The sequence below is a fragment of the Lepidochelys kempii genome, chromosome 4 (assembly GCF_965140285.1).
Source record: "Lepidochelys kempii isolate rLepKem1 chromosome 4, rLepKem1.hap1, whole genome shotgun sequence".
NCBI classification, from domain to species: domain Eukaryota; kingdom Metazoa; phylum Chordata; order Testudines; family Cheloniidae; genus Lepidochelys; species Lepidochelys kempii.
This window is the reverse complement of record NC_136383.1, coordinates 1,898,243-2,041,499: the sequence shown is the minus strand read 5'-3', so window position 1 is coordinate 2,041,499 and position 143,257 is coordinate 1,898,243. Positions and strand designations below refer to the sequence as shown.

The window sequence follows — 143,257 nt, the reverse complement described above, 5'->3', positions numbered from 1 at the left end:
CCTGCTGTCCTGCAGGCTGTGGGGTTATTTCAAGATTTGTTCCTTGAATATTTTTCAAATATTGGCAACTCTGGGATTCTGCTTATTAGTAACCTCTCGGTTCCCAGTAAAAGTTGCTATTATCTGACAATTGCCAATAAGCAAATGGCAAGTTTGTGGGGCTGCAACCTAGCTGTGAATTGCCTTCCCGGGATGCAGCCTTTCAAACTCACTTGCAGCCAGGGAAGAGTGGAGAGCAGGATCTGCTCCAAGAGGTAACTATAACAGGACCACTTGGAAATAGTGACCATAATATAATAACATTTAACATTCCTGTGGTGGGAAGAACACCTCAACAGCCCAACACTATGACATTTAATTTCAGAAAGGGGAACTATGCAAAAATGAGGAGGATAGTTAAACAGAAATTAAATGGTACAGTGACTATGCATCCGATGAAGTGAGCTGTAGCTCACGAAAGCTTATGCTCAAATAAATTGGTTAGTCTCTAAGGTGCCACAAGTACTCCTTTTCTTAGTGACTAGAGTGAAATCCCTCAAGTTGCATGGACACTTTTCAAAGACACCATAATAGAGGCTCAACTTAAATGTATACCCCAAATTAAAAAACACAGTAAAAGAACTAAAAAAGAGCCATTGTGGCTTAACAACCATGTAAAAGAAGCGGTGAGAGATAAAAAGGCATCTTTTAAAAAGTGGAAGTCAAATCCTAGTGAGGTAAATAGAAAGGAGCATAAACACTGCCAAATTAAATGTAAAAATGTAATAAGAAAAGCCAAAAAGGAGTGTGAAGAACAGCTAGCCAAAAACTCAAAAGGTAATAGCAAAATGCTTTTAAGTACATCCGAAGCAGGAAGCCTGCTAAACAACTAGTGGGGCCACTGGACAATCGAGATACAAAAGGAGCTTTTAAAGATGATAAAGTCATCGCAGAGAAACTAAATTAATTCTTTGCTTCAGTCTTCACGGCTGAGGATGTTAGGGAGATTCCCAAATCTGAGCCGTCTTTTGTAGGTGACAAATCTGAGGAATTGTCACAGATTGAAGTGTCACTAGAGGAGGTTTTGGAATTAAGTGAGAAATTTAACAATAATAAGTCACCAAGACCAAATGGCATTCACCCAAGAGTTCTGAAAGAACTCAAATGTGAAATTGCGGAACTCTTAACTATGATTTGTAACCTGTCCTTTAAATCAGCTACTGTACCCAATGACTGGAAGATAGCTAATGTAAAGCCAATATTTAAGAAGGGCTCTAGAGGTGATCCTGGCAATTACAGACCGGTATGTCTAATGTCAGTACAGGGAAAATTAGTTGAAACAATAGTAAAGAATACAATTGTCAGACACATAGAAGAACATAAATTGTTGTGCAAAAGTCAACATGGTTTCTCTAAAGGGAGATCATGTCTTACTAATCTATTAGAGTTCTTTGGGGGGGGGGTCAACAAACATGTGGACAAGGGGGATCCAGTGGACATAGTGTACTTAGATTTCCAGAAAGCCTCTGACAAGGTCCCTCACCAAAGGCTCTTACGTAAATTAAGTTGTCATGGGATAAGAGGGAAGATCCTTTCATGGACTGAGAACTGGTTAAAAGACAAGGAACAAAGGGTAGGAATAAATGGTAAATTTTCAGAATGGAGAGGGGTAACTAGTGGTGTTCCCCAAGGGTCAGTTCTAGGACCAATCCTATTCAATTTATTCATAAAGGATCTGGAGAAAGGGATAAACAGTGAGGTGGCAAAGTTTGCAGATAATATTAAACTGCTCAAGATAGTTAAGACCAAAGCAGATTGTGAAGAACTTCAAAAAGCTCTCACAAAACTAACTGATTAGGCAACAAAATAGCAAATGAAATTGAATGTGGATAAATGTAAAGTAATGTACATTGGAAAAAATAACCCCAATTATACATACAATATGATGGGGGCTAATTTAGTTACAGCTAATCAGGAGAAAGATCATGGAGACATCTTGGATAGTTCTCTGAAGATGTCCACTCAGTGTGCAGCGGCAGTCAAAAAAGCAAACGGGATGTTAGGAATCATTAAAAAAGGGATAGAGAATAAGACGGAGAATATCTTATTGCCCTTATATAAATCCATGGTACGCCCACATCTTGAATACTGCATACAGATGTGGTCCCCTCATCTCAGAAAAGATATACTGGCGTTTGAAAAGGTTCAAAAAGGGCAACTAAAATGATTAGGGGTTTGGAATGGGTCCCATATGAGGAGAGATTAGAGGCTAGGACTTTTCAGCTTGGAAAAGAGGAGACTAAGGGGGGATATGATGAGTGGTGTGGAGAAAGTGAAGAAGGAAATGTTACTTACTTGTTCCCATAATATAAGAACTAGGGGCCACAAAATGAAATTAATGGGTAGCAGGTTTAAAATAAATAAAAGGAAGTTCTTCTTCACACAGCACACAGTCAACCTGTGGAACTCCTTGCCTGAGGAGGTTGTGAAGGCTAGGACTATAACAGGGTTTAAAAGAGAACTGGATAAATTCATGGAGGCTAAGTCCATTAATGGCTATAAGCCAAGATGGGTAAGGAATGGTGTCCCTAGCCTGTTTGTCAGAGGGTGGAGATGGATGGCAGGAGAGAGATCACTAGATCATTACCAGTTAGGTTCACTATCTCTGGGGCACCTGATATTGGCCAGTGTCTGCAGACTGGATACTGGGCTGGATGGACCTTTGGTCTGACCCAGTCTGGCCGTTCTTATGTTAAGATGTTACTAACCAGCATGCCTGTTGCCAACATCTGAATCCCATTAACACTTATGTCAGTGGGACAGGATCAGTTCTAGGCAAGATGTTGCTATTAAGCTAAAGTTGTTGATATCAGGATTATTATTAAGCGACATCCACTGTACTTCCTTGGGTTCCTGTGGTGGCTTGTACAATCCCAGGTCCCAGCCCTGCAATAGGCAATGTGTAGCTGACTGCTGCATTGAGCCTCACTGACTTCGCTGCAGGAGCATCCGTCCACCTTTGTGTGCCACACAGCCCCCTCTGCCCCCAGCTCTGCTCCAGCCCCGGATTCAGGCCTCTCCTGCGGCTCCCCTGTGATTGGGCGGCCTGTTTCAACCAGCCCTAATCTCATGTGAGTACATGGAGCTGGAGATACCATCAGCTGAGACCGGCGAGGACTTTGATCTGAGCCCCCCAGAGAAGAGTGGGGTTTTTTTTTTTTAGAAAAATAATTTAAGAAAGCGAAGGTTAGAAAAGATTTTTTTAATTATTAAAAAGGGCGAAAACTTTCTTTAAAAATAGTATATTTCTAATATCTTGGTCAAAATTGGCTTGTTTGAGTCCAAGCAGCATGGTTTCTCATTTAGCATTCATATTTGCAATGTTTTCCAACTGTGCATACTTAGTTACATAGAGAATTATTCCCTGATCCCCACCTCCCCATTCCAAATTCTTAGCCCTACTATAGAGGAGAACATGTAAAATTAACCAAGATTGCATTTGCTGGCAAGGGAAGAGAACCACATTGCAAAGTCACCCAGGAATGGCTGCTGTTCTGATGATAACATGGGACTGCCTGCACTAGAAAATGACTCATTGCTGACAAACAATGACACTATTTAACTGTAACTGTAGCCCAGGGCAAATTGGGCTCCATGCTGTTCCAATACACTTTGACCAGATTTGATCCCCAGTTTCTGAACCAGTCCAGAAACACTTGCAGTTAAATAATGTTCAGCACTGATCTAGCTACACCTGTTTCTGATGCCTATTGCCAGCAATGGGTCATTTTTCTAGCATAGACCAGGCTACAGAGAGAGAAATACAAAAGGGGCTTGATTTTACCTCCATTGCATTCATCTGTAGCAATTCTGGGCCTTCCAATATTGCTGAAGTAAGTACTTCAGAAAGCACTGGGGATATTCAGAAAAGCAACAATAAAGCATTCTTTTTGGGTCTGAGCAAATGTTGATAAAACATTTCACCTGGACAAAGGTCAGTCCTGTTTCACAGCCCTTCTTGAGTTTAATATATTCTGTAGCAATGTTTATTGTTCACTCCCCAACCTTGCAAGGAGCTTGTTGGGGCATACCCCTACCCCCATACAGAGGCCTGCTCACTGCAAGATCGGGCCACAGCTGGAAAGAGACCCATTCCAAGAGCCATATAAAGCATTAATTCATGCTGTAGGAAAAGATCAGATACTTTCTAATGCTGACTGAAGTGTTTTGACTTCAAACTATTTCTCCCCCATAAACGATTGCATGGAAATTCTGCTTTTCCTTATCTACTGCCTTATAAAAAACAAAAAGTCTAAACAATATTGTAAGAGGGAAATCTCACTCCATTCCTTGTTGGAGACTTTCCAATCTATTTGCATGTTCCTGTGCATATTGGTATTATTGGCCAACCAAAGTGTTATTTTGTGATGTGGTTTTGTGCTGGAGAGCTTGATCACTTGAGTTAACGCTGAAGTGAAGGTGCACACGAGCAGGCTGAGGCCTTTCCTCCGCTGCTGCTGCCTGGGGCCTCCTCCTGCCTGGAAAGGGGATGGAGGTGAGGCCACTGAGGACCTATACGGTAGTGATGGACCCACATTTTAATGTGCATAGTGTCCTTGATCTCCTTGACTCAGCCTCAGATGTATTTGTCGCCTCCCTTGTGCATCAGATTACAGGCAGTAGGAACATGCACAAGTGCAGTGTGGCCTCCTGATTGCTGCTGCTGAAATTCTACTTCCCCTGCTTAGTGGCCAGGTTTCTTCTCCTGAAGCTGACCCAAAGATCTCTCATATTAGTGTCAGTGGTCTGACAATTGGCTCTTGCCCCTTGTTAGTTGACCTGTTTTCCTACACAACTCCTCAAGCCAACAAGAGAAATGTCAGGTAATCACTGGCAAGCACTTGATTATATGAAACAAAAGGCTCCTGGGGGTACTGGTGGGAAGGAAAGTACTATTCCCATTTTATAGCAGAACTTTTCTCTCAACTTGACAGGGCCCAGCTGTGGGACAAACTCCAAAATGAAAGATAAACAACTTATTCTTGCAGCAACGGGATCTGCTGTAGGATTCCTTCCTTGCATGTAAATATCTCTTCCTATAACTTCAGCTCTGTGCTTATTGCTGCTATAGACAATGGCCAGCAATAAAAGTGAAAGAGACCCAGATTTATGTGGCATACAGTTAATTTGGAGACTAAAATGAGTGATAGCCCTCTGTCATAAATATAAAGGGACGGGTAACCATCTTTCTGTATACAGTGCTATAAAATGCCTCCTGGCCAGAGGCAACATACTGTTACCTGTAAAGGGTTAAGAAGCTCAGCTAACCTGGCTGGCACCTGACCCAAAGGACTAATAAGGGGACAAGATACTTTCAAATCTTCGGGGGGGGGGGTAGGGGGGGAAGGCTTTTGTTTGTGATTTTTGTTTATGTGGTTGTTCTCTCTTGGGATTGTGAGAGGCCAGACAGAAATCCATCTTTTCCAACCCATCCTAATCCAAGTCTCCAATATTGCAACCAGTATAGGTAAGCCAGGCAAGGTGGATTAGTTTCTTTTGGTTTTTGTGAATTTTCCCTGTGTTAAGAGGAAGGTTTATTCCTGTTTTCTCTAACTTTAAGGTTTTGCCCAGAGGGGGATCCTCTGTGTTTTGAATCTGAATACCCTGTAAAGTATTTTCCATCCTACTTTTCCAGAGATGATTTTTACCTTTTTTTTTTTTTTTAATAAAATCCTTCTTTTAAGAACCTGACTGATTTTTACATTGTTCCAAGATCCAGGGGTTTGGGTCTTTGATGATTTTGGAACCAATTGGTTAGGATGATATTCTCAAGCCTCCCCAGGAAAGGGGGTGTGTAGGGCTTGGGGGGATATTTTGGGGGAAGACGTCTCCAAGTGGTCTCTTTCCCTGTCCTTTGTTTAAAACGCTTGGTGGTGGCAGCATACTGTTCAAGGACAAGGCAAAGTTTGTACCTTGGAGAAGTTTTTAACCAAAGCTGGTAAGAATAAGCTTAGGGGGTCTTTCATGCGGGTCCCTACATCTGTACCCTAGAGTTCAGAGTGGGGAAGGAGCCCTGACACCCTCAGAATGCTAAATAGATTTCTTTTTTTTTTTAAGTTTTGTACTTGTAAATGGTTGTTTTGAGACTACAAGACCATCGGGAGACTGCAGAAAACATCCACAAATTCTGTGGAGTCTTTTATTCCAAGTGTATGGAATTCTGCAAAGAATTACCATGGTAAATTCTAAAGAGCCATCTATTCAAACTGTTTTGCTCATTTACTTAATTTTGACTGAGCCTGCAAACATTTAATACATGTAACTTTATTATTGGTCTCAGTTTTGCCACACTGAATTGTATCTAATTTCATAAGTGGCCCGTTGACTTCAAAGGAGTAAATATTTGTGAAGTAAGAGCCAGATTCAGAAAGGTAACTTTATCAGAGGGGTAGCCATGTTAGTCTGGATCTGTAAAAGCAGTAACTTGAGACACTTTGCTGCCTATTGAAGTTCTCATCCCCAAGTTAGAGGCCCAGGCATTGCATGGGGAGAGCTAGATGACTAAAAATGGGATTCTTAAACCCAAGATACTATTTCACATCAGTCAGGGTGGCAGAATCAGATTAATAAATGTTAAGGCCAGAAGGGACCACCGTGATCATCTAGTTTGACCTCCTGCACACTGCAGGCCACAGAACCTCACCCACCCACTCCTGTAACAGACCCCTAACCTCTGGCTGAGTTACTTAAGTCATCAAATCTTAATTTAAAAACTTCAAGTTACAGAGAATCCACCATTTACTCTAGTTCAAAGGGAGATGAAAAATGCCATGGTCTCTGCCAATCTGTCCTGGGGGGGAAAGTCCCTCCCGATCCCAAATATGGTGATCAGTTAGACCCTGAGCACATGGGCAAGACCCACCAGCCAGACACCTGGGGAAGAATTATTTGCATTAACTCAGAACCCTCCCCATCTAGTGTCTCATTTCTTACTATTGGAGATATTTGCTAATAGCAGTCAATGATGGGTCATAGGCCACCTTAAGCAATCTCATCATACCATCCCCTCAAACTTATTAAGCTCAGTATTAAAACAAGTTAGGTTTTTTGCCCCCACTACTCCCTTTAGCAGGCTGTTCCAAAACTTCACTCCTCTGAGGGTTAGAATGCTTTGTCTAATTTCATTCCTAAACTTATTGATGGCCAATCCATTTTGTTCTTGTGCCAATATTGGTCCTTAATTTTAATAACGTCTCTCCCTCCATAGTGTTTATCCCTCTGATGTATTGACAGAAAGCATCCTTAATTGTGTTAGGTAAGCAAGCCATGTTCCTTAAGGCTTTCTTGTAAGGTAGGTTCTCCATTCCTCTGATCATCCTAGTAGCTCTTTTCTGCACCTGTTTCAGTTTGAATTCATCTTTCTTAAACATGCAGTAGTCCAGATAAGGTCTCACCAGGGCCTTGTATAATGGTACTAACACTTCCCAATTGCTTCTGGAAGTACCTCACCTGATGCAGTCTAGGATTGCATTAAACTTTTTCATGGCTGCATCACAGTGGCAACTCAGTCATCCTTTGATCAGCTAATACACCATGTCATTCTCCTCCTCTGTTGAGTCCAACTGATACATCTCCAACTTATAGCAAAAATTCTTGTTACTCCCTAAATGCCTGACCTTGCACTTTGCACTATTTTTATAGTTATTTTTCCTCCCATTTCTATTACTTCAGTTTTCAAGGTTATCCAAATCATTTTGTATGATATTCTGATCCTCCTCCATATTGGCAATACCTCCCAACTTTGTGTCAGCCACAAAATTTTATTTGCACACTCCCAGATTAATGAAAATGTGATTCATCCCAAGACCAATCCTTGAGTAATTCCAGTCTGACAGCTCACCTTTCAGCATGACCTGTTGTAGTGTCCCCTTTAACCAGTTCCTTACCTTTTGATTCTCATCTTAAACCCTGTCTTCTCCAATTTAATTAATTTCCCATGTGAAATTGTATCAATACTTTACAGATATCCTGGTAAATCAGATCTACTACATTTCCTTTGTCTAGAAAAATTGGTTATCTTTTCAAAGAAAGTGATCAGGTTGGTCTGGCACAATCTAACTTTTGTAAAACCATGTTATATTTTATCCTTTATGTCCTTAACTACTCTCTCTTTCAAAATTTATTCTAAGACCTCACACAGAATTGAGGTCAAACTAATGGGTCTGTAGTTTTCCAGATCATGTTTTTTCCCCTTTCTTAAATATAGTTGCTTGTGACTGAATACAAACCTGTGTTCACATCCTACATACACTATTGTAATAATCTTTGTACAAGTATGCCTTGGAAGATATCATTTGAAAACTCATAATATGCTGATCAGTATTGTCCTGGTAAAATATGTGTGGCAATATTGTATGTGAAGTTATAAGAGTCCCCTGTATGGTGTTAGTAACACATTTTACAAACTCTACAGCCCTGCTCAAACAGAGGGGCAAACAGGTCTGACCTAAACAAAGGAATGTATGCTCTGTTTAATTTGCGTTTAAGCAGTAAACAGAGTCATCAAGCAGGAAGAGAGGACAAAGGAATTTCAAACAGGTAAATAAAACAGCAAGGAACATTCTTCAGCTGGGGTCGGCAACCTTTCAGAAGTGGTATGCTGAGTCTTCATTTATTCACTCTAACTTAAGGTTTCGCGTGCCAGTCATACATTTTAACATTTTTAGAAGGTCTCTTTCTATAAGTCTATAATATATAACTAAACTATTGTATGTAAAGTAAATAAGGTTTTCAAAATGTTTAAGAAGCTTCATTTAAAATTAAATTAAAATGCAGAGCCCCCCAGACTGGTGGCCAGGACCCGGGCAGTGTGAGTGCCACTGAAAATCAGCTCGTGTGCCACCTTTGGCCCGAGTGCCATAGGTTGCCTACCCCTGTTCTACAGCGTAGACTCTTTGGCTCCTGGTTCTCCGCTGGAAATGTTTTTCAAGAGGGGGGGCTGAAACTATAAAAAGGAAGGACACACATCCCAAGGAACCCCTCTCTCACTCACTCTCCCTGCCCATTGCATTCACTGTACCTGAAGAGACAAAGGATGCAACCGTTGGACTCTGGTGGAGGGGTCCTGACCTCCAGAGTTTGGCTGAAAGCACGTGAGAAATCTCTGCTTTGAATCTAATATAGTTTGTTAATTTAGGCATCAATAGGCCTTTCCTTTTTATTTTTCTTGTAACAATTTCTGATTTTATGCCTCGTTACTTATACTCACTTAAAATCTCTTTTTGTAGTTGTTAAACTTGTTTTAAGTAATCCAGTGTGTTCAAGTTGAAGTGTCTGGGTAACTCCATTTGGGTGAACCAGTTGTGTACATATTATACCCTGAAAGCAATAATGTACTCAATAGATTTGTACCATCCAGGAGAGGGCTGGGCAGTACAGACGTATGTCTTTGGGGAAAGCTGAAGCTGGGACTGTGTTGTGTTCACCCAGTGGTGGTAATTATTAAGACTGGTAAGAGCCAAGGTATGTTTGGCTGGGTGCAACACACACACGCAGGTGAGAGTGACTTACATGCTGGTTGCTATTTGTGAGCAGCAAGGCATTGTAAAGGGGGCCCCAGGTGACAGGGCAGGAGTGACACAGCTATTCATCAGTCTGCATTGTATCTTGGTATGTCACAATGCTATATTTGCAGTTCTCCAGTCATAGGGTGACCCCCAAGTTGACAGATTTATTAAAATCCTTGCTAGTTGGCTTGCAATTTCATGTGCGAGGTCCTTTAATGTTCTTGGATAGAGATTATCCAGGTCCCCTGATTTATCCCATTAAACTGTTTTGAGTTTGGCTTCCATGTTGAATGTGGTAATTTCTACTTCCATATCCTTGTTCCCATTAGCCACCCTGCCATGACCTCTAAACTCATTACCCTCATAAAAATGGAGGCAAAGTATCTTTAATCTTTACCCCATCTTCACTGCTTAATGGTCCCACTTTTTCTTTCCTTGTTTTCTTTTTATTTATGTGGCTAAAGAGCCTTTTAATATTGGCATTAATTTCCTTTGCAAGGTCCTACTCTGCTTGGCTTTTGGCAGTTCTCACTTTTTATTACACTTTTTGACCTCCAAGAGGTAGCTTTCCTTGGTGATCCCTCCCATCTTCCATTCCTTTTAGGCTTTCTGCTTTCACATAATACCCTGTTTGAGATGTTTGTTCATCTAGCTTGGTCTGCAAAACTCTTCTCTGTGAATTTCCCTCCCCTTGCTTGGGATGCAGGCTTCAGAAAGCTTCTGCAACTTATTCCAAGTCTCTTCCATATTCAGATCTTTAAGTTCTTCAGTCCAGTCCACTTCCCTAGCTAATTCCATTAATTTTTTTTTTAATTTTGCCTTTTGAAATCAAGGACTCTATATGTAGATCTATTGTTGTTTACTCTTCCATTAGTTTAAATAGAATTAACCCTTGATCACTCGGTGATTATTATTTGTATGCAGTAGTGCTGAGAGGCTCTGACCAAGGTCCTAGTGAGACATGGTTCCTGCCTCAATGAGCCTGCAACTTTACTTGGTAGTTTCAATTTACTGTGTGCAGTATCAGTGAAGTCATGGGCCTTCGTGGGAGCAAAGTTATTCACATGCATAGGTTTTCCCAGGATTGTGCTCTAAGCTTGTAGACAAGATACCCAGGGAGAAGCTCAAAAGTAAGAGTAAAGGTGAAATACACAGGTTGACATTTGGTACATTATAGCCGTACAGAGTATATGAAACAATTACACAAGTACTAGAATATAGTTGAGGAAAGAATAAAGTACATAGGAAGTGACTAACATTTGTAGTGAATTTGATTGTAAGTGTTATGCCTTTTGATTTGTCTTTTGCACTTTTAAATATCTATGGGCTCTGCAGAGTTAGAATGCCATTTGGTGTTCATTTCAGTGTCAGCAATCATAGGAGAGAGAGAGACAGACACACACACAGTTCTTTTAATCTATAACAGATTCAAAATTAAAAAGTTTATGGTTGCACCGTGGGGGTGGAATAATATCACTCTCTTTAAAACGAGTCTAATAAAATGCATTGTGTTAAGCAGTCAAGTGATTGCTGTTGTTGTTACTATGTATTCTTTGCATTGTGGTGGTACCTAGAGGCTCTAATAGGGGGTGACCATTGTGCTGGGTATTGTACACACACATAACAAAAAGACAGTTCCTGCCCTTCACAGTTTACAATGATGAAATTTTTGTTTGTTACACTTATGCAGCTACACTGAAATTAATGGAAGATGTACGAATAACTGAGCAGAATTTGCCCAGTGTCTGTTACATGTGTAGCTTTGTTTCTTGCCGGAGAATTTTCACAGGTACAAGGCTGCTTGTGGTGGTGGTAGTCCTCAGTTGCTCCTTGAGTGATTGCAAAACAGAAACAAACACAAACTAAAAGATGAAGATTTAAGAACAATCCCAGTCTTATCAGCCCTGGCAGCATCACAGGAAATTCTTGCTTTAGAAAACCAGTTGACAAAGCTGCTCCTGTAAGTACATGATCTTGCTTCGCTGTAGTCAGTAGTCAAGCTCCCATTGACTTCACTCAGAACAGGATCAAGCCTAAAGTGTGAGGAGAGGGGAGCCAAAATACAGTGTTTGAGAAAAACAATTTTACTCCAGCTGAGTGTCTCATAGATTATAAGGCCAGAAAGGATCATTCTGATGCTCTAGTCTGACCTGCATAACACAAGTCACAGAGCGCTACCCAGTGATTCCTTCAGTGGAAGGGATTATTCTTTCCTGTTGTCTCACAAGTGAGCCCAATAGAAGTTGTATTTGAACTATAGCATCTCTCGGAAAGACAGTCAGTATTGATTTCACGACTCCAGGCTAGATCAAAGGTACTTAGGCACCAAATTCAGCATTTGGGCAGAGCTGCCATTCTCAAAACAACTGTTCAGTTGCCACCTAACCCTGTAAATCCCTCTGTTTTGGCAGTAGGCACATGCAAAGCCACCCAAATCCAGATACTGCCCCCCCGCTAAAGAGCTAGTTGAAGCCCCAGTGGGATTCTTGAACAAGCTGGTCCCCCATTTAGTGCACTAGCAGGTCTGAGTGTGCATGTGCATACATACGCAGTGATTAGGGCATTCAGTTAGGATGTTGAAGACCCAGGTCTGAATCACCACGCTGCCTGAGTTAGAGCAGAGACTTGAATCCAGGTCTCTGACATCCCAGATGAGTGCCTTAACCACTGGGCTATTGGGTATGATGGGGTTGGGGGAATCATCCTCCCTGAGAAAGACCACATGTGACATAGGCACCTAACTCCAGAAGGGTTCATTGTTGAGAATCCTTAGCAAAAGGAGACACCTGTTGCTTGCCTGTCAGTCAAAGTATGTCTACACAGCAATTAAACACCTGCTGTTGGGCCAGGTCAGCTGACTCAAGCTCATAGGGCTCAGGCTGCAGGGCTGTAAAACTGCTGTGTAGATGTGTGGGCTTAGGCTGCAGTCCAAGCTCTGGGACCCCACAAGGGGGGTCAGTTCCAAAGCCCAGCCTCCAGTCCAAGCCTGAACTGCAACTTTTAGCCCTGCAGCTTGAGCTCTGTAAGCCTGAATCAGCTGACCCACGCCAGCCACAACTATGCTGGGGTCTCTTATTCCAGTGTAGTTGTACTCTTTGGCACCTGAGGCCCAGATCAAAGGAAGTTAAGGCCTAGATTCACAAAAGGCACCTAAGACCTATGCCTTTCCTCTGCATTTCACACCAGGCTAGGTTAGGTGGGTCCCTCCTCTGCTTCCTGCTTCTGGGCAACCCTTTCCTAGGTCTGGTCATTACGTGGTTAGGTCAAATTTAGCCATGTTAGGTTGATTTTATAAGCAATGAGGCTACACAACCAACCCCATTCCGCTGACCTAAAGGGCTCCTAAAATCGACTGTTGCTACTCCCCTCGTCAAGGAGGAGTACACTAAAATGGACCTTCCTGGGTCGAATTTGGGGTAGTGCAGATGCAGCCCTGTGCAAATTGATGGTATTGGCCTCCAGGAGCTATCCCAGAGTGCTCCAATGTGACCGCTCTGGACAGAACTTTCAACTCCGATGCACTAGCCAGGTACACAGGAAAAGCCCCAGGAACTTTTGAATTTCGTTTCCTGTTTGGTCAAGTGGGGCGATGTTAGCCGACGGCCAAGGATGTTTGGTGAGGTGCCAGCTATGCCCGTTTATACCATCCGTGACTTTAACCGCTAGGACGCACTGTCCCTTCGCGGCGGGCAGCCCGGGCTAGGCTGACGGATGCCCCAAGGTCCTAACCACCCGTGACTTTAACTGCTAGAGCTCAGAGCTCCTTCGCAGCGGGCAGCCAGGATTGACTGACAGGTGCCCCAAGAGTTTGCCCCGTGGAGGCGGCACAACTCAACGCTAGGCTCTTAGTACTCTCACCTAATGGCCAGGCTTTAGAGCCAAAACGGCTGAGGTTCTTTAATTGTGTTGGCTGCTTTCCAGTAAACCAGAGAAAACAAGTCACGCTTATGCACAAATGGTTACCAAAATTTATTAAACTAGATTCTAATCATGTGGTTACAAAATTGCTAGTGCCTACTTATTTAAATGTAGAGATGTTACACACACAATCAAGTTACAAAACTGAAGCCACAATCCCAAAGAAAGAAAACAAAGTATAGAGCTCTATTTCAAAATATGTGTACACTAAAGGTAGGAGATCAGGTGTGGGTGCTTCTTACCCTCCTTGCGTCTCTCGATTCCAGCGGTGCCAAGCCAGGATCGGTCACTCAGTTCCACGGAAAGATGAATAAGGGACAAGGCGTAGGGAGCCTCTTAGCTGCAGAAGCCTTGGGAGGCTGTCACTTATCTGACCAGCAGATAGATAGTGAAAAGCACTCAAAAATCATGGTGCTGTAGGTCCCCTACTTATACCTCTGTACTCCTTTATTCTCTTTCTCCTTTCTTATGCCAAATTGAGGCTGGTCTGTCGGGGTGACGCCAGCTTTCGCAAGAGTAGTTTACGCTTGCAAGGGAGAGAAACAATAAGTTTCGACTACTGGACATTTAGAATCATAGAATATCAGGGTTGGAAGGGACCCCAGAAGGTCATCTAGTCCAACCCCCTGCTCGAAGCAGGACCAATTCCCAGTTAAATCATCCCAGCCAGGGCTTTGTCAAGCCTGACCTTGAAAACCTCTAAGGAAGGAGATTCTACCACCTCCCTAGGTAACGCATTCCAGTGTTTCACCACCCTCTTAGTGAAAAAGTTTTTCCTAATATCCAATCTAAACCTCCCCCACTACAACTTGAGACCATTACTCCTCGTTCTGTCATCTGCTACCATTGAGAACAGTCTAGAGCCATCCTCTTTGGAACCCCCTTTCAGGTAGTTGAAAGCAGCTATCAAATCCCCCCTCATTCTTCTCTTCTGCAGGCTAAACAATCCCAGCTCCCTCAGCCTCTCCTCATAACTCATGTGTTCCAGTCCCCTAATCATTTTTGTTGCCCTTCGCTGGACTCTCTCCAATTTATCCACATCCTTCTTGAAGTGTGGGGCCCAAAACTGGACACAGTACTCCAGATGAGGCCTCACCAATGTCGAATAGAGGGGAATGATCACGTCCCTCGATCTGCTCGCTATGCCCCTACTTATACATCCCAAAATGCCATTGGCCTTCTTGGCAACAAGGGCACACTGCTGACTCATATCCAGCTTCTCGTCCACTGTCACCCCTAGGTCCTTTTCTGCAGAACTGCTGCCTAGCCATTCGGTCCCTAGTCTGTAGCTGTGCATTGGGTTCTTCCGTCCTAAGTGCAGGACCCTGCACTTATCCTTATTGAACCTCATCAGATTCCTTTTGGCCCAATCTTCCAATTGGTCTAGGTCCTTCTGTGTCCTATCCCTCCCCTCCAGCGTATCTACCACTCCTCCCAGTTTAGTATCATCCGCAAATTTGCTGAGAGTGCAATCCACACCATCCTCCAGATCATTTATGAAGATATTGAATAAAACCGGCCCCAGGACCGACCCTTGGGGCACTCCACTTGATACCGGCTGCCAACTAGACATGGAGCCATTGATCACTACCCGTTGAGCCCGACAATTTAGCCAGCTTTCTACCCACCTTATAGTGCATTCATCCAGCCCATACTTCCTTAACTTGCTGACAAGAATACTATGGGAGACCGTGTCAAAAGCTTTGCTAAAGTCAAGAAACAATACATCCACTGCTTTCCCTTCATCCACAGAACCAGTAATCTCATCATAAAAGGCGATTAGATTAGTCAGGCATGACCTTCCCTTGGTGAATCCATGCTGGCTGTTCCTGATCACTTTCCTCTCATGCAAGTGCTTCAGGATTGATTCTTTGAGGACCTGCTCCATGATTTTTCCAGGGACTGAGGTGAGGCTGACTGGCCTGTAGTTCCCAGGATCTTCCTTCTTCCCTTTTTTAAAGATTGGCACTACATTAGCCTTTTTCCAGTCATCCAGGACTTCCCCGGTTCGCCACGAGTTTTCAAAGATAATGGCCAGTGGCTCTGCAATCACAGCCGCCAATTCCTTCAGCACTCTCGGATGCAACTCGTCCGGCCCCATGGACTTGTGCACGTCCAGCTTTTCTAAATAGTCCCTAACCGCCTCTATCTCCACAGAGGGCTGGCCATCTCTTCCGCATTTTGTGATGCCCAGCGCAGCAGTCTGGGAGCTGACCTTGTTAGTGGAAACAGAGGCAAAAAAAAGCATTGAGTACATTAGCTTTTTCCACATCCTCTGTCACTAGGTTGCCTCCCTCATTCAGTAAGGGGCCCACACATTCCTTGGCTTTCTTCTTGTTGCCAACATACCTGAAGAAACCCTTCTTGTTACTCTTGACATCTCTGGCTAGCTGCAGCTCCAGGTGCGATTTGGCCCTCCTGATAACATTCCTACATGCCCGAGCAATATTTTTATACTCTTCCCTGGTCATATGTCCAACCTTCCACTTCTTGTAAGCTTCTTTTTTATGTTTAAGATCCGCTAGGATTTCACCATTAAGCCAAGCTGGTCGCCTGCCATATTTACTAGTCTTCCGACTCATCGGGATGGTTTGTCCCTGTAACCTCAACAGGGATTCCTTGAAATACAGCCAGCTCTCCTGGACTCCTTTCCCCTTCAAGTTAGTCCCCCAGGGGATCCTGGCCATCCGTTCCCTGAGGGAGTCGAAGTCTGCTTTCCTGAAGTCCAGGGTCCGTATCCTGCTGCTTACCTTTGTTCCCTGCGTCAGGATCCTGAACTCAACCAACTCATGGTCACTGCCTCCCAGATTCCCATCCACTTTTGCTTCCCCCACTAATTCTACCCGGTTTGTGAGCAGCAGGTCAAGAAAAGCACCCCCCCTAGTTGGCTCCTCTAGCACTTGCGCCAGGAAATTGTCCCCTACGCTTTCAAAAAACTTCCTGGATTGTCTATGCACCACTGTATTGCTCTCCCAGCAGATATCAGGAAAATTAAAGTCACCCATGAGAATCAGGGCATGCGATCTAGTAGCTTCCGTGAGCTGCCGGAAGAAAGCCTCATCCACCTCATCCCCCTGGTCCGGTGGTCTATAGCAGACTCCCACCACTACATCACTCTTGTTGCACACACTTCTAAACTTAATCCAGAGACACTCAGGTTTTTCTGCAGTTTCGTACCGGAGCTCTGAGCAGTCATACTGCTCCCTTACATACAGTGCTACTCCCCAACCTTTTCTGCCCTGCCTGTCCTTCCTGAACAGTTTATAACCATCCATGACAGTACTCCAGTCATGTGAGTTATCCCACCAAGTCTCTGTTATTCCGATCACGTCATAGTTCCTTGACATCACCAGGACCTCCAGTTCTCCCTGCTTGTTTCCAAGGCTTTGTGCATTTGTATATAAGCACTTGAGATAACCTGTTGATTGCCCCTCATTGCCAGTATGAGGCAGGAGCCCTCCCCTCACAGACATTCCTGCCTGTGCTTCCTCCCGGTATCCCGCTTTCCCACTTACCTCAGGGCTTTGGTCTCCTTCCCCCGGTGAACCTAGTTTAAAGCCCTCCTCACTAGGTTAGCCAGCCTGCTGGCAAAGATGCTCTTCCCTCTCTTCGTAAGATGGAGCCCGTCTCTGCCCAGCACTCCTCCTTCATGGAACACCATCCCATGGTCAAAGAAACCAAAGCCTTCTCTCCGACACCACCTGCATAGCCATTCATTGACTTCCACGATTCGACGCTCCCTACCTAGGCCTTTTCCTTCCACGGGGAGGATGGACGAGAACACCACTTGCGCCTCCAACTCCTTTATTCTTCTTCCTAGAGCCACATAGTCCGCAGTGATCCGCTCAAGGTCATTCTTGGCAGTATCATTGGTGCCCACGTGGAGAAGCAGGAAGGGGTAGCGATCCGAGGGCTTGATGAGTCTCGGCAGTCTCTCCGTCACATCACGAATCTTAGCCCCTGGCAAGCAGCAGACTTCTCGGTTTTCCCGGTCAGGGCGGCAGATAGATGACTCAGTCCCCCGGAGGAGAGAGTCCCCGACCACCACCACCCGCCTTCTCCTCTTGGGGGTGGTGGTCGTGGAACCCCCAACCTCAGGACAGCGCATCTCATGCCTTCCAACCAGCGGAGTCTCCTTCTGCTTTCTCGCCCCAGACATATCTGGTCCACTCTCCGCAACGATACCTGTGGAGAGAACATGAAAGCGGTTAGTTACCTGTGTCTGTGTTACTGGAACCCGGACATTCCGCTTACCTCTTCTGGAGGTCACATGTTGCCAAGCTTCTTCACTGGCCTCTTGGCTCCTCTGTGCAACCTGCTCTATATCTGTAGAGCTTTGTGCCCCTAGAAGCCTATCCTGAGTTTCGTCCAGGAAATCCTCAGTTTCCCGTATGCAACGCAGGGTTGTTATCTGTTGCTCCAGACCTTCAATCTTCTCTTCCAATATGGAGACCAGCTTGCACTTTGTACACACAAAGTCGCTTCTGTCCTGTGGAAGAAAGACAAACATGGCACATCCAGTGCAGGTCACAACAGCTGAACCCCCCCCTTCCATATCACCTTCCTACTATGAGCTTCCTCAGAGCAGTTTGCAAGACGTAAGCCTCACTGGGCTCCCTCCAGACAAACTCCCAGGCAAACTCCTGCTGTGTGCTGCTCTGCTGTCCCCGCTGCTCAGCTGGTTCTCCCCCGCTCAGCTGGTTCGCGAAGCTCTGGCTATTTTTAAACAGCCAGGCTTCCCTGTCGCAAACAAACAGACACCCTACTGCCCGCCCCCTGCAGGCTAGCAGCCAATCAGACACTCACTCAGGCTCTCACACTGCCCCCCCAGCAAACACACGCTCGGATACTTCCTCAGCAAGCAAACAAACACAGACTCGGATACTTACCAGTCCCAGGCAAACTCCTGCTGTGTGCTGCTCTGCTGTCCCCGCTGCTCAGCTGGTTCTCCGCCGCTCAGCTGGTTCGCGAAGCTCTTTTATCAGGGTAAATATTTTCCCACCTAGGATGTTGGTGTGTGTGCATTACGCTATTTAGTAGGGGCTAAGAGCCATGTCTGTCACAGGGCCTCTGCCTGCTGTGAGCTTAATCCTCGTATCTGCTCCCAGAGGCACATTGTAGCAGCACACCTGTGCTTTCACAGCTTCAAAGGCTGGGCTGGAATATATGTTAACTGCCCTGTTCCTGCTTCCTCCTGTGTTTCCAGCAATGCTGGTCTGAGGGGGGGGGGGGCTGGCTGGCTGGCTGGCTGGCTACAGGCGAGCTCAGCAGCAGTGACCATGCAGTCCCAGATGAGTGAGCAATGTACAGTGAATTTCCCAGCTCGTTGTGTGAATAAGGAAGGTTCTATTCTATATGCTTAGGTTTAAAAATAACTATTGAAATTAAATATTTGAAAGCAGCTGTTCCATTTACCGACTGGCTCTGGAGTCCGAGGTTCTGTGTTCCCCGTACAAGCCTTGGGGACATTGGACCCCCATAGCCCAGTGGCGTAGCCAGGTGGAGAAAACAGGGGGAGTGGAGACCAAAAAAGGCGCCACTCGCTCCGGTCTTCAGGGGCACTGAAGGACCAAGCCCCTCCCCCCGCCCCCGCCACGCTGCCGAAGGCCAGAGCGAGCGAAGGACCCGCCCAAGTGCTGCTGAAGACCCGGAGCGCTGCCTGGCCCGCCGCCCAGGGCCCGGAGCCGAAGAATTAAAAAGCCGCCACTCCTGGTCGGTGGGGGAGCTCGGCGCGGCCCCGCCCCTCCCCAGCTACGCTGCTGCAACAGCACGCCGGGAGCTGACCTGCGCCCGGGTTATCGCGCTGCAGGTGGGAAGGAGAAACCTGAATGCAAAACTTAGAGGAAAGCGCGACTACTTTTTTTCAAAAGACTGATGGTTACTAATTTGGGGTGTTCAAAATAGTTTTGCTTTATATTTTAAATAAGGTAACTTTGATTCAAATGTAACAGAGAATATTCCAAGCTGCCTTATTTCATCCTCCAGGGTAGGACACTTTACCACGCCAAGCCAGTAGTACGTAGTCTGGAATCCGTTGCAGCTCAAAGCATGGCAGCGAATGGTCCTGGGGTTTGGTCGCATTCATGCAGCATTCGGTCTTTATTTTTCTGTGTCAGCCTCAGGAGAGTGACATCATTCATGGTCACCTGGTTGAAATAGGGGAAGTTTCGTAAGGGAACAGTGATCCCCTCTGTTCGGTGATCCCCGGCACATTAGACCCCGGCCATGCTGGGCTGTTTGCACTTTGCTAAAATGGATCATCCTGGAGAATAGCCACGCATGGCAGGAGGGGTATGCTGCACATCCACCCGGAAACCACAGCCCTCCTTTTAAACAGCAACTGCAGCCCCTCCATTTAAGTGGCAAAACCACCCAGCATTGGTTGCTATGGGAAAGGAGGGTGCTGTAGTTTGAAACCATTCCCGCGTTATGAATGTGGAAGAAGCCAGCCCCACATACCCTTTGGCTTATCCTTCCTGCCTGCAAACCGAATTCTGTTGCCCAGCCATGTGTGATGTGTCACCATACTGGCAGGCACTCAATATAAAAGGCAAAATGTGACCTTGTACCTAAAGCACATGCTGTCTGCTGTGAATTCCTTGATTCACTGTGAAAGAGTCTCCCTTTTATTCTCAAAAATGTATCTTCTTAAACTGTACTCTCCCTTTTTTCCCCCCTGTAGTTGCAAATGTTTCTGTGCTTCCCGTATCAACTCCATCCCTGAGGTTATCGCAGATTAGAAGGTGGAAAAAATGCATCTCGATGACGTGTTTTCAGAGCTCACTGGGAATCATCCCATTACCTGCAATGCTATGCGGTCCCACCAGTCTGTGCTTGTTTGCCAGAATCGGCGTTCCACGGCACGAACCTGCACCAGTGCTGCCATGATATCCCAATTGCCACATCCCATACTTTCAGGAACATCTGTGTCCATGTCCTCCACACAATCATCCTCATGCTGGCAGTTCCTAGCCAGGCTCTGCACATACTGCAGGCAGAGATGCCGACTTCTGGTGCCAGTGGGTGCTCGACCCCCTCTGCCCCTGGCCCCACCCCAACTCCACCCATGCCCTGCCCTCTCCTGCCCCCATTCCAACCCCTTCCCCAAAGTCCCAGCCCCAACTCCGCCCCCTCCCTGGCCCTATTTGACTCCTTCCCCAAATTCCCACCCCAGCCCTGCCTCTTCCCCACCTCCTCCCCTGAGCATGCCATGTTCCCGCTCCTCCCCACTCCCTCCCAGAGCCTGCTACAGCTGTTTGGCCACAAGCGGTGAGAGGGAGGACCGGAGACGCTGCGTGCTGGGAGGAGGCAGAGGCAGAGGAGGAGGTGAGGCCGGGAGGGGAGGTGGGCTACTGGTGGGTGCAGAGCACCCACTAATTTTTTCGTGTGGGTGATCCAGCCCTGGAGCACCCACAGAGTCGGCACCTATGACTGCAGGATAATGCGTGAAGTGTTTACAATGCTCACAAAAGCAGTGTGCAGCTGAGTGGGCTCCATGCTTGCTGCACTATGGCATCTGCACAGCTAACCCAGGAAAAAAGGCACAAAATGATTGTCTGCCGTTGCTTTCAGGGAGGGAGGGGAAACTGACAACATGTACCCAAAACCACCCATGACAATGTTTTTGCCCCATCAGGCATTGGGAGCTTAACCCAGAATTCCAATGGGCAGTGGGGACCGTGGAATAGCTACCCACAGTGCACCACTCCATGAGTTGATGCTAGCCACGGTATTGAGGATTCACTCCGCCGACTTAATGCGCTTAGTGGGGACATACATGATTGACTGTATAAAATCGGTTACTAAAGATTGACGTTTATAAAATTGACCTAATTTTGTAGTGTAGACATGCCTGTAGGTGCTTAACCGCCCCCCTACTGAGCCTAACTTGGAGCTGAGAATTCCATGAGGCAAAAAGATCCCTAGGAGTTAAGCATTGCAACACCTAAGTACCTTTGTGAATCTGACCCTCCAACTCCTGGTTTACACACAGTTTTTGTACCCATTTAATTATATTGGTTTAGAAATGTATAAACTATGCAACCACAAGGGTGGATACAGTTACATCAGTATAAAGGAATTTATGATGTAAACCGTAGCAATATAACTGCACTATAATTAAATTGATACAGAAACTGTGTAGATGTGACACAGAGTTTACTCTATCCCTTAGGAAGCTGTGTAATCCCTCGCCCTGTTAAATAGCTGTATTGATTTCTATTCAGATTTTTCCTTTCTTCAACTTCTAACCAGTGGATCTTGCGGGCTAGATAGAAGGCCTCCTAACAGCAGGTATTTTCTCTCTGTGTAGGTCCTTATTAGGCCATGACCAAGTTGTCTATTCACCTTTCTTTCCTTATATTGCCACGCTTGATAAGTTTGGCATTTAAATAGGCCCAACCAGCAGTTAAAATTAACACGTCAGGCCAGACGGTGGAGTTATCATAACTAAGCACCAGCTACATTGTGAAACCTTTCTCAGTGCAAGAGAAGACTAAACTCCTAACCGACAGAGCTAGGCCAGCACACGTCCTGCTGTAGATGATTTATATCCGCAAAAGGAAAAGGAGTACTTGTGGCACCTTAGAGACAATTTATTTGAGCATAAGCTTTCGTGAGCTACAGCTCACTTCATCAGATGCATATGCCTAAGCTGCTGCCTGAGCTAGGAGGATTCAGTGGAATCGTGACCCTGGCAAACTCTGTCTAGTGTACGCCAGGCTTTATATTTTGCAGAAAGTAGCTACACTTATGGAAATATCTTAAAATCACAGAATCTGTTATTCTTTTGCAGCCTTGATGTCACACATACGCAGTGCAGAGTGATGCCCTAATGGAAAGTGAAGCTGTCGGTTTTGATGCTAGGTGGCGCTGCAGTCAATTATAGCTCTGGGTACTCAGGTACTCTTCCAGCTTTTCTGTGCTGCTGGGGCCTTCTCTTGCCCCTTAGGCCCTTGTGCACTACGACCCAGACATGTTTAACCACAGTTGTGAATGGGCTTTTTTCTGTCTGTTCAGAAAAAGCAATGGGGAAAAAAATTAAACAAAAATTTAAACATAGCTGTGGCCAAAGCATGTTACAATGCAATTAATTTTGTAGCTTAAATAGTGCTCAGCCCCAGCTGAGCTACATCAATTGCCAACATCTGTTGTGAGCAATAGGTAGTTTGGTTTCTTTTAGTATGAATGGACTGCAGAATACTGGGCAGACAAACAACTGCTTCTCCTAGAGTGGGATTTGCATTTATCAGTCACCACTTTTTACAGCTGGTTATACATTTCCTAAAGATTCATTAGTCAATATCCTTTTTATCTGAAATTCACTAATACTAGAGCACTTTTAAACATACCCAAAAATAGGTTTAGCATAATGCATGGAGGGAAAAAAATTATTGCAACTCAACAGGAATCCTCTCCATACATAGAACTACTTCTCGAAGCACTCTAGATCAAGTATTCTTTTATCAGATTTGATGTAGTGATCTATTACCGACCACCTGACCAGGATGGTGATAGTGACTGTGAAATGCTCAGGGAGATTAGAGAGGCTATTAAAATAAAAAACTCAGTAATAATGGGGGATTTCAACTATCCCCATATTGACTGGGTACATATCACCTCAGGACGGGATGCAGAGATAAAGTTTCTTGACACCTTAAATCACTGCTTCTTGGAAAAGCTAGTCCTGGAACCCACAAGAGGAGAGGCAATTCTTGATTTAGCCCTAAGCGGAGCACAGGATCAGGCCCAAGAGGTGAATATAGCTGGACTGCGTGGTAATAGTAACTGTAATATAATGAAATTTAACATCCCTGTGGCGGGGAAAACACCACAGTGGCCCAACACAGTAGTATTTAATTTCTGAAAGGGGAACTACACAAAAATGAGGCAGTTAGTTAAACAGAAATTAAAAGTTACAATGCCAAAAGTGAAATCCCTGCAAGCTACGTGGAAACTTTTTAAAGACACCACAATAGAGGCTCAACTTAAATGTATACCCCAAATTAAAAAAAACCTAGTAAGAGAACCAAAAAAGAGCCACTGTGGCTAAACAACAAAGTAAAAGAAGCAGTGAGAGGCAAAAAGTCATAGTTTAAAAAGTGGAAGTTAAATCCTAGTGAGGAAAATAGAAAAGAGCTTAAACTCTGGCAAATGAAGTGTAAAAACATAATTAGGAAGGCCAAAAAAGAATTTGAAGAACAGCTAGCCAAAGACTCAAAAAGTAATAGCAAAATTTTTTTTTTTTTTAAGTACATCAGAAGCAGGAAGCTGATAAACAACCAGTGGGGCCACTGGACGATCGAGACGTTAAAGGAGCACTTGAGGATGATAAGGCCATTGCGGAATTGATGAATAAATGAATGAATAAATGAGGAATAAATGAATTCTTTGCATCAATCTTCAAGGCTGAGGATGTGAGGGATATTCCCAAACCTGAGCCATTCTTTTTAGGTGACAAATCTGAGGAATTGTCCCAGATTGAGGTGTCATTAGAGGAGGTTTTAGAACAAATTGATAAACTGAACAGTAATAAATCACCAGGACCAGATGGGATTCACCCAAGAGTTCTGAAGGAACTCAAATGTGAAATTGCAGAACTACTAACTGACAATTTTTAAAAAGGGCTCCGGAGCTGATTCCGGCAATTACAGGCCAGTAAGCCTGACTGCAGTACCTGGCAAACTGGTTGAAACTATAGTAAAGAACAGGATTTCAGGCACATAGATGAACATAATTTGTTGGGGAAGAGGCAACATGGTTTTTGTAAAGGGAAATCATGCCTCTCCAATCTACTGGAATTGTTTGAGGAGGTCAACAAACATGTGGACAAGGGGGATCCAGTGGATATAGTGTACTTAGATTTTTAGAAAGCCTGTGACAAGGTCCCTCACCAAAGGCTCTTAAAAAAAGTAAGCTGTCGTGGGATAAGAGGGAAGGTCCTCTCATAGATCAGTAACTGGTTAAAAGATCGGAAACAAAGGGTAGGAATAAATGATCAGTTTTCAGAATGGAGAGAGGTAAATAGTGGGATCCCCAGGGATCTGTACTGGGTGTTAGGATATAGATATTCAGGCCTGTCTGTAAAGGCCTATACTCTAAGAATTTAGGTGTATTCTTATCACTTGGCTAGTGATAGAGGTATAAAAGAAAGAATCAAAACCACTGTCTGCCAGTGTAAGGGCCTTCTCTTACTGTGACAGTTTGTGGCCCTGTGCTTAGGCTCAGGCCTTTGGCTAGGCAGCAGAGGCAGCCATAAGCTGGGAAGCGAACGGTCACATCCTCACATTCCAAACTAGTCACATTGAAATAAGGTGCTATTGGGCTGTTAGGCACTATCAGGACAGGATTGTATTCCTATCACCTCCAGAGAAAGGGAAGTGCCTAGAAAATGTAAAAGGAAACTTAGTTTGATAGCATCCTGTCTGGCAAGAACTCACTTATCAATAGCTGGGATGTGAAATCCTCACTTCTGTATTGTTTTGTCATTATAGTTCCCACTTTGCTGTTGTTTGTCTGTATAATCTCTGTCTGGTTCTGTGATTGTTCCTGTCTGCTGTATAATTAATTTTGCTGGGTGTAAACTAATTGAGGTGGTGGGATATAATTGGTTACATAATCATGTTACAATATGTTAGGATTGGTTAGTTAAATTTCAGGAGAATGATTGGTTAAGGTATAGCTAAGCAGAACTCAAGTTTTACTATATAATCTGTAGTCAATGAGGAAGTGACTGGGTGTGGGTGTGGGTGGGGGTGGGCATGTGAGATGGGAACAGGGAATGGGGGTAAGAAAATTGGAATCATGTTTTGCTAAAGGGGGAGATGGGAACAGGGAATGGGGGTAAGAAAATTGGAATCAGGTTTTGCTAAAGGGGGAAATGGGAATAGGGAATGGGAGTAAGGAAGTTGGAATCATGTTTGGCTAAGGGCAGGAATGGGAACAGGGACACAGGTGTAAGGCTCTGTGGTGTCAGAGCTGGGAAGGAGGATACTAAGGAAGGAAACTGGAATCATGCTTGCTGGAAGTTCACCCCAATAAACATCGAATTGTTTGCACCTTTGGACTTCGGGTATTGTTGCTCTCTGTTCATGCGAGAAGGACCAGGGAAGTAAGTGGGTGAAGGAATAAGCCCCCTAACATCTTGGTGCCGGTGACTCGGATGCATCGCATTGGATAGGTGAGTGGCAGCCTGTAAGTCCCCCTCCCCAACAGTCCGCGCAGCTGCTTGGAGGGGGTATCGCGAACTCTCGTGATGGTAGTTGCGGGTTCTGGCAAGCCAGGGTAAAGGATTTTTTGGATAAATGGATAAGGGAGGACCAGGGCCCATACCAGGTACAGGGGTCAACCCGGGATAAGATTAAAAAGGAAATGGAGGAAGTGTTAGGGGACCCAGAGGTATGGGGGGTGGCTGAGGAGCCCACCCTCCTTGGCGTATGGGTAGGGGAAGAAGGTCCCTGCCCATCGGGACTGAATGCCTCCCAGGGAAAAGAGGCACTTCAGTCTGCTTGAGAGGTTTGAAGTAAGGGCAGCATTATGGGAAGCTGCCAGAAATCTTTCAAGTTTGGTGCTGCTTCAGCAAGGGCTGCTGAAGGGTTGTAAATTAGTTAGGGGTAGTGAAAGATGATTTGGCACAAAAGGGTTTAAGGTCAAAAGCAGAGTTAACAGACCACCTTTAGAGACTGGATCTGAGACTTGGTCCTGGGGGAGTGGAGGAAAAAAAAAATAAAAATAAAAGTTTCAAAGTGCAACCTGCCTTTCCACACTCTTTTGTTTTTCTGAAGTTTTAATGGAGGGTACTTTGGATACTTATGTGAGATGTCAAGAAGGAAGTTTTTGTTTAATGATAAAACCCAGTTATATACATGTAACTGTATGTGCAACTCTGTGCAGTTACATTGGATGGAAGCTTGGTAATTAAATTATCCAAGGGGGTCAGGTAGAGTGGCTACTACCACCACTACGCTTCTGTCCCCAGAAGCCTTTATAGCTATTCTGAGGGAAAATGGGCCCTTTTCCCACAGAAATGGTCTATAAGGGACTGCTGCAGGCAGCAGGCAGAGAGAGAATCCGAGCAAAATTATTTGACTATTGGGTAATGTAATCAAAATCACTAAAGGATGGAAGAGGTTTCTTTTGGAACTTAACTTGGCTGCCCCTAGTTGTGTCTAGTTGTACAAGATGGAAGTGTAATCGGGGTACAGTTGTGTAAAAAAGAGTAATCACAGTGCAAGGGATGTTAGGCAAAACAGAATTTTGTGTGTGTGCGCACAGGTAAAAGAAAAGGAAAAGGGGAGGAATGGTGGGAACACTGAGCCTTGGGATGGCTCTGGGGGATCAGATTGTTGCTTTGGTGGGTTCTGCATGAAAACTCTGTAGGCATGGGGGAGGCTGTTATACCTTGTGTAAAATTAATTTGGCTAATATGATGTTATGGAGGTTAAACTATATGGAAGGAATTTGCATTTTCCCAGGACATGTGCAGTGTATATTGGAAAAGGAGTAAAAGAAATGCAAATAAAACATGGTACTTCATTAAAATCCTAATAGGGCTCCAAAAGGAGCCACAATAGGTTGTGCTTTCTTTTTCAGATCGCTGTGTTTTGGAGCAGGAGATGAAAGTGGAAAGTGATCAGAACTCTGGTGGAAGTAAAATGCTTCCCTTTTAAGACAGTGTCTGAGCTGCTAACAGCTTTGGATCCAAAAGCAAGCTAGTAAGCCTCTGTGTGTAAATGCAAATTACCTAGCTGATGGGCACAAAGGAGCTGCAAATAACTGAATACATCTGGTCAGCAAACAAGCTACTAGAAGACTCAGATTATGGCCCTTCAGGAAAGGGAGGTGAAAAAAAAACAAGTCAAGCCTGAAAATAAGGGGGACAGGTTAACCTTAAGGGGTGTGTGTGTGTGTGTGTGTGTACAGTGCTAAAATCTGAAGCTGTGTCTCAGCTATTACCTGAGAATAAACTTAAAGCTTGGTACAGCAGAGAAACTATTGCAAACTTGGTCTGTTGTACAAGAGGGGAAACTGAGGTACACCATCTCATGAATTTCATAAATGACCAGTGAGTGAGGTAATTCACTAGCCTGACTATAGAACAAAATAAGGACAGTCTGGAGGTAATTCTTCTGTTTTTCCTGCAAGTAGCAAGGACATTTGTAAAAGAAAGTGGTATTATTATTAAGCAATAATCTGTCCCCACCATGGGGAAGGAAATTGTTTCTTTTGTTTTTCAGACACTCTACAAGCAAGCTGGCACCAGCGGAAAAATAACCCAGAATACCATGGATCTATGTTTTGTGTTGTTTGTCTGTGGTGTTTGTCTTGTTGCTAGCATTGTTGTGTTTTAATGAACAGAAAACCTCATGATGTGGGTGGGGGATGGCTTCCAACGGCTGGCCTTGGGGGGGAAGATGTGTATGGGAATGCAAAATGCTCAACTAGGAGGCCAGCACCTGTGTAATAGCTACCGTGGTACCTGGAAATGGAATGGCAACTAAGGTGGCCCCCACAAGCCCTATGGAAATAATGGAAAGGGGAGGAGCTCACTGGGAATTAATGGAGGTGTGTGTAAAATAGTGTAAATCAATAGAAGATGGTTGGATGTGCCCCTCTCCTATGACTATAGAGGAGCAGGATCAATGGCCTATGCAAGGGGTGGACAATTGGGTGTACTGTGTATAAGGTGTTTTGCTGGGAATGTACATATTACTGGGGACACAATTACACCAGCCCATAACCAAACTACACCCATCTACATGCTGCTATATGGACTTTGGTGCACAAATGGATCTGTGAATCTTATTGCTGTGAATAAGCCAGGGCTTACTGCCTGATTCCATACCAAGTGGTCAAGCTGGTTTGGACAATATCCCATTTCTCTGTGAACATTCAATGGACTTGTGATATAGACAAAAGCATACAAAACTTGAAGGAGCAGCTTGTTGCAAGTGCCAGCAACTGGGCACAAGATCGTGACCCCGTCGAAGGAGGAGAGGAAGTGTTCTGGGGGTGTCTTGGATCTTGGACCATACTGCAGTGGTCAGGACTCGGTGTTGCTGTGGATTTTGTATTGTTAACTGTACTTGTGTTACGTTGCATAGGGAGATAACCGATTAGGAATGTAATAAGCTCTCCAAACCCTGCAGTGTACTAGACAACCTGGACCCAACCTTCTCAGGCCCACTCTAATGGGAAGTCTGGAACACTAATTGGAATAGGTGTGGTATGCCCGTATGAGAGAAGGTGCAGGGCACAATACTACACAAGGGGCAGTGGGACAAATGGAATATCGACACCTTCCACCTTGATGCCTGGCCCTATCAGGAAATGTGTCGCCATATGTCCTATGCTTTTCCAGGGATACCTGGGCAGGAGGATCCCAAAAGAAAAGGGGAAAAAAAAGGGGTGGAGTGTTAGGATATAGATATTCAGGCCTGTCTGTAAAGGCCTATACTCTAAGAATTTAGGTGTATTCTTATCACTTGGCTAGTGATAGAGGTATAAAAGAAAGAATCAAAACCACTGTCTGCCAGTGTAAGGGCCTTCTCTTACTGTGACAGTTTGTGGCCCTGTGCTTAGGCTCAGGCCTTTGGCTAAGCAGCAGAGGCAGCCATAAGCTGGGAAGCGAACGGTCACATCCTCACATTCCAAACTAGTCACATTGAAATAAGGTGCTATTGGGCTGTTAGGCACTATCAGGACAGGATTGTATTCCTATCACCTCCAGAGAAAGGGAAGTGCCTAGAAAATGTAAAAGGAAACTTAGTTTGATAGCATCCTGTCTGGCAAGAACTCACTTATCAATAGCTGGGATGTGAAATCCTCACTTCTGTATTGTTTTGTCATTATAGTTCCCACTTTGCTGTTGTTTGTCTGTATAATCTCTGTCTGGTTCTGTGATTGTTCCTGTCTGCTGTATAATTAATTTTGCTGGGTGTAAACTAATTGAGGTGGTGGGATATAATTGGTTACATAATCATGTTACAATATGTTAGGATTGGTTAGTTAAATTTCAGGAGAATGATTGGTTAAGGTATAGCTAAGCAGAACTCAAGTTTTACTATATAATCTGTAGTCAATGAGGAAGTGACTGGGTGTGGGTGGGGGTGGGCATGGGCATGGGCATGTGGGTGTGTGAGATGGGAACAGGGAATGGGGGTAAGAAAATTGGAATCATGTTTTGCTAAAGGGGGAAATGGGAATAGGGAATGGGAGTAAGGAAGTTGGAATCATGTTTGGCTAAGGGCAGGAATGGGAACAGGGACACAGGTGTAAGGCTCTGTGGTGTCAGAGCTGGGAAGGAGGATACTAAGGAAGGAAACTGGAATCATGCTTGCTGGAAGTTCACCCCAATAAACATCGAATTGTTTGCACCTTTGGACTTCGGGTATTGTTGCTCTCTGTTCATGCGAGAAGGACCAGGGAAGTAAGTGGGTGAAGGAATAAGCCCCCTAACACTGGGCCCAGTCCTATTGAACATATTCATAAATGATCTGGAAAAAGGGGTAAACAGTGAGGTGGCAAAATTTGCAGATGACACAAAACTACAAGATAATTAGGTCCAAAGCAGACTGCGAAGAGCTACAAAAGGATCTCACAAAACTGGGTGACTGGGCAACAAAATGGCAGATGAAATTCAGTGTTGATAAATACAAAGTAATGTACATTGAAAAGCATAATCCCAACTATACATATAAAATGATGGGGTCTAAATGAGCAGTTACCACTCAAGAAAGAGATCTTGGAGTCATTGTGGATAGTTCTCTAAGAACATCCACTCAGTGTGCAGCGACAGCCAAAAAAGCAACAAAATGTTTGGAATCTTTAAGAAAGAGATAGATATGAAGACAGAAAATATATTGCCTCTATATAAATCAATGGTACGCCCACATCTTCAATACTGTGTGCAGATGTGGTCGCCCCATTTCAAAAAAAGATACTGGAATTGGAAAAGGTTCAGAAAAGTGCAACCAAAATTATTAGGGGTATGGAACAGCTTCCATTTTAGAAGAGATTAATAAGATTGTCATCTTTTCCAAGCTGAAAAGTCCCAAACGTGGGATATGATAGAGGTCTATAAAATCATGACGGGTGTAGAGAAAGTAAATAAGGAAGTGTGATTTACTCCTGATACCACAAGAACTAGGGGTCACCCAATGAAATTAATAGGCAGCAGATTTAAAACAAACAAAAAGGAAGTATTTCTTCACACAAAGCACAATTAACGTGTGGAACTCTTTGCCAGAGGATGTTGTGAAGGTCAAGACTATAACAGGGTTCAACAAGAACTAGATAAATTCATGGAGGATAGGTCCATCAGTGGCTATTAGCAGGATGGGCAGGGATGGTGTCCCTAGCCTCTGGTTGCCAGAAGCTAGTAACTGGCGACAGGGGATGGATCACTTGATTACCTGTTCTGTTCATTTCCTCTGGGGTACCTGGCAGTGGCCACTGTTGGAAGACAAGATACTGGTCTAGATGCACTTATAGGCTGACCCAGTATGGCCATTCTTATGTTGGAATTAGCTTGTTTTGCTAGATTTTGTCTGCAAGACTGACAAAAATAAATTCTCTCATCTGCACTAGTAATTTCCCCCTTTAAAACAAAATATGGCATACACCAGCATTGCAGCTGGATGTGCAGGCTAATAATCCAGAGGCGCAGTGGTATCACAGGTCCTCTGTAAAATAGCATCATGGTATACTGTAAACAACATAAAAAGAAGAGGAGGAATTGTGGCACCTTAGAGACTAACCAATTTATTTGAGCATGAGCTTTCGTGAGCTACAGCTCACTTCATCGGATGCATACCGTGGAAACTGCAGCAGACTTTATATACACACAGAGACTGTCATAAATATAAAGGGAAGGGTAAACCCCTTTGAAATCCCTCCTGGCCAGGGGAAAGCTCCTCTCACCTGTAAAGGGTTAAGAAGCTAAAGGTAACCTCGCTGGCACCTGACCAAAATGACCAATGAGGAGACAAGATACTTTCAAAAGCTGGGAGGAGGGAGAGAAACAAAGGGTCTGTGTCTGTCTGTAGTCGTCTTGGCCAGGGACAGAACAGGAATGGAGTCTTAGAACTTTTAGTAAGTAATCTAGCTAGGTATGTGTTAGATTATGATTTCTTTAAATGGCTGAGAAAAAGATTGTGCTGAATAGAATAACTATTTCTGTCTGTGTATCTTTTTTGTAACTTAAGGTTTTGCCTAGAGGGGTTCTCTATGTTTTTGAATCTAATTACCCTGTAAGATATCTACCATCCTGATTTTACAGGGGGGATTTCTTTATTTCTATTTACTTCTATTTTTTATTAAAAGTCTTCTTGTAAAACACTGAATGCTTTTTCATTGTTCTCAGATCCAAGGGTTTGGGTCTGTGGTCACCTATGCAAATTGGTGAGGCTTTTTATCCAACATTTCCCAGGAAAGGGGGGGTGCAAGTGTTGGGAGGATTGTTCATTGTTCTTAAGATCCAAGGGTCTGGGTCTGTAGTCACCTAGGCAAATTGGTGAGGCTTTTTCCCAAAACCCATCCCACCGCTGCCACCATGTCACGGTTCCTCCCCCACTCTGAACTCTAGGGTACAGATGTGGGGACCTGCATGAAAAACCTCCTAACCTCTTGTGTAGGGTTATCGGCTGCTGCCAGTTCAGGTTCGGTGGGGCCCTCTGGTGTTGAGGTTGCAAGTACTGGATTCAGTGCTGGCACGGGGTCTGGTGTTGGTTGTTTGGCTGGTTCCGGTTCTGGGACTGGTTCCGTCTAGGTCTCTGGGACTGGATCCACTACTGCTGTTGCAGACATTGGCCTGGGGTCCGGGTCCATCACCTCTGACCGGGCCCTGATAGAAGTTTCCGGAACAGAGCTAGGCCCCACGGCTTGTTTAGCCTGGCTGCGGGTGACCGTTCCCACCCTCTTGGCCTGCTTCACGTGATTGGCCAAGTCTTCCCCCAACAGCATGGGGATGGGATAATCATCATAGACTGCAAAAGTCCACATTCCTGACCAGCCCTTGTACTGGACAGGCAACTTGGCTGTAGGCAAATTGAAAGAGTTGGACTTGAAGGGTTGAATCGTCACTTGGATCTCTGGGTTGATTAAATTGGGGTCCACTAAGGAAGCATGGATAGCTGACACTTGTGCTCCGGTGTCCCTCCACGCGGTGACCTTCTTCCCGCCCACACTCACAGTTTCCCTCCGCTCCAAGGGTATCTGGGAGGTATCTGGGCCTGTGGACCTCTGGTGTGATTCTGGTACAATGAACTGTAATCTGTTGGGGTTCTTGGGGCAGTTGGCCTTTACATGCCCCAGCTCGTTACATTTAAAACATCGTCCAGCTGACGGGTCACCGGGGCGAGGTGGGTTGCTGGAGAACGGGGTGGTGGGACGATAAGGGGTCTGGAGGGTTCTTTGGGAGGTAGGTGGGGCTTTGGGCGGCCCCCGGTAATAGGGTGTGGTCTGGGGTGGTCCCTTCTGGTCTCCGCTCCAACTGCGACCAGTTTTCTTCTTCTCTGCCACCTCCACCCATCTGGCTCCAATCTCTCCTGCCTCGATTACAGTTTTGGGTTTCCCATCTAGGATGTATCTTTCTATTTCCTCAGGAACACCCTCTAAGAATTGTTCCATTTGCATTAGGAAGGGCAAATTTACTGGAGATTCAACACTTGCTCCTGATATCCAGGCATCCCAATGTTTCACAATGTGGTAGGCATGTCGGGTAAATGACATGTCTGGTTTCCACCTTAGGGCTCGGAACCTCCGACGAGACTGCTCGGGTGTTATCCCCATTCTGACTCTCGCCTTGGATTTAAACAGTTCATACTTGTTCATATGTTCTTTAGGCATTTCAGCTGCCACCTCAGCTAAGGGTCCACTGAGCTGCGGCCTCAGCTCTACCATGTATTGGTCAGTAGAGATGTTGTACCCAAGGCAGGCCCTTTCGAAGTTTTCTAAGAAGGCCTCAGTATCATCACCTGCCTTGTAGGTGGGGAACTTTCTGGGATGGGAAGTGGTACCTGGAGAAGGATTGCTAGGGTTTGTTGGTATATTCTGCTGGGCCTTTATCCTCTTCATCTCCTCCACATGCTTCCTTGCCTCCATTTCCCTCTTGTGGGCAGCCTCCTGTACCTCCTTCTCCAGCCGCATGAGTTCTATCTGTCTTTCATGTTCCCTTTGTTTTTCCTCAGCCTGAAATTTGGCTAATTCCAGCTGTAGTCGAGCCGAGGATTTGGCCATTCTAACCTCTCTGTTTTTAACTAACTTTACACCCGAGGTTTAGAAATAAACAAACAAAACTTGGCTGTAAAATTTTGCTGTGCTGGAATAGAATACCTATTCTCTGATAGTGATTGTCAGCCTACAGAAAAAGACAATTCCCTTGTCTCTGCTCTGGGCCCAAATTAAAGCAAAAAACCTCCAACTACTTGGAAACCTGCTTACCCAGCCCAAAGAAAAAAAAATCTCTTTTCAAACCTGTGCTCCTTGTAAAACAAAAAAAAAAATCAAAATCCTAAAAAAAACCCTGCCACTTTTGTCTCCAGGCAAATGGGTAGAGCACACACCCCCTATTTACTTTTAGGAAGAAAAGAAAAAAAAAACCTCTGGGTTGGAAGACTGTGAATTTCCCTGCAGGAGTTAAGTACCCTGCCTCCAGGCAAAGAAAACCTGCAATTCACAAGATAATCCCCTTTTGTCTCTGCTTGGCCACAAAGCAGAGAGAAACCAAGCTGCTTTCAGTTTCAAAGCTGCTTTCTGGACTTCCTAAAAATTCCTTTTTAAAATCTGTATTTCTAGTTCACAAAATCTCAACTGGATCTCAAAATGATTTCAGGTTAATCCCACCACTGTGCCACCATGTCACGGTTCCTCCCCCACTCTGAACTCTAGGGTACAGATGTGGGGACCTGCATGAAAAACCTCCTAAGCTTATCTTTACCAGCTTAGGTCAAAACTTCCCCAAGGTACAAAATATTACCCCCGTTATCCTTGGACTGGCCGCTACCACCACCAAACTAATACTGGTTACTGGGGAAGAGCTGTTTGGACGCGTCCTTCCCCCCAAAATACTTCCCAAAACCTTGCACCCCACTTCCTGGACAAGGTTTGGTAAAAAGCCTCACCAATTTGCCTAGGTGACTACAGACCCAGACCCTTGGATCTTAAGAACAATGAACAATCCTCCCAACACTTGCACCCCCCTTTCCTGGGAAATGTTGGATAAAAAGCCTCACCAATTTGCATAGGTGACCACAGACCCAAACCCTTGGATCTGAGAACAATGAAAAAGCATTCAGTGTTTTACAAGAAGACTTTTAATAAAAAATAGAAGTAAATAGAAATAAAGAAATCCCCCCTGTAAAATCAGGATGGTAGATATCTTACAGGGTAATTAGATTCAAAAACATAGAGAACCCCTCTAGGCAAAACCTTAAGTTACAAAAAAGATACACAGACAGAAATAGTTATTCTATTCAGCACAATCTTTTTCTCAGCCATTTAAAGAAATCATAATCTAACACATACCTAGCTAGATTACTTACTAAAAGTTCTAAGACTCCATTCCTGTTCTGTCCCTGGCCAAGACGACTACAGACAGACACAGACCCTTTGTTTCTCTCCCTCCTCCCAGCTTTTGAAAGTATCTTGTCTCCTCATTGGTCATTTTGGTCAGGTGCCAGCGAGGTTACCTTTAGCTTCTTAACCCTTTACAGGTGAGAGGAGCTTTCCCCTGGCCAGGAGGGATTTCAAAGGGGTTTACCCTTCCCTTTATATTTATGACAGAGACCATGAAACAATACCCCCTCCCACCCCACTGTCCTGCTGGTAATAGCTTATCTAAAGTGATCATCAAGTTGGGCCATTTCTGTGGGGCGGGGGGGGTGGAGGGTGAGAAAACCTGGATTTGTGCTGGAAATGGCCCAACTTGATGATCACTTTAGATAAGCTATTACCAGCAGGACAGTGGGGTGGGAGGGGGTATTGTTTCATGGTCTCTGTGTGTATATAAAGTCTACTGCAGTTTCCACGGTATGCATCCGATGAAGTGAGCTGTAGCTCACGAAAGCTCATGCTCAAATAAATTGGTTAGTCTCTAAGGTGCCACAAGTCCTCCTCTTCTTTTTGCGAATACAGACTAACACGGCTGTTACTCTGAAACCTGTAAACAACATGGCAATGAGAAGAGTCATCTAGACCAGAGGTTCTCAAACTGTGGTTTGCAGACCACCAGTGGTCCACGGATAGTTCCCTTTAAGTGCACACTTGGGCAGCTGCACACAAGAGAATGAAGGGCCACGCACCTAATTAGTGGAGCCACGCAGGTGTGGCTCCACTAATTAGGTGCCTGGACCTTGGAGAAGACTCACATGTAAGATAAGGTGGTGGCCTTGGTGGTCACAAGGGGGTAGGTGGGAGGGGCCAGTGGGGTGAGAAGAGGGGGTGGGGAGAATTTGGGACATGCAGGCTCCAGCGGCCAGAGAAAGAGGCAACTTTCCCCAACTCCAGGGCTGCGGCTGCCAGAGAGAGATGGCCCTCCTTCCCAGCCTCAGCTCTGTGGCGGGGGAGAGACCCCCCCAGCTTCTTCCAAGCCCCAGCTCGGGGGCTGCTGCAGTGTGGGAGAGACCTCCCGCCTTCCCAGCCCCAGCTTGGGGGCTGCCGTTGCAGGGGAGAGAGGGCACATCCATCGCATTAGAAAGGTAAGACTACGGATATTAAAATATGAGTTGTGTGCTTTTATTTGCAGAACAAAAAAAGTTAATAATTAAGTTTTTTTTATATAGCGCTTTTATCCAAAGTGCTTTACAATAGTTAGCTAATGGTACAAAACATTTGGAAAGATCATTAAGTAGTCTGCCAAGACCCTCAGCGATTTTCAAGTGGTCCACGAAAAAAATCGTTTGAGAACCACTGATCTAGGGTTTAGATACAGTGTACGTACTTGGTTTTGAAACAGTACATCCCCCCAGTAATTGTTTGCTTTTGCCCTGCCACTTTGTTGATTTAATAAAAATAAGTCAATGGATAGGTTGGTAGGGCTGTAGAAACATCAGGGTCATCAAGGTTACACATCAGAACAAATACACAAGAAATATTCAAAATACAAATCAAAGCATTATCTGAAGCATGTTATATACAACATTATGTATTTCTAAGCCAGGCACAGAATTCAAACTCCTCCCAGACAGTTCTATGATAATGGATATTTATCTTGCATAGCAAGGAAACAAAGTGCTAAAAGAGCTAAACTATACATTACATTTTAATGAGAAAATAATTACAAATTAAATGGCATGATACACAGATAAAAAAATATCAAGAAGGTGAAGTAAAAATAAGCTACTTCACTCTACTTGGCCAACAAAACCAAAAGCCCCACCAAAAAAAGCTATCAACCCTTGCTACCATTTACTACTCCTCACACTACCTTAGAGCTAAGATAATTACACAGGCATTCTAGCAAGACAACAGTAAGACTAATTCTCTCTCCCTATTTTAAAGTTTATTCTGTTCTCTAGACAGAGAGAAAATGAACCTGCTCAATTCCTCTCCCCCAGCAACCATGTGGTCCTCGGGTAGCTCTAAACAGCAAAACTCCCATACCTGTACCTGCCCACCCGGCCAGATCAGTTATGTCTTTCTGGCTGTATACAGGTGAGTGTCTCACACCCAGACAGTTAAGAGTTTTTTTTTTTTTTTTTTTTTAAACAGTGTTCCTTCTTTGGCTGTCAGGATCAGTAATGAACAAGCCAAAGCCTGAATGTGATGTTCCTGCAGTAGTCTTGGTCCCCACTAGTCCAGCCGAAAGCAGATCCAGATCTCTCAGATGGTGAAGAAGTCCCAAATTTGTAGTAATGTTCTATCTTTTAGTGTCAGTTCCACATTCTGAATAGTTTCTTGGTTAATAGGATTCTTATAAATTTAGTCTTCTTGCATGAAACAAGCCCCAAACTCAGGCAAAATAATCTTAAACAATTGCATTTGTGCTTAATAATAGTTGTGGTTATATTTTTCTTTTTGCGCTTAGTAGCCCTGAAGCCATGTCTACACTAGGGCTTTTGCTGGTATAGAAATGTCACTAAAAAAAATTACCATTCGAACTGCCATTACTATACCATCAAGAGTTTCTAGTGTATATCTGGCCTCAGTGTCATATTATTCTCTTCATTCTTCCAGGGGTCCTTAGAGGATCCTACTTCTTTGCTTTTTAAAGCAGCTTCTCTTCCCTTCCCAGATCCAACCCATGATGTGAGGAGGCTAGGGGAAGCTCCCACAGGGCCCATCATTGGTAGTTCCAAAATAGCATCAGAAAGCAATGCCGAAGGGCCACAGAGTCCATGCTACAGAAAAAGGCTACAACATTTTTAAAAACAAAATCTGCAAAACCAGCTCAGACACAGCTCTGTAGGGGTATGTCTAAACTGCAGTTTGAAGGTGTGATTTTAGCGCTCAAGCTGGTGCACTAAAAAATATCTATATGGCTATTAGAGCATTGGCTGGTTGCTCTAGTCCAAGCCCCCCTGACCCCTGGGTCTGAGCCTGAGCTACCACCTGCGCTGTAGCATCCACACTGCTATTTTTAGTGTGCTAGACCTCTCACTAATTTGGCTCAAGCAAGTAGGTACTTGTGCTATGAATCACACCACCAAGCCTCGATGTAGACATATCCTAGGAGACCTGATTCACGTTCTGGGCTCAGTCTCAAGGTCTGCTGTGCTTTGGAGGACGACATTTTAGTTTTTGAATAGGGGCAGCAATGCTCTTTGTCAAATTATAGTGGTCACTCCCAACCAGTTGAGTCCTGGCCAGTTCTCTCTAAAGGAAGGATGGTGGCTGAGGCATAAGCTTTGTCTGCACCAAGGATTTTTCTGCTAAGAACTTTCCACCATAGCTAACAGCCATGGTTGAAACATCTGGAGCCCTACTATAGACAAGACAGCTGTGGCCATAAGCATTTAACACCACATCAATCTGCTCTGACAAGATTTGGAATTAAAGGCAATGGCCAGTAGCTCCTTATCTAGGCTAAGACACCCAGTGTTAGATGAACCTGTGGATATATACTTAAAAAACAAAATACCTAATAATGCACATAAGTCACGTCATTTCAAGGATGAATCATAAAGCAAGTAAGCGTTCAAATATGCAACCTTCAGGCCTCAACGTTGATGCCAAGATCCCCATTACATGTGGGACAAAGGCAGAAAGAGTCCTGAACATAAGAACACTATTTTTTTTTGCACTCCTACAATTATGGACAATGCCTGCATATACGATTAACTGAATTCACTGTTACTGTAACACACATCAATTCTATAAGTGAAAGAGAGCCCAAATGGATCTTCAGAAAACAGCACTGAAGTGAACAATTCCTTACATGCCAGGCTTCATTATGCACTGAGGTCCAGATCCTCAAAGATATTTAGGCTCCTTTCTCTTCCACTGATTTCAATAATATCTTCTGAGAAGATGAGCTGGAACGTTTATTACCAAGTTTGCTAGCGTCCCATGGAATTGTCTAACATTGGCTTGCAGATGCTGAAGCACAAACACTGAGAAACCCTGGTTGAAAAGAATTGGCTCCTAGGGCATGGTTAAGCTAGTTATTTTGGAAGACTGGAACAGGTACCATTGCCAGATCACTAAAATACTAAAGATTGGAAAGATATCCCTTTGTGTTTTTATTATAGGAAAATAGAATATGTTTTGATACCTGCTAAATCTCTAAACGAGGATAGTATCCAACCTCTCTGTTAGGGCTATGAAAAAGTTATTGCATATATTTATTCATTCATTCCTCTCCCACGCAGTCATATAGACTTTAGTCTGAACACATAAAAAAAACAAAAACAAAAAAACACAACCAACCAAAAAAACCACTTTTCTCACCACCAAGAGCAGTATCTGCTCACTGATACTATCTCCATTTTTTTTTCAAAATGGATCTCCAAAGCACAACATCTACAACATCCAAATCCAAGGAGCATCTTATTAAAATAAACTCTAAGCTATGGAGATATTTCTAACTCAACACCCAGCCCATATGTTCTATGAAGAAGGATTTCAATAATTTTTAAAACTGAAGCTCCATATTTAACTGTATTTAACATATTTAACTGTATTTAACTGCAACTGTGCCAGGGAACTAAGATCATCATCTCCTTTTTGTGCCTCCAAAGCCTGCAAAGGAAAAAGACAATCATGAGATCTAAGGGCTTGTCTCTGTGGCCCCACATGGCGTGCTGTGGGGGTGTGAATTGCAGATTGCACTGGCGGGCTGCACTGTAAGTCCCCTGTGTGGATGCTGCAGGCGTGAGCTGGAAGGTACCTAGCTCACATTAACTTATTTGGTCAAAGGGGACTTCATTGGTGGGAAGTGAGTACCTTTTGGTTCATGCCCCACAGCAGCCACGTGGCAGAGTTACAGAGCAGCTTGCCAGTGTGCGCTTATAGCTCTAACTGCAGGGCAGCGTAGGCGTAGCCTGTGGCAGTAATACATATAGACCCCATGCAACACAAACTGTACAACTATTTGAACAAGTTAAAAATTAATAAACTGATGATCAGTTTTCCTTGGCTTAGCAGGTAGACTAAGGAATAGAGACTGGCTCCCATCCAAACACCCGCTGGACACTGGGCAGGCTCAGATCCAAGTCTGAGCTGTGTGACTCAGGCCTGCTTCAGTAGAAACTTACCAAAAAGATGTTCTGCCATGTTCCTGCTCCTTTCCATGGGGGGTGGGGGAGGGTGTGTGTGTGTGTGTGTGAGAGATATGTATAATAAATACACACACACACACACACACACACACACCCCTTCTCTTCACAGCAACCCTTGTGTCAGACTCTGGACATGTTTCTAGTCTCATTTGGAAAGGGAAAAGGTACCGAGTCTAATGTAACCTTTGGCAGGTAAGCAGAGAAACTAGGGATGAGCTGGCTACAAGTTGTCCAAATGCTGTCAGGCATCCACCTAAAATATATGCTAGACCGTATATATATTATATTACCCATACTTCATGGATGCCTTCAGCCTTCACAGTGGCCACTGAAATGAAAGGCCAGTTATAGATCTCCAGAGACAGACAGTTATTCTCGTAGGAGGGCCAGGGTGTGCTATTTTAAGTCCTGGAGCAGTTACAAAATAGCAGTGTGACATCTGGGGCTAGGGACCGTTTTAATCCTGGGTATCTCAGAACTGTCAGGGCTATATCTGACTCTGGCATTGGCAAGCTAAGAACTCCACTTTTTCATATGGTTTTGAGCATCTGGCATTAGCCATGGGGATTTGTGAGATATAGGGTAGTTGGTGGTTCGTTTAATCAACAGACGATGAATCCGTGGAACTCATTGGTGCATGTTACTGAGGCAAATAGCTTAGTACATGAAAAGAAAGGGATTAGATGTTTATATGAATACAGAGAGCCTTCTGAATTGGACTTACAAGGACAAAAATACAAGAGCTATCCATTTTTCTCTTTCAGGGCATAAGCTGAACAGGAAACTTTACTTCATAGTATATCACATCACATAACTATGTATATTACAGGGTTTTTAGCCTCCCTCTGATGGTGCCATTAGTCCTTGGGATGAACAGGATACTGGTCTGGGTGAATTATTGTCTGTTCCGGGTGGCCGTTCCCATGCTAATGCATGTGTGTGTGGGAGAGAATTGCTTGCTGTGCAAGGAGCGATGGCCCCGCTTCTTTCTAAACATCTGCAAACCACTGGCTACTTAGGTATTGCAGGCCCTAGGCTGCCTTCTTTACCCCCATTAACTTTACACCACAAAGGATTTGAAGGAGAATGATTCTGCCAGTGATGGCATTCAGTTCAGCATCCCAGGACTGATGATCTGGAGAATGGTATGGATTGCACCCTCAGCAAGTTTGCAGGTGACACTAAACTGGGAGGAGTGGTAGATACACTGGAGGGTAGGGATAGGATACAGAGGGCCCTAGACAAATTAGATGATTGGGCCAAAAGAAATCTGATGAGGTTCAACAAGGACAAGTGCAGAGTCCTGCACTTAGGATGGAAGAATCCAATGCATCGCTACAGACTAGGGACCGAATGGCTCGGCAGCAGTTCTGCAGAAAAGTTATAGTGGACGAGAAGCTGGACATCAGTCAACAGTGTGCCCTTGTTGCCAAGAAGGCCAATGGCATTTTGGGCTGTATAAGTAGGGGCATTGCCAGCAGATCGAGGGATGTGATCGTTCCCCTCTATTCGACACTGGTGAAGCCTCATCTGGAGTATTGTGTCCAGTTTTGGGCCCCACACTACAAGAAGGATGTGGAAAAATTGGAAAGAGTCCAGCGGAGGACAACAAAAATGATTAGGGGACTGGAACACATGACTTATGAGGAGAGGCTGAGGGAACTGGGGATGTTTAGTCCACCGAAGAGAAGAATGAGGGGGGATCTGATAGCTGCTTTCAACTACCTGAAAGGGGGTTCCAAAGAGGATGGCTCTAGACTGTTCTCAATGGTAGCAGATGACGGAACAAAGAGTAATGGTCTCAAGTTGCAGTGGGGGAGGTTTAGGTTGGATATTAGGAAAAACTTTTTCACTAGGAAGGTGGTGAAACACTGGAATGTGTTACCTAGGGAGGGGTGGAATCTCTTTCCATAGAAGTTTTTAAGGTCAGGCTTGACAAAGGCCTGGCTGGGATGATTTAATTGGGGGTTGGTCCTGCTTTGAGCAGGGGGTTGGACTAGATGACCTCCTGAGGTCCCTTCCAACCCTGATATTCTATGATTCTATGATTTAATCAAGTCAACTACTGTAGTCTAGAGAAGGCTGAGGGGGGACACAATAAAGCCTTCATATATGTAATAGATTGTTATAAGGATGATGGGGATTAATTGTTCTCCATGTCCACCAAGAAGTACTTAGTTTGGTTTGCAGCAAGGTAGATTCAAGTTAGATATTAGGAAAAACTTTCTGACTACAAGGATAGTTAAGCACTGAAATAGGCTTCCAAGGGAGGTTGTAGGATCCCAGTCATTGGAGGTTTATAAGAACAGGTTGGACAAATACCTGTCAGATGTTCTAGGAATACTAATCTTGCCTCAGTGTGGGCAGGATGGACTAGGTGACTTCTTGAGATCCCTTCCAGCCCAGCACTTCTATGATTCTACGTACAAAGTTTGAATTCCTGAACATGGTCATTAAAGAGCTGGAGGTGGCAGTCTTGGAAGGTCATTTGGCACTTCATGCATGTAGATGTGTCAGTCTCAGGAAAAGATATTACCTCTCCCACCTTGTCTCTCTAATTTGGCATTTCGGTTATTTAACGAATAATACTTTGGGAAAGAAGCTATGTACAGTAGGAAGTTCACACACATTCAAGGAACTTTATGGAGAACATCTCAGCAATATGTTTGGATCCACTCCTCCTGGGCAAAATAAAACCTAAGCCCACTAAAATCCATGGTAGTCCGTTTATTCATTTCAATGTGCTTTGGATCAGCCCCAAAATCTCTTGAGGAGCCACAGGATGATAAAACAGTTTTTGCCTTACCAGAAGCAGTTCTTGTCCCTGAGGTATGAGGCCCCGTAGAGCCACCTGAATTTCCGCCTGGAGGAGGAGAAGCAGTGGGACCAGCGTATGGATTGGCATACGGAAAATATGAGGAACGTGGTTGTGCCCTGAGAAAAGAAAAGAATTAAAGAAAGGTCACTATTTAAGAAGGTATTAGCATCCAAAGCAAAGCATCTTTTTTAAAAAGGCAGATATGAGTAGAAAAATACAATTGCACCCATTTTACTTATTTTTAGGCCTAAAACATAGCAAGATGCAAAGAGGAATTGGATATATACATGAACAACAAGGTTTTTCAGAGCTAACAAGTTTTGGAAGAGATATTAAACCGCATGCTTCAGGATTTAACCAGTATCTAATTCCTAGGGATTACGAGGTTTCTTGCACCTTCCTAAGAATCTGATGCTGAGTATTGTCAGAAACTGGACTAGATTTTTGATCCAGTCTGGCAATTCCTTTGTTCTTCTATTACATTCATGTAATGTTAACAAAAAAAAAAAAAGTACTTTCAAGTATCTCTAGGACATTTTACTAGAGAAGATATGAGCAACTGCAATACAGGTGTGAAGAGAGAGACGGAGTAAAATTCATGATCTTTGACTCATCGCACTTCAGTTTATTCTCAACCTCTAGAGACAGGAGATTCCGACTTTTTGAAAATCTAACGTCTGCTCCTTCACTCTAAGTTTGGATCACAATTTCTTCTTATTCTTGTCAGAACATGGGGAAAGAAGAGTTTTTTAATGGAACAAAGCTACTATGGTACTTGGGGACAGTGGTATGTGCTTTCACAAGTTTGAAAATGTTGGCTTAAAATCTGTTGTAAGACAGGAAGCTAAAGTTAGGCTCTTAAATACTTATTTAGGCCACTAAATAAGTGACTCAAATTTCCAGCATTCTGAGCACCCAAGAGCTCCAACTGAAGTCAAAAAGCACTTCTTTTCTATATACAAATTTCCTGGTGTTTAGACCAGTATAAAGTTTAAAAAAAAAGGGCAAGCAGATATTTAAAACATCCTAGGAGCCCTAAAGGGGTGACTTCAGTTACTTCAACAAGCCATTCTCCTCTGAAGAGTGACACTGTAAACATTTCTGTTTCTTCCTGCTGAAGAAATCTTCATCCTGTGTGTATTCAGTCATGTCTGCTAGCTTTGCTGCTTTTACTTCTATTAGCCCTTCAGAGCTAAGAGTGTCAGCTGGATTCTGTTGCTCCTTGTACATCAGAATTGGTCTCTGCTCCCAAACTGTTTTTTCTGCAGAGCTGCCAGTTTGTCTCCTCCAGCTCCCTCCCAATCACTTTTCAAAGTAGACTGAAACTTCAGTGCATTCCAGCATGTTTCGTATTAGAGTCATGAAGTTTTTATCAGTTTGTATCCCAATTTTTGTTCCTTAAAGAGTAGGTAAATACACACAGCCCCATATATTACTATATTCCAATAAATGGTGAGTTGGCATATCTGTAGGTAGCCCAGTCACTTGATAAACAAAACACTCCCGTGCAAGATCAGTTTGAGCTCTGCAGAGTCCCTGAAGACCTATAAAATCCCACTAAAATGGTAACTGTTGCTAATCCTACTAGGCTGTTTGGTAGAGTTTACAAAAATGTTTTGATTTTTAAATAAACATTTCAAATGTGAATGGCAGATGAGGGCTCAGCTCTTTAAATTACTTTATTATTGTAAAACAGATTTTTGCCTGTTACTTTGTACAAAGTAATATTTAAGTAAAAGTCCTTTGTAGAATCATGCCACTTGGATTTCTATTCATGGTATATGAGATGGAGAGACTAGTCCATGTACTGGAACCCCTTGGAATTTGGCTTCCCATAATGTCTCAGAATGGTGCATCCTGGATGTCACAGCAGAGCAGGAACCAGCCCAAAGTGACTTCAGGGGAGATAAAATTAAGAATAAAGGCTAATTTATAGGGCTGTCATGTGATTAAAAAAATTAATTGCGATCATGCAATTAATTGCGCTGTTAAACAATAGAATACTATTTATTTAAAGATTTTGGATGTTTTTTACATTTTCAAATAAATTGATTTCAATTACAACACAGAATACTTTATTTTTGATTACAAATATTTGCACTGTAAAAACCAAAAGAAATAGTATTTTTCAATTCACCTAATACAAGTACTGTAGTGAAATCTCTTTATCGTGAAAGTTGAACTTAAATGTAGAATTAGGTACAAAAACCCCGCATTCAAAAATAAAACAATGTAAAACTTCAGAGCCTATACGTCCATTCAGTCCTACTTCTTGTTTAGCCAATCGCTCAAACAAGTATGTTTACATTTTCAGGAGATAATGCTCCTGCTCCCTGTTTACAATGTCTCCTGAAAGTGAGAACAGGCGTTCGCAAGGCACTGTTGTAGCTGGCATCACAAGATATTTATGTGCCAGATGCACTAAAGATTCGTGTCCCTTCATGCTTTTACCACCATTCCAGGGGACATGCGTCCATGCTGATGATGGATTTTGCTTGATAACTATCCAAAGCAGTGCGGATCGATGCATGTTTTGAGCAGGGGGTTGGATTAGATGACCTCCTGTGGTCCCTTCCAACCCTGATATTATATGATTCTATGATTAAAACGAGCCGGAGAGAGACAATTCTGCCCCAAGGAGTTCAGTCAAATTTAATTAATGCATTATATTTTTAACAAGTGTCATCAGCATGGAAGCATGTCCTCTGGAACGGTGGCTGAAGCATGAAGGAGCATACGCATGTTTAGCATATCTGGCACGTAAATACCTTGCAATGCCAGCTACAAAAGTGCCATGCGAATGCCTGTTCCCACTTTCAGGTGACACTGTAAATAAGCGGGCAGCATTATCTCCCGTAAATGTAAACAAACTTGTTTGTCTGAGTGATTGGGTGAACAAGAAGTAGGACTGAGTGGACTTATAGCCTCTCAAGTTTTAATATTGTTTTGAGTGCAGTTATGTAACAAAAAAAAAAAAATCTACATTTGTAAGTTGCACTCTCACGATTAAGAGATCACATTACAGTACTTCTGAAGTGAATTGAAAAATACTATTATTTTACAGTGCGAATATTTAATAAAAAATAATATAAAGTGAGCACTCTACGGTTTGTATTCTGTGCTGTAATTGAAATAAATACATTTGAAAATGTAGAAAAACATCAAAAAATATTTAATAAATTTCAATTGATATTCTATTGTTTAACAGTGCAATTAAAACTGCGATTAATTTGAGTTAATCGCATGAGTTAACAGCAATTAATCAACTGCCCTACTAATTTACAATTGCTTCTATTCTTAATGCTTTTAGCTATGACAGTGGAGATATTCCATACAACTTGTTTATACAATTTTTTTAATTTGCAGTTCATCGAAACAAGCTACAGTGGTAGGCAATACAAAATACAAAACCAGTATTAAAGAACCCTTTTAAAATGCCCCATCTGCTGAAGCTTCAGCTTCCAACTGGGAACTGCTACCGTGGCAGAATTTTGCAGCTTGGATGATGCAGGATGCTGCAAGCTCAAATCCAGAAGCAATGTGAATATTTTGTAGCTAGGTAAAGCGTACACCACGAGGAGGACAGACTACTGGGAACAGGGAAGGAGAGAGCGAGCGTAGTGCTTACCTTTGACTACCAGCCAAGTATCCTAGTAGGCCTCCTGTTCCAAGTCCAGTCCAAAACCCTGGTCCTGAACTGGCCTCAGAACTGGAACCGCCACCAAAACCACCAGCTCCTTAATTCAAATTGCAAATGAAAAACAAAAAAAAAAAACAATCATCAACTTTGAGTCAATGGCAAATTTACCATCATGCCATCCTTAGAGTCATACAAAAGAATTATTTGAACAAAGAACTAACTGTGAGACTGACTTCAATGGACTTTAATCCTTCAGTGGCTCAATCCCCATTTGAAGAGCTTCAGGGAGCAGTTCTGCTCTGGAAAGTGATTACATTAAAAAATGGCACCTTCTGTTTAATAATTGTATTACAGTAATGCTTAGTGCCCCCATCCAAGATCAGGGTCTCTTTGTTACTAGACATTGCACAAGAACACATTAAGAGATAGTCCCTGCCCCAAAGAACTTATACTCTAAACAGGCAAGACAGATAAAGTATGGAAGGTGAAACAAGGGTGAAGCAACATGTTCAAGATCACATAGCAGGTCAGTGGCAAAGCTGGGAACAAAACCTTGCTCAGTGCCTTATATATTAGGCCACACTGCCTCCCAGTCTTCTCACTCAACAGATTTGCTGCCATTTTGAGTAACTGCGTATGTTGAGTAGTATGTTCTCAATCTAATGACTAAAACAACAATACCACATTTTTCTCCTGGTAGTTCTGTCTCAAGTGCATGTTAACAGAACTGTTAACCAAGATCAGATTGCAAAATCTTCATTATTGGTGATGCATGAGTCAGGGGAAACCCAGCTCGACTTAAATCTCTGGTTGAACATGCAGAATCATCAGTTAGAAAAAGGCATATTTTTAATTGTTAGCAGAAGCCTTTTAACCTGGAATCAGAGGCAACGTGGAATTTCACTATGTCATTTACAGTCACTTTTTAGAATAGAACTGCACTCTAAACTAACTCCAGAGATAAACATATTCATAATCACTAAAAATAAACAATAAAAAGGGAAGTAATCAGAGAAGGCAGTCTAAACTCCCCCTGAACTCCAATCTAAACCAATCTGCCAGAAACTTCACAGGCATGTTATGACATAGTAGTCCAAGGGGTGGGGGGGGGAGGGGTGGGGATCAATAAAGTATTTGAGATAAGAGTTAAAGAAAATTTTTTTACAACAGGGAAAATTTCCTAACATGTCTGAAATCTATTGGCCCTGGCAAGGACAGGGACCTTGGCTAAACCTGGATGATAAGGAATAGGATGGAAGAAGAAAATGACTTTTTGCTCTGTGCTTGACAACACCTAGCACAGTAGGGTCCTGGTCACGGCTGGATTTTGTAGGTGCTTCACAATACAAATACATAATAATGATAACAATAGCCATTGGTGTGCAGTAGGAACTCACCAGGGTACTAATGGGCACACGGCACAGACACATGGTTTAGAAATTCCAGAATAAGCAAATGGGAACAGATTTTGCAAAAAGCTCTTATGGAATTTAAGAGCACAAGTTCCATTAACATACATATAAAAGCGCTCACCACCACACTATTTCACAGCACTAAATTTTCAAGGTTCCACTTGATTTATCCTTACCCTACTTCTCATTCAGTATTGAAAGATTGACTCCCACTTCCGATTAGCCAATGATGCCGGCCTCCGTTGCCCACTACTTAGATTTTCAAACAAGCACTGTCATGCTTTCTCCACACACTTGGGAGGCACTCCCTGTAAACATCCGCACAACTACAGTGCAACCTCTGAATTATGAGCACCTCAGAAATGGAGGTTGTTTCTAACTCTGAACAAAAATGTTATGGCTGTTCTTTCAAAAGTTTACAACTGAACATTGACTTAATACAGCTTTGAAATTTTACTATGCAGAAAAACAATGCTTCTTTCCCTTTTTTTTTTAAAAAAAAAGTAGTTTACATTTAACACTCTACTGTATTTGCCTTTTTTTTTTTTAGGTCTCTGCTGCTGCCCAACTCTGTACTTCCGGTTCCAAATGAGGTGTGTGGTTGACTGGTCAGTTCATAATTCTGGTGTTTGTAACTCTGAGGTTCTACTGTAACTCATTATCCACCTTCAACTCCCTCCTCAAAACCTCCCTTTGCCATGAAGCCTTCAAAAAACTTGACAATGGCTGGGCTGCTGATCTGCTGAGACCACTGCCTATCATGTTGTCCAATGTTATCGCATTGTTTCCTTGTGTTCCCCTGTGGGTCTGTCTGTATCCATCTGGTATCTCTTTCCTTATATTTAAGTTTATAAACTTTGGAGCACTGGACTATCTTTTTTCTGTATTTAAACACCTAGCACAATGGCATCCCACATAAAAAATAATTTTACTCAAAATGTTTGATTCCTTTCAAGTTGTGACCAACCCCCTTCTCCTACTCTGACCAAATAAATATGAAGTTTCATACTAAAAGGACTGCTTTGAAAAAAGTTAAGTTTGTTAAAAATAACGCGAGAGTTTCAAAGACAAAGGGCAGCCAGTCATCCAATTCTCTTTGAGGGTCAGTGGGAGTTGGGCACCTAACATCCATTTGCGCCTTTGAAAGTCTCCTCTAAAGAGTATAGTAGAAAGCTAGTTGCAACTTTAATAATGAAATCATGACTGTGGGCCCCATAACTGGTGTCAAGTATCAGGGGGTAGCCATGTTAGTCTGTATCCACAAAAAACAACAAGGAGTCCAGTGGCACCTTAAAGCCCAAATAAATCTGTTAGTCTTTAAGGTGCTACTGGGCTCCTTGTTGTTTTTGTGGCCCCATAACTGACATTCACACTCAGCAATGCATGAAGACTTTTTTTTTGTTTTTTAAACTATTTCCGCCCACATTTGCTGAAGCCAGAGCAATACCACATTGCTTTTTATTTCTAACACTACAACAAGCTTAGAACCATACCTGTGAAGCTGGATTTAAAACCAGGAGGAGGTGGTGTCTGACTATTCTGCCAAGATGTCCTAGAGTATCCATCACCGTTAGAGAAATCCTGTTGAGGCAGCTGATTACTGAGGAATAGCTTGTAACATCCATAAGCAAGGAACAGAAGTACTATTATGACAATCACTCCAGCAGCAGAATCAGAGGAATCCTGAGAATTCACTTTACTTGACTGGTAATAGTTGGAGCTAAAGCTTCCACCAAAGTTCTGAGCTTTTCTTTGGCCTTCCTCGGTTAACTCTAACCCATACTGCAAACCACAAGATCCCCTTAAGATGTAAGGGTCATCTGGATAATCATAGCCTTCACAGCTCACTTCGATTCTTCCAAAGCGATAGGAGTTGTCCAAGTCTGCCTTACACTCCCACTGAAATTGGTAAACAAAATTCAAAGTAGTAACCATTTCCTGGTTGGTGAGAGTAGACTTTTGTTTACTTTCCTATATATGTAGTGAAATATAGTAATAATTAATCAAATCATTTAAAAACAGTAATTAGGAGAGCTTCTGGACATTTGTATTTTAAGTTAGCTATCAAGATTCATGAACCTTTAACTTAGAGAAACGGAACATTCAAAAAGTAAAGCAATTGTAACTTTAAAAGACAAAGGTTCAGTAGTTCACGTCAGGTTTTTCTAAGCATTCATCTTTATAGAATACTGCAGAGTATCATGTAATAAAAAAAGCAATAGCCTTTAAAATGTTTTAGATAAGTGTCCCCCACAAGAAAACTGGGTGGTAGTTACAATGAAATACTAATCAAGGCTCCAATCCTGCAATCTGATCCATGTCAACAGACTGTTGTATCCAGGTGGCGCTCCATTGACGTAAGTGAGACAGAAGGGTTGCCCACATAGATTAAATTGCTGGATCAGAAACCATGATGTAATGAAAGCATTCTGTAAAGAAAGTCATAAATGCAACTCCTAAAGAAGTGCCTATCTCATCAAACAAAAAAATGGCCTTAGCCATAGGGCACATATAGTTTTAGCAAGATTTAAATAGTTAATTCCTGAAGAAACAATTCAGAATGACACGTGCAATTATAAATCCATGTTCGACCGAATTTACAAAGTAATACCAAGATCTTTCAGTGTTTCTATTGCCAAGACTCCCATTTCAGCTTTTCTTCCGCAGAAACCTATTTTGCTATTACCCAAACTTTCGACAATTGGATAACATATTAAAATTTCAAGCAAAAATGTGGTTTAAAGATCTGACTTTCAGATATTTCTATGAGCCTGTCTACAAGGGAAAGTTGCAGCAGTTTACCTTAAATTGGTTTTAAAAATCAGTTTAGCTAAGATGGTACAAACCTCTGTGTTTGGTTACAGAATGCCTTGTTTCAGGTTTAGCATAAATTGATTGGCAAATTGTTTTAGCAAAGCCAAAATAAGGGTGTCCATAAATGGTCTTGCACTATTTTAATTAACTCAGTTTAAAAATAATTAAGTTAAACTGCTGCAACTTTCTCATGTAGACAAGATCTTATTTTTACACTAAAGAAAGAGATGGGTAATATGGAGACTTTTGTATTGGTCTTTGATTTTAGGAAGTGTATTTTAAGAAACCCAACATTTGGCTCAAATTTGACTGGACAAGTGTTCTTTAAAACAAAATTTAAGTTTGGGGTGTAAACTAACAGACAATGTCCCTTTAAAACTGTGCTTTTAAACCAGGGGCCTCAAAGTCCCGGTCCACAGGCGTCTGCAGCCCGAGAACCTCCCCACTGCGGCTGTGGAAGAGAGACCCATGCAGCTGGCTCTGTCTATTGCAGGCGCTGCCCCCCGCAGCTCCCACTGGCTGGGGGAGAGGGACAGAGATACCATCACTAATCACTGGGCAGAGTCAGGCACTGTCACTTCCCCTCCCCCCACAATGAATATAAACAAGTCAAAATACCCAGCACAACTATCTGATGCACACCTTATTGTAATCCTGAAGGTTTCAGTCACTGAGACCTAATATCAACAACCTGACAGAACTGAAGTGTTGCCAGGTGTCTGGGAAACACTAAAAACTCTCTGGCAGGCGAAGAATTGTATAAAGTTGTATGATAGTTTTATTATTTCTACAAAATTCAAAATAAAAAATACAATATAAAAGTTTTCTTTTCTCTGACATTATTAGCCGCTGGAATGATTTGAGGACTGCCACTGGCCCTAAGGTAAAATGTTTAAAACAGGGGTCTCAAACTCAGTCATTAAAGGAATAATCTGCACTATAATTTAGAAATGTTCTTGTGATTCTTTTTAGTTTATGGTTGCTGAAAATTTCATTCAGTCGGTGCAAAGAGATTCTTATTTAATATTTAGCATTTCATTTACAAGCACTTTGAAGTGAAGCTACCTGTATGTCAAAGCCATCCCATCCTTTGTTATAACACTGAACAATCGCGGGGACGTATGCACATCCAGCTGTGCCTCCAGTACATTGTAACTGGGGGACTGGAGATGTCCGCCGAGAAGTAGTATATCCATCTCTGTAGAGAGTGAGAGTTTGGATCTCCCGCAACAAAACCCTCCCTGAAACAGGAAGTACACAAATTAACAGAACTAGCATGCATGAAGAACTTGTTTCAGAACAAGAGTAAATGTGATAGTTAACACAAGCAGCCTGCCACGGTGCTTTCAGAACAGGGAGCACTTTAAAAACCACTTGAGACTCCCAGCAACAATGTGATTGTGGTTGAAAGTCTATGACACTGACAGGCCCTGCTAATAGGACCCAGCTCTGTTCTACTCCTTTCAAAGAGATGTTACTGTGTATGTCACAGCCCAGCTGGCACCTCACCAAAAACATACAGGCTTATGCAAGAACCTTTGGTTACAATGCAATAGTTTCTCTGTGAAAAGCAAATCCCTGATTGTGTATTTACCATAGAGATGCTCATGAACAAATTTGTTTAAAAAAAGAGAAAAAAATAGTCTGCTTCATAGACTCCATAAAAATTCTCATGACTGAACCTGAAATTAGTACAAAATGGAAGTGGAGGAAAAACCTATGACTTTAGTCAATCCATGTCCCAGTCCCTCAAATTCAAGACAGCAATATACAAACTGAAGACGTCAAGAAAGAAAGACGAGTAAAACAGTTTAATTTCAGACTAGCTCTCTTCAATTTATACATACCAACTCTACAGGAACAATCCCCAAGTCAAGAATCCCCAAATGACACAAAAATTAAATGCTTGCTGTATCATGATGACTAAGCATACTATCACCTACTAATGAGGATCACCAAGTATCTTACACCTTCTAGAAATTTACCACAATACATGAACCATGCAGGTCAAACAAGCAAACAAACGCTCACAATCATAGTTTTTCAAGGGGACAAAAAATGAAATCAAACAAAACAGTAAAATCCTCTTAGAGACTTGAAGACAGACCCTAAATAATGCATACACAAGAACAGCAACACTGGGTCAGTCCAAAAAGAAAAGGAGTACTTGTGGCACCTTAGAGACTAACCAATTTATTTGAGCATAAGCTTTTGTGAGCTACAGCTCACTTCATTGGATGCATTCAGTGGAAAATACAGTGAGGAGATTTATATACACACAGAACATGAACAAATGGGTGTTATCATACACACTGTAAGGAGAGGTTTCAGAGTAGCTGCCGCGTTAGTCTGTATTCACAAAAAGAAAAGGAATACTTGTGGCACCTTAGAGACTAACCAATTTATTTGAGCATAAGCGTCCGATGAAGTGAGCTGTAGCTCACGAAAGCTTATGCTCAATAAATTGGTTAGTCTTTAAGGTGCCACAAGTACTCCTTTTCTTACTGTAAGGAGAGTGATCACTTAAGATGAGCTATTACCAGCAGGAGAGTGGGGGAGTGTGGGGGGGAGGGAGAAGAAAACCTTTTGTAGTGATAATCAAGGTGGGCCATTTCCAGCAGTTAATAAAAACGTCTGAGGAACAGTTGGGGCGGGGGGGGGGAGAGAGAATAAACATCGGGAAATAGTTTTACTTTGTGTAATGATTCATCCACTCCCAGTCTCTATTCAAGCCTGAGTTAATTGTATCCAGTTTGCAAAACAATTCCAATTCAGCAGTCTCTCCTTGGAGTCTGTGTTTGAAGTCTTTTTGTTGTAATATTGCGACTTTTAGGTCAGAGATCGAGTGACCAGAGAGATTGAAGTGTTCTCCAACTGGTTTATGAATGTCATAATTCTTGACATCTGATTTGTGTCCATTTATTCTTTTACGTAGAGACTGTCCAGTTTGACCAATGTACATGGCAGAGGGGCATTGCTGGCACATGATGGCATATATCACATTGGTAGATGTGCAGGTGAATGAGCGCTGATAGTGTGGCTGATGTGATTAGGCCCTATGATGGTGTCCCCTGAATAGATATGTGGACACAGTTGGCAACGGGCTTTGTTGCAAGGATAGGTTCCTGGGTTAGTGGTTCTGTGGTGTGGTGTGCGGTCACTGGTGAGTATTTGCTTCAGGTTGTGGGGCTGTCTGTAGGCAAGGACAGGCCTGTCTCCCTAGGTCTGTGAGAGCGATGGGTCATCCTTCAGGATAGGTTGTAGATCCTTGATGATGTGTTGCAGAGGTTTTAGTTGGGGGCTGAAGGTGATGGCTAGTGGCATTCTGTTATTTTCTTTGTTGGGCCTGTCCTGTAGTAGGTGACTTCTGGGTACTCTTCTGGCTCTGTCAATCTGTTTCTTCACTTCAGCAGGTGGGTACTGTAGTTGTAAGAATGCTTGATAGTGATCTTGTAGGTGTTTGTCTCTGTCTGAGGGGTTGGAGCAAATGCGGTTGTGTCTTAGAGCTTGGCTGTAGACAATGGATCGTGTGGTGTGGCCTGGGTGAAAGCTGGAGGCATGTAGGTGGGAATAGCGGTCAGTAAGTTTCCGGTATAGGGTGGCGTTTATGTGACCATCGCTTATTAGCACTGTAGTGTCCAGGAAGTGGATCTCTTGTGTGGACTGGTCCAGGCTGAGGTTGATGGTGGGATGGAAATTGTTGAAATCATGGTGGAATTCCTCAAGGGCTTCTTTTCCATGGGTCCAGATGATGATGATGAAGATGTCATCAATATAGCACAAGTAGACTAGGGGCATTAGGGGACGAGAGGTGAGGAAGCATTGTTCTAAGTCAGCCATAAAAATGTTGGCATACTGTGGGGCCATGCGGGTACCCATAGCAGTGCCGCTGATTTGAAGGTATACATTCTCTCCAAATGTGAAATAGTTACGGGTGAGGACAAAGTCACGAAGTTCAGCCACCAGGTTTGCCGTGACATTACCGGGGATACTGTTCCTGATGGCTTGTAGTCCATCTTTGTGTGGAATGTTGGTGTAGAGGGCTTCTACATCCATAGTGGCCAGGATAGTGTTTTCAGGAAGATCACCGATGGCTTGTAGTTTCCTCAGGAAGTCAGCGGTGTCTCGAAGATAGCTGGGAGTGCTGGTAGCGTAGGGCCTGAGGAGGGAGTCTACATAGCCAGACAATCCTGCTGTCAGGGTGCCAATGCCTGAGATGATGGGGCGTCCAGGATTTCGAGGTTTATGGATCTCGGGTAGCCGATAGAATACCCCAGGTCGGGGTTCCAGGGGTGTGTCTGTGCCGATTTGTTCTTGTGCTTTTGAATGGGTCAGTCCAGTGGTCCATCTAGCCCAGTATTCTGTCTAATGAGATTAGGGCAGTGATTCTCAACCTATTTACCATTGTGGGCCACAATGTGTTACGGGGGCCACATCCAATACTACCTGTATGGCCTTGAGGCTGTCACATGGGCCGCAGCTCTGTGCTGATCGGGCTGCAAGCGGCCTGTGGGCCATAGCTTGAGAACCACTGGGTGAGGGGAAGTTTATAAAAAGAAGGCCTGTGACTAACAGAGGTGACTGGAGATGGTTTTTAACCACACCAGCCACACCATCAGGGCTCATTCACCTGCACATCTGCCAATGTGATATAGGCCATCATGTGCCAGCAACGTCCCTCTGCCATGTACATTGGCCGGACAGTCTCTAAGCAAAAGAATAAATGGACACAGATCTGACATCAGGAATTATAACATTCAAAAACCAGTAGGAGAACACTTCAATCTCCCTGGATACTCAATAACAGACTTAAAAGTGGCCATTCTTCAACAAAAAATCTGCAAAAACAGACTCCAACAAGAAACTGTTGCGGGGGAGGGATAGTTCAGTGGTTTGACCATTGGCCTGCTAAATCCAGGGTTGTGAGTTCAATCCTTGAGGGGGCCATTTAGGGATCTGGGGCAAAAAAAAATTGGGGATTGGTCCTACTTTGAGCAGGGGGTTGGACTAGATGACCTCCTGAGGTCCCTTCCAACCCTGATATTCTATGATTCTATGAACTGCAGAACTGGAATTAATTTGCAAACTGGACACCATCAAATTAGGCCTGAATAAAGACTGGGAGTGGATGCGTCACTACAAAAACTAACTTCCCCCTGCTGATACTCACCTTCTTGTTAACTGTTTGAACTGGGCCACCTTGTTTACATTTACATTGGCCTCATTAGCACTACAAAAGTGATTTCCACCCCTTCTTGTCCACTGCTGAGAATAGCCCACTTCCACCTTAACTGAATTGGCTCATTAGCACTGAACTTGGTAAGGCAACTCCCATCTTTTCATATGCTATGTATTTATACCTCCCTATTGTATGTTCCACTCCAAGCACCTGATGAAGTGGGTTTTAGCCCACAAAAGCTTATGCCCAAATAAATTTGTTGTTTAATTTCTCTAAGGTGCTACAAGGATTCCTTGTTGTTTTTGCTGATACAGACTAACATGGCAACCACTCTAAAACATGTCTTAAAAGGAGCAAACATAAACCTTCCCACCCCACCAGCGTTATCTTAAAAGTGAAGCCCATGTGAACGCAGGTGGAATGGAAAACCTGTTGATCAACAGGAAGGAGGGGAGGAAAGGCCTTGGGGAGAAAGGAGGTTGTAAAACTCATCTGGATTGAGACTAGAACTAAGGGTGACAGTGTCCCAGTGTTTTTAGCTGGGGCCAGTACCTGGCAACGACATCACTGGTTTGCTGAGGGGTATAAAGAGCTGGGAATTTGAGGGCGCTTGGTAAACCTACCTGACTACGCGGGAGCATGCCAGGAGGAGATGGTTTTCCCCAGGTCTGGCCTGTTTTCCCCTGCACTGAGCACCTGCTTCTGCCGGCTCTGGTACCCTGCGGGGCCTGCGCCTGCTTAGCGGCGGGCTGCGAGGCAGCGTCAGCGCAAGGCTCCCAACCCCGCGTGCCCTCTGCTCTCCCAGGTTAACAAGGGCTCGTGCGGTGGCTCGGCCCGCAGGAGGGCTGGGCGTGGGCACGGAGGGCTCCCGCCCTCTCGGGGCGCTGAGACCGGGGCAGGCGGACCGGCCACCCGCCAAGGCCCAGGAGAGACCCACGCAGCCCGGCTCCCGCGCCCCCCGCGGGGAGGGGTCGCGTCCTTACCCGGCTGGTCCCAGCCCCGCGCAAGCCCCGGCCCGCTCAGGAGCAGCAGCAGGGATATGAGCAGGAGCCGCCCGCCGGCCGCCATGACGGTGCCAGGGCGCATCCAGCGGCTACAGCCCGCCGTCACCCGGCCCCGACAGCTCGCGTTACTGCGCACGCGCCCGCAAGCCGCGCCCTCTAATTGGCTCGTGATTGTTGAGCGGTTGACTTGCTCGCGCACCCTGCTGCGTTCTGCCCACAGCGCAGAATATGGGCGGAGTCCGGCCAATCCTGGCTCCGCCCCCGTCCTGATGCCTCCCCTCTGCCGGCAGAGCCCAGGGGCGGAGAGGAGGCTGTGAGCCTGGCTGGGCAAAGTTTAAGGCTGCCATTTAGTCAGGGGTATTTTTAGTAAAAGTCTCCAACGGGTCATAGCAATAAACAAAAAGTCACTGCTCCGACCTGTCCATGACTTGTCCGATATACGCCAACTAAAACTTAGGCGCTCTTGGGGGTGCGGGGGGGCTCCAGCAGATGCTGCTGCTCCAGGGCAGCAGGGGCTGGTGCAGCTGGCCACAGCGTCTGGGCTCAGCTGCACCGGCTGCTGCAGAAGTCCTGGCAGTCCCGGGAAGCCACGGAATCCGTGACCTCCATGAAAGACTCTCAGCCTTAGCAATGTCTAATAGGTGCACATGTGATTTCTGTACTGCAGCTGTTTCCCATATTCCCCCGCTGTTCAGCACCACCCCAGTGCCTCCCAGGCTGGGCCTCTGCCCTGCTGCAGTGCTGGAGCTGCAGGATGGCACAGGCAGAGTTAAGGGTGCCTGGAGGCGATTTTGTGTCCTCAGGTTGTTTTGTTAGCAAAGAGCAACGTTGGGTGCAGGTGGGGCTGAAGGAGTGGAAGGTTATTACACCCCATGGAGGGCACCTTTCCTGGGGTTGAGCGAATCCCCACAGCTCCTGGGGCCCCCTCAGACCAGGGGGCCCCTCCACAGCACACAGGCCTCTAATTCCAGCCCTGCTGGTCAAAACACATGCTTCCTCCTGGGCATACGTTTTAATGTAAGGGCTGCAGTGCCCAGAGCCCACGCTGTGTCTTTTCAGCCAGGCCTCCTAAGTGGAGTCTTGGCTTAGTCACAGTCTCAGCTGGTTACACGGTGTGGGTTAAAACCTGGGTTACTTACAACAGCAGGAAGACAAGGGCTAGCACTCAAGGCCAAACCTGCCACACAGCCTGGGTTGAACATGAGCTGCTAACCCAAGTTAAATTCCGAATAGTTGAGTCTTCTCTGCTGTTTTAACCCAATTTAGCGATCCTGAGTTAAGAACATGCTTTGTTTGGAGCCTAGACATACCTAAAGAGTGATGCTCTTGTTCAATCAAAAGTTATTGGGCTTGCTAAAGGACACATTAGTTAAAATTTTGTGGCTTGTGTTATTCACTAGATAAGAGGTCAGTTTAATCCCTTCTGGTCTTAACAACTGAATCTATAGACCCAATTTATGCACTATAGCTCTCATTTGTGTTAATAAACTTTTTCAATATTGTAAACTTTCTGTGGGTCATATAGTGCCTAATGCAGTAAGCCAGAGGTTCTCCACCTTTTTCTTTCTGAGCCCCCTTCTTCCCCCAGCATGCTATAAAAACTCCCTGGCCCACCTGTGCCACAAAAACAGTTTTTCTGCATAGAAAAGTCCAGGCTGGCATTAGGGGGCAGCAAGCAGCCAAGCAGGGCAATTGACCACGGCCCCACACCACAGGGTACCCTGTAAAGCTAAGTTGCTCGGGCTTTGGCTTCATCCCCCCATGGCGGGGCTCAGGTTTGGGCTTTCTGCGCTGGGCCCCATAGAGTCCAATGCCAGCCCTGCTTGCCAGACCCACTGAAACCTTCTTGCAGCCCTCCATGGGGCTCTGGACCCCCAGTTGAGAACTGCTGCATTAAACTTAAATGTAGACCATACCCAATCCTCCTCTTGAAGGACTGAGCCTTAAATGTTTTTGGCAAAACGTAGTAAATTGGTTTTGCTTATTGAGGACTTGAGCTAGACACAGATTTGGAATATACACATGTTCAAAAAGCATGTTGGTCATGGAGGGCCTTTTTTGCTTTGTACCAGCTGTTCCTTCTGTTGGGAACACTGGGGCATGGCCACTAGGTAACTCGAGGGGATGGAAGACCACAAGTGTCGATGAAGCCCCCTCGCACTAGGCCCCTGTGTCCTTGCCCCCCCCCCCCCCCTGCCTGGAGGCACTCGCAGCAGCTCTGTGTGCTAGGCCCAAGTGTCCTTGGCCCCCCCCCGCCTGGAGGCACACACAGCAGTTATGCTGAGAATCTGCAACAGTATGTTGCAGAGTCAGACTGCCTGAAACTAAGCAAGGCCAAACAGGGGAGATATGGACGAACAATGCTGAATAAAGCAGCTTTATGTATAGTTTAACAAATGATACAGAGAATCAGGGAACTAGCTGGGAACTGGATTGGCTGGCTATATGGATACTTGGAGCAGCTTGCTATTGGATAAGTATGCTGGAAAAAAGGATGTATAAAAGCCTGTGTAACTTCCTGCTCTGTTGTGCAGGATTTGAGATTTTATTCTCCCTGTACCTTTTTGCAGCTGCAAATAAACTTTTCTGCTTCTCCACCCCGTTGTGATTATTGGGTGTAGCACACCGGGTAACGAACCACTCAAGCTGTTGTTCAGCCTCTCGGCACTGGGTGCCGGCAACACTTCCAAGTTCTTTTGCTCTGCATTCAGTGTGCAATTACATATTTTGTGTGGCTCCTTTGAAAGGGATGGGCAATTACCTTACACATCCAGCAACATCTAAAATTGTTCATGCTGGAGGGAAGAGCAGGCACTCTGTCAGCTGCAGAATTGCCACCTCAAGCATTCAAAAATCATGACTCAGACCCAAATGAAATTTGTCTGAAAAATAACAAAATAACAACAGTGGGGATGTTTTGATTTGTTTTCAGCATCCTGTTCTGACTGGCTCACAGTGTCAGCCAACCACAAGGGCTAGAAACGAACTTGTTTTACAGAGGAGAGTCTCCCATAATCACAGGGCTCCAGGAGCTGGGGCTTTAAGGAAAGCACCAAACGTTGTGCGACTAATGATAATATCAGGGGGGTTGCAACATTTCTGAGGTAAGAACTGAGGCACAGCTGGCATCTGCGCCCAGCAGGGAGTGGTCCTGGGCCAGGCGGGAAGGGGTGTGACTTGGGCGCTTCATTTTGCTGGTCTAGGGAGGCTGAGTAACATGTTGTCCCTGGCCCTGTAAGGATTCCCCGCTGCGATACTGGCCCTTTAAGCAGCCACCTCCCTTCCCCGACAGGCCCCTCGCGCAGGGCTTTACAGCCGCCCCAGTCACAAGACGGGGGGGGCTGAGCTCCTGCGTTGGCGGCTGCGCAGTTCTTACCGGAAGTGTTGTCTCGCCGCATACGCACTTCCGGGGGTGGGGTCGGGCCTGCTCTGCGCCGGCGGGCGGCTGTGCGCAGAGGGGAGCGGCGGCGGCGGCGGCGGCACTATGGCCGGGATCAAAGGTGCCGGGGGCAGGAGCGGTTGTTGGCGCTCGGCGTTGGGAGGGATCCGGGAGCGGAGGCGGATGGTGCCCCGAGACCCAAGGTCCCAGCTACACCCCGTGCCCCGAGGTAGAGGGGGAGCCGCCGGGGCAGCGCCTTCGCTCCCCGGTGCGGGGCCGGTCTCCCGCAGCCTCGGGTCGGGCCCTCCACCCTGGCGGGGAGCAGTGGCTGGGCCGCGGGTGCGCGGAACCGGCTGTCAGAGCTGCCTTGCGCCCCCAGCGCCGTGAGCAGCCGCGAGAGACCGGGCGCCGCGCTGAGCGGCTCTCGGGGTGAGCGCTCTCTGCGGGGGAGACTCGGTCCGGAGGCCCGAGTGGTCTCTTCCTCCGTGTGGCTGATCCAGGCCAACCCAGTGCCCACCGCCGGGGGCTAGCAAACACACCCGTACCTTGTCCCCCCTTGGGTTTGACTGCAAGGTAGCTGTTTCCACGTGAAAACAAAGCCTTAGGCCTGCAGCACTTGATTGGTTTACCCTTGGCTCTCGTTCGTGGGGGCGCCTTTGCAGACAGGAGGGTGGAAGGTCAAATTTTAAACACCCACAGCCAGTAAATTCTGCAAGAAATATTACTTCTGCTTTCCCTCGCTCTTCCAGTGAAAGCCATCTTCTGGCTGCGGGCAAGCTGACTCCTCAAATCCTAGATTTACTCTAATCTTCATTTGTATTGTATCTATACAACTAGAATCTCCAGTAACATTTTTCATAAAACAAATCCTAACTTTAAATGGACTGAAATCTCTTGGGGAATACCTTTATGAATCTGTGAAGTTAAATATTTCTGATCTTAGGATGTTATTTAAAGACAGATTTACAATGAAGCCAGCTGGCTGGTTAAGAATTGGTAAGACTTCAGTTTCTTGAAAATCTGTCATTTGCCTCAAAATGTTTTCAGATAAAAATGAACACATGGAACCAAAAGCACAATAACTTAATGGGAAACAGGTTTAACGTGAAATTTAACATATTTCTATATTAATAATTCCTTTGATTGTTTAAAATTTGAAATAAGCTAGAAGTAGCCTCAGGTACTAGCTCTGCTTCTGAGATCTCACTGATTTTTGCTGTATAATTTTATGTGGGTCATTTTAAGAGAAAATACGTAGAAGAAACCGACTGAGTGTACGGGGTAAACAGTACAATGTACTATGGGCAAAATGCTGTCAAATTAATGAAGGGCCTGATTCAGAGTCCTTTGAGGTCAGAGTTTTTGTTAGCTCCAGTGGGCTTTGGAATCCATAAACAAATCGAATAATCCATTTTAAAAAATATGAAAGGAAAATACTTTACAATTACTTTACAATTCCAAAAACTCTGTTCACTTCAATTTTATTGTCTGAATCTATACTGCGAAATGGGTATGTATATACCACATAGCTTCAGGAGAAACCTCTATTCATTCTCATTGCTAGCTTAATCATACTGCCAAAGTTAAATCACATTTTCCTCAGAATAGGATTAATAAATGAAGTAACCCCATGAAGTTACCTGAAGGGACTCAACCTCTCTTGTGGTTCAGAAAGTCCCAAGGTGGATATGACAGTCCCACTTGCATCATCTTTGTTCTTTAAGTATTAACAGGTGAAAATATGTAGCAAACAAAGAGGTGAAAGCCTCATTTTAAATTACATTCAAAACTTCATCTAAAATAGACTTTCTTTTAAAGCTTAATATAAATGTTCCTGTAACCAAAGTTACATTTTTGTGTAGTGTTAAATACAAATGTACAGAACCTTTTACTGTAATACCAATAAACATCTCCTTAAATTAAATATGAAACAAATGAGAAATAAAATGTTTGCTTATAATGCTCTAATGGCTTGGAATCAGTGAAAAGAATCTGGGAACTTGAGTTTCAGTAGATTTGAATGAATCCTACTTAATACACAAATGGTAGCACTTTAAAAGATTTAATGCTGAAAAGCATAGTAGCTGTAAAATTTAATTTGGCTGTATATCAAGTTAACATTTTAATTGGTAAATAACTGAGCAGTTTTAAGAGGACATTGTTTGATAGGATGTAAAATGAGGATTTAAAACAATTACACTTTCACATCAGTCAATGGGAATAGCTTCTATTTTCTGATTTAAAAAAAAAAAAGATTTCTAGTGGATGCAATTACCATACTTTATTTTTATATAAACGTGGACATCTCAGAGCATGAAATAAAATTATGAGGTATATGTTGCATGTGACTTGACACTAATTTAGTCAAATATAACTTCAGAATAACTTTTAAAAAAAAATCACATAAGAGAAGGTTTCAGAACATAGCCTTGTGAACAATTATCAATCTCTGACCTATGATACTAAACAATGAATAAGTATAAGGCAGTGAGTTTATACAAAGGAGGCTGGGCTTCTTTGCTAAAATCTTATTGTGCTAAGTGAATACAAGTAATTTAGAAATATGTCCAGTTGTGTATTTTGCAAGCTTGATTATGGGATATTCCATTCAATAAGCATGATTTGTGGCTCATTTCAAAGTTCAGCCCATTTGCATTATTAGTGTGACACATTTGTTTTTCACAATTCAAGTAGTTGAATAGATTTTCTTCAAACATGCAAAAAAATTAATCTTCTGTCGAGCCCCAAGGAGTTTTTGAGCAAGTGAAAAACAGGATTATTATTGAATCTGTTTTGCAACCTTAATTACAGCGTATTCTGTCAAACAAATGCTGGGGAGGAATGAGATCAGCTCACCCCAATCTACTGCAATAGCATCCATTGATCTGTTTTAAATGTTTATAAAAGTAAAATTGACTTGGATATTATAGGATACTCTGTAAGCTCAAAAGCTTGTTTTTCTCCCCAACAAAAGTTGGTCCAATAAAAGATATTTCCTCCTCCACCTTGACTTTGAAAGTCTGGTAATGCAGCAGGAGGAGGCTGTTATCGCAATGACACCCTTGACTTGTGTAGATATTGTTCAGCTTTGCCAACAGCCAAAAAAATTGTTAATGCTTTCAGATTGTGTAGTAGTGTTCCATGTGGTCCAGCAAACTGACCATCCTGTTCTTGATTTGTTTTCCTTACAGCTTTGATTAGTTTGTCCTTTGGAGGAGCAATTGGACTAATGTTTCTAATGCTTGGATGTGCTCTTCCACAGTACAATAGGTAATGTATACAGTTTGACTTCTTGCCCTTTCACTACTGAATAGTCTGTCCTCCAGATCCAGTGTACTGAAAATCCTTTTGCTGCACACTCGCCTGTTCCTATAGGCAATTTTTTGATTATGGATTGAAAATGTTGGAAAAAACAAAGATCACCTGTGAACTAGTTTGCAGCTATCTGGTCAGAAGAGGGAAATCAACTAATATTAATAGGATAGTCTTAAATACAAACCATTAAGGAAAGCATCAGAAAAATATTTCTCAAATACTCCTTTTATCCTATAACCTCTGTGTACTTGCGATTGACAAGGGTTTCAGCATGTATTGAAATGGGAAATAGAAATGTATTGCCAGTGTGATGGCCACTTTGTCCAACAAGCTCTGTTGGATAGTTGATACATTCAGTGTTGTAGCTGAGTTGGTCCCAGAATATTCGAGAGATAAGGAGGGAAAGGTAATATCTTTTATTGGACCAACTTCTTGGTCTCTCTCGCCAACAACAGTTGGTCCAATAAAAGATATTACCTCACCTACCTTGTCTCTCTCGATTCACTGATAGACAAGCTTGTAGACCATCTAGCCCAAGGGAAGGCCCTTCTCGTTTCTTCTGTATACCAGGTCTGTTTGATAAATTGTCCTGCTCTTTCAACTTATGGTAGAATGAAAAAAATATACTAAACACCTCTTGCTAGGTAGGATGACATCTTGCACTGTTGTTGTGGGATAAGTTGTCCTCATGGGTCTGTGTTTTGGTCTGTAGCGTCCTTTTCCCTGCTTTCTGTGTGATAAATGTCAGGTGTAGTGCTAAATATACTTTGTATGACCCCTTCTTACTGAGTGAACGCTAAACTTAAAATATCTGCCAAAGTATTAATTTTCCAAGTTCTTAAAAATATTATGGAGGCATTCATTCCATTGCTTTGCTTTTTTTTTATAAATGTCTGTGGAGAACAATTGTCTCCTTCCACAGATAATTTTTTTTATGGGCAGCTTTTAAGTCCTATAAAGCTTGGCTTGGTTGGTAAAATATTCAGAGTGGAGTTGATCATATCTGGTTCTCTTAAATGATGCAATGAGGCTCCCAGAAAAACATGGATGGATATGTCTTTCCCTTCATTGTGTGCTTAAGAAACCATATTGGTTTAAGTGTTAATAAAATAAACCATTATTGCCAAATGGTATGGATGTATGGATGACATAATGGCATTGTTGCACTTGGACATTTAAAATGTTAAAAGATCTTGGCACTTGATTATTTTTAGTAATGATAGCTGGATTTGTCTTTTGTTTGAAATGTTTCAATACAAGTTCATGAAGCGAAGGGAGGAGCAGATTGAGATCTTTCTCTATAACCTTCTGAGAACTCCCTCTCAACCTGTTTTCCTCCACTGTCATTGAGGTCAGCTGAATCAGCCCCAGGCTTGAACATCTGGGGCTATTGCCAGAACATTTTCATCAGTGGGCCTATCTTGGTTATGGAATTCACTTCCCACATAAATGAACTGGAGCCAATATGTCTGTCAGTTCATGTTGGAATGCCCCATTCTTAGTTTTGCCTGAATCGGAAATCGATTAAAAGAGGGTTATAACTTTGCAGTGGGGCAAGTGACTAGTTCTTAATATGCTTTGTACAGCAATCACTGTGGTAGGGGCTTCTTAAACTTTCCTGTTTCCTGGGTGGTAGGATAAAAGTATCATCTTATATCAGGAAAAGCAACAATAAAGTATTTACTGTGGAGAAATGGGAATATTAACTCTTGTCTCTTTTTTTTCTTTTCCCCAGCCAATACTGGCCACTGTTTGTTCTGTTTTTTTACATCCTTTCTCCTATTCCATACTGCATAGCAAGAAGATTAGTAGATGAAACAGATGCTACAAGTAATGCTTGCAAGGAACTAGCAATATTTCTTACAACAGGCATTGTTGTCTCAGCATTTGGACTACCTATAGTATTTGCCAGAGCACAACTGGTTGGTAATATTTCCATATGGGAACATGTTCTTTGCTAAATGATTCTATGTTGTGTAATACTCTCTCTAAGCTTAAAGTTTTGCTGATACATTTTAATATAACTTAAACTAAGATGTTTAGAGTGTACCTGAGTAGATGAAAATATATATAACACAACAGCAATATAAAAACTTACCCCCAGAAACAAAACTAGAAATGTTCCAAATAATTTGGAGACCCTTTCCAACTATTACACAAATGATAGTTCCTTGGTAGTCAGCTATTTCTCTTTCTTCTTTTTGTTAGGTTCAGTAAACAAAAATATAGGATGTCAGAGAATGATGAAAAAATGAGTGGCCCTCATTCTAATCCATGTATAATTCTCTTCAGTCCCTCAAAACACTCTGTACTGCTTTGTATTCTTTCACTTACACCTTTTAAAAGAATATCTAGTCTGCTTTAATTCCATTGAGAAAATCAGAAAATAAAGTTGTTGTTTAAGTTCTTTCCTAGAGGGATACCTCCCAACTGAAGTGTGGCTTTCAGAAGTGCCTGAGGGAGTCAGGTGCCCAACTTCTATTGACTTTTAATGGATTCTGAACACCTAATTCCTTTATATGGCTTTTGAAAATCCCACTTAGTTACCAAGATAACTTTTTTTTTTTTAGAGGGCTGCATCTATAATTCTCTGTTTAGGCAAGTCTGGTACTCGGGCTAGCAACCAGAGAAGCACAAGGGTAGGTTGAGAACAGACGTGTTTTACTGTGTTATCTAACCCTGCTTGGAGCAGGTCTAGATGACATAGTGGTGAAAAGCAGCTGTGCCTGTATTCTAGCACTTCCTCCATTGCTAGCAGTGTGGGGAGCTGCTCTGGTGCCGGACCAACTGTGAGAGAATTGTTAAAACATGTACCTGGGCTTTGTGGTTTAATTTCAAATCATAATATACAAACTTGTCCTTGCATCAGTGACTTGTTACACTTCAGACCACGTTCAGTAACTTTGCATACTCGTTTTTGTCTCATTTGGTTGCTTCTGCTGTCTGTTTCTCTGTATATGTAACTAAATTTCCCTTATCCACAGATTTTGTGGGGAGCATGTGCACTCGTCCTCACAGGGAATACTGTCATCTTTGCTACTATCCTAGGATTTTTCTTGGTCTTTGGCAGCAATGACGACTTCAGCTGGCAGCAGTGGTGAAAGGAGTTTAGTACAGAACTGTCATAGACATCTTGTCATTCAGTGGCCATCCATACAAATGAGAGAAAGGGCAATAAGGAGAAATAGCATAGCAAACCTTGGGTGTATTTTAGATACTCCTTTTCACCTTGTTTATTGTAAGTGTACTATCTTGACTGACTTGCTGATGGATTTCAAGGTTTCTATTGTTTGGAAAAAGACACTGTGTTCACTTCCTTTTATCTAAATATGTTTAGTATCTCACTTTAAAAATTGTAATTGTTGGTTCCATTCTGTTTTTGTATTTATGCTACATATAAATGCTGGAACAAGAATTTTTAAATGGTTTCATTGAAAGTTTTTTTTTTAAAAAGAGCAACAGTAATATTGAGTTAAAAGATGAAATGTATCTTTTTTTTTCTTTCTCTTAACCATGGTGACTAAAATATGATGTACAAAGGAGACAAAGTAAGCAATTTTACTGCCCAAACGACAGCATTGTCAATAAGCAAATGTGTATGGGGGTGGGGGTATGCATAATGGGTGGAAGTACCAGTTGTAGACTTTTCTGTTCATACCTCACTATGACTGAAGTATTGATGTCACTGGCTTGGGGATGGGGCTTCTGCCAATAAGCAGGTAATTATTTTCTGAGATCTGATTCCTATGTTTTTAACACCCTTAAAGGAGTACTTCCCCCTTTTTGTTCTCAACTCTTGTATGGGTGTGACATGCAAATCTCTTATCTGTAAGTTTATTGATGCTATAAAATGCAAAATTTAAATTGCATTGTTGAGAAAAGAAAACTGACATTTAATTCCATTTTTCAAAAAATCTGTGTTGAAATGTTTCTATTTATAAGTATTGTATGTTTTTGGTCTTATGTCAACTTTTCACATTTTACCAAAGGGAGGTAAAATGTTCATTTATGGAACTACTGATGTGTGTTTTTGTGTTGGTTTTTTTTTTTTGCAGCGTATACAAAATATTTTCCCCGCTTCCCTTTTTAAATTTATTTTATACATAGTATATATTGAGTAAAATGGCTTTTCAAATGTAGACTAACACTTAAATCATAGGTATTTAACTTATGTAAGAAAATTGATTGCTATATGAATATACAGTACCGTCAAAGCACAACTTTTTTGCAAGTCTTTGACTGAAATGATTTCCTAGTGACACTCAGTCTTTCAGTTCACGCATTATCTGTTAACAGTAATGTTATCTGTAATAATTGTAGTTCTTGTTCCATAAGGCTATATCACCTGTAATTTACAATACTTAAGACAAGTTTTCTGCATACCTCTCAGTTGTCTGTTTTTAATTGAAGCAAATCCTATTTATTAGACATTCATTGTGGTAGACAGTGGATTAATGCAGATTAGCCAGGCTTGATTGTATTAGATGCATCAATAAAGCTGACCAAAAATACTTCTTAATCTATTTTTATTCAACTTTTTTTAAAATGAAGATTAGAAAGCTAACTGTGCAGGCATGATAAAAATTGATTACTTAGGTCTTAATGACCAGTGCTTCAGTATAAAAAAGCACAGAGTAAGTGGATCTTGTCTTATCTTGTTTGAAAGGGGATTATTTTATTTACACGGATGTAAACTAACTATAAAACTGACTATTTCAAGTCTGATAGTTATATATGTGATATTGTATGTTCAAGATACTTAGTCTAGTGTGTACAGCTACCTGTCAGTCTACTAAAGCCACACAATGTTGTGGCTTTGAGCAATATTCTCCATAGCTATAAAGGAACTGAAGAATAAAGTCATAGGTGTGCAGAAAGTGAGTCTTTAGCAGATAGCATTTCAGCCACCTGTAAAGACATGTAACAGAAGAATCTGCTGAGTAAGGTGGAAATTTTCAAAAGTGCCTAAGTGAGTTAGAAGCATGTCTCATTGACTTTCAGTGGCACTTGTCCATGCTTTTGAAAATCTTCTAAACCAGTGGCTAAGGATAGTACTTGCCTTCACACAAAAGGTAGCACTTGTGACTTTGACAGCTCCTCCCAGATTCTTGAATTTTTTTGACCTGTCCCAGTCAATTGCCCAAGAAATGAGTTCTGTGTTTCCCATACCCACATTGCTTTCCTAGTTGTCATTGTAATACCCTGTTACTCTTCCACTTGACCACAGAATTTTTTATATTTAATAGCTGTGTATTTTTCTGTATATTTGCATTGACAGCATTGTGTTCTTGACCTTGCACACTAATTAGACATAGTGCTGTCTCTGGTTTCTAGACTAGACACTTGAGAGGTATGATTTTTCCATATAATATGCACTGAAATAGCATTGCCATCCTTCTATAGAGAACTTTTAATGATGAAACAATAAACATTTTAAATATCAGCTTGAGTTCTGGGTATTTAATTAAAATATACTGTTATGTTAATCAAAGAGTATAATCTGATGTGTTTAAAACATGGATTGCTTTCCCCAACTTGTTTTCATAGGGTTGTCCTTGCTGTTGGAAAAATGTGCTTGTTTTCAAAAATTACTTGAGGCAGTTCTGTGAACCAGTACTTCATTAATCTGAGGCTGCTATTGAGGCTTACTGTGGAGGTTTAAGATTATATATTCATCAGTACACAATGATGTCCCAACAAACTCCAAAAAAGCCATAAAAGATCATTTAAAATGTTTAGACACTTTTCCAAGTCTCTCCCCCATTTTCTTGAATTTCATTTGTAAGATGTGTAATATCAGATACTACCTCTCTAACTTAATTGTATATGCTTACATTGCCAATAGATGTCACAATATGGGGACTTCTGAAATTCTTAAATTATATATAACAGTATGCTAAACCATACAGTATTTTATTAGTTGTAACCAGTGGATTCGCCCAAGCTAGCACAATTTAAACTTAAATATTCCACAGTAATATGTTGTCAGTCAAAACTCTGGTATGTTGAGCTTCTGCTACATTTATTGCCTCAGTACACACAAGGTATAAGAATACTCTTTTATAAAGTGGTGTGAAATACGTTTATCAGCAAATTTCTGAAAATTGGGAAGTGCCTGTTTCTAACAAAAGAAATCAATGGAAACTGTTGGATGAGCCCTTTCCTTTTTTCTAGGGGGGGAAAAACTGATAACTTGATGGGGTCAAACCAGTTTCTGAAAAGCAAAAAACATGTATTTCTAACGTGTGAAATCTGAGGAAAATTATAATAGATGGTTTCTAATGGTTGAAACTTTAATTTTCTAACCATCACTCATAAGTGAGGAAACAAGTGAGTCAGAGTCCTGCGGTGGGTGAGGGAAGAACTTATGACCGTAACAACGAAGAGCTGCTTTTCTGGGGTAAATGAGATCTCTTGGGACCAGTACTGGGGGAAGTGTTAATATAGTTTGTTGGACGCAACTGAGTTGAGACTATTAAATTAGCAAATAAGGATTAGGGATACTTTAGGTCTAAACATATCAATGGACATTAATTAGCACAATGGCAAATGGAATTTGACTAGAAAAAGTTCCTCTTGACTAAAATCTAAAATACTTGTTGTGACGTTCCCCTCTGGTGTTATCTGGACTGGTGATCTGCTAGGTCACTCCAATCCTTGACTCTGGGAGCCAGCCTTACCTTGCTCTGCTGTGAGAATCTCCACTCTTGGGCTGTTCATGCACAGCCTCTGGCATGGAAGCTGCTCCCAGCTACTTGCAAGCGAATGACACTAGCCAATATCTCCGGTCTCAGACACAACCCTAGGAACCTCCATCTTGCAATGTCCAGTTATGCCTGCTGGACACCGCAAGTTTGAGTTTGTCAATTGAACAAAGAAATTGATATGTACCAGGCTTGTTATCCCAAAGGAAGCCTCTGACATGTTTCAAACCAAATGCACTGCTTCAGGTAGAATAAACAAACTTATTAACTATGATAGATTTTAAGTGATTATAAGTCAAAGCATAACAAGTCAGATTTGATCAAATGAAATAAAAGCAAAACACATTCTAAGTTGCTCTAACACTTTCAATGTCTTTACAGTCTTAGATGCTTCTCACCACAGGCTGGCTGGTTGCTCTTCAGCCAGGCTCACCCCTTTGATCAGCGCTTCAGTTGCTTGGTGTGGTGTCTGTAGATGTAGGTGGAAGAGAGGAAGAGCATGGCAAATGTCTCTTCCTTTTATCATGTCCTTTCTTCCCTATTGGCTTTGTCCCGTCCCCACCCCTGTCCAGAGTTGCGTGAGCATTGTCTCTCCAAGCAAGGTTGAGCAATTCCCCTGGTGTGGCCCCATGCAGGTGAGTCATTGCAGCACCCATTGCAGCTCCCTTGTTGGACAATGGCTGTTGATGGTTGTTTGATACCCCACCTGGGTGTTGGTTACCTTCCTTGCTGTTGCCTCTGTGGAGCTAATATTTGGCTGATTCCCCTAACTTACAGCATGTTTTAGTGACCACCATACAACACAATTCTTTTCTCATATATGAGTTAACGATACACATCTATGGATAGAGAAATGACTTCCAGCAGATCATGACCTTTCCCCGATACCTTACAAAGCATGCTTTATTTGTAAGATCACAATTATATGAAAATGAGGAATATGGGGGCTACAGTATGCTCCCCCAAGGTATAGAATGTCACACGCATGAACTCTGAACTTATGAGTGGAAAAGGCCAAAAAGTCCTTGTGGATGGATAGTTTAAAGAATAAGGCTGCCTATTGTATTTAAAAAAAAAAAAAAATTAGGTTGCATTTGCAAAAGGATGGATACTACAGACTTGAACTTTATGCAATCACCTGGCCTCAAGAAACCACTGAGATTTAAATGTTTCAGAGTAACAGCCGTGTTAGTCTGTATTCGCAAAAAGAAAAGGAGGACTTGTGGCACCTTAGAGACTAACCAATTTATTAGAGCATAAGCTTTCGTGAGCTACAGCTCACTTCTTCAGATGCATATCGTGGAAACTGCAGCAGTTTCCACGATATGCATCTGAAGAAGTGAGCTGTAGCTCACGAAAGCTTATGCTCTAATAAATTGGTTAGTCTCTAAGGTGCCACAAGTCCTCCTTTTCTTTTTGAGATTTAAATGTTTATACAAAAATAGTGGTACAATGGGTTTACATACCAGAGACTGGAAAGAAAGTGAAGTGTTAACAATGTCAACATAAAATGATGCTTCTGAGTCTGTTGCCTATTACAAATTACTCCTTCAATGAGTAGAGTGTTACCATAACTGGAAAAAGTATAGGAAAAATGTTTAGCATGTAGTGTTCCCTCAAATTTGTCTACTGTGTGCAACAAATGATCAAGTCTAAAACCTCTAAATGTAATCTCTCCCACATTGTTCATTTATTTATAAAATTAAGTCAGTGGCAACGTTAATCTACCAATTTACTATGGAAGTGTTACATGTACTTGTTCTATTATTTTAGTTTTCGTGGATCTTGTTCCTGGGCACTGTTGCTAAGCTGTAAGTTAAACAAGGAAAGGCTGTTTGTGCCAAAGATGCTGTTAAAATCAAATCCTGTAACAATAGCAAGCTGTACTTCATGGTCATTGTATAGTTTGGCTATTCTCAGCACAGGAGTGAAGTTCTGGAACAGCCTTCCAAGAGGAGCAGTGGGAGCAAAAACTTAACAAGCTCAATCTTGAAACAAGTTTTTATGCAGGGGATGTGTCATAAAGGGAAGGCTAACCACCTTTAAATCCCTCCTGGCCAGAGGAAAAAACCCTTTCACCTGTAAAGGATTAAGAAGCTAAAGATAACCTCGTTGGCACCTGACCAAAATGACCAATGAGGAGACAAGATACTTTCAAAGCTGGGAGCGGGGGGGCCAAAGGGGTCTGTCTGTCTGTTTCTTTTGCTGGGACAAGAGCAGGAATGCAGATCAGAACTCCTGTAAAGGGTTAATAAGCAATCTAATTAGATATGTGTTAGATTCTGTTTTGTTTAAATGGCTGATAAAATAAGTTGTGCTGAATGGAATGGATATTCCTGTTTTTGTGTCTTTTTGTAACTTAAGGTTTTGCCTAGAGGGATTCTCTATGTTTTGAATCGAATTACCTGTAAGGTATTCACCATCCTGATTTTACAAAGGTGATTCTTTTACTTTTTCTTCAATTAAAATTCTTCTTTTAAGAACCTGATTGCTTTTTCCTTGTTCTTAAGATCTAAGGGTTTGGGTCTGTGTTCACCTATGCAAATTGGTGAGGATTTTTATCAAGCCTTCCCCAGGAAAGGGGGTGTAGGGCTCGGAGGGATTTTGGGGGGAAAGACATTTCCAAGCAGGCTCTTTCCCAGTTATATTTTGTTAGACGCTTGGTGGTGGCAGCAATAAAGTCCAGGGACAAAAGGAAAAATAGTTTGTACCTTGGGGAAGTTTTAACCTAAGCTGGTAAAAATAAGCTCAGGGGCTTTTTCATGCAGGTCCCCACATCTGTACCCTAGAGTTCAGAGTGGGGAAGGAACCTTGACAGGATGGTTTGATGTTGCCTATGATAGCAATGTGCCCCTTTTGTGTGACTGTTAGCAAATCTCTCCAAAGGCCAGAGATGGGACATGAGAGGGGGAGAGCTCTGAGGTACCACAGAATTTTTTCCCAGGTGTCTGGCTGGTGGGTCTAACAGACTGCCATATTTGGGGTTGGGAAGGAATTTTCTTCCAGGTCAGGTCGGCAGAAACCCTGTTTTGTTTTGCCTTCCTCTGTAGTATGCAGCATGGGTCACTTGTTTGAACTATAGTAAATGGTGGATTCTCTGTAACTTGAAGTTTTAAATCAAGATTTGCGGACTTTAATAATTCATCCAGAGATTATTGGCCTATTACAGGAATGGGTGGGTGAGGTTCTGTGGCCTGTGATATACAGATCAGACTAAAAAAATCATAATAGTCCCTTTAGGCCTTAAAGCTTGAGTCTAAGATGTATGAACCCAAACTGAAGCTGGAATAAGAGCTGCCTCAAGATAATCCCAAATGTGTAAAATACTGCAGAAGTTTGCTGAGGAAATGTATGGCACAAACGTTTTGCTAAGTTTTGAGAGAACTATGGCCACAAAAGTAGCTAGTCTTAACTAAAAAGTGATGCAGTGCAAACATTGAAATCAAATGCATTTTAAGATTTTTAAAATATTCTCTCCAAGTTACAGATTTTTCAGTCCGAAGGGGCCACTGCAAGCAGAGAACAGATGGGAAAGGCTTTCGTTCGGCCCTAAGTTGCATCCTATGAAGTGAGCTGTAGCTCTCGAAAGCTTATGCTCAAAGAAATTGGTTAGTCTCTACGGTGCCACAAGTACTCCTTTTCTTTTTTCGTTCTGCCCTAAGTACCTTGTCTGAAACAGCGTGGTTAAGGGCCCGCTATCCCAGGTAACAAACTGGGAAAGTACTGTGTTGCTAAGCCCCGATCCGCTTGGAATAAGTTAGTGACAAACGGGATGGTTCAGATTGTGTTTTCTATTTTCACTTCTACAAGTCAAATGCCTGTAGCGCTCCCTTGAAGTAAGTCTTATTCCAGGGGCTCAGAGCGGGCCTGAAGGAGTCCTGCACCGCCTGCGCTAAACGCCGGCCTGGCCTGGCCGGAGAAGGCGGAGAGCCCCCTCCCGTTACACGAGCTCTCTGCGGCAGGGGCCCGAGGGCGAGCGGCCGCAGCCACTTCCCACCAAGCCACGCGTCACGGTGCCCGAGGGCCAGCGGGCGCTGCGGGCTGGGCGGGGACCGGGACTGCTGAGCGCTGCGCCGCCGCGCCCCGGTTTCTGCAGGCGGCTGGGCGCGCTTTCCCCAGCAGCGCTCCCGGGCCTGGCTATCGGCGCTGGCCCCGCCCGCGGACCGACCCCGTACAGCGCCCGGCCGACGGCGACGCGCGCCCCGGCCCCCGGCGGGCACGCGTCCGCTTCCGGGGGAAAGGTGACGAGCCGCGCCCCCTCTCTCCCCGTTCCCAAGATGGCGGCCGCGGGCGGCGCGGGGACGGCGGCCGCGCTGTGGAGCGAGGTGAATCGCAGCGGCCAGAACGGAGACTTCGGCCGCGCGCTCAAGTCCGTCAACAAGTGTGAGTCCCGCGCGCGCGCGCGCAGCACCCCCTCCTCCTCCTCCTCCCCCCCCGCAGCGCGCGGTGCGGAGGGGCCGGTCCGCGCGTCCCCGCCAGCCTGGGTGGGCCGGTCCGAGCCGCGCCCGGGCCGGAGCGTGGGGGTTCCGGGCCGCGGCGAGACGCCCAGCGCCGGGCTGGTACCGGTTTCGGGGTGCCGGCCCAGCTGCCACGCCTGGCCGTTCCGGGCCCGGGACCTGCCCCTTCTCCCCGGGCCCTGGGAGATCCCTGGCGCTTGGGGGCGGGCAGCGCTGCCGGGCCCCGGCACTGTCCCCTCGCCGGGCCCGGTGCAGCGCTCTCTGCAGCCCGCTGTGCAGGCCGGTGCCATATGCCGACGTGTCACAAGCACGCTGGGCTCGGGCTGTCCCGGGGCAGCGCCTTGATGGGCTGGAGCAGCGGATCGCAACTTTTCCAGGCTGTGCCCCTTTCAGCAGGCCCACGGGTCTTATGAACCCCCAAGTTTCACCTCACTTATAAACTCTTTGCAGATGATACAAAACTATTCTTCCCAGGCAGACTGCGAAGAGCTACAAAAGGATCTCTTATACAAAACTGGGTGACTGGGCAACAAAATGGCAGATGAAATTTAATGTTGATAAATGCAAAGTAATGCATGTTGGAAAACATAATCCTAACTATACATATACAATGATGGGGTCCAGATTAGCTGTTACCACTCAAGAAAGAGATCTTGGAGTCACTGTGGATAGTTCTCTGAAATCACCCGCTCAATGTACAGTGGCAGTCAAAAAAGTGAACAGAATGTTGGGAATTGTCAAGAAAGGGATAGATAGTAAGACACAGGCAATATGATATTGTCTGTATAAATCCATGGTACGCCCTCACTGTGAATACTGCGTGCAGATGTGGTCGCCCCATCTCAAAAAAGATATATTGGAGTTGGAAAAGATTCAGAAAAGGGCAACCAAAATGATTAGGGGTATGGAACGACTTCCGTATGAGGAGAGATTGATAAAACTGGGACTTTTCAGCTTGGAAAAGAGGCGACTAAGGGGGGATATCATAGAGGTCTATAAAATCATGAGTGGTATAGAGAAAGTAAATAAGGAAGTGTCATTTACTCCTTCTCATAATACAAGAACAAGGAACCACCAAATGAAATTAATAGGTAGCAGGTTTAAAACAAACACAAGGAAGTATCTTTTCACACAATGCACTGTCAACCTCTGGAACGTCTTGCCAGAGCGTGTTGTGAAAGCCAGTACTGTAATAGGGTTCAAAAGGGAGTTAGATAGTTTCATAGTTTGCGGATGATACTAAACTGGGAGGAGTGGTAGATACGCTGGAGGGGAGGGATAGGACACAGAAGGACCTAGACCAATTGGAAGATTGGGCCAAAAGGAATCTGATGAGGTTCAATAAGGATAAGTGCAGGGTCCTGCACTTAGGACGGAAGAACCCAATGCACAGCTACAGACTAGGGACCGAATGGCTAGGCAGCAGTTCTGCAGAAAAGGACCTAGGGGTGACAGTGGACGAGAAGCTGGATATGAGTCAGCAATGTGCCCTTGTTGCCAAGAAGGCCAATGGCATTTTGGGATGTATAAGTAGGGGCATAGCGAGCAGATCGAGGGACGTGATCGTTCCCCTCTATTCGACATTGGTGAGGCCTCATCTGGAGTACTGTGTCCAGTTTTGGGCCCCACACTTCAAGAAGGATGTGGATAAATTGGAGAGAGTCCAGCGAAGGGCAACAAAAATGATTAGGGGACTGGAACACATGAGTTATGAGGAGAGGCTGAGGGAGCTGGGATTGTTTAGCCTGCAGAAGAGAAGAATGAGGGGGGATTTGATAGCTGCTTTCAACTACCTGAAAGGGGGTTCCAAAGAGGATGGCTCTAGACTGTTCTCAATGGTAGCGGATGACAGAACGAGGAGTAATGGTCTCAAGTTGCAGTGGGGGAGGTTTAGATTGGATATTAGGAAAAACTTTTTCACTAAGAGGGTGGTGAAACACTGGAATGCGTTACCTAGGGAGGTGGTAGAATCTCCTTCCTTAGAGGTTTTTAAGGTCAGGCTTGACAAAGCCCTGGCTGGGATGATTTAACTGGGAATTGGTCCTGCTTTGAGCAGGGGGTTGGACTAGATGACCTTCTGGGGTCCCTTCCAACCCTGATATTCTATGATTCTATGATTCTATGGAAGATAGGTCCATCAATGGCTATTAGCCAGGATGGACAGGAATGGTGTCCCTAGCCTCTGTTCGCCAGAAGCTGGGATTGGGTGACAGGGCATGGATCACTTGATGATAACCTGTTCTGTTCATTCCCTTTTGGGCACCTGCCATTGGCCACTGTCAGAGGACATGATACTGGGCTTGATGGACCTTTGGTCTGACCCAGTATGGCCGTTCTTATGTTCAGTGGTTTTCAAACTTTTTGAGCTGGACCCCCCACCCCCCTTTGAGTTACAATTTTCAATTGTGTACCCCTAGCCCCCCCCTCCCCAGCCCAGACAAAAAGAGGTGAGTCGGGGGTGGAGGTGGTGCTCCCTCTCTGAGCTCCACCGGGCTGAAGCCCAAGCTGCCTGGCGTCACCGCACGTTCACCCAAATGTTCCTCCAGGCCCCCCACAGTTTGAAAACCATCTCAAGGGACTTTCATTACATCACATCTTAAAGTATTGAGAACGTCTCCATCTATGGATATTTGTGTTCTCAGCTCCCAGGATCCTGATTCTGCAGTTGGGTCTGTGTGGGCAGCGGCTTATCAACCTCAGTTAGGCATTTCATGTTCTCAGAAGCCTGCCTGCATGGATCTGATTTCAGGATCAGGGCGCCAGTATGTCCTGTGAGGGTAATGCTGGTGGTCAGGCAGCTGGTTTTCTGTGATCACTGCTTTTCATGCTGGCTGGTTTTGTTTTATTCTTTCCTAGTGCTCCCCTCATCTTTTCATTTAGCCACTTCTTTTTGTAACATTACACTTAGCCCTGGTCTACACTGGGGGGTGGGGTGATCGATCTAAGTTACGCAACTTCAGCTATGTGAATAACGTAGCTGAAGTCGACATACTTAGATCGACTTACTGTGGTTTTTCCACCGTGGTGAGTCAACTGCGGCCGCTCCCCCGTCGACTTTGCCGGCGCCTCTTGCAGCGCTGGAGTACAGGAGTCAAGGGGAGAGCGCTCAGGGCTCTATTTATCGCGTCTAGACTAGACGCGATAAATTGATCCCCGCTGGATCGATTGCTGCCCCCTGATCCGGTGGGTAGTGAAGACATACCCTTAGATTGTAAGGTCTTCCAGGGAGGGATTGTCTCTATTGCGTTTCTACAGTACACAGTGGGGCCCTGGTTTATAGGCTCTACAGTAATACAAATAATAAAGAAAAGCATCTACAGTACAGTAGCAAGATGCAGACTATATTTTATTGAGTAGTAATATTATGTGAACAGTTCCATTGCTAAAGTATGATGTGGCTTCATAAATCCATTGGTTTGCAATCGGGCTACCCTTGGTAAGAGAGAGGAAAAGGGAGAATACTGATGGAAGGGTGCATATTTAGGCCCTAGTCCTGCATCAGGGGCTGTCGTTAGATAGTGTTTGGGATTCAGTTTGGTTATGTTTAACTCGGCGGCCTAGATACAGTTTCTGAAGAGATATTTTCTAGGGGTTAAGTTCACCTTGCTCTGTCTCCATAGATGTATTAGAATTCTGAGTTTTGTCAGTTTTGTAGAGGCACCCGTAAGCTTTGTGAAATCAGAGTTTGGGAGCGTTGGGTGGCACCCAGGGAGCTTCAGCCCTGCGAGATTTCGGTGTGGAGGAAGGAGCCTTGGTTTGTGTATGCAGCTTTGGAAGCAGCTGACCTATGGCTAACTGGAGTTTGGACAATCAGGGTTGAAAGGTGTTGTCATATGACTGCTAGTCTGGTATCTAAAGCGGTGTAGTCTGAGGGTGGTATAGGGAAAGAGCAGGTACTTTTCTCTTTGACATGTTTTTGGGGGAAGGAGTGGATCTGTTTTTTTTTCCATAGTCGAACTGTCAACAATTAATGTCGTGTGGCAAAAATACAAACCGTGTTCCAAATTTTTCCCTATCATCTTTCCCTGGTAGCAAGCCTCTGGGTCCTGAAATTAATCCTCTTGTTGACCTGGACTTGCTTTGCTTTTTCTCAGTGTGCTTGCCCTTTTGTTCCTGAGTAGGGATTGCAGAATTGATGATGCCCAGTTCTTGAGAACCTGCTAGTCAGGCTTTGACCTCTGATCTGCAAAGTGACGTGCGAGTGCAGTAACCCTGGTGCTATCTAGCCCTCCCGTCACTTTCACACTTAGCTGACATCAAGGCTTGGTCTACCCTAAAAAAAAATTCTACCAGTATAATTGGCGATTAATTGTGTAATTTATTTATTTATTTATACCTGTAATACTGGTATAAACCCTACTGTGGAGGCAGTTTTACCAGTATAAGGTATTTTATACTGGTATAGCTTTTGCTGCCTAAACCAGAATGAGCTATACCAGTATAATCACTTTTATACCACTATACCTGATCCACTCCAGGGGTTATTGGCCACTTCTACGTCACTGGGATTGTTAAAAGCAGTTCAACTTTCTAGTCTAGACAAGGTCTGAGACATTGTCTGGATTTTAATTTGATGAACTCTGATTTTAATGGGAAGTAGGAAAGGAATTAGAGATTGTGATAAGTCTCTTTGCTTCCCCAAGTGTTGCAGATCAACAAGGATGATGTGACTGCCCTTCACTGCAAAGTGGTGTGTCTCATTCAGAATGGAAGCTTCAAGGAAGCCCTCAGTGTAATCCACACCCACACCAAAGTGTTAACCAGGTGAGTGGTACCCCAGAGGCTCCTGCAAATGAGAAAAACACAAGCCCCAGGAAGCTATTAATCTAGGTGGAAGGGTGGTGCTGGTTGGCAATGGCTGTTGCTGATGTTTTCAGTGTTTCACATGCTTAACTTTAGGCTTGGTCTAGACTACACAGTTAGGTCAATGTAAGGCAGCTTATGTCAACCTAACTATGTCAGTATACGCACCACAGCCTTGCTCCCTCCAATGTAAGTGCCCTACTACACTGACAGAACTCCTTCTCCACAAGAGGTGTAGACCTTATGTTGGTGTAGTTACGGTGACGTAGTATCTGTGTAGACACTTATATCTGCTGTTGGCTGTCATCCAGTGCAGCTGTGAAATTGACAAGAAAGCTGGCTCCTGGCTCACCCATTGGGCTGCTACCAGGTCTCTGCTCCAAGCCGGGCTGTCACCTGAGCTCCCCGTTCCTCTCTGGGAATCCTGCTGCCCCCCGGGGTCCCAGTTCCCCAGCGGGAACACGGCAGCTGACCAGACTCCGGGTGCGGATTTACCTGCCGGAGGTGAGAAGCCCCAGGCGACTTGCCCCCCACTCCTGACTGGGAGCATGCAGGCGAGAAGCCTTGCGGGGGCAGCTGGGCTTCCAGTGCGGAGTGGTGTGGAACTGAGAGCCCAGGCCAGTGGAAGTGCTCATGGTGAGGATGCACAGCAGTGACAGAAGGGGGGTAGTGTGGACATCAGCCAGCGTGGTAATTACTGTGGTGGCTGTAAGTCGATCTAACATAGGTCGACTTAAGATTGTAGTGTAGACGTGCCCTTACTCTCATAAGCACTCCTGTGGAAGACAATGGAACTGCTCAGGTGAATAAAGTTCAGAATATGCAAAAGCGTTCCCAAGACTGGGGCCCATTCCCCTCCTTATCTCCGTTTTCCCATCTGTGAAACTGCAGTGATAAATGTTACGTATCTACCTTCCTGCCTCACAGGGCTGTTTGTGGCCTAGTGTCTGTGCAGTGGCTTAAGATGAAAACTGCTATGTAAGAACTCACTATTAGCAAAGCTAATGTATGTACTGTCAGAATCACTTCCCTATGGGAAAGCAAGAAGTATGCATGGAGGGAAAGGATGTAGGACTGATTATTGTTGTAGTACAAGAGTAGACTCTAAAAGTATTTTCTCATATTCCTTATTTATAACCACTAATGTGAATGTAAAAAAAATCAATCTAGACTTTAGCCTTAATTCCTTGCCTCTTTGAACACTCGTAACTTAAATAGCAAAGCAACTTTCATTCAGCCTGTGTAAAAATATGTGTGTGTGTGTGTGTGTGTGTGTGTGTACTTGTGAGGACTGGTAGAACCTCATGGGAAATTACCTGTCAGGTGTAATGGTAGTGGATCGCATGAGACATAGATAGCCTTACAGGTAGTGCTCGGAAGGAATTGGTGGTTGTGGTACATGTAGGTACCAAAGACATAGGAAAAGGTAGAAGAGAGGTCCCGGAGGCCAAATTTAGGCTGCAAGGTAAGAGATTAAAGTCCAGGATCTCCATGGTAGCGTCCTCTGAAATGCCTCCTCAGTAGAGAAATAATTCAATACCCTTGTGCTGACACATGCTGTTCTGTCTCTAGTAACACGGTAGGCTTATAAGAGTAGTTATGGATGCTCAAATAAGGGTTCATGGCTCTCCTAGGAGGCAGATGTTGTAGAATGAGCGCTATGGTGATGCGCCCGCCATCCGTCTCTGCCTTGTTTTCGCAGTGACTCTATCACCTTTGAGAAGGCGTACTGTGAGTACAGGTTGAACAGAATTGAAAATGCCCTGAAGACCATTCAGAGTGCCAGCCAGCAGACAGACAAACTGAAGGAGCTGCATGGACAAGTGGTAATTACTGCTTTGGAAACTCTGTCTTTCATTCATGAGCCCTCTGCTTTGTGAAGGTGGAAAAAGTCAGAGAGAAACTTTTCTCCCCCTCAGGTGTGATTTAATAAATGGTTATGTTCTGGGCGAAAACCCCAGTGAAATCAGTGACAAAACTCCCACTGACTTCAGTGGGGCCTAGGATTTTACCCTCTCTTCTAGTTAGCCGGGGTCTCCCAAACTGTCAGATAGCACCACCCTTTCACTTGTTGGCTCACTAATCTTCCCCCACTTCCATCCATTTCAGCTCCTAATAAATCGCATTCCTCTGTTCCGGAAAGCAGGGTAGTTTGCTGGACGCCACTGAACCAAAATGTGCCTGTGCAGCCATACAGCTGGCCACCTTCCTTCTCCCCAGGGCTAGAATGAAGTGATTTGCTTGATTTCCATCAGCCAGGGAAGTGGGCGGTCCTGAGGCGAGTGCTTTACTTCTCACTCTGTGAGCGCTTGGTTTAGGATCTAGTCCTGCACATGCTTCATGCATATAGCTCTGACATCAGGAGCCGCTGTGTGTGAAGCAACACAAGGATGGACTACCTTGGAGCATCAGGATTGAAAAGAGGAAGAGAAAAGGCTTTTCCTCCTCCTTTTGTTTCCATAGTTGATTAGAATAATCCCAACATGTGGAAGAAACAGTTGTTTGCTGTAAACAGTGCTTGAAAGATGGTCATTTAATTTGCTCCCTAGAAAGCTAAAGCCCGCTGTGAGGAGGCTGGCAGAGACCATAATGGACTCTATTTTCTCAAGTAAATTCTGAATTAGACTTTACAGCACTTGTTCGGGTGTCTCTAGTTGTGGATGCCGATGTGCAGGGCAATGTCTCTCTTTTCAGTTGTACAGGTTGGAGCGCTATGATGACTGCTTAGCTGTGTATCGGGATCTCATCCGGAACTCCCAAGACGACTACGAAGAAGAAAGGAAAACCAACCTTTCTGCAGTGGTTGCAGCACAGAGCACATGGGAGAAAGTGGAGCCAGTGAGTTCGTATGCATGCACGCACATGTGGGAGAGATTGTTCCTCCTTCCACCCTCTCTCTGCTGAACCTTGCCCGTGTTAGAACACTTCTGAAGATGAATTGCATGGCTCATAGATGGTAGAGGCAGGAAGAGGACATTCGAGAACCCAAATCATTAACAGAAAATAGGAGAACTCAGCTAATACACACAGAAAATGACAGGTTTCAGAGTAGCAGCCGTGTTAGTCTGTATTCGCAAAAAGAAAAGGAGGACTTGTGACACCTTAGAGACTAACAAATTTATTAGAGCATAAGCTTTTGTGAGCTACAGCTCACTTCGTCGGATGCATACCGTGGAAAATACAGTGAGGAGATTTATATACACACAGAACATGAAAAAATGGGTGTTTATCATGCACACTGTAAGGAGAGTGATCACTTAAGATGAGCTATTGCCAGCGGGAGAGTGGTGGGGGCGGGGGAGAAAACCTTTTGTAGTGATAATCAAGGTGGGCCATTTCTAGCAGTTAACAAGAATGCCTGAGGAACAGTGGGGGGGGGGGGGGGATAATCAAAGGGAAATAGTTTTACTTTGTGTAATGACCCATCCACTCCCAGTCTCTATTCAAGTCTAAGTTAATTGTATCCAGTTTGCAAATTAATTCCAATTCAGCAGTCTCTCGCTGGAGTCTGTTTTTGAAGTTTTTTTGTTGAAGAATAGCCAGTTTTAGATCAGAAATTGAGTAACCAGAGAGATTGAAGTGTTCTCAGACTGGTTTATGGATGTTATAATTCTTGACGTCTGATTTGTGTCCATTCTTTTACATAGAGACTGTCCAGTTTGACCAGTGTATGTGGCAGAGGGGCATTGCTGGCACATGATGGCATATATCACATTGGTAGATGTGCAGGTGAACAAGCCTCTGATAGTGTGGCTGATGTGATTAGGCCCTATGATGGTGTCCCCTGAATAGATATGTGGACACAGTTGGCAACGGGCTTTGTTGCAAGGATAGGTTCCTGGGTTAGTGGTTCTGTTGTGTGGTTGCTGGTGAGTATTTGCTTTTGTTTCGGGGGCTGTCTGTAGGCAAGGATTGGCCTGTCTCCCAAGATTTGTGAGAGCGATGGGTCGTCCTTCAGGATAGGTTGTAGATCCTTGATGATGTGTTGGAGAGGTTTTAGTTGGGCCACCTGCTGAAGTGAAGAAACAGATTGACAGAACCAGAAGAGTACCCAGAAGTCACCTACTACAGGACAGGCCCAACATAGAAAATAACAGAACGCCACTAGCCATCACCTTCAGCCCCCAACTAAAACCTCTCCAACACATCATCAAGTGAGGGTGATGGTGGTTTCTCCAAACTGGAGGCCTCCTATACAACAGGAGCACATCTAGAGTGACCTCTGGAAGTGTCAGAGGTCACTCTTGTGGTTTATCCATGCAGTCAGTGTCCCTTAATGCGTGAGTGCATGACGTACTTCAGGTTTCTAGTTTGGGAATGTGGACATTTATTGCTAATGAGTCATCTGTCACCTTGCTTACCAGTGTCTCTTTTCTATTGGATACCCCAGCACGTCGTGAAGTATAATGTAATGTAAACTACAGTTAACAAAAGTGCCTTTTGCTATTGGCACATATTACCACATTTGTGCAATCTGGTAATTTACAGTGGGTCTCCAAGACCGTGCAAACCAGCAAGATTCCACTGAATGTGAATGGATGTAAGCCCCTGGTCCTGCAAAGCCTACTTAAATCCAGTAGAACATTGCTAATCTGCACTAGTGACTGGGAAGAGCCATTGCAAGTGTAAAGCTCAATAGTTAGGCACATTAAATAAGTTTTTAAATATTTAAGACTGCAGCTTGTCTTTGAAATTCTCCAGGGCTACAGTTTCTGCCAATTCTCTCTGTGCTTAAACAGCCTGGACAGCTCCCCTGAGGTCTAATCTGATTTTCTCTAATTCCTAAGAACAGAACTGCTCTACAGCTAGGAGTTGGATAGCTCCATTGCAGATTCCCCCTTGGCTTTGTCCTGCAGCGTAAAGGGAAGACCATTCATGTCGTGGCTTTTTAGACAGCACATATCCTCTCAAGATCACCTTCGCATGTGGATTTCATAATGAATCTTCTGTTGTATATTAATCTAAGAAGTTGGCATGTTTGCTAAAAGCTATGATTTGTGTCTGTAGTAATCCTATAAAAGTGGCTTTAAACAAATCTGTTTAGTTTCTAATCCAAAATTAGGCTGTATTTAATTTCTTTCAAGCATTTAACCCAATCCTTTCACTCCATGTCAGGAAGATCTGGGCCTCCAAGAAGCTACCTATGAGCTGTGTTATAATGCTGCATGTGCATTGATTGGTCAAGGCAGGCTGAATGAGGCAATGAAAAACCTACAGAAAGCAGAAGGTAAAAACACAGGGGGGTTATAGATCTCTCTCTCACTCATTCTTTGTAAACACATTTAAAGAGAGAACAAGGATTTGATTCCAGATTGAAAATGGGATTGGACAACCATAGGGTTCTTCTATTACAGTTTCCATAGCTTGTTTGCCAAGACTGGTTGGGACATAGTAGCACTTAACATTCCTTAAATAAATTTTATTATATCAGTAATTTTTAACTCTTGTAGATCAAACTGTTTTCTTATCTACAATTCCCATATAGTCCATAGTATTTCAATCTGTAGATCTCAGCTTGCTTTCCAGCTATGCATAGTTTATTGTTTTGCTGTCATTTTACAGTAGTAAACTGTATATAACATCTCAGTCTTCTCTCCCAATTGGTGTTTAATTCTCAAATGCAATTTGGTATCTGCTTATAATTTTGACAGTGCAATCTCTTCACGTTAGCAGAAGTTTTAAAAGCCCTGTTTAGTTGTTGTTTTATGAGTGTACTGAAGACTGTAGAGTGCCGTAATGTTCTGAGTTGGGGGTTGCCTTATCAAGTGTACTAACTTTGATTTTTCACATTCAGAAAGACCATTTTTATTATTGTTATATTTCAGTCTGTTCAATAAGATGTGTAGGAAGGAGAATAAATGATTAAAGTAGAAGCTGATAGTAGCGAAGAGGAACCAAGTTACAGGCCTTTCAGATTAGGTTTAACATCGACAGCTGCAAAACTGAAAAGCTTGGTCTCCCTTATATCCTCTTATTAAGCTGACTAAATATGTTATAGGTGGAGCTGGCAATGCCATCAATACTTAAAGCTACCCAACACTTGCCATTGTAAGGCCCTGTTTTCAGTTGCTTATAACTTTGCCATACTGTAGTCATTCAGAAGTTTTCCAGGCCAGGTGCTTGCCTTAGGCCTGACATTTTTGGAAAACCTCATCATAAATAGTTCAGCCATTTCCAAGAAGGGGTGTAAGAAACAATACTTTAGTTTGCCCATGTTAAAAACCAAACAGACAATGCTTACAGCAGTTTCGTTGAGAAGTTCTAGCACGCCCAAGTGACACAGCAAGTACTCAGTATTTGGAAAAGGGGTTGCCCTGGTGTCATGGATGTGCCTTTTGTCATCACAAGCTATACGTCTCTGAAAATCTCAATTCTCAAATACTAGAGGTTTGTTAGTTTTACAGCTAAATTTGTTGAAGATTCTGTCTGTGTGCAACCAGATGAGGAAGGGGGCTGAGTTAAGCTTGCACAGGCAACCTTAATTCTGGCCTTTCCTGACTTCGGAGTGCTTGACTTTGCAAACTTAATGTACTTCTAACATAATTTTTTGGTTCAGTATCTAATCTATAATGTTACTGTGGAATCAGGAGTGCTAGTTTTGTACATTCCTATTTAGTAATTTTGCTTTTTTGTGATCTAATTGTGGAACATAATGTGAACCCTTCAGGTTTGTGCTGTCGGATACCAGGGTAATAAATAACATAGTTCAGTCTTGACCTTAGTTACACTTGTGTGGAGCTAGACGAGCTGCAGGTCATTCTTAGTGCATGTTCTTTCTACTGTTAGTTAATCCAGGCGCTGAGACAATAATCTTTAGGAAAACACAGAGCTTCACTGCTTTTATCACACTGCAAAACTGCTTACTGAGCAGTAGGTGAGAGAGAAGAGTAGACTCCAGGAATAAAAGTGGGGATGAAAACCAGAAGGACCTAGTGAGGCAGTATTGCACAAAGGAGAATGACAAAATCTACATCAGTCTTTTAAGTCTGGGTAAGGACATATGAGTAACAAGTAGTTATGGTGGAGAGAGCTCCTTCATGAAAGATCATAAAGTATTTTTAAAGAAAATGAACAGGGGAAGGAGAGAAACAAGTAAAAAAACAGGTTTCAGAATAGCAGCCGTGTTAGTCTGTATTAGCAAAAAGAAAAGGAGTACTTGTGACACCTTAGAGACTAACAAATTTATTTGAGCATAAGCTTTTGTGAGCTCCAGCTCACTTCATCCACTGATGCATCCAATGAAGTGAGCTGTAGCTCACGAAAGCTTATGCTCAGATAAATTTGTTAGTCTCTAAGTAAAAAAACGTGAGTACTCAAAAAGAATTCTGGAGGAGCAATGTCTCCGGCATTCTTGACTTTTTAAAAAATTTCACTGTAGACTGTATTTCTCTCCCACACACACCCAATCATTTCCTTACTTTCTTGCATTAAAAAGTACTTGTGAAACTTTGTAGAAGCCTCACTTATTATCCACATGGGCACATGATATAAACAAACATTCCTGCCATCGTCTTGTTCTGTGCTTTCCTCTAGGTAAGAATTAACCCTTTCTAAATTTGTCTTTCAAATTATTTTCTCTAGATCTGTGTCGCCAGTCGCTTTCAGAAGACTCTGTAAGTTGTTGTTGTTACTCTGAATAATGTGCCTTTTACACCAAAGCATTTCAAAGCAGTGCCCCAGGGATTAGCCATGTGATCACTTATTAAATTGCTATGCAATATCATACCCAGCAAGAGTCACCAGTCTGCCTAATTTCATGTTCCCAATACCACTCCTGAGGTGTGAGCTATCCTTCTGCCTGTTGCTAAAATTTAAATTCTTGGGGCCTGACTGTCTCCTGCCTTGCCCCTTCTGCAGTCCCTTAATCAGTGCAATGTGTGTGTACTCCTACCACATTAGAGGGGTGGGTACGCCCACTGCAGAGGTATTGAGGCTGTGTGAATCAGGCCCACAATTTGTGATTCATATCCAGCACACTTTGACATATCTGTAGGGTGGAAGCAGACCGCTCACACGTGGGTTGGGAGGGTACTTTCTGTTGTTAAAAGTAGCTCTGCCTTTTGCGCCTATTTTCTGCTTTATGGCGTGAATGTGTGTAATGGTGTCTTTTGAAGATGTGCTCTTCTAGTGGTGGGGATTGTGACTGATGGTTTTGCCCAAGATCGACTGAAAAAGGAACAGGTCCTCTGCGAAACGCTGAAACCAGGGAGCACACGAAAGGAGAGGCTTCATTTTGTTTTGTCTGGATTTTCCTTCAGGATGTGACTGAGGAAGACATTGAGGCTGAGTTGGCCATTATTCATGGTCAGATGGCCTATATCATGCAACTACAGGGACGTACAGAGGATGCTCTCCACCTTTACAATCAGATCATCAAATTAAAGTAAGTGCTTCATTCAAACAAGCTCTCATCCTTCCACATGTGACAAGGCTGCTGTCTAATAGCTGTGCCTTTCATTCTCATTTGTTGTCTGCAGGCCGACAGACGTGGGATTGATTGCTGTCATTGCAAATAACATCATCACTATTAATAAGGTATAGAATTTGCCCATCCTCTTTCTAAAGCATTATTGCAAAGAAATGAGAATGAACTCAGAACTCACCACATGCAGAGCTCCCATTGGCTTTGAGGGGGGTTCTGCGTGCAGAGAGATTGGAGAGTTGCATCTCTCTTCGAACTAAGTCCTTACTTTCAAGGGGAAGCACTCTAGCATGAAAGTTCTATTTACAGTGTTGCTGTTTGTGCTCTTACACTGGTATTTCCAGTGTATATTTTTATCCTTATAGGCCCCAGTCCTGCAAAAATGATCTTGCACATAGATAAATTCACCAGAATGAGTCCCACTGGAGCCAGTCACACTGCTTGCATGACTAGAGTTACATATGTGGCTAGGAATTTGCAGGATCTGGGTCTTAGAAGACTGGAGCTTCCAGACTAAGGGTGTGTGTGTGTGTGAGAGAGAATTTTTTTCAGGTACAGGATTGAGGGAGATGGGAAGATTCTGGATTTAGGTGTGCTGTGCTTGTGCTTCTGTAACTTCTAAAGTGCATCACGCAAGCTGTTAGTGCGTATTGTGGACATGAGGCTTTTGTGCTGTCTTCAAAACCTGATGGATGACTTCAGTGAAATTTACATCAAGTGCACAGCCACAACAGTATTTTTATGTGTGAAAACTACAAACAGCATAACGGAGGAGTCATTTCTTATCTAGTCTCACTCTACTTCTGCACTATTGTCATGAGCATTGCAAGCATTGGGCTCAAGATCCTGAAATATTTGCAGAGCCTCGAGAAGAACCGAATGAGTAGGGAGCATGACGTTGCTATGGGACAGACAGAGAACCAATTCGAGGTTGGTGGTGGTGGTCTCCGAGTGGCTTCAGCTAGTGGGGCACTGATTCTCGGACCAAGAAACAAGCACAAGCTGCTAGTATCACATTGTAATACAGGGTTGGGATGAAGAGCTGTGGATGCAGAACTTTCCGATGCACAATGCCAGATTTCTGGATCTGTGCACTGAGCTCGTTCCAGCCCTCCGTTGCAGGGACACCAAAATGAAAACTGCACTGACAGTGGAGAAGCAAGTAGTGACTGCACTGTGGAAACTTGTAACACCAGATCGCTATTGGTCACTCGGGAATAATTTGGAGTCAGGAAATGCACGCTGAGGGTCGTTGTGATGCAAGCATGCAGGACCATTATTCACCTCCTGCTATGCAGGACTGTGACTCTGGGCAATGCACAGGACATGGTTGATGGATTTGCAGCAGTGAGGTTCCTGAATTGCAGTGGAGCGATAGACATCACCCATGTACCCATTTTGGCACAAGCCCATGTTCATATAATCATAGAATATCAGGGTTGGAAGGGACCTCAGGAGGTCATCTAGTCCAACCCCCTGCTCAAAAGCAGGACCGATCCCCGACTAAATCATCCCAGCCAGGGCTTTCTCAAGCCTGACCTTAAAAACTTCTAGGGAAGGAGATTCCACCACCTCCCTAGGTAACACATTCCAGTATTTCACCACCCTCCTAGTGAAAAAGTTTTTCCTAATATCCAACCTAAATCTCCCCCACTGCAACTTGAGACCATTACGCCTCGTTCTGTCATCCGCTACCACTGAGAACAGTCTAGAGCCATCCTCTTTGGAATCCCCTTTCAGGTAGTTGAAAGCAGCTATCAAATCCCCCCTCATTCTTCTCTTCTGCAGACTAAACAATCCCAGCTCCCTCAGCCTCTCCTCATAAGTCGTGTGTTCCAGTCCCCTAATCAATTTTGTTGCCCTCTGCTGGACTCTTTCCAGTTTTTCCACATCTTTCTTGTAGTGTGGGGCCCAAAACTGGACATAGTACTCCAGATGAGGCCTCACCAATGTCGAATAGAGGGGAACGATCACGTCCCTTGATCTGTGGGCAGTGCCCCTACTTATACATCCCAAAATGCCATTGGCCTTCTTGGCAACAAGGGCACACTGTTGACTCATATCCAACTTCTCGTCCACTGTAACCCCTAGGTCCTTTTCTGCAGAACTGCTGCCGAGCCATTCGGTCCCTAGTCTGTAGCGGTGCATTGGATTCTTCCATCCTAAGTGCAGGACTCTGCACTTGTCCTTGTTGAACCTCATCAGATTTCTTTTGGCCCAATCCTCCAATTTGTCTAGGTCCCTCTCTATCCTATCCCTACCCTCCAGCGTACCTATCACTCCTCCCAGTTTGGTGTCATCTGCAAACTTGCTGAGGGTGCAATCCACACCATCCTCCAGATCATTTATGAAGATATTGAACAAAACCGGCCCCAGGACCGACCCCTGGGGCACTCCACTTGATACCGGCTGCCAACTAGACATGGAGCCATTGATCACTACCCGTTGAGCCCGACAATCTAGCCAACTTTCTATCCACCTTATAGTCCATTCATCCAGCCCTTGCTTCTTTAACTTGCTGGCAAGAATACTGTGGGAGACAGTGTCAAAAGCTTTGCTAAAGTCAAGGAACAACACGTCCACTGCTTTCCCTTCATCCACAGAACCAGTTATCTCGTCATAGAAGGTAATTAGATTAGTCAGGCATGACTTGCCCTTGGTGAATCCATGCTGACTGTTCCTGATCACTTTCCTCTCATCTAAGTGCTTCAGAATTGATTCCTTGAGGACCTGCTCCATGATTTTTCCAGGGACTGAGGTGAGGCTGACTGGCCTGTAGTTCCCCGGATCCTCCTCCTTCCCTTTTTTAAAGATGGGCACTACATTAGCCTTTTTCCAGTCATCTGAGACCTCCCCCGATAGCCATGAGTTTTCAATGATAATGGCCAATGGCTCTGCAATCACATCCGCCAACTCCTTTAGCACTCTCGGATGCAACGCATCTGGCCCCATGGACTTGTGCTTGTCCAGCTTTTCTAAATAGTCCTTAACCACTTCTTTCTCCACAGAAGGCTGGTCACCTCCCCATGCTGTGCTGCCCAGCGCAGTAGTCTGGGAGCTGACCTTGTTCGTGAAGACAGAGGCAAAAAAAGCATTGAGTACGTTAGCTTTTTCCACATTCTCTGCCACAAGGTTGTCTCCCTCATTCAGTAAGGGGCCCACACTTTCCTTGACTTTCTTCTTGTTGCTAACATACCTGAAGAAACCCTTCTTGTTACTCTTAACATCTCTTGCTAGCTGCAACTCCAGGTGTGATTTGGCCTTCCTGATTTCACTCCTGCAAGCCCGAGCAATATTTTTATACTCATCCCTGGTCATTTGCCCAATCTTCCACTTCTTGTAAGCTTCTTTTTCGTATTTAAGAGCAGCAAGGATTTCACTGTTAAGCCAAGCTGGTCGCCTGCCATATTTACTATTCTTTCTACACATTGGGATGGTTTGTCCCTGTAACCTCAATAAGGATTCTTTAAAATACAGCCAGCTCTCCTGGACTCCTTTCCCCCTCATGTTATTCTCCCAGGGGATCTTGCCCATCAGTTCCCTGAGGGAGTCAAAGTCTGCTTTTCTGAAGTCCAGGGTCTGTATTCTGCTGCTCTCCTTTCTTCCTTGTGTTAGGATCCTGAACTCGACCATTTCATGGTCACTACCTCCCAGGTTCCCAACCACTTTTGCTTCCCCTACTAATTCTTCCCGGTTTGTGAGCAGCAGGTCAAGAAGAGCTCTGCCCCTAGTTGGTTCCTCCAGCACTTGCACCAGGAAATTGTCCCCTACATTTTCCAAAAACTTCCTGGATTGCCTGTGCACCGCTGTATTGCTCTCCCAGCAGATATCAGGGTGATTGAAGTCTCCCATGAGAACCAGGGCCTGCGATCTAGTAACTTCTGCGAGTTGCCGGAAGAAAGCCTCTTCCACCTCATCCCCCTGGTCCGGTGGTCTATAGTAGGCTCCCACCACGACATCACCCTTGTTGCTCACACTTCTAAACTTAATCTAGAGACTCCCAGGTTTTTTTTGCAGTTTCATACTTGAGCTCTGAGCAGTCATACTGCTCTCTGACATACAGTGCAACTCCCCCACCGTTTCTGCCCTTCCTGTCCTTCCTGAACAGCTTATATCCATCCATGACAGTACTCCAGTCATGTGAGTTATCCCACCAAGTCTTTGTTATTCCAATCGCATCATAATTCCTTGACTGTGCCAGGACTTCCAGTTCTCCCTGCTTGCTTCCCAGGCTTCATGCATTTGTATATAGGCACTTGAGGTAACCTGCTGATCGCCCCTCTTTCTCAGTATGAGGCAGGAACCCTCCCCTCTCACGCACTCCTGCTCATGCCTCCTCCTGGTATCCTACTTCCCCACTTACCTGAGGGCTTTGGTCTCCTTCCCCGGGTGAACCTAGTTTAAAGCCCCCCTCACTAGGTTAGCCAGTCTGCTTGCAAAGATGCTCTTCCCTCTCTTAGTTAGGTGGAGCCAGTCTCTGCCTAGCACTCCTCCTTCCTGGAACACCATCCCATGGCCAAAGAATCCAAAGCCTTCTCTCCGACACCACCTGCGTAGCCATTCGTTGACTTCCACGATTCGACGGTCTCTACGCAGGTGGATTTTTTCCTTCCACGGGGAGGATGGACGAGAACACCACTGGCACCTCAAACTTCTTCCCAGAGCCACGTAGTCCGCAGTGATCCGCTCAAGGTCATTCTTGGCAGTATCATTGGAGCCCACGTGGGGAAGCAGGAATGGGTAGCGATCTGAGGGCTTGATGAGTCTCGGCAGTCTCTCCGTCACATCGCGAATCTTAGCTCCTGGCAAGCAGCAGAGTTCTCGGTTTTCCCGGTCGGGGCGGCAGATAGATGACTCAGTCCCCCTGAGGAGAGAGTCCCCGACCACCACCACCCGCCTCCTTCTCTTGGGAGCAGTGGTCATGGAACCCCCAACCCTAGGACAGTGCATCCCATGCCTTCCAATTGGCGGAGTCTCCTTCTGCTCCCTTCCCTCAGACGTATCATCTGGTCCACTCTCCGCATTACTACCTGTGGAGAGAACATGAAAACGGTTACTTACCTGTATCTGCCCTGCTGGTACATGGACGTTCCCCTTTTTTCTTCTGGAGGTCACATGATGCCAAATTTCTTCACCATCTTTCTGTCCCCGATGTGCAGCCTGCTCTGAATCTTCAGAACCTTGTACCCGTAGAAGCCTATCCTGACATCCGTCCAGGAAATCTTCAGTTTCTCTTTTGCAACGCAGGGTTGATACCTGTTGCTCCAGACCTTGAACCTTCTCTTCCAGTATGGAGACCAGCATGCACTTTGTACAGACAAAGTCACATCTGCCCTGTGGAAGAAAGACAAACATAGCACATCCAGTGCAGGTCACAACAGCTGAACACTCCCCATCCCCTTCCTTCTACGAGCTTCCTCAGGAGTTGTAGTACTTAGAGAATCCGGCAAGATGTAAGCCTCAGTGGGCTCTCCCCGGGCAAACTCCTTTTGTTAACTGCTCTGCTGTTTGCTGCTCAGCTGGTTCGCAGCCACTGAGTACATCATAAGAAAGGGCTACTTTTCTATGGTTATGGAAGCATTGGTGGATCACTGGGAATGCTTCACTGACATCACTGTTGGCTGGTCAGGGAAGATGCATGACACTTGTATCTTTAAGAACACAGGACTGTTCAGAAAACTACAAGCAGGGACATTTTCCTGGTAGATGGATTACCACAGGGAATGTTGAAATACCACTCGTGATCCTGGGCGACCCAGCCTCCCCCTTACTCCCCTGGCCAATGAAGCTGTACACTGGCCACCTTGACAGCACCAAGGAATGGTTCAACTCCCTGCACGGCAGGTGCAGAATGACGGAATGATTGATTGAAGGCAGCTGGTTGTATTTACTCACAAGATTGGATCTCAGTGAGAAAAATACCCCAATGGTTATAGCTGCCTGCTGTGTCCTGCATGATATATATGAAGCAAAGAGGGAAACGTTTTTGCTGGGGTGGATGGTGGAGGTGGAGTGGCTGTCTGCTGAGTTTGAACAGCCGGCTACAAGGGCTATTAAAAGAGCTCAACATGGAGCTATGCAGTTCAACAAGATTTTGAAAGACCATTTTAATAGTGAGCCAGAGTAGTGAGTGGTGGTGTGCTCCTGTGGCCTAGTAGGAATCCTGTGGTGATTGCTGTAACGTTGTCAGTGTACCTATGAATTTTAATTGTGACTGAATCCGAGTTGTGTGACATTATGCAGTAACAGGAAATTGATGGGTTTCAGAATTGCTGAGCATTCTGCTGCATGTATTGTAAAATAATTATGTTCAAAATAATTTTATTCTGTAACAGAATTCAGTGCAACTCCATCCCCATGCAATTTTAAAACAAATACTTTAAAAAAACTAATAAAAACGTGATAAATTAAGAGCACAGAACTTATGAAGAGAAAAGAACATGCACATCCATTTCAGCTACACGTACACCAACGGTGGCTTTCAAAGGCCTGGGTCTGTGACGTTGCAATTGTCTTCAGTGTCCCCCAGGGTGGAGTGGTGGGGGTAGTGCAGTGACCCCGAGGCCATGTGGAATGTTGGGGGGAGGTTAATGGGAAGGTCCCGCTATTGAGTTCGCAGTGGGCTGCAGAGGGAGGCAAGCCCGGGCTTGTTGAACCTGCAGGTCCAGCAGAGTCTGCAGCATCTGTGTTTGCTGTCTGAGAATCTCTCCATTATGTCCTGGTGCCTCTCCCTCTCCTTTTCCTGCTGGGACTCCTGGGCCTGTCTCCTCTCCACTCTTTCCTTCTCCAGGCTGTCCGCAATGTTCATCCTCCAGGCCCTGTGTTCGTGGTCCGATGCAGCGCTGGTTTGCAGGGTCTCATTGAACGTGTCATCCCGAGTCCTCTTCTTTCTCCTCCTTATCTGGCTTAGGTGTTCTGTGGGTGTGGGGGGGAGACCCTGAAGGCCACAGAGGCAGCAACCGAAGATACAACACACAGCGGTACATTGTCAGCACATTCACTACAGAGAGCGAAACTACCGCTGCTGAACTCACTCCCCCTGCTCCCCTAACGTTGTAAACTCTACATTCTCACTTGGGATTGGGATTGCTTGTGCATGGCCCCACTCGCAGCACCAGCCCTGGTGAGTATGGCCCACTGGGGTTGGGGAGATGCGGAGGGAATTGCTCACTGGCATGATTCTCTTGGCACAGGGCAATGGCACTGAGCACTGGCACCATTTCCTACAGACGGGGGTGATTTTAGCTGATCTCTCACTCGTGAGTGTAACAAAGGCAGAGAGAGCAAAGCTGCTGCTAGGATCCCGAAGCCACCAGGGTCCATATACTGCTAGCCTGTGCACTCCAATGTCGCCTGCTGAAGTTATCACTGACTGGCATGGGAAAGTGTCCCACCGCGGCGGAAGAAATAAGGCTGCCTTCTCTAGAAACCTTCAGCAGAGGATTGCAGACACCTCCATGAAAGTTTCATCGAGATCTCGATGGAGGATTCACGAGACATGCCGGTGCACATAAACAGACTGCTCCACTTGGCCCCCTTGGCCTAACGAGGGGAATGAAAAGCAGGTAGCAACTCGACCTCTCTTGGTTGTGCCACACCCTCTTCTAGCACGAGTAAAGTAATGAAAAGTCAACAGTTGTGTCCTGCCATTTTGGGGATGCCATCCCTGTAATGGAAAAGTTATCTACGCACCTACCTGAGGTGCCTTCCCCTGCATCAGGCTCACCTGTGCTCCACTGGTGGAACTGGCTGGACGGCAGCGAAGTCAAAAACAGGTCCTGGCTCTCTGCACAGGTGGATCCCATCGGTCGCCTGACCCCATACTCCTCTTCCTCACTTTTCACAGCAGGGACCTGTGGGTCGGGGTCCTCCGAGGTAGCCATAGTGCTGTAGGGGGTGGTGGTGGGGTCTGAGGATGGCATGTAGCTCTTTGTAAAAGTGATAGGTCTGCGGCTCAGCCCCACAATGACTGTTGGCCTCACTGGCCTGCTTTCACATGGCACTGCTGTTGTCCCTGTCGTGCCCCTCCTCCTGCTTCCCCCGAGCAATCTGCTCGTAGATGTCCAAGTTTCTGTGGCTGGATAGGAGCTGTGTCTGCGCAGCCTGTTCTCCCCATCAGCCCACGAGATCCAATATCTCCTGGATATATCCAGGCTGGAGTGTGCACTTGGCATGGTTAGTGGGGGAGCTCCACTCAACAGTGGAGAGCTGCTAAGTGTGCTCACCAAGCTGGGCAATGAGAAAAAGGAATTTCAAAAATTCGCCAGGCTTTGTAGGGAGGGAGCTTCCGGTCTCCATGACCCCTGTGCAGTGGATTTCACAATGGTAACCAGCGTGGTCAGTGTGGAGCATTGCGAGACAGCAGCTGGAGGACAGTTAGGGTCAATGTAACTAATGCAGAGTCTACCTTTTGCGTTGCGTCGACTTAAGCACATCGATTGTGGCTCTCCCCTGCTTGGGCAGAGGTGTTACTATGTCAGCGTAATGGGGTGCTTTCATTGGTGGGAGACCAATTTGAGTGTAGACACGTGCACAACTAGGTCAATGTAAACTGCCTTTTGTTGAGCTAAGCACGTAGTGTAGACCAGGCCTTAGTTACGTATCACAGCTCCAGTTTGCACTTGGTTCACGTTTGGGAAATGTTCTTCACAGCCATAAGCACTAGAGGCCTGATTTCTTTTTAAGTGAAAACTCTGGAACGTGAGACACAGCCTCCAGGGGAAACTATTGACTCGCTGAGCTCTCACACACTGGCCCAGTTCAGCCCCTTCTAACGCTCTTCTCTGTATGTATCTCACAGGAAGTCACATAAATACCTAAATAATGCAACATTCCCAAAGAGTTGCCACTCTGGTTAATTTGTGTTTTTTATTGTCAAGTGAGTGAACTCTTCTTGTAAGAAAGAATAAGAAACCAGTGAGAACTTTAAAGCCAGTCTTGCAAGAGAACAAACAAGCATAAACATTGATTGATGTTTGTCAGCAGTTATCAAGGTCTTGTTTCTTTCACAGGAGGTGAGCCAGGCTTTGCTCTAGGAGGCAAATACTATTTCTATAAGTCAGGATTTGGCTAGTTACATACTTTTAATATGTTTTTATGGTGGAAAATAACGAGGGGAGAATCAGAATATGTGGCCCAGAGGGAAGGGTGCTGAACTTAGGAGACCCAGGTTCTGTCCCCGCTCTACCACAAACTCTTTTTGCAACCTAAGGCAAATCTGTGTGCCTCAGTTCCCCATCTATACGATTGGGATAACAATATGGCCTTACCTCACAGGGGTGTTGAGGGTAAAGACGACAAAGGTTGTCAGGTGCTCAGGTAGCACCATAATGGAGGCTATATAGATACTTAACCACGCTATGCTCTCTTATCTTATTTCCCTCCCAGTCACCGTGCCTCATCGGCTCCTCTCTTGTGTTTTTTATGCTGCCCAGTGCTGGCAAACAAGGCAGAAACACATGCCTGTGGGTGTTCATGGCACATTCTGCATGTGGTGTGGGGAGGGCCAGATAGAGATCACCATTTAATTAAGATAGTGGAACTTGGCTTTATCTCGGTTTTGTTTCCTACAGGACCAAAATGTCTTTGACTCAAAGAAAAAGGTGAAATTGACCAATGCAGAAGGCGTGGAGCACAAACTCTCCAAGAAACAGCTCCAAGCCATCGAATTCAACAAAGCTTTACTGGCTATGTACACCAATCAGGTAGAGAACTGTCCTGTGTCTGCTGGGTACAGATTTACAACCAGTCACAGGAGTTTAATTAAGCAGAAATGTAATCCAGTTGAGCTAGTTAAGTATCAGAGGGGTAGCCATGTTAGTCTGGATCTGCAGAAGTGGCAAAGAGTCCTGTGGCACCTTATAGACTAACAGACGTATTGGAGCAACAGCTTTTGTGGGTGAATACCCACTTCGTCGGATGCATGGAGTGGAAATTTCCAGAGGCAGGTATAAATATGCAAGCAAGAATCAGGCTAGGGATAATGAGGTTAGTTCAATCAGGGAGGATGAGGCCCTCTTCTAGCAGTTGAGGTGTGAACACCAAGGGAGAAGAAACGGCTTTTGTCGTTGGCTAGCCAGTCACGGTCCTTGTTTCATCCTGAGCTGATGGTGTCAAATTTGCAAATGAATTGAAGCTCAGCAGTTTCTCTTTGAAGTCTGGTCCTGAAGTTTTTTTGCTGCAGGATGGCTACCTTTACATCTGCTATTGTGTGTCCAGCGAGGTTGAAGCGTTGTCCTACAGGTTTTTATATATTGCCATTCCTAATATCTGAGGAATTGAGCTAGTTAGATTTCCATAGACTGTTCTTTCCCCCTCAAAATAGTCAGGATGTTATCCAGAGATGCTAGATTTTTCAGAAGTGCTCAGCACCCAGCAGCTCCTATTGAGAATAATCTTTTTGCTGAGGCCTTTTGATGATCTGGCCAATTCATTTAGGTGCCTAATTCGGAGATGAGCATTTAAAAAAAAAAAAAAAGTCTGGCCCATAATGTTTAATACCTATCAGGGAAACATCATGTGGCTGTCCTGGTGAATGTATTGTTTGTTAAAATAGTATTGACTGGGTATCTACAGGTTGAGAAGAAATTGTGCATTGCTATACATGAGGACATGTGCATACCGCTGTTCTTGTTAACAAGGACCAATAATATCCATTGCCAAAATGAAAACACAGGAATAATGGATTTGGTACTAATATCGGGTCCATGAAGCTCAGTGCTTTGGATGCGTGAGCTTTGTAGAGGTCTAAATAACTAACAAAAAATACTATCTGTTTTCTAGATCACAGAGACTTACCTGTACAGGCACTTCATGGGCTTACACACTGGTTGCTGATGGCAGCTTTCGGTGTGGTCCTGTAGTGAGGGAGATTCTGAGTCACTCTAGCAAGAAATAAATACCTGGAGTTGCATGTACGCAGAAACTGAGATTTATCCTTTGTCTATTACAGTATTTGGTAGAAGAGGTGTGCTGGGCATTTTCACATGGTTCCCCTTCCATTTCCTGTAAAATCAGACTCCACCCCCGTGTGTGTGTCTAGCTCCTCTGTCTTCCACACAGACATTCTGGTGGAAAAACAAGGGAGAACTTTTGGGAAGAATTCATATGATGGTGGCTTGCACAGCACCTCACTTGGAGAGTCTCTTCCCAGATAATGTATTTATTACTGCCGTAGCACCTACAGGCTCTGATGCTGATTGAACTAGGCACTGGATGCACATAAGTCTGTCTCTGCCCCCACACTGCTTGCAGCCTGAGCGTCTAGGCAGATGTAACGAACTGGCAGGAGGAGCACAAGGGGGTAATGAGATGGCTCTGGCCAGTGTAGTAACCAGCTGCCTGCCCACTGAGTGTTGCGTAGGAGAGATGTAGAGGAGTGCAGAGTGATGGCTGTAGTTGTCACCCAAAGGCCCTGCCATGTGGGAGTCGTGGGTCAGAATCTCCTTGGGCCAGTGACTTTACCTGTTTCCACAGCCTCTACTGCCACCACGTCCCATTCCCCACTGATGGCAGGCAGTGTCTGGCCCCACTAGCCCTTTCGCCCTGTTCTCTCTGTGGGGTTTGCACAGTTGCACTAACTATCCACTAATACTGAGGAAAATGTTCCATTGTGTCCCGTAGGCAGATCAGTGCCGCAAGCTGTCAGCAAGTTTACAGTCCCAGAACCCCGAGCACCTGCTGCCCGTGCTAATCCAGGCTGCCCAGCTCTGTCGAGAGAAGCAGCATGCAGGGGCAATAGAGCTCCTACAGGTGGGTGACTGATCTTCTCCTGCTGGCCAGGAGAGTGGAGCCCTGTTCCCTGCACTGGAACCTGACAGATGGAGCTGGTACAAGGGGCAATTAATAGTCCTGAAACACTGGGCACTGCAGAAGTGGATGTTAGCTCAACTACCTGCAGTGGTCATTGCGTTGTGTAATGGATGTGGCTTACGCAGGGCTCAGTAGTGAGGATGCAGTGACTGGTGTGTGGGGAGAGACGTGGGCACGCCCATGCTCTGATCATGAAGGGTGTGTTCTTTCTGTAAAGGGAGAGCCCCACCTGGAAATGACCCCCTTCACTATGGCGGTGGCACCAGGGCTGCTTTTCCTTCCCACAGGGACATGGTGGGCGCTGGTGCCTGGGGCTGTGCTCCTCTGGAAGGCAGGACTTCACTTCTGGCCTCTCATCCCAAAGGGTGGTGGTGCCCACATTCCTTCTCCAGCCCTTCTCTGGCCTCATCTACATGCACAGGTTGCACTGGTTTACTTAAAATTGGGGTTTAAACCAGTGCTAAAGACTCTGCGGACACTTCGGTTTCAGAGTGCCCTGTTCCTAATCAACCTCTGCTAAATTGAAATAAGCTGGTTTTAAACTGAAGTCGTGTTCTCATGGCACTTTAAACTGGTTTACTTAAACAGGTACAGCTTCCTTATGTAAACAAGGCCTTGGACATGGTGTCAGGTGTCACCTGGGACGCTGCACTTGCCAGCTGCTTGCCTAGAGGGAGCAGCTACTGTGTGTGGTGAGGGCATGGACCCTGGGAATTGCTTGTGGTGGAATGGGATGGCACTGTGGGAGGAGTGACAGTCCATGGAAGCAATTCAGGACTCTGGGTGGCGTGGTTCCACTCGAACTGGCTCCCTCCCTGTCTATTCAAATGACACTGTCGAGCTTTTCTTTCTGAAGTTGGTTTTAAAATGGGCCCGGGCCATGGCTGATGCGCTGTGTTCATGAACATGCTCTTTGCGTCTCTCGCTCTCAGGACTTTGCGGAGCAGAGCCCTGCCAACTCGGCGCAGATAAAGCTGACAATGGCCCAGCTGAAAATCGCTCAAGGTACCAGTGCCCTTTTGTGCTGAGAAATGCTTGTTTAATGCTAAGTTTAAAAAAACCCACAATTCTTTGTTGCTGGCCTTAGTGTCCGGAGAGCCAGGACTGAGAGTGGCCTCTTGCTGCTGTGAGCCCCAGCAAGACAGCTCCATCCAGAGTGGGGTTAGAAATACCTTCTCAAACACTGCGTTTCACAGCCCTGCACGAGGGCTGGGACAACATCTCCACTCCTCATAGTGAGCAGCATTAAAGCAAGATGTACTCTGCATTTCGCCAGAGCCATTTTTCTCTTGATTAGTTCTTGGACAGAGCTGCACCTGCCCCTCTGGTGTCTCTGAGAGGAGTTACCAGGGGAAGGGATTGTAATTAGGGGATAAAAAGAAAAGGAGGACTTGTGGCACCTTAGAGACTAACCAATTTATTAGAGCATGAGCTTTCGTGAGGTACAGCTCACTTCATCGGATGCATACGAGCTGTAGCTCACGAAAGCTTATGCTCTAATAAATTGGTTAGTCTCTAAGGTGCCACAAGTCCTCCTTTTCTTTTTCGGATACAGACTAACACGGCTGCTACTCTGAAACCTGTAATTAGGGGATGGCACCTTTTTCGGGGGGGCGGGAGGGAAATTAAGCCTGGCAGGGGCGGGCCTCTTCTCTTTTCACCATGGATGGGGGGGTGAGAAATGAGGAGACTTTCTCCCGTTCCTTGTCTCTTGCTGCCCTTTCTTCTCAGAAGGATGCCTGCAATCCCATAGTACGGCACCTCTTGCCGAGAGGGGTGCCCTATGGAGATCAGTGCTCCTGCCTGAACCTGGCGTTGTCCATGCAATGTGGGGGGGTTGTGTGCCCCAGGGGGCATGGCCTGTGGAACAAGTGGAGGGCAGCCCTGGGCACTGTGCTGATGGCTGGCGTTCACCACATTGACAATGGGCTGATGTGTGTGCCTCAGCCTGACCCGAGAGAGGAAGCAGGACAGCTGGGCACTGAGAGTCAGCGGGGGCAGGGGAAAGGGGAAGGGGAATTCATATTAATGTGGTTGGTGCGGGATTGACCCTTTCCTGAGTGGCTGCAGAAGTGCATACTGGAAAGCTTGGGGATCTGCGTGTTGAAATGGCTGGCTGTTGCTGATTGCATGTCACTCAAGTTTTAAAGTTCCCCTCGAGCTACCTCAAATATGCACTACCCAGCATCCAGTACTTGGCATGGGCCGTACTCCATTGTGCCTGCAATGGGTGGGACTATTCAGGAGAAATAAGGGGGCAGGATCTGGCCCCGCACTGCGTGGGGTGGGGAGAATGGGGAAGGGGTCAAAGCACATGGTGTCGGCCCAGCTTTGCTCTCATTGAAGTTTGTGATAAAACTTGCACTGGCATCAGTCGGAGCAGGCAGGCCAGAGCTGTTTTAGGTTTGTTCTGAAATCGTAAATAATACACCCAGCTGCTGATGCTCCATTCCCTCTCATAGGGAAGTAAAGCATTGCTCTGAACCCACTGCTTCTAGCATTGGAGGTGGGGATGAGCCCTTTGCATGTGGTAGCAGCCTTGGGCATGCTGGACACTTAGGTGGGAAGCCCAGTAGGTGCTGGGGTTGCTGCAAAGGCTGTTTAGTCTGAGAATGAGAAGAGCACTATTGGGACTGACGTTTCTTCCCCATGAATGGCCAGCGATTGTGTTGTCTTAAGAATAATAGTGGAGAAAACCTCTTCGCAGCTGGCCTTGCAGGCAGAGGAGTGTAGTGGCTGGTTGGTGTATGCTGACTTCCCCAGGGAGACTCTGAGGGCAGAGGGATCCAGGATGGAGAACAGGGACAGGGAAAGCATTGCTGTTTAAATTGCATTATTCTCCCTTCTTTCTCTAAGGCAGCGTCACCAAAGCATGCATCATCTTGAGGAGTATAGAAGAGCTGAAGCATAAGCCAGGCATGGTGAGTGGCAGTTAACAGGCACCATCCCAGAATACCATCATCCTTTTCATGCTCCTTCCTTGTTCCTGTTTTCCTGTCTCCTTAGCTACTCCTGGGCTGAGATTCAAATCTGGGTGCCCAGCGTTGGTCTCAGTCTGCTGGTCTGCTTGCACAGTGGGGCTTGGTTGCTGAGATTTTTGATACACAGCATTATGCCTCAGAGTAGATGTTAGACCTTTAGGTAGCTCACTTATTGTGGTGAAAGCCAGCCAGACAAAGGGTAATAACTTGCATCAGGGTCCCCAAACTTGTTTTTAGAGTGGACAACTTCCCTCTCGTTCATAGTTGCACGGACCTGCCTCCCCTTCCTCCAGCACTCCCTTAACAGCCCTAGGGCAGCTACAGGAATTGCTTGCCCAGTAAGCAATGTTGGGGAAGTATCAAACACATTTTTAAGCTGCTCTATGTGGCAGTGAGCAGTGGGAAGCAAGGAGGAGCCAGTATTGTAAGACCTTCCAGCTCCCCCCAGGGCCCCAGCAGCAGCAAGTGCCCTGCCGACCATTGTGGTGGTGAGAGAACAGTGTGGGAGCCTTGGCTTTTCCAATTAAGTAATTCTCTCATCCCTTATCCTCTATTGATCCGAAACCTTTTAAAAACAGTTCTCCTGGGCTGTTTCGACGATTGCAGTAATGTCCTAGCTGTACTGGGGAGGATAATCCCAGGGGGCGGCTGCTGCCTCCAAATTCCATTGTAGTAATTCGTTCCATTCCCTTTTTTTCAGCAATTCTTTTAATAACGGGTTTACATGAAAAGTACCTTAAAATGATCACTTACAAGTAACGCCCGTCCCGTGGCTGCACGCTGACTGTTGTTGGGGTTTGCAGGTGTCTGCACTGGTGACGATGTACAGTCATGAAGAAGACATTGACAGTGCTATTGAGGTCTTCACGCAAGCTATCCAGTGGCACCAGGGATACCAGGCAAGTAGATCAGGTCAGACAATACATATGAGAGGTGAAGCTACTTTTTGTCCCTTGCTAACTTGCTGGAGACCAGCTGTTCCTGTCCAGCTCCCAACTCCCACCTGTCTGTCCCCTGGAGAGGAGCGGTCTCCTTGCCAACGGCTCACTACCTCTGATGAGATGTTGGGGGGCCAGGGAACATTCTACTCCATGTCTGCCTCTGTCTCTGACATGCTGCTTGCACCAGGTTTGTCATTCAGACCAATGGCAAGTCTGCAGTGTGGGAAAAATGGCAGACTCTTTTCCAGCTCTTCCAGTGCCTGTCAGGTTATAGATTCTGGAGGCTAGCAGAGGGAACATCGCAGTGTTGTCCCTCTTCCCATGTTGACGTTGGAGCAGCAGCAGTCAGTTGGCTTTTTGCATGCACTTGAGGAGAAGGAAAAGCTTGAGCAGAAGAGCTTCAGAGGGGGAGACTGATTCCAGCCCGGCAGCCTGCTGGCTGTACTCAGTTAATCGGAATGTCAGGCTGCTGAAAGGAGCCAGTTGGAGTCTGTCTGAGCGGAGTGATGGTTCCATTGGGGGCTTAGTGATTCGTTCCTGGAACCTGGTTATTTTGGGGCTGGAGGTAGCAATTATTTCAGCAAACAGTGAATTGCCGGAAAAAGTGTGACCCCCATGGGAAGTGTTCTCACAAAGCTGCGTTAGCATTGGCTGTTTCCTTTGTTTCTCTCTTCCCTGGTTTTCTGTCAGCAAGGACACTTGGTTTTTCAAATTGTGTCTGCCTGCACTTGTTCCTTACCTGATGATCTGATGCCTTGGCTGGTCACTGGGGAAATGGCTGATGTCCTAAGTGAGGCTGACTGCAGGTTGCAAATCAGCAGCAGGCTGTTAGTTTTCTGTGATTGTCAAACGCTGGCTAAAATGCCTGTCCCCTTCCCATTTTCACCCCCTCCTCCCAATTCTGTTGCTCTAGGGCTGCTGGCAGGGTTAGTAGCTGTGTTTGTTAAGAACCAGGCAGAGGAACTGGAGATTATTCTTACATATGAGGGGTCTCCGAACAAGGGGCTAGGTTGTGCTAGCACCATCTGGGTGTGAAGGGGCAGGGAAAGTGCGTGAGGGCTGTGCACAGGGGCCAGGAGCAAGTAAATACGCAACCCAAAGACTGAGCTGTGGACCCACCCCCTTCTACACCAGCCAGCAGCGCTAGGCTCAGAGCATTGGTTGCAGGAGGTAACGCAGGCATGAATATTAAGTAACAGCCATCTGTGTACTGTATTAATGAGCTGACAGCCTGTTTCCGCTGCAGGCTCATACAGGTAGCTGCTGCTGAGCAAAGCACGTCTCCTTTCCCAGCCCCGTCTAACATGCTTAGTGGTTTAATGCTACAGACTGCCAAGCCTTTTTCTCAAGGAACGGGGAAGAAATTCCTGCAGCTCAGTTCTCCTTCCAGATCACTTGGGTGGGGAGCGTACGTTGGTGTGAGCCAGTCTCTAGTAACATCAGGAAGCAAAGCAGCCACATCACTGAATTGCTAAGTGCTGTCAAACATGTCTTCATTTGAAGAACCTTGTGATTGCAGCCAAAGTCTCCAGTTCATTTGTCGCTGATAAGGGAAGCAGCCAACTTTAAGCTGAAGTATGGGAGGAAGAAGGAAGCAATCAGCGACCTGGAAGAGCTGTGGAAGTGAGTTCAGGGAGGGGAGAGGGGTATCTTGTTTTCCTTCTGGACCTGAGCCGTGGCCCTGCTGTCTTGTGCACTGAAACATGAGCAGTGCCTGGTCCCCGTGAGGACTGCTCAGGGGTTCTAGAGCCAGATAACGTCTGCTAGCATTTTGGTGACGTCTGAGGCAATAGTTCGTCCTTTTAGACATTGTAAAGGGGCTTCTGGTCAAAGCTGTGCTCCCTGTCCAACCCCTTGGATGAAGTAACTGTTCCAGCAGGCCTAGCCCTGCGATCTGTTGTGGGTTCTTTTGTGTTACATCCTGATAGAAGCTGTGTCTTCCATGTTGGACGCCATGTCTTCTGTTCTCAGCCAGCACCCATTCACTGCGGGAGGAGTTCCCCAGTCTGTATCCAGATGCAGACTGCTGGCACTTCACATTAAAAAGGTTGCAGAGCAGTTTTTAAACTAAGCGATGGGGGAAAGCCGATTGCTGCAGAGGCGCACGTGGATCGGACAGAGATTTCTCTTAGAGGAGAATCTATTGATAGAGATTCTCTTGGTTTTAGTCAGGAGGAGAGGATGGAAGAGGATAAAGTATGGGCCAGATCAGACGAGAAACATTCACATAAAGAATCTGACACATCAGAAAAGGGCAGACAAATATTTACAAGTTTTTAAAGTGCTTGTACACAAATGCTGTAAGTCTAAGTGATAAGATGGGTGAACTAGAATGCTTTGTGTTAAAGGAGGATATTGATATAATGGGCATCACAGAAACCTGGTGGAGTGACGACAATCAATGGGACACAATCATTCCGGGGTACAAAATATATTGGAAGGACAGAGCAGGTCGTGCCGGCGGGGGGAGAGTGGCATTATATGTGAAAGAAAATGTAGAATCAAATGAAATAAAAATCTTAAATGAATCCACATGTTCCATAGGATCTCTGTGGATAGTAATTCCATGTTCTAATAAGAATATAACAGAATACAGGGATCTATTATTGACCATCTGACCACAACAGTGATAGTGACGATGAAATGCTAAGGGAGATTAGAGAGGCTTTCAGAATAACTCAATAATAGTGGGGGACTTCAATTATCCCCATATTGACTGGGTACATGTCACCTCAGGATGAAATACAGAGACATTATTTCTCGATACTTGAAATGACTGCTTCTTGGAGCAGCTGGTAAAGGAACCCACAGGGGAGAGGCAACTCTCGATCTAGTCCTGAGTGGAGCGTAGGATCTGGTCCAAGAGGTAACTATAACAGGACCACTTGGAAATAGTGACCATAATATAATAACATTTAACATTCCTGTGGTGGGAAGATCACTTCAACAGCCCAACACTGTGGCATTTAATTTCAGAAAGGGGAACTATGCAAAAATGAGGAGGTTAGTTAAACAGAAATTAAAAGATACAGTGACGAGAGTGAAATCCCTGCAAGCTGCATGGATGCTTTTCAAAGACACCATAATAGAGGCTCAACTTAAATGTATACCCCAAATTATAAAACACAGTAAAAGAACTAAGAAAGAGCTACCGTGGCTTAACTACCATGTAAAAGAAGCGGTGAGAGATAAAAAGACATCTTTTAAAAAGTGGAAGTCAAATCCTAGTGAGGTAAATAGAAAGGAGCATAAACATTGCCAAATTAAATTAAAAATGTAACAAGAAAAGCCAAAAAGGAGTTTGAAGAACAGCTAGCCAAAAACTCAAAAGGTAATAACAAAATGTTTAAGTACATCAGAAGCAGGAAACCTGCTAAACAACCAGTGGGGCCCCTGGATGCTCGAGATACAAAAGGAGCACTTAAAGATGATAAAGTCATTGCAGAGAAACTAAATTAATTCTTTGCTTCAGTCTTCACAGCTGAGGATGTTAAGGAGATTCCCAAACCTGAGCCGTCTTTTTGTAGGTGACAAATCTGAGGAATTGTCACAGGTTGAAGCATCACTAGAGGAGGTTTTGTAATTAACTAACAGTAGCAAGTCACTGGGCCCAGCTGGCATTCACCCAAGAGTTCTGAAAGAACTCAAATGTGAAATTGCGGAACTCTTAAGTATGGTTTGTAACCTGTCCTTTAAATCAGCTACTGTACCCAGTGACTGGAAGATAGCTAATGTAACGCCGATATTTAAGAAGAGCTCTAGAGATGATCCCGGCAGTTACAGACCGGTATGTCTAATGTCAGTACCGGGCAAATTAGTTGAAACAATAGTAAAGAATACAATTGTCAGACACATAGAAGAATATAAATTGTTGCGCAAAAGTCAACATGGTTTCTCTAAAGGGAGATCATGTCTTACTAATCTATTAAAGTTCTTTGAGGGGGTCAACAAACATGTGGACAAGGGGGATCCAGTGGACATAGTGTACTTAGATTTCCAGAAAGCCTTTGACAAGGTCCCTCGCCAAAGGCTCTTACGTAAATTAAGTTGTCATGGGATAAGAGGGAAGATCCTTTCATGGACTGAGAACTGGTTAAAAGACAAGGAACAAAGGGTAGGAATAAATGGTAAATTTTCAGAATGGAGAGGGGTGTTCCCCAAGGGTCAGTCCTAGGACCAATCCTATTCAACTTATTCATAAATGATCTGGAGAAAGGGATAAACAGTGAGGTGGCAAAGTTTGCAGATGATACTAAACTGTTCAAGATAGTTAAGACCAAAGCAGACTGTGAAGAACTTCAAAAAGCTCTCACAAAACTAACTGATTGGGCAACAAAATGGCAAATGAAGTTTAATGTGGATAAATGTAAAGTAATGCACACTGGAAAAAATAACCCCAACGATACGTACAATATGATGGGGGCTAATTTAGCTACAACTAATCAGGAGAAAGATCTTGGCGTCATCATGGGTAGTTCTGTGAAGACGTCCACGCAGTGTGCAGCGGCAGTCAAAAAAGCAAATGGGATGTTAGGAATCATTAAAAAAGGGATAGAGAATAAGACTGAGAATATCTTATTGCCCTTATATAAATCCATGGTATGCCCACATCTTGAATACTGCATACAGATGTGGTCCCCTCATCTCAAAAAAGATATACTGGCATTAGAAAAGGTTCAGAAAAGGGCAACTAAAATGATTAGGGGTTTGGAATGGGTCCCATATGAGGAGAGATTAGAGGCTAGGACTTTTCAGCTTGGAAAAGAGGAGTCTAAGGGGGGATATGATTGAGGTCTATAAAATCATGAGTGGTGTGGAGAAAGTGAAGAAGGAAATGTTATTTACTTGTTCTCATAATATAAGAATTAGGGGCCACAAAATGAAATTAATGGGTAGCAGGTTTAAAACAAATAAAAGGAAGTTCTTCTTCACTCCGCGCACAGTCAACCTGTGGAACTCCTTGCCTGAGGAGGTTGTGAAGGCTAGGAGTATAACAGGGTTTAAAAGAGAACTGGATAAATTCATGGAGGTTAAGTCCATTTATGGCTATTAGCCAGGATGGGTAAGGAATGGTGTCCCTAGCCTCTGTTTGTCAGAGGGTGGAGATGGATGGCAGGAGAGAGATCACTTGATCATTACCTGTTAGCTTCACTCCCTCTAGGGCACCTGACATTGGCCACTGTCAGTAGACAGGATACTGGGTTGGATGGACCTTTGGTCTGACCCAGTATGGTCGTTCTTATGTATCTGAAATTCATATGAACCCCAGACCCTTCTTGATGCTGGCATATTCTGAGGTCTGATCTGCAGCTCTCTCTCCTATTGTGCCAAAAGACAAATCAGCCTGGTTGTGCAATCTGAGCTAATTGTGGAGAGAAGCAGAGGCAGTGTGGTTTTTTTATAGGGGTAGAAGATTTTCACAGGAGCGACCTTAAAGGAAAAACAAACACACACACCAATTAAAAGAATGTAGAATAAGAAAATGGGTAAGAAAAATGAAAACAGGCCCTAGATTTCTAGGCTTGTTGGTGGCTGCATGGTCCCTGGGGAGAGGCTAGTCAAAGTGCTTGGCAGTGTGAGGTAGTGAACACCCTGCGGATTGTACTTTGAATCTCAAGGCCTCTATTGGCACCTGCTATTGTACACACTGAAAGCACCTGCCCGGGGCTAGCCAGTGCTGGGCCGAGTGGTTAGCTGTAGTGTACACTTGGGGCATGGCTGGTGTTTGTAGAGTGTTCAGTGAACTTCAGAATGTTTCTTTCTTCTCTTCAAGGCAAAATCCAAGAGATATTCATACTCTGGCCCAGCTCATCTCCGCATACTCCCTCGTAGACCCCGAGAAGGCGAAGGTGTATCCTTTGTGGTGGTGACTGGGCTTGCGGTGGGAAAGGGGTTTTGCTGTCCCTTCGGTTCCCAGAATGTTTTCCTAATGATGTCATGAATGTTTGGAATTTTTGAGCTGCTTCAGGACCCTTCCAACAGGGACATCAGAGAACCTCTGACCCTGGGGAGGAGCGGGAAGGTCATAGTGCAACTCCACATTAAGGGTGGGCTTTTCAAAGGCACCTAAGTGAGTTGAGTGCCTAGCTGCTATTTACTTCTGGTAGGATTTGGGTTCCCTTAGGGCTTTTGAATCGCCCCATGGCCCCCCAAAAGCAATGAGAACTTCAGTCAGTTAACGATGAGCGAACATATCAGTATGATCCAACTTTTTGCTGTGGCGTTTTTGTCCTATAGTGGTAACATGTTGTACTTTCCCACCGAATCGTTTGGTGTAACTCTTATTATAATAACCAATTCTTACCGCACCCCCCATCAGCAGCTTTCAAAGCATGTTACAAAGGACCTCAGGGTCATCACTCCCATTGTACAGATGGGGACACAGGTACCTAGAAGGGAAGTGACTTGTCCAAGGTCACCCAGCAGGCCAGTGGCAAAGCCAGGAACAAAACCCAGGTCTCCTGGGTCTCTGACTGTTGCCCTCTCCACTAATTCACTCTGTGTCTATGGATTGGAGCTGCTGGTTAATCCCCCTGGGACAGAGATGGGGTTTGAGTTGCTGCTGGTGCCTCCCTCCTGGCTCTCTTTGCTGAATGCATTCCTGTTTCCATTCCTGAGCTCCGCCCCTCGACAGCCTTAGCAAACACTTGCCCTCGTCGGACACGATGTCTTTGAAAGTAGACGTGGATGTGCTTGAAAATTCCCCCGGGGCTACGTACGTTCGGAAGAAAGGCGGAAAGCTCACGGGAGAGAACCAGCAGAAAGAACAAGGGTAAAAAGCATCTCTCGCTCGTCATTCTCTTCTGTGGGCTTGGGGTTAGAAAGCACCTGCTGTGTGGATCACCTCAGAGCCACAGGCCTGTTTCTGCAGCCACCCTGCAAATGGTCTGACTAGTCGAAAAGCAGGCTGTCCCTTAGAGTGTCTGTAGGTAACTCCGGGAGGTCCAGAGAGGGACAGCAGTCGTCCCGATCAGCGATGCAAGGACGTGTCCCTATGAGCGATGCAGAGGTGGGCAGCAAGGTCCTTGTGAAGCCAGAGCTGTGCACACCACTAGAGTGAGGCCAAGCATGGTCTGGGGAACATCCCCTCACACAGGGGTTCTTGTGCATTAGCTTGTGGTGCGTTTGCTGGAGGGCTGCAGAATGAAACATTGAGCCGGGGAAATGAGGGTATTCTGGGAGCAGGAGTCAGGGACTCTTACAGACTGATCTGTGGGGGAAGTAACTGGAGATCCACTGCCCCAGGGGATTAGAACTGTTTCTCTGAGACTGGTGTCCTTTCCTCCTTGCCCCCTCACTTCTTTGAAAAAAGACAGTCTTCTTTTCCCTTCCCTGGCTCCATGCTTGTTGGTGCGTTCCAGGGAAGCCACGGCAGCACTATGATCTTGTTTCTTCTCCTCGCCCTTTTAGGCAAGGGGATGTAAAGAAAAAGAAGAGGAAAAAGAAGGGTGAGTTGTGTGTGTTTGCAATATGCCTTTGCTGTCCTGTTAGCCATCAGTTTGGAGCCTCGACCACACCGTATCATCTGTGCATTACCCCTGTCCCTGGTAATGTTCTTTAAACTCCTGTCCAGAAAAGCAGAAGATTGTGAAAATCCCAGGCTGTTCTTTGAGGGTGGGGGGGAACGCCTACAGGAGTTAGGTGCCCAAGTCCCATAGACGCCGAGTGCCTCATTTCCTTGGCAGGGGTGGGGAGGGTTTGGAAATCCCATATATAGAGTTTTAAACCATCTCTTTTAAAGAATAACAGCATGGCTGCTACATGCCCTCCCTCACACCAGGTCACTGTGCTTCCTGTGTGTTACCTGCCTAGTCCTGTGTCTTCAACCTCTTCGCTCCTCAGCTGCTGGGTTCAACATAAAATGTGAAGTGGCCAGGCCTGAGCACCCCTCTATTCCTATTGGCTTCAGTGGGAGTTGAAGGCAGTTTGCATCATACAGGGTTGGGTCCTAAACAAACCATAACCCCTCTGATTTCCATGCCTTTGATTCCTGAGAGTATTTCCCACATCCCTTTTAGAGGGGAAAGCAGCCTGTCAGACTTAGCAGGCGCAGCTGTACCAGCAAGAGGAGCTTCATTTGACCCTGCACACCTTGCGGGCTTAAGCTTTGTAGAGTCACAGATTCTAAGGCCAGAAGGGACTAGCCTGACCCCCTGTATAACACAGGCCAGAGAACTGCCCTGGAATAATTCCCTGAGCAGTTCTTTTAGGACAACATCCCAGATGGAAGGAAGATAGAAGAATTACTCGAGCTTCATATCGATGTGTGTGGGGTTTTCTTCACCATGTCACGTGATCTCCATGTTTTTCTTCTGCTGACTGCTGTGCAGGAAAACTGCCCAAGAACTATGATCCCAAGGTGACCCCGGACCCTGAGCGGTGGCTGCCGATGCGAGAGCGCTCCTATTATCGCGGAAGGAAGAAGGGCAAAAAGAAGGATCAGATTGGAAAGGGAACCCAGGGAGCAACGACAGCTGGCACATCTGAGTTGTGAGTAGGGGTTGCACAGAAGAGTGCTTTGTAATTACACAGTGCCCCAAGTAGCAAACACTCCTTTACTGCTTCACAAACATGGCCCCCAGATCCCACCGAGGCCAGTGAGGCTTATCCTCTGCTTCTGCCAATGCACTGAGCCTGATTTGTTTGCTCTGTAGATTGCTAACTCCCCAGAGCTGGGACTATATCTGTAGCTGTCTTAAACTGAGCATGTCATCCGTGTGTGGCATGAGTCTGGCGTGCGCCTGGCATATGGGGCTGGACCATAATGTACAGAGTATATGCTGACAGAGCTTCATCGGTCATTAAAAATAGTAGTTCTTCAACAGCTTAGGGGTGAATTAGGCAGCACTTCAGGACAGGAAATGAAACATCCTTATCCAATTGCAAGTGTGGGAAAACGTAGGTAGAAAGAATTACATAAGAATATTAGAACGGCCATACTGGGTCATCCAGCCCAGCATCCTGTCTTCTGACAGTGGCCAATGCCAGGTGCCACAGAGGGAATGAAGAGAACAGCTAATCATCAAGTGATCCATCCCCTGTTGCCCATTCCCAGCTTCTGGCAAACACAGGCTAGGGACACCATCCCTGCCCACCCCGAATAATAACCATTGATGGACCTAACCTCCATGAACTTACCTAGTTCTTTTTTGAACCCTGCCTTGGACTTAGCTTAATGGTAGAGCTGCTTCAACTTTTCCAGTAGCCTTTCCTTTGTGGCGCCCCTGGAGTGGAATGAATTCTGTCTCTCTCATCACACTTGTGTGTGTATAATATGAGCCTAGTGTTAAATGGGCAATTCATGGCTAAATCACTTCTTAGTGCAGCTGATTACTTTAGAAAGGATTGAAACTATTAAGCTACTAATAGCGGTAGAAGCAAATGGGAGTTGTAGTTCCTCTTAGCCCGAATGGGACCTGGAGTCACTTGTGAAAAAGGTGGCCATGGCTCTGATTGCAGACTTGTGAGTTGGGACTCACTGCTAAGTGCAGCAGTTACGCAGCTGTCGCCACCTGCAAATCACAGGCTCAGAATCTGTCGACAGGGCGGCGGCTTTAGCAGAATGCAATGGTTATGTTTTTGTTGTTGTGATCTACATCAGTTCTTACTGTTAAACATTTTGAAATGTATCAGTTTAAATTTTCTAAGTGTGATCTGAAGGGTTTCACCTTTTAAAAATTTTTTTTTTTCTATTTGAATGTTCACAGTCGCAGAAAATTAAGGTGGGGGGTGTCAGACAATAACTTTGTAGTGACCCCCGATTCCGGCAGGGACAAGATGCGAGGAAGGCTGAGTTCCTAGCAGGGCAGAGCAGAGACTGAGAGCAGAATTCCTGGCAGGGCAGAGCAGAGACTGGCCAAGACTGAGAGCAGGAGGATGAGCTGGTGGCCGTGGGGCAGGCCACCTCGCTGTGTCCAGCCCCAGGCAGTGCAGGGAACCTCCTGCAGCCCCACTGTTCGTAGATTCATAGAATAGATTAATAGAATATCAGAGTTGGAAGGGACCTCAGGAGGTCATCTAGTCCAACCCCCTGCTCAAAGCAGGACCAATCCCCAATTTTGCCCAGAACCCTAAATGGCCCCCTCAAGGATTGACCTCACAACCCAGGGTTTAGCAGGCCAATGCTCAAACTACTGAGCTATCCCTCCCCACACTGTTATAGCCCTGCTCACTCACTCACTGTCCAGGAGTGTGGGAGCCATCCCTAGGCAAGAGCCATTCAGCAGCAGGGTGGCCTCCCTCCCGGCTGGGGGCTTGTCAGTGTCTTGCAGACCTGGCTGGGTGGTGTTGCTTTGCCCCACCAGAACCCAGCCTTCCCTGCACCTGGGGCCTGCAGGGATGGAATACCCAACAGTATTTATCATCTGGTTGATGCTCCAGAGGAGAGATATGTTGGGGTTTTCAAAAGTGCCTAATGGAGGTGAATGCCCCTTGACTTTCACCTGATTCCCTTGCACCCTTTCACGACCCTAGCCCAGACAGAACGAGGGACCTGGTGCTTTGTCATTAGTGAGCAAACAGGTGATTTATGCTACCTGAGGTTTGGGTGAAAAGGTTCCTTCAGCCCAGAATTTGTCTGTGCAAGCTTGTGCCATTCTTCTGACATAAAATGTTCTGATTTGGAACCAAAGTGTGTGCTGGTTGCGGTTTTTGTGAGCTAGAGCTAGGAGGCAAATCACACTTCCTAAAACTTTCTTGGCTCCTGTCTTCTTCCCTTCCCACTTTTCAGGTGTACCATGTTACATTCATGATGAATTAGAAAGGAGACTGTGTTCTGTTTAGTTTTACGATAAGTGAGCTCAGCTCCTACAGACCCTTCAGAGCTCCTAAGCATGAATTCTGGGCTAAAGTGAGGTTCTGTTTGCATTGAACTCAGTAAGAATTGTGCACTGGATAGGAGCTCATTGCTGCCACTTGCAGGGTCAGGCGGGGAGGAGCTGAGTTGTGGCAGGGGGAGCCCTGGTGCAAACAAACCTCCCTGTAACAGTGCAGGCAAGAGAAGAGCAGGAGCCTGGCTTCTGTCGGGTTTGCTTGTCTGCATTCCCTGAGCGTGAGCTTTCTACTTTGTGTCTGAATAATTTAACCATAACCTAGACAGTGTGGTCACTTCAGTTCTTCTTAGAGTGCTTGCTCATATCAATTCCAGTTGGTGTGTGTGCACGCACCGCGTGCATGGCTCTCGGAAACTTTTCCCTAGCAGCTACCTGTCGGGCCGGCTGTGGAGTGGCGCCGGTATGGAGCTCTATATACGACCCTGCCTGCCCATCCCCCCTGCAGTTCCTTCTTACCGCCAGTGACAGTTGTTGGAACAGTGGTCTCTTGCTTGCAAGTGTCCCACTAATCCCTAGCTCTTCTGCTAATCTCTGTATATAGTTACCCATTGTTAGTTAATAGTTCTTAGTTAGTTGTTAATTGTTAATTGTAGTCTCACTGCTTAGCAGTTGAGGGGTCTCCCCCTCCAACTCGTGCCCCGCAGGACCTCAGGGCATGCCATCTTAAGGTTTCAAACCCTGTAGTTCCTGTGCTAAACCTAAGCCCACGAGTGACCCCCATGACTACTGCCTCTGGTGTCTGGGAGAAGGCCATCAGTCAGACAAGTGCAAGATCTGCAAGGCTTTCAAGCCTTGCACCGGGAAAGAGAGGGACATTCGCCTAAAACAACTTCTGATGGAGTCAGCCCTCTGTCCGCAGCAGGACCCGGCCCCGAGCGCCTCGGTGCGGAGCGATCCTCCTGCGGTGCCTTCTGCAGTGCCGTGGAAGGACTCTGCATGCCAGCCCGGGAGCTGCCAGTCCCCCAGGCCCCAGAAGCGCTCTCCCCGGCACCGTTCTCCTTCACCGGATGCTCGTAAGAAACAGGCCAAGGGGAAGTCCCCCCAGCAGCTTGCTATGGCTACTGCACCCCCGGAAGGGGACTGTGAAGGGGACGGTCCTATGACTGACAGACCCTTGGGCTGCACACAATCCTCGCGGGCCCCTGTCTCCCCAGGAAGCCCTGCTCTCCTGGACTCACCGCGGCTGCATGTGGGGGAAGTTGGGTTGCCTTCCACCCTAGACTCCTTCGAAGCTGCTAGGGGGCTCATTGAGATGACGGCATCTAAGTCTCCCACTGTGAGGGATAAGCCTCCACTCCCTCGAGGTACGGCACCATCTAGAGGCAAGCCTGTCATGTTTGGCCAGTCTGCCCCTGACCTGGATCTCTGCACCGCTCCAAGTCCCGGCGCTGCTCTGAGTCCCAGCACTGGTCTGGCAGCCGTGACCCTTGGAGCCGCTCTCACTCAAGGTGGTCATTGGCGGACAAGTCGGGGTCCCACTCGAGGTCCAGGTCCCATTCTGTGACCTCGTGGCACCGTTCTGAGCGCTGGCCTCAGCCTGCACGCTGTTCACCTTCCAGGTGTTGCTCAATGGACAGCACCGCTCCCTGCTCGCGGCACTGCTCCACGCCGCGGCATCTCTCCCCGCTTCGTCACTATCCTCGATCGTGGCACCGCTCCCTGCCTCGACGCGGCTCTGTGTCGCAGCACTGCTTTACTTCATACCACCGCTCCACGCCCCGGCACCGCTCCTCACAGCGGTACTGCTCTGCACCGTGGCACCGATTGACATCAAGGCCCCACTACACTTCATGGGATGCATCCCACCTGTCGGAGGAGGATGTTTCTTCGGTGCTATCTTGCACCATTCCCCCTTGGCCATCCCACTGAAGGTCACCCTTCCTCCGCTCAGGCGGGGCATCAGAGGTGCCCAGGTCGGGGCCGGGGAGCCTAAGGCAGGACGCTTCAGCGCCCCAGTGGCAGCCTCAGTGGCAGTTTTGGACCGCTTGGGCATGCCATTAGGCCCAGGGTGCCCCTCCTGATATCGCACCGCCTCCCCATTCGGGATCTCGCCTCCCAGAGGCAACCCTCAGCCGCCTACGCCTGGACCCTCCACAAAACTCACACCAAGCTCCACGTTCACCCATTGAAGCTACGCCTGGTGCTCGTGAGGATCCGGTCCCTAAGGACCAAGAGGCCACCACGGAACTGATCCTACTGGTGGCTTCCTCCTCATCGTCCCCTGATGAGGTGGTGGCAGGCACCTCAATGTCTGGGCCGCCACCCAGGGATTACAGGGCCCTGCAGGAACTCCTCCGACGAGTAGCCCTGAATATGAACCTCCAGGTGGAGGAAGTGGTCAAACAGGAGCACCCTATGGTGGACATCCTGGCACCAGAGGGCCCTCTAGGGTGGCCTTACCCATTATAAAAACTATTCAATCCAATGCCAAACCCATTTGGCAAACGCCTGCCTCCGTTCCCCCTGTGGCCAATGGGGCTGAACGTAAATACTTTGTTCCCACTAAGGGATATGAGTGTCTCTTCACCCACCCTCCCCCATGCTCTCTCATGGTGGAGGCGGTGAATGAAAAAGAGAGACAAGGTCAGCAGGCCCTCGCACCCAAATCAAGGGAGGCTAAACGGCTTGATCTGTTTGGAAGGAAAATTTATTCCACAGGGGGTCTCTCTCTCAGGATCACAAATCAACTCGTGGTCCTGAGTAGATACAACTATAACTCATGGTCCTCAATCTTAAAGTTTAAAGAGCACCTTCCCTCTGAATTGAGAGTGGAGTTGGGGGTCATCACCGAGGAGAGTAAAGCTGTTGCCCGGACTTCCCTCCAAGGCTCCTTTGATGCCTCGGACTCTGGCGTCTGGGGTTCCGATGAGGCGCAGTGCCTGGCTCCAGTCCTCTGGCCTTCCCCCGGAGGTCCAGCAGACCATACAGGACCTTCCCTTTGATGGCCAGGGCCTATTTGCTGAGCAAACAAATTCCAGATTGCGTTGCCCAAAGGACTCCCGGAACACAATAAAGTCCCTCAGCATGCACACTCTGGTGACCCAAAGGAAGCCCTTTAAATTGCAGACCATCCAGCAGTGGTCTTTTCCCCCTAGGCCCAGACAGGACTTCTCTCATAGGAGAAGTAGATACAATCGACGCAAGCTATCGCTTCGTCCTCCTGGGCAGGGCCGGGGCAATCCAAACCCCCTTTGGGCCCTAAGCGCCCCTTTTAAAGGTGCAAACAAGGATGGATTACCAGTCCACAACCCCTCCTTTCCTGAACCGTCCTATCCTGCTTTTACCGTGCATGGTCCCTTATTACGTTGGACCGACAGGTGCTCCACACGGTAGAGGCGGGATATTCTATCCAATTCCGTTCCTCCCCACCCTCCCATCCCCCTTGCCTGTCCCTCTTCAGGGACCCGTCCCATGAGCAGCTTCTCGTCCAGGAGGTCCAGGCTCTCCTTGCTCTAGGAGTGGTGGAGAAGGTCCCTCGGGAGCTTAAAGGCAAGGGTTTCTTCTCCTGATATTTCCTCAATCCCCAAAGCGAAGCGGGGCCTCAGGCCCATTCTGGACCTGTGGGAGCTCAACAAGTTCATAGTCAGCTTGAAGTTCCTATGCACAATCATTCCTTCCCTAGACCTGGGAGACTGGTACGCCACCCTCTATATGAGGGACGCTTATTTCCACATATCCATCACACCGGCTCACAGATGGTTCGTAGTGAACAAGGTGCATTACCAGTTCATGGCCTTCCCATTTGAGCTTTGCACAGTGCCTCACGTCTTCACCAAGTGCATAGCAGTTGTAGCAGCTTTGCTCCGCCGCCACCATGTGCATATCTACCCTTACCTGGACACTGGCTCCTCTGGGGCTGCTCCCGCCAGCAGGTGGAATCGCAGGTGCAGATAGTCAGGGACACGTTCAAACATTTAGGTATCATTCTCAGCGTCAACAAATCAGTGCTCACTCCAACTCAGAGGATAGAATTCATCGGGGCCGTTCTGGATGTGTCTCAAGCGAGAGCATTCCTGCCAGAGACTCATCACCTGTTCCTCTCGCAGATAATCGACAACCTTTGCAACTTCCCTACCACCACGGCGAGGCAGTGTCTCCGGCTGTTAGGCCATATGGCATCCTGCGCTTATGTGGTTCAACACGCCAGGTTACGACTCAGACCCTTGTAAACGTGGCTCACCTCTGTGTACCGCGCAGGCCGCGACAGTCCTGACATGGTGCTGACCATCCCTCAGCACACCCTCGATTCCCTCCGGTGGTGGCTGAATCCCTGCTTGGTAGTCGCCGGGGTTCCTTTTCACCCACCCCAACCCACCTTGACTTTAGTCACAAATGCGTCCGTGTTGGGCTGGGGAGCACATCTGGGAAGCCTGACAGCTCAGGGCTTATGGCAAGTAGAGGAACTGGCTCTACACATCAACATCAAAGAACTCAGGGTGATCCGTCTCGCCTGCCAAGCTTTTCTGACTGACTTGCAGGTCCACTGCATAGCGGTACTGATGGACAACACCACGGCCATGTTCTATATAAACAGGTTCAGTCACTGATATGGCTACCTCTCACTCCCGACCTCATTACACAGGACCACGGTTGCCTCCTTCACCCAGACCTTCAGTCTCTCCATCCAGCTTTCTTTCCCAAGGTGGTGTCCCGTTTCCATATCAGCCAGGACATTTTCCTGCCAGTCTTCTATCCAAAACCTCACAACAGCCCTTAAGAGCAACAGCTACACTCGCTGGATGTTAGGAGGGTGCTCCCATTCTATATCGATCTCACAAAGCCGTTCCAAAAGACAACCCAGTTGTTTGTTATTATAGCAGAGTGGATGAAGGGTTTGCTAGTCTCTTCCCAGCGGATCTCTTCCTGGATCACAGCTTGTATCCGCACTTGTTATGACTTGGCAAAGATTCCATCACTGCTCAGTCCACGAGGGCGCAGGCCTTGTAGACGGCCTTTCTAGCCCAAGTACCTCTCCAGAAAATGTGCAGGGCTGGGATGTAGTCTTCAGTGCTTACTTTCATGCACTATGCCATCGTCCACCGATCTAGGGATGATGCGGCCTTCGACAGAGCAGTACTTTGGTCGGCAATACCTTGACTCCGACCCCACCTCCTAGGTAAGGGTTGGGAGTCACCTAACTGGAATTAATATGAGCAAGCACTCGAAGAAGAAAAAACAGTTACTCATCTTTGTAACTGTTGTTCTTTGAGATGTGTTCATAGAATCATAGAATATCAGGGTTGGAAGGGACCTCAGGAGGTCATCTAGTCCAACCCCCTGCTCAAAAGCAGGACCCATCCCCAATTAAATCATCCCAGCCAGGGCTTTGTTGTTTGTGTTGCTCATATCTATTCCATTCCCCCTCACCTTCCCCTCTGTCAGAGTAGCTGGCAAGAAGGAACTGAAGCAGGGGTCGGGCCGGCAGGGTCGTATATAGAGCTCCATGCCGGCGCCACTCCAGGGGGCTCCACAGCCGGCCCGACAGGTAGCTGCTAGGGAAAAGTTTCTGACAGCTGTGCACGCGCTGTGCGCACACACCTAACTGGGGTAGATATGAGCAACACATTTCGAAGAACAACAGTTACAAAAAGGGTAAGATAACCATTTTTTGTTGGGCTGTAATTCCACAGCTTTAAAGGCAAGTCCCATGGCATAAGGCCAATTGCTTGTTTATCTGTTTTGGAGCCTAAATCAGTTTCCCTTTGATTTCTGTTTTGGGAAGGAAAGGGAAAATGTTCCTCTAAGTCCCCTGGCTCTGGGAGGCGCTCCTAACCCGGCGGTGTTCCCTGTCTCCCTGCAGGGATGCCAGTAAGACAGCAAGCAGCCCGCCTACCTCCCCACGGCCTGGCAGTACCACAGCCACGTCTTCCGCAGCCACGAGTAACATGATACCCCCTCGGCACCAGAAACCTGCTGGCGCTGCAGCAACCAAGAAGAAGCAGCAGCAGAAGAAGAAGAAAGGAGGCAAGGGAGGCTGGTAACGAGAGCAGCTGCTGAGCTGGCTGTGTGAGGGCCTGGAGCTCTCTGCTGTAAAGTGCTGAGAACAGAATAAAGGTCAGAGTAAGAAGCAGCACAAAGTCACGGCTTCCTTCACGCTGTCTTGAAAAGGTTCCTCCTGGGCTTCGTTTCCTCTGCAGTGGGAAGGGAAGGGAAGCTTTTCCTCCTCCCATTCCCGCTCCCTTTCCTAACCCGCTGCCCGATGTTTCCCTCCATTGTTTTGATTTTTTTTGGGGTGGGGGGGGGAAGAATCATGGTTCATTTGCTTACCGAGTCAGACCATTGTCCCTCCCTGGTGTGCCCGTGGCCCCCTGCAGCATTACACAAACACAAGGTATTTCCCCAGTCCTGCTTACAGCAGAGAATCAGCTGGAGTGATGAGTCTTGACAAACATGCCACATTACTGGCCTCCCCACGGGCCTTTGCTGTCTCTCTGGGCTGCCTAGCAAAGGCCCTCACCTAGGTGACAGGAGGGCAGACATTGGACACAGAGCCTGTGGGGTGCTGTCTGGAGGTGGCTGTGCATCTCAGAAGGGACAGTTCACTATCACTTCATTTTGTGGCTTGAACTCTGGAGAGCCACATTCTTAAATGTGTCAATTAAGAACAATCTGAGGTTGCATGGAGCTTCCCAGGGCAAGGTACAGGCGACCTGTGACACCTTGGCACTGTCTGGAGGCTTTGATTTCGTCTAGCCAAACGCAGTGTGTGAGAATGCTGCTTTGTTAGTGGACAACACTGGCCTTTGGGAGCGTGCTGTGGGGGAGCAGCCCACGTTCTGGGTTCCGTGAGGAACAAATCCTTCTGGAATGAGGCAGAGCATTGGAAATGGCACACTTCTCCTCTGGGGCCGGCGTGCTGGGTGCTGAGCTCTCTGAGCATCTGCTCTGTGGTGTCTGGCATTCAGTACTTTGTTTTCAGGATCTGGCCATGCCCAAGGGACACAACCAGATTTCAGCCTTCACATATATTATGACCTGTTTGGGTGCGATCTTCAGGGGTTTAGGAATATTTTCCAAAAGTCTTTGCTGCAGCAAGATGATGTAGACAATGCCTCATGCCCTGCTTCTCCTCACAAAGGATGTTCATGCTGTCTTACTGATGCACACTCCTGTGCCAGCCCTAAAGCCCCTGAATCATAAGGTGGTGTCTGGGGTTTTATACCGATATTTGTAGGGATAGTGTACTAACGGGGGCACCAGTCACACTCAGCTCCGTGCGAAGAAATGAGCATAGGAGCTGGCTCTTGGAGGCCCCTGGGCTGGTTAGGCTTTCTCCGAACTGCTCTGATGGTACCTCTTCAAGGATGGGAGTCTTGCTTCCTCCACCCTTTGGTAGCCGCTAACTCTAAATGATTGAAATAACCAAGCCTTCCAATGCCAGACTGCCTTACCAGACAGCACGCTGTACATAGACTGGTGCACAAGAGTCACTGGGACTGCGGGCTGCAGTTCAGATGGCCAGGCTCGCTAAGCTGGGATGGATTTATTGCATGGCACAGGAACAGTATTTCTTACTGAGCAGAAATTCCTGGAGCCCTTCAGACAAAAACCATAAGCAGAGGAACATCCGTACTTGCATTTCCAGCTACCAGCATGTCAGACACACTGCTTTTCAGTCTCAGTCTCAACTCTTGCACCATCTTATCATCTTAGCACTGTAGGGATGCATGTCTCCTGTGTTAAAGTGCGGGGGGCAGTTGCTTGGCAATTGCTAGCAGGTAGCAACAATCACGGTAGAAAAGGAAGTGTGTGTGGACTGGAAGGAATTCTCTAGCAGCAGCTGGCTCCAAAACCAAGTTACAGTGAGTATTGTGCTTTGGATGGCAGGCAGATCAGGCACAAAAACACATTTTTGTGCTACTGTTTTGTATAGCACAATGGAATGGGCTGAGAACGGGGTAATTGAACAAAACACAATTATTTTTCACAGAAAGAACCTGAATGCAGTGTTAGAAATCACTTTGTCTATCACATGTATGGTCTCTAACTAGAACTCTGAAGAGTAAATCATAACACATAAAGCAGCTTTCACTCTGGCCACAACAACTGTGAATTCATCTTTCGAGTGTATATATTTAGATGTTTGCAGTCTAGTTTGGAGAACTCTACATTCTTAATCATCATGGCCAAAACTGTCAAATGTGAAGACTGGAAGTTCAGACACCACAATAAAAAATGGATTGATTTTTTGCTGAGCAATCCCAGCTCCTGTTGACTTCAACTATAGAGGCATGACCAGTGTTTCCATCTTTCTAATACACTCTTGGACAGTATGTACTGATTGGGTTGGTGCCAGGATCTGTAGTGGCTGTATACAGAATATGATGGCTGCCGAAGGGAGGAGGAAGGGGAGGGGGGAGAGCTGTTTTCACTCCTCTTCCAATCACAGTTGCTTCTCCTTTAACTGTAAAGCCCTTCAGAAAATGCTGGTGTTCATACGGTATCGTTTATTTCTCTCTCTCCTCCAAACCCCACCCCCCACCCCCTGTGCCAGCCAAATGTAGTCGTACTAAGCTCTATATTAAAGCTAGAGGGAGGTTTAATACATTCTTTTGAGTGGAAGTTTGCAGTTGGACTATGTAAATAGATCAGTTTCTGTGTAATCCCCCTGGCAATTTCCTCCATGCTCCTCTTGCTTTTGTTTTGGTAAATGTTGCAAAATAATTTTTCAAGGAAATTGGGAAGGGAAGAGGTAGGTAGAGGGGAAGAGAGTGCTGGCTCGGACTGAGGCATTTCGAACTTGGGTGGAAATTGCACTAGTAAAGGGGTAGGTGGACAAAGTTTGGCACAGACTACAGGCTTTGTAAAAACAGTCTTTTAGAGACTTGTAAGACTAAACGCAATACTGTCAATGGAAACAAACATTGCCCTGCAGAATCTGCTTCCCAGCCTTTATAGCAGTAGTTCTCAACTTGCGGGCCACTTGCGGCTCACTCAGCACACAGCTTTGGCCCATTTGACATCCTCGGGGCCTAGAGATAGTATAATGTTTGGCTGCGGCTCACATAACACAGAAAGCTGCAGATGCGGCCCACAATGGTAAATAGGTTGAGAACCACTGCTTTATGCACTACCCAGCATGAGAATTGAAACTGACTAAACACTGACTAGTCTGTTTCATCATCACAGTGACCATAAATGTGGAAAGTGAACAGTATAACCCAGGAAAATTAAATTTGATTTTTAAAAATCTTTGTTTTAATCCTCTTCCACTAAGTATGGTTAATAAGCAAGATCATGAGTTGAAAAACTGTTTGTGTTCCCTTTAAATTCCAATGCATAGTGCAAATAAAATACCTCCAGGCTGTGAACTTCAAGTCGCAAAAGAGCTCCAGTATGGACTGAATGGGAGGTACTGGATCTGATCACTTTATGGGGAGATGAATCAGTGCTATTAGATCTCCGTTCCAAAAGACAAAATGCCAAAATATTTGAAAAAATCTCCAAGGGCATGAAGGACAGAGGCTGTCACAGGGACCCGCAGCAGTGCCACGTGAAACTAAAGGAGCTGAGGCAAGCCTACCAAAAAACCCAAGAGGCAAACACCCACTCGGGATCAGAGCCCCAGACATGCCGCTTCTATGATGAGCTGCATGCAATTCTAGGGGGTACCCCTACAACTACTCCACACCTGTACATGGACTCCTGCAAAGGAGTCTCACGCAACAGGGATGAGGATTTGGGGGATGAGGAAGATAGCACACACCAGGCAAGCAGAGAAACCGTTCTCCCCGACAACCAGGAACTGTTTATCACTCTGGAGACAATACCCTCCCAACCCGGGCCCCTGGACCTTGAAGGCAGAGATGGCACCTCTGGTGAGTGTACCTTTTGTAAATATAATACAGGGTTTAAAGGCGTGTTTAATGATTAATTTGCCCTGAAGACTTGGGATGCATTCGCGGCCAGTACAGCTACTAGAAAAGTCTATTAATGTGTCTGGGGATGGAGCAGAAATCCTCCAGGGACATCTTAATGAAGCTGTCCTGTAGGTACTCCCAAAGCCTTTGCAAAAGGTTTCTGGAGAGGGCAGCCTTATTGCGTCCTCCATGGTAGGACACTACCACGGCAGGCCAGTAGCACGTAGTCTGGAATCATTGCATAAGAAAGCATGGCAGCGTGTGGTCCTGGTGTTTGCTGGCACTCAAGCAACATCCGTTATTTATTTCTCTCTGTTATCCTCAGGAGAGTGATATCATTCATGGTCACCTGGTTGAAATAGGGGAATTTTATTAAGGGGACATCAGAGGTGGCCGTTCCTGCTGGGCTGTTTGCCTTGGCTGAAAATAAATCCTCCCCACTGTTAGCCATGTGGTGGGGGGAGGGGTGACGTGATCATCCCAGAGAATTGGGTGTGGGGGGAGTTTAGTTGGGTTTGTGCTGCACGTTAACCCAAAAACTTCAGCCCCTCCTTTTAAATGGCCAGTGCGTGTTTTTTTCAATTTTAATCTCCCTTTTTTTCTCCCGCAGCTGCAAATGTTTCAATGCTGTGACTAGCATCTCCGTCCCAGAGGGTAACACAGATTAGAAGATGAAAAAACGCACTCGTGATGAAATGCTCTCTGAGCTCATGGAGTCCTCCCGCACTGAAAGAGCCCAGCACAATGCGTGGAGGGAGAAAATGGCAGAGTCCAGGAAAGCACAAAATGAACGTGAGGAGAGGAGGGACGAGCGAGAGGAGAGGTGGTATCAGTGTGATGAAAGGAGGCAGGATGCAATGCTGAGGCTACTGGAGGATCAAACCAATATTCCGGCGTATGGTTGAGGTGCAGGAAAGGCACAGACCGCCACTGCAGCCCCTGTGTAACCAACTACGCTCCTCCCCAATTTCCATAGCCTCCTCACCCAGACGCCCAAGAATGCGGGGGGAGGGGGAACCTCCAGGCACCCAACCACTCCACCCCAGAGGACTGCCCAATCAACAGAAAGCTGGCATTCAATAAGTTTTGAAGTGCAGTGTGGCCTTGTCCTTCCCTCCTCCCCTCCTCTCCACCCCACCCGGTGCTTCCCTCCTCCCCCACCCCTCCCAGGCTACCTTGGCAGCTGTCCCCCTATTTGTGTGATGAATTAATAAAGAATGCATGCATTTGAAACAACAATGACTTTATTGCCTCTGCAAGTGGTGATCAAAGGGGGGAGGGGAAGGGAGGGCGGTTGGCATACAGGGAAGTAGAATGAACAAAGGGGTGGGGGGTTTCATCAAGGAGAAACAAACAGAACTGTCACACCGTAGCCTGATCAGCCATGAAACTGGTTTTCAAAGCTTCTCTGATGTGCAGCATACCCTGCTGTGCTCTTCTAACCGCCCTGGTGTCTGGCTGTGAATAATCAGTGGCCAGGCGATTTGCCTCAACTTCCCACCCCACCATAAACGTCTCCCTCTTACTCTCACAGAGATTGTGGAGCACACAGCAAACAGTAATAACAATGGGAATATTGGTTTTGCTGAGGTCTAACCGAGTCAGTAAACTGCGCCAGCGTGCTTTTAAACGTCCAAATGCACATTCTACCACCATTCTCACTTGCTCAGCCTTTAGTTGAACAGCTCCTGACTGCTGTCCAGGCTGCCTGTGTATGGCTTCATGAGCCATGGCATTAAGGGGTAGGCTGGGTCCCCAAGGATAACTATAGGCATTTCAACATCCCCAACGGTTATCTTCTGGTCTGGGAATAAAGTCCCTTCCTGCAGCTTTTGAAACAGACCAGAGTTCCTGAAGATGCGAGCATCATGTACCTTTCCCGGCCATCCCACGTTGATGTTGGTGAAATGTCCCTTGTGATCCACCAGTGCTTGCAGCACTATTGAAAAGTACCCTGAGTACCGTGGCAGTTAAGAGCATTGTAAACACCTCGCGCATTATCATGCAGTATATGCAGAACCAGACCCTGCAAAAGGAGGTGATGGCAGCACGGTGATGAGGACATGGACACCGACTTCTCTCAAAGCACAGGCCCCGGCAATTTGGCCATCCTGGTGGCAATGGGGCAGGCTCATGCCATGGAACACTGATTCTGGGCCCGGGAAACAAGAACAGACTGGTGGGACCGCATAGAGTTGCAGGTCTGGGATGATTCCCAGTGGCTGTGAAACTTTCGCATGCATAAGGGCACTTTCATGGAACTTTGTGACTTGCTTTCCCCTGCCCTGAAGCACAAGAATACCAAGATGAGTGCAGCCCTCACAGTTGAGAAGCGAGTGGCAATAGCCCTGTGGAAGCTTGCAGCACCAGACAGCTACCGGTCAGTCGGGAATCAATTTGGAGTGGGCAAATCTACTGTGGGGGCTGCTGTGATCCAAGTAGCCAATGCAATCACTGAGCTGCTGCTATCAAGGGTAGTGACCCTGGGAAATGTGCAGGTCATAGTGGATGGCTTTGCTGCAATGGGATTCCCTAACTGTGGTGGGGCGATAGATGGAATGTGTATCCCTATCTTGGGACCGGACCACCAGGGCAGCCAGTACATAAACCAAAAGGGGTACTTTTAAATGATGCCGCAAGCACTGGTGGATCACAAGGGACGTTTCACCAACATCAACATGGGATGGCTGGGAAAGGTACATGACGCTCGCATCTTCAGGAACTCTGGTCTGTTTCAAAAGCTGCAGCAAGGGACTTACTTTCCAGACCAGAAAATAACTGCTGGGGATGTTGAAATGCCTATAGTTATCCTTAGGGGCCCAGCCTACCCCTTAATGCCATGGCTCATGAAGCCGTACACAGGCAGCCTGGACAGTAGTCAGGAGCTGTTCAACTACAGGCTGAGCAAGTGAGAATGGTGGTAGAATGTGCATTTGGACGTTTAAAAGCACGCTGGCGCAGTTTACTGACTCGGTTAGACTTAAGCAAAACCAATATTCCCATTGTTATTACTGCTTGCTGTGTGCTCCACAATATATGTGAGAGTAAGAGGGAGACGTTTATGGCGGGGTGGGAGGTTGAGGCAAATCGCCTGGTCACTGATTACGCGCAGTCAGACACCAGGGCAGTTAGAAGAGCACAGGAGGGCGCGGTGCGCATCAGAGAAGCTTTGAAAGCCAGTTTCATGACTGGCCAGGCTACAGTGTGAAAGTTCTCTTTGTTTCTCCCTGATGAAACCCCCCGACCCTTGTTTCACTCTACTTCCCTGTAAGCTAACCACCCTCCCCTCCTCCCTTCGATCACTGCTTGCAGAGGCAATAAAGTCATTGTTGCTTCACATTCATGCATTCTTTATTAATTCATCACACAAATAGGGAGATAATTACAAAGGTAGCCTAGGAGGGGTGGTGGAGGAGGGAAGGACAAGGCCACACAGCACTTTAAAAGTTTAAAACTTTAAAACTTATTGAATGCCAGCCTTCTGTTGCTTGGGCGATCCTCTGGGGTGGAGTGGCTGGGTGGCCGGAGGCCCCCCCACCGCTTTCTTGGGCGTCTGGGTGAGGAGGCTATGGAACTTGGGGAGGAGGGCGGTTGGTTACACTGGGGTGTAGCAGCGGTCTGTGCTCCTGCTGCCTTTCCTGCAGCTCAACCATACACTGGAGCATATTAGTTTGATCCTCCAGCAGCCTCAGCATTGAATCCTGCCTCCTCTCATCACGCTGCCGCCACCTTTCAGCTTCAGCCCTCTCTTCAGCCCGCCACCTCTCCTCCCGGACACTTTGTGCTTTCCTGCAGTTTGACATTGTCTGCCTCCACACATTCGTCTGTGCTCTGTCAGTGTGGGAGGACAGCATGAGCTCAGAGAACGTTTCATCGCAAGTGTGGTTTTTTTGCCTTCTGATCTTCGCTAGCCTCTTGGAAGGAGAAGATCCTGTGATCCTTGAAACACATGCAGCTGGTGGAGAAAGAAAAAGGGACAGAGGTATTTAAAAAGACACATTTTATAGAACAATGGGTACACTCTTTCACGGTGAACCTTGCTGTTAACATTACATACATGGCACATGTGCTTTTGTTCCAAGGTCGCATTTTGCCTCCCCGCTCTCCATGGCTAACAGCAGGGAACATTTCTGTTTGGCCACAGGCAAACAGCCCAACAGGACCGGGCACCTCTGAATGTCCCCTGAAGAAAAGCAGCCTATTTCAACCAGGTGACCATGAATGATATCACTCTCCTGAGGATAACACAGAGAGATAAAGAATGGATGTTGTTTGAACACCAGCAAACATACACTGCAATGCTTTGTTCTACAATGATTCTCGAGTACATGCTACTGGCCTAGAGTGGTAAAGTGTCCTACCATGGTGGATGGAATAAGGTTGCCCGCCCCAGAAACCTTTTGCAAAGGCTTTGGGAGTACATCCAGGATAGCTGCAAATGCCAGGGCAAATTAATCATTAAACATGCTTGCTTTTAAACCATCTATTGTATTTTAAAAGGTACACTCACCAGAGGTCCCTTCTCCGCATGGCAAGTCCAGGAGGCAGCCTTGGGTGGGTTCGGGGGGTACTGGCTCCAGGGTGAGAAATAGTTCCTGGCTGTCAGGAAAACAGGTTTCTCCGCTTGCTTGCTGTGAGCTATCTACAACCTCATCATCTTCCTCGTCCCCAAAATCTGCTTCCGTGTTGCCTCCATCTCCATTGAAGGAGTCAAACAACACGGCTGGGGTAGTGGTGGCTGAACCCCCTAAAATGGCATGCAGCTCATCAGAGAAGCGGCATGTTTGGGGCTCTGACCCGGAGCAGCTGTTTGCCTTTCTGGTTTTCTGGTAGGCTTGCCTCAGCTTCTTAAGTTTCACACGGCACTGCTTCGGGTCCCTATTATGGCCTCTGTCCTTCATGCCCTGGGAGATTTTGACAAAGGTTTTGGCATTTCGAAAACTAGAACAGAGTTCTGATAGCACGGATTCCTCTCCCCATACAAAGAAAAGGAGTACTTGTGGCACCTTAGAGACTAACCAATTTATTTGAGCATGAGCTTTCGTGAGCTACAGCTCACTTCATCAGCATCTGATGAAGTGAGCTGTAGCTCACGAAAGCTCATGCTCAAATAAATTGGTTAGTCTCTAAGGTGCCACAAGTACTCCTTTTCTTTTTGCGAATACAGACTAACACGGCTGTTGCTCTGAAATCTCCCCATACAGCGATCAGAGCCCGTACCTCCCGTTCGGTCCATGCTGGAGCTCTTTTGCGATTCTGGGACTCCATCATGGTCACCTCTGCTGATGCGCTCTGCATGGTCACCTGCAGCTTGCCACGCTGGCCAAACAGGAAATGAGATTCAAAAGTTCGCAGTTCTTTTCCTGTCTACCTGGCCAGTGCATCTGAGTTGAGAGTGCTGTCCAGAGTGGTCACAATGGAGCACTCTGGGATAGCTCACGGAGGCCAATACTGTCTAATTGTGTCCACAGTACCCCAAATTCGACCCAGCAAGGCCGATTTCAGTGCTAATCCCCTTGTTGGGGGTGGAGTAAGGAAGTCAATTTTAAGAGCCCTTTAAGTAAAAAAAAAGGGCTTCGGCGTTTGGACGGGTGCAGGGTTAAATCGATTTAACGCTGCTAAATTCGACCTCAACTTCTAGTGTAGACCAGGGCTCAGAGAGAGAGAGTCCCTGGCCTTCCCTTCTTCCTGTGGCCGAAGAGGAGCCTTGCCCCCACATACAGAACAGAGAGGCTAACAGGAGAGCATGCCATGTGCACTGTGACTTCATGTGGCTGCCCTGAACCAATCTGAAATAAGTGCCCTAGCCTGGTGCCACAACACACAGTGTGACTAGGCTATTCATTCGGAAATGTGTTGACCAGCCTTACTACCTCTAGGCAGTTTTGTGTACTAAATGCCACCTCGTGGCCAAACTAGGACATTTCAACATGAGTTCCTCACCAGGAAACATTGCAAATCCTGTAACATAACACCATTTTACATTTCCCCCAATAAATTGTAGGATTGTCTTATTAAAACACATTGCAGTACACCCTTCTTTTCCTCAGCTGCAAGTAATAAATTTATGGGAATAAGATAGGCTGCTAGAAGATACCTTAATACCAGTTTATCTGCTACCACATTAAGGGTTGCAGCACTGAACTAGTTTCAAAGAAACATAGGTAAAAACTTTGTGGAGGACCACACCTTACATTAGAGCTAGATCAGAAAGAAAGAAAGCTAAAGACTTGATCCTGTAGACACTTAGGTGCATGCTTAGCTACTTACCAGAGCAGTGCTGCTGAAATCAGTGGAATTACCCATATGAGTAAAGTTACAATATGTTTATATGTGTAAACATAAAGACTGGGCCGTGATTTTGGGCTAACCACCTGCATTTTTAAAATGTGAAACGAAAAAAAACAACAGCCCTCTTAGTTATATGCAAATACATAGGATATAAAGGGAGACTGGGCCAAAAATATAAATGCAATAACACGTAATATTAGAAATGTTTTAATATTTTAACTGGGATATCTTTGTGTGTGCTATTACCCTGTGGTATTAGCAGCCCAAGCATTGCAGTGATTGCAAGTTGCTTACTTTCTCATTTTTATCACATAATTATAAAATAAATGAATTGAAGTATAACTCTTGTACTTCTATTTCAGTGTATGGTATTGTTGCCGGCACCCAGTGCCAGAGGCAAGCAACAGCAGGGATTTGTTGCCCGGTGTGCGTCACCCAATAATCACAACGGGATGGAGAAGCGGAAAAATTTATTTGAAGTTTCAAAGAAGGTACAGGGAGAATAGAATCTCAAATCCTGCACACCGAGCAGGAAGTTACACAGGCTTTTATACATCCTTTCTTCAGCATACTTATCCAATAGCAAGCTGCCCTAAGTATCCATATAGCTGGCCAATCCAGTTACCAGCTAGTTCCCTTGTTCTCTGTACCATCTATTAAACTATAGATATAAAGCTGCTTTGTTCAGCATTGTTCTGCCATATCTGCCCTGTTTGGCCTTGTTTAGTTTCAGGCAGTCTAACTTTGCAACATATTGTTGCAGATCCTCAGCATAACTGCTGCGAGTGCCTCCAGGTGGGGGAGGCCAAGGTCACTTGGGCCTAGTGTGAGGGGGCTTCATCGACACTCGTGGTCTTCCATCCCCTCGAGTTACCTAGTGGCCATGCCCAGTGTCCCCAACAACTCCCTCCTTTGAGAACACTCAACAGCCTTGGCTCTGAGTTTTCTCACTTGGGCTACTTATTTCTTTACAATAGGACTTTGCATAAGCACTTTGTGATAGGCCTGAAGAGAATGACTTATTAACCTTTGCAAAAGGGTCCTGACACATGATACTGCACAGCGTAATACCGTTAATACAAGCAATACAGGAAAGAGAAGTTTCAGTAACAAGCTAAATAAACCACCAAGCGAAAACGACAAACCCCAGCCTGAAAACAAGGCTCGCAACCAATCGCTCTCGGGGGCAGTATAGGCAACCTGTGCTCTGGCTCGGGCATGGGCCTCAGCCTGTACCACCTTTTCATAGATCTCATAACTGCTATCATTTACATATACACAACATCGGGGCCCGACAAGGGCACAACCCCCCCCCCCCTTGGGATGCCAAGAGATAGTCCAAAGCCAGCCTGTTTTGGAGGGAAAACGTCCTGAGCTGCTGTACCTCTTTATTTAATGTTTTTACTGTTGTCCGTAAATCACTAACTGAGTCCTCTAACTCTAAGGCAATTTTCTCAAGTACCATTTGCACCCTTACAGTATAGCGGCCTATGCATGCCATGGCTGGCCCGGTAAACAGTGGCGCTATTCCCAGTACAGAGCACCCTACAAGCTTCTGGGTTGTGAGGGGATTCTTTATATTGCCCTCCAATGCCGTAGTCAGTCGCCACAGGGTCTTTTCTCATGACTCAACAGAGGTATCTCGGGCATTTCTAATCTTTCCTTTGGGCAGTGTGGCAGTTATTGACAGATGAGGAACTCCATAAGCTATATAACAGCTACCTGTCCAGTTGGCTGGTAGCACCTTGTAAGCCTTTCTGCCACATACAAAATAGTGACCCTGTAGGGCCCAGTAAGGACTGTTTCTTAAGGGGATTCCTGGGATATTTAAGGCTGCTTTTCCAAACAGTTCATATGCCCCTAAGGGGGCATCCCATCCTCCTGATTGGGTACAAATGGGAGTGTTTCTTATTGTGCCGTTCAAATTACACTCGCCATAGGGACCACTGCAAACCCACCATTGGCCTGCTACGTTGGAGATATTAACTGGACGGCAAGTTATATTTCCAAATCCTCCTTTTGTGGTAAGACTATTTGTAAGAGTTTCCCCAAAAGGGGAGGAACCATTACATCCACACTGCTGACCTCCCCTCTTGGTCTTTATCCAATACCCATTAGCCCGCTGTGTAATAACACAGGAGCTCTTTGCCACAGGATGCCCGTAGTGATCAGATTGGCTTCGGGTAAAACATAACACTCCCTCAGTGAGTACCGGAACTGAATACTCCTGGTCCTGATAGGTGGCTTGCTGTAAAGAGGTCTTGTTCCAGAACGGCGAGTCCGTTCTTTCCTGCTCTTTGGTGGCGGCTAATTCTGCTAGGGTCAGGGGCAGCATGTCAAGGGGCATTCCCGTTTTGGGGGACAGTGGAGTTGAAGCACATACCCAGCAATCAGTCTGGTTTGTTAAAGTAGCAACATGGTGCGCAAGCGAAACAAAGGAGTTATGCTCCCGATATGCACAGTTTGGAAATAACAATAAAGAGAATAACAATGTTACCCAATTAATTATTACCAAAGTCTTTCCAACCCAGGGTCTCCAGTACCTGGGTGGGCCCATTTTGGCGTTAAGGTGCCCACTATTTGTGTCTCTTAAACAGTAGCTTTAGCCCGAGATCGTCACTAGATGAGGAGTCAGCAGGTTGGACGGTCCACTGTTCTGCTGACGAGGGGGCGGGTACTGCCTTCAGACAAGAGTGATGGATCCAATTCTTGTGTCCCTCGATCTTTCCTGCTGTGTGGGAGATTAGCAGGACGGTATAGGGTCCTTTTCCTGGAGAGGCTCGTCTTTCCAGGTACGAACAAGCACGGAGTCGCTGGGCTGTAAGGAGTGGATGGGAGAGTCTAAGGGGAGAGGCTGGGAATCCTTGGTATACCTGTGAAGAGACAAGAGAACAGCAGATAGGGAACACATCTACTGTGACAAAAAAACATTACCCAACTCCCATTCCCCTGACAGAACCGGGGTGCCATTCATAGGCCATGCCCTTCCAAACATAATTTCAAAGGGACTAAGCCCTAATCTACCCTTTGGGAGAATGCAGATACGGAGTAGGACGAGGGGCAAAGCATCAGGCCATCACAATGAGGCTTCTTGGCACACTTTTGAGAGATGCCGTTTAAGGGTCTGATTGGTCCGCTCCACTACCCCACTGGCTTGCGGTCTCCAGGGCGTATGGAGTTTCCAGGGGATCTGTAAGGCATGTGAGATGCTTTGAATGATTTTTGACGTGAAGTGTGTCCCGTTGTCAGATTCCATCCACTGGGGGAGTCCAAAGTGGGGAATGATTTCCCTAACAAACTTGAGGGCCACTGTTCTGGCAGTGCAATTATGGCAGGGGAAGGCTTCTGGCCATCCGCTGAATTGATCCACTATAACAAGGAGATATTTGAACCCTTGGGTCGGGGAAACTCAGTAAAGTCTATTTGCCACACTTGTCCGGGGCCCGGAGTGGGTTCTAGGGCAGCTGGTGGCACAGGATGTCCCGGTCGGGGGTTATTCTTTTGGCAGACTAAGCAGTCCGCTTGTACCTGGGCAGCCAGGGGTCAGAGTCCGGAAGTGATAAAGTATTTTCCCATTAGTTGGATAAGTGCTTCCCTGCCAGCATGAGTGGTTTGATGTAGTTTCTGCAGCACCGGCCGGATTAGGCCCTTTGGTAAGAGGACCTTTCCTTCCGGGGAATGGAGCCATCCCTCCTTTTCCCAGAGGCTGAGTTTATCGGTTAGCTGTCTCTCCTCCCCAGAGTACTGAGGGGTTGGAAGCTCCCCTACTGATGGGATAAGGGCATGCATATGGGCGTTCTCAGCCTGAGGGGATGGCAGGGTGGCAGCATGCTTAGCCTCTCTATCTGCCCGGGCGTTACCTCTGGCCACATCTCGATCTTCCCTTTGATGGGCTTTACAGTGTAGCACCGCCATTTCCGAGGGAAGTTGTACGGCTTCTAGGAGCCGGAGGATTTGGGGCCCGTACTTGACTGGGGAGCCTTGGGCTGTCAGCATTCCCCTTTGCTTCCATAGGCCAGCATGAGCATGCAGCACACCAAAAGCATACTTTGAATCAGTAAAAATGTTGACCCGCTTTCCTTTTGACAGTTCAAGTGCACGGGTCAGGGCTATTCGTTCGGCAAGCTGGGCAGAGGTCCCAGCAGGCAAACCTTCAGCTTCCACAGTGTCGTGGAGGGTCACAACAGCATAACCCGCCCTCCTTTGCACATCTATTACAGTACTGCTACCATCAGTGAACCACTCATAATCTGCATTTGGGAGGGGTACATCCTTTAAATCCGGATGGCTGGAGTACTGGACATCTATGATCTCTAAACAGTCATGTTTCTGTTCCTCTGTTTCTGGCAAGAGAGTGGCTGGGTGAAGGGAGGGGCAAGGCTGTAAGGTGACTTCAGAGTTCTCTAACAGCTTAGCCTGGTACCGAGCAATCCCGAGCCTGGGTGAGCCAGAGCGCACCCTTTGTGTCTAGCAGGGCTCAGACCATATGGGGAGTATAGATTTGCATAACCCCTCCCAATGTTAGCTTCTCAGCTTCCTCAACCACTAGGGCAGTAGCTGCAACTGCCCGTAAATATGCCGGCCAACCCTTTGCAACCTGATCCAGTTGCTTAGAAAAATAAGCCACAGGACGTTTCCATGCTCCTAACAGCTGTGTGAGCACTCCTAGGGCCACCCCCTTTCGTTCATGTACATACAACTGAAACGGCTTAGAGAGATCCGGCAGGCCCAGAGCCGTGGCTTCCATTAACTTTCTTTTCAAGATTTTAAATGCCATCAGCCTGTGGGGTCCAATAGAAGGGGTCATGATCTGCTCCTTTTACACAGTCGTACAGGGGTTTAGCCCATAGTCCAAACTCTGGGATCCATAGCCTGCAAAAGCCTGCCATACCCAGAAATGCCCTGAGCCGCTTACGATTTCTTGGGGTAGGAACTTGGCATATAGCTTCCTTCCTTTGGTTTGAAAGCTGGCGCTCCCCTTGCCGTATGTGGAACCCGAGGTACCGTACCTCTGGGAGGGCAATTTGAGCCTTACTCCGTGCTACCCGATATCCCCGGAGTCCAATAAAATTCAGGAGGCTCACGGTGGCTTTAAGGCAGGGGGTTTGGCCCACAGTGGCAATTAACAAATCATCTACATACTGCAGAAGGAGGGCCTCCTCATTATCCCACTCCTCTAGGTCCCTGGCCAGAGCCTGGCCAAAGAGTGTGGGGGAGTTTTTAAATCCCTGGGCCAACATAATCCAGCAAAGTTGCTTTTTAACCCTATTTTGGTCCTCCCACTCAAAGGAGAAGATCTCCTGTGATGGGGTGGCAACTGGGATGGTAAAGAAAGCATCTTTCAGATCGAGGACTGAAAAATGGGTATACTGTCCCCCTATAAAAACAAAAGGAGTATTTGTGGCACCTTAGAGATTAACCAATTTATTTGAGCATAAGCTTTCGTGAGCTACAGCTCACTTCATCGGATGTATACGATGAAGTGAGCTGTAGCTCACGAAAGCTTATGCTCAAATAAATTTGTTAGTCTCTAAGGTGCCACAAGTACTCCTTTTCTTTTTGAGAATACAGACTAACACGGCTGTTATTCTGAAACCTGTCCCCCTATAGAAGCCAATAAGGTATACGAGTTAGGGACAAGAGGGTACAGAGTCTTAACCCATTCATTGACTGCCCTTAGGTCCTGTACCAGCCGATATGTGCCATCAGGCTTCCGTACGGGTAGAATGGGAGTGTTCCAGGCTGACTGACATTCCCGGAGAATATCATACATTAGGAATCGATCTATAGTTTCCTGTAAACCTTCTCTGGCTTCCCTCTTGATTGGATACTGTTTTACTGGCACCAGGCCTTTCCCTGGTATGAGCTGAATAGTAATGGGGGTTTGGTGGGTGGCCTTTCCTGGGATCCCTGATGCCCACACGAGGGGGTACACCTGGTCTTCCCATGGGCTCTATTCTGGGGCTTGCATGGCTGAGGGCTCAACTGCAAGGGTCATGATCCATGCATTCTCAGGGGGTAAGGTAAGGGTTATTTCATCCTCAGTAAAATGCAGGGTGACACCTAGGCGACAAAGCAAATCCCGTCCCAGCAGAGGTGTTGGACACTCAGGGAGGTATACCAGCTTGTGGGATATAGTCCTGTTTCCCAAAGCGCATTCCGCTGGGGCATACACTGGGCACTTGGTGTCTCTGCCTGTGGCTCCCACTACAGTAAGGGAATCTGCTACTGGCAACTGAAGGGGTCGATTTATGGCAGTTCGTGCCTCTCCAGAGTCCACTAAAAAATCTATTTCTGAGCTCCCCACCCGCATCTTTACTCAGGGTTCCGGGGGTAGGGTGGCCGGTCTCCCCTGACACCCCTATTCCTGCTCTGCCATCGCCATCATAGAGGCACCCCCCTTTTCTTTCCTCTTTGGGCACTCATTTTTCCAGTGTCCTTCTTGTCGACACAAGGCACACTGGTTGCGACCCAATCGTCTCTCCTGCGAGCCCGGACGTCCGCGTCCACAGCTCCTTCCTCCCGGCCACTTCCCTTAGTGCCGGCCTGTTCCGCTGTTACCATCAGTCTCACTTGCTTTCTCTCCTTCTCTGTCTCTCTCAGACTATAAGCTCGGTTTGCAGTCTCTAAGATGCCATGGGCCCATTAGATCCTCCTTTTTTTGTAACTTTCTCTTAATATCAGGGGCTGCTCTGCTCATAAAAATTCCCTTAATAATTGACTCAGTTGCCTGATCATCGGGATCTGCATTAGTGTACTGTCGAATCGTGTTCCGAATACGCTGTAGAAAGGCCCCTGGGCTTTCTTTTAAATCCTGCATTACTTCGTATGGCTTTGCTCAATTATTATGTTGGACAGCCGAGTGACGGAGTCCATGCAAAAGCAACTCCTTATAGGAGGTAAGGCGGGTCATATCCCCATAATTATTTGGATCCCACCTGGGGTCTGCTTGGGGGACTTGTGCATCCGGGTCAGGGACATTAATACCATCCCGGTCGTACCGTTTCTGCACCTCCTCCCTTGCCTTGGACACAACCTGTTGTCTTTCAACCTCAGACAGTAAGGTTCACAGGAGGATGTTACAATCATCCCAGTCTGGCTTGTGGCTGCTAAGACATCCCTCAAAAACTGAAATAAACCTGCTTGGGTTGGTGGAAAACTCCCCTGCTTGTGCTTTGAAAGCAGCCAAATCCACAGGGTTAAAGGGCACATGAGTATAAACCTGCATAGTCGTGGCCGGACGCCTTTCCGATCCAGACCGGGCGACTTTAGTTTCGGTGATTAAGGGGTATAAGCCAACCTTGGGGACTTACAAGGTGTGGGTGTAGGGGCCGAAGGGGACACCTGCTCTGCCATTACAGTGGGGTGGGGGTCTGGGGACTAACATTAGCTGTTACCGAACCAGTCGGAGTCAGATTACATTGCTGTAAAATATCTGGTCGAGTACATAAAGCCAAAAACAAATGTGCATACATATGTTCATTCCATTTCCTTGTTCTCTGACAGAACAGGAGTAACTGGAGGATCGTGTTGTAATTAATTGACCCTCCTGGTGGCCACCACTCCTAGTCCTCTAGTTGATATTGAGGCCAGTCAACTGTACAGAATCGTTTAAATTGACTCTTAGTCATCGGATCCGCACCAAATACCTTCCAGTTTGCTAGGATACACTCTAAGGGTATGTCTACACTACGGAATTAGGTTGAATTTATAGAAGTCGTTTTTTTAGAAATCGGTTTTATATATTCGAGTGTGTGTGTCCCCACAGAAAATGCTCTAAGTGCATTAAGTGCATTAACTCGGCAGAGTGCTTCCACAGTACCGAGGCTAGAGTCGACTTCCGGAGCGTTGCACTGTGGGTAGCTATCCCACAGTTCCCGCAGTCTCCGCTTCCCATTGGAATTCTGGGGTGAGATCCCAATGCCTGATGGGGCTAAAACATTGTCGCGGGTGGTTCTGGGTACATATCGTCAGGCCCCCATTCCCTCCCTCCCTCCGTGAAAGCAAGGGCAGACAATTGTTTCGCGCCTTTTTTCCTGAGTTACCTGTGCAGACGCCATACCACGGCAAGCATGGAGCCCGCTCAGGTAACCGTCACCGTATGTCTCCTGGGTGCTGGCAGACGCGGTACGGCATTGCTACACAGTAGCAGCAACCCATTGCCTTGTGGCAGCAGACGGTGCAATAGGACTGGTAGCCATCATCGTCGTGTCCGAAGTGCTCCTGGCCGCGTCGGCCGGGAGTGCCTGGACAGACATGGGCGCAGGGACTAAATTTGGAGTGACTTGATCAAGTCATTCTCTTTAGTCCTGCGGTCAGTCCTATTGAACCATCTTATGGTGAGCAGGCAGGCGATATGGATTGCTAGCAGTCGTATTGTACCATCTTCTGCCAGGCAGGCAAGAGATGAGGATGGCTAGCAGTCGTATTGTACCATCTTCTGCCGAGCAGCCCTGAGATGTGGATGGCATGCAATCCTTCTGCACCGTCTGCTGCCAGCTAAAGATGTAAAAGATAGATGGAGTGGATCAAAACAAGAAATAGACCAGATTTGTTTTGTACTCATTTGCTTCCCCTCCCTCCCCCGTCTAGGGGACTCATTCCTCTAGGTCACACTGCAGTCACTCACAGGGAAGGTGCAGCGAGGTAAATCTAGCCACATATCAATCAGAGGCCAGACTAACCTCCTTGTTCCAATAAGAACAATAACTTAGGTGCACCATTTCTTATTGGAACCCGCCGTGAAGTCCTGCCTGAAATAATCCTTGATGTAAAGCCACCCGCTTTGTTGATTTTAGCTCCTGAAGCCAACCCTGTAAGCCGTGTCGTCGGTCACCCCTCCCTCCGTCAGAGCAACGGCAGACAATCGTTCCGCGCCTTTTTCTGAGCGGACGCCATACCAAGGCAAGCATGGAGGCCGCTCAGCTCAGTTTGGCAATTAGGAGCACATTAAACACCACACGCATTATCCAGCAGTATATGCAGCACCAGAACCTGGCAGAGCGATACCGGGCGAGTAGGCGATGTCAGCGCGGTCGCGTGAGTGACCAGGACATGGACACAGATTTCTCTGAAAGCATGGGCCCTGCCAATGCATGCATCATGGTGCTAATTGGGCAGGTTCAGATGCTGTGGAAGGCTGATTCTGGGCTCGGGAAACAACCACAGACTGGTGGGACCGCATAGTGTTGCAGGTCTGGAATGATTCCCAGTGGCTGCAAAACTTTCGCATGCGTAAGGGCACTTTCATGGAACTTTGTGACTTGCTTTCCCCTGCCCTGAAGCGCATGAAAACCAAGATGAGAGCAGCCCTCACAGTTGAGAAGCAAGTGGCAATAGCCCTGTGGAAGCTTGCAACGCCAGACAGCTACCGGTCAGTTGAGAATCAATTTGGAGTGGGCAAATCTACTGTGGGGGCTGCTGTGATGCAAGAAGCCCATGCAATCAAAGATTTGCTGATATCAAGGGTAGTGACCCTGGGAAATGTGCAGGTCATAGTGGATGGCTTTGCTGCAATGGGATTCCCTAACTGTGGTGGGGCCATAGACGGAACCCATATCCCTATCTTGGCACTGGAGCACCAAGCCGGTGAGTACATAAACCGCAAGGGGTACTTTTCAATAGTGCTGCAAGCACTGGTGGATCACAAGGGACGTTTCACCAACATCAACGTGGGATGGCCGGGAAAGGTACATGACGCTCGCATCTTCAGGAACTCTGGTCTGTTTCAAAAGCTGCAGGAAGGGACTTTATTCCCAGACCAGAAAATAACTGTTGGGGATGTTGAAATGCCTATATGTATCCTTGGGGACCCAGCCTACCCCTTAATGCCATGGCTCATGAAGCCGTACACAGGCAGCCTGGACAGTAGTCAGGAGCTGTTCAACTACAGGCTGAGCAAGTGAAAATGGTGGTAGAATGTGCATTTGGATGTTTAAAGGTGCGCTGGCGCAGTTTACTGATTCGCTTAGACCTCAGCGAAACCAATATTCCCACTGTTATTACTGCTTGCTGTGTGCTCCACAATATATGTGAGAGTAAGGGGGAGATGTTTATGGCGGGGTGGGAGGTTGAGGCAAATCGCCTGGCTGCTGGTTACGCGCAGCCAGACACCAGAGCAGTTAGAAGAGCACAGGAGGGTGCGGTACGCATCAGAGAAGCTTTGAAAACCAGTTTTATGACTGGCCAGGCTACGGTGTGAAAGTTCTCTTTGTTTCTCCCTGATGAAACCCCCGCCCCTTGTTTCACTGTACTTCCCTGTAAGCTAACCACCGTCCCCTCCTCCCTTCGATCACCGCTTGCAGAGGCAATAAATCATTGTCGCTTCACATTCATGCATTCTTTATTCATTCATCACACAAATAGGGGATGACTACAAAGGTAGCCCAAGAGGGGTGGTGGAGGAGGGAAGGACAAGGCCACACAGCACTTTAAGCACAGCACTTTAAAAGTTTACAACTTTAAAATTTATTGAATGCCAGCCTTCTTTTTTGGGGGCAATCTTCTGTGGTGTAGTGGCTGGTTGGCCGGTGGCCCCCCCACCGCGTTCTTGGGCGTCTGGGTGTGGAGGCTATGGAACTTGGGGAGGAGGGCGGTTGGTTACACAGGGGCTGTAGTTGCAGTCTGTGCTCCAGCTGCCTTTGCTGCAGCTCAACCATACACTGGAGCATACTGGTTTGATCCTCCAGCAGCCTCAGCATTGAATCCTGCCTCCTCTCATCACACTGCCACCACATTTGAGCTTCAGCCCTGTCTTCAGCCCGCCACTTACTCTCTTCAGCCCGCCACTTACTCTCTTCAGCCCGCCATCTCTCCTCCCGGTCATTTTGTGCTTTCCTGCACTCTGACATTATTTGCCTCCACGCATTTGTCTGTGCTCTGTCAGTGTGGGAGGACAGCATGAGCTCAGAGAACATTTCATCACGAGTGCGTTTTTTTTCTTTCTAATCTTCACTAGCCTCTGGGAAGGAGAAGATCCTGTGTTCATTGAAACACATGCAGCTGATGGAGAAAAAAAAGGGACAGCCGTATTTAAAAAGACACATTTTATAAAACAGTGGCTACAGTCTTTCAGGGTAAACCTTGCTGTTAACATTACATATATAGTACATGTGCTTTCGTTATAAGGTCGCATTTTGCCTCCCGCCACCGTGTGGCTACCCCCTCAACCCTGCCCCCTCCCCGTGGCTAACAGCGGGGAACAATTCTGTTCAGCCGCAGGCAAACAGCCCAGCAGGAAAGGCTCCTCTGAGTGTCCCCTGAAGAAAAGCACCCTATTTCAACCAGGTGACCATGAATGATATCTCACTCTCCTGAGGATAACACAGAGAGATAAAGAACAGATATTGTTTGAACGCCAGCAAACATATACTGCAATGCTTTGTTGTACAATGATTCCCGAGTACGTGTTACTGGCCTGGAGTGGTAAAGTGTCCTACCATGAAGGACGCAATAAGGCTGCCCTCCCCAGAAATCTTTTGCAAAGGCTTTGGGAGTACATCCAGGAGAGCCGCGAATGCCAGGGCAAATTAATCCTTTCACATGCTTGCTTTTAAACCATGTATAGTATTTTAAAAGGTACACTCACCGGAGGTCCCTTCTCCACCTGCCGGGTCCAGGAGGCAGCCTTGGGTGGGTTCGGGGAGTATTGGCTCCAGGTCCAGGGTGAGAAACAGTTCCTAGCTGTCGGGAAAACCGGTTTCTCCGCTTGCTTGCTGTGAGCTATCTACAACCTCATCATCATCATCATCTTCTTCTTCATCCCCAAAACCTGCTTCCGTGTTGCCTACATCTCCATTGAAGGAGTCAAACACGGCTGGGGTAGTGGTGGCTGAACCCCCTAAAATGGCATGCAGCTCATCAGAGAAGCGGCATGTTTGGGGCTCTGACCCGGAGCGGCCATTCGCCTCTCTGGTTTTCTGGTAGGCTTGCCTCAGCTCCTTAAGTTTCATGCGGCACTGCTTCAGGTCCCTGTTATGGCCTCTGTCCTTCATGCCCTGGGAGATTTTGACAAAGGTTTTGGCATTTCGAAAACTGGAACGGAGTTCTGATAGCACGGATTCCTCTCCCCATATAGCGATCAGATTCCGTACCTCCCGTTCGGTCCATGCTGGAGCTCTTTTGCGATTCTGGGATTCCATCATGGTCACCTCTGCTGATGAGCTCTGCATGGTCACCTGCAGCTTGCCACGCTGGCCAAACAGGAAATGAGATTCAAAAGTTCGCGGTTCTTTTCCTGTCTACCTGGCCAGTGCATCTGAGTTGAGAGTGCTGTCCAGAGCGGTCACAATGGAGCACTCTGGGATAGCTCCCGGAGGCCAATACCGTCGAATTGTGTCCACAGTACCCCAAGTTCGACGCGGCAAGGCCGATTTAAGCGCTAATCCACTTGTCAGGGGTGGAGTACAGAAATCGATT

General features: G+C 45.8%; 3 protein-coding genes and 1 long non-coding RNA gene across 4 annotated transcripts; 3 read left to right on the top strand and 1 right to left on the bottom strand.

Annotated features, from left to right (window-relative positions):
• The first annotated feature begins 20,212 nt into the window (after positions 1 to 20,212).
• On the top strand, positions 20,213 to 26,571 carry LOC140910074 (uncharacterized). Its single transcript, XR_012158416.1, has 3 exons — positions 20,213 to 20,789; positions 22,258 to 22,364; positions 23,715 to 26,571. It is a non-coding gene; the product is annotated as an uncharacterized LOC140910074 (long non-coding RNA).
• Positions 26,572 to 36,707: 10,136 nt separating this feature from the next.
• Positions 36,708 to 57,193, bottom strand: SARAF (store-operated calcium entry associated regulatory factor). The gene is made up of 6 exons (XM_073340191.1): positions 57,024 to 57,193; positions 51,927 to 52,102; positions 49,541 to 49,946; positions 46,624 to 46,732; positions 42,984 to 43,111; positions 36,708 to 39,638 (listed from the first exon to the last, which is right to left on the bottom strand). The coding sequence occupies exons 1-6, from the start codon at positions 57,124 to 57,126 to the stop codon at positions 39,613 to 39,615; spliced, it is 948 nt and encodes a 315-aa protein (XP_073196292.1). The 5' UTR covers positions 57,127 to 57,193; the 3' UTR covers positions 36,708 to 39,612.
• A 3,254-nt stretch (positions 57,194 to 60,447) lies between these two features.
• Positions 60,448 to 71,635, top strand: LEPROTL1 (leptin receptor overlapping transcript like 1). Its single transcript, XM_073340190.2, has 4 exons — positions 60,448 to 60,544; positions 63,615 to 63,693; positions 65,474 to 65,660; positions 66,723 to 71,635. The coding sequence occupies exons 1-4, from the start codon at positions 60,529 to 60,531 to the stop codon at positions 66,837 to 66,839; spliced, it is 399 nt and encodes a 132-aa protein (XP_073196291.1). The 5' UTR covers positions 60,448 to 60,528; the 3' UTR covers positions 66,840 to 71,635.
• Positions 71,636 to 74,660: 3,025 nt separating this feature from the next.
• SRP72 (signal recognition particle 72) lies at positions 74,661 to 125,296 on the top strand. The gene is made up of 20 exons (XM_073340189.2): positions 74,661 to 74,825; positions 79,543 to 79,663; positions 81,405 to 81,528; positions 82,397 to 82,540; positions 84,818 to 84,929; positions 87,284 to 87,315; positions 87,961 to 88,085; positions 88,180 to 88,237; positions 97,697 to 97,828; positions 99,747 to 99,875; positions 100,868 to 100,940; positions 102,792 to 102,856; positions 103,720 to 103,815; positions 105,377 to 105,480; positions 109,631 to 109,708; positions 110,492 to 110,629; positions 111,268 to 111,305; positions 112,188 to 112,347; positions 120,490 to 124,507; positions 125,160 to 125,296. The coding sequence occupies exons 1-19, from the start codon at positions 74,720 to 74,722 to the stop codon at positions 120,668 to 120,670; spliced, it is 2,016 nt and encodes a 671-aa protein (XP_073196290.1). The 5' UTR covers positions 74,661 to 74,719; the 3' UTR covers positions 120,671 to 124,507; positions 125,160 to 125,296.
• The last annotated feature ends 17,961 nt before the right edge of the window (positions 125,297 to 143,257 follow it).

Excerpts from the sequence above, each read along its gene's own strand:
- SARAF (XM_073340191.1), bottom strand. The coding sequence starts at position 57,126 with ATGCGCCCTGGCACCGTCATGGCGGCCGGCGGGCGGCTCCTGCTCATA. Across the intron at positions 52,103-57,023 it reads GCGGGGCTGGGACCAGCCGG|GGAGGGTTTTGTTGCGGGAG; the intron begins GTAAGGACGCGA and ends TTCCTGTTTCAG. Across the intron at positions 39,639-42,983 it reads AGGGACAAGAACTGCTTCTG|GCTTTGGAGGCACAAAAAGG; the intron begins GTAAGGCAAAAA and ends TTTCCTTTGCAG.
- LEPROTL1 (XM_073340190.2), top strand. Across the intron at positions 63,694-65,473 it reads GCTCTTCCACAGTACAATAG|CCAATACTGGCCACTGTTTG; the intron begins GTAATGTATACA and ends TCTTTTCCCCAG. Across the intron at positions 65,661-66,722 it reads TATTTGCCAGAGCACAACTG|ATTTTGTGGGGAGCATGTGC; the intron begins GTTGGTAATATT and ends CCTTATCCACAG.
- SRP72 (XM_073340189.2), top strand. The coding sequence starts at position 74,720 with ATGGCGGCCGCGGGCGGCGCGGGGACGGCGGCCGCGCTGTGGAGCGAG. Across the intron at positions 84,930-87,283 it reads AAACCTACAGAAAGCAGAAG|ATCTGTGTCGCCAGTCGCTT; the intron begins GTAAAAACACAG and ends TATTTTCTCTAG. Across the intron at positions 102,857-103,719 it reads TGAAGCATAAGCCAGGCATG|GTGTCTGCACTGGTGACGAT; the intron begins GTGAGTGGCAGT and ends TGGGGTTTGCAG.